At 48.0% G+C, this 144,179-nt stretch overlaps 1 protein-coding gene across 11 annotated transcripts; it reads left to right on the top strand.

Moving 5' to 3' along the window:
* The first annotated feature begins 9,233 nt into the window (after window positions 1–9,233).
* LOC140197905 (proteasome subunit beta type-6-like) lies at window positions 9,234–93,009 on the top strand. Of its 11 annotated transcripts, none has more exons than XM_072258491.1 (12): window positions 9,234–10,106; window positions 15,123–15,185; window positions 21,466–21,595; window positions 26,559–26,643; window positions 32,750–32,834; window positions 35,194–37,085; window positions 37,731–37,866; window positions 45,569–45,681; window positions 46,718–46,777; window positions 48,122–48,280; window positions 52,967–53,048; window positions 63,458–63,525. In XM_072258491.1, the coding sequence occupies exons 1-11, from the start codon at window positions 10,040–10,042 to the stop codon at window positions 53,003–53,005; spliced, it is 2,829 nt and encodes a 942-aa protein (XP_072114592.1). In that variant the 5' UTR covers window positions 9,234–10,039; the 3' UTR covers window positions 53,006–53,048; window positions 63,458–63,525. The 11 variants fall into 11 exon arrangements, with proteins under 11 accessions (XP_072114592.1, XP_072114593.1, XP_072114594.1 ...); XM_072258492.1 differs by having other exon boundaries at window positions 32,753–32,834; XM_072258493.1 differs by lacking the exon at window positions 46,718–46,777.
* Window positions 93,010–144,179: the final 51,170 nt, after the last annotated feature.

The following is a 144,179-nucleotide window of genomic DNA, read 5'->3' on the forward strand; positions in this document are numbered from 1 at the left end:
ACTGACAACCTGGGTGTGTATGGTCACCGGCCTGTTCAGCAAAGAGTGATGTAGCGCAGAAAAGGCCATTTGGCTCATTGAATCTATGCTGGCCATCGAGCACCCAATATATTACGCTGTTAGCTCGCCTACCTGACCATCCTAGAGGTGTTTGAACACAGTCCCATCAACTATCTCACCGCGCCCCCCCCCGATTCTTCCCCTCTTCCGCTATTTACAGCGGCCGATTATCCCAACAATACACCCCCCCCCCCCCGCCCCCGCATGGTGGGAGGAAATTGGAGCTCCGGGGTGGTGGGGCTGTGACACGCTGGTCACAGAGAGAATGTGCGAATTACATACGCACACACACACAGTGCAGGGGTTGGGGGGGGGGCGGAATGGAACTCAGGTCTCAGCGGGATCTACCCATTACACCACCGTGTGCTGACTAAGTGTACGGGGTGGAACCTCGGTGAAATTCAACGGTCAAAGTACATTTATTATTAAAGTACGTTTATGTCACCGTCTACTACCTGAGATTTATTTTTGTTGTGGGCAATTTCAGGAAAATAAAATGCAACCAATTTGCAAAAGAAGACAAATAACAAGGCAAATAAATAATACATCCGGGAGGCAGAGCAGTTGATAGATAAGACTTTTGAGCAGGTGGTTACACCCAGAGTGCAGAATTCGGGAGTAGATGGGTGATCACGAGAGAGTTAAGGGAGGGAGAAGTCAGTGCAGGGTCCCCATGTGGCCGTTTCCCTCAGGAACGGGAATACCCCTTGATACTGCTGAGGGGTTGACCAGCAGCAGCCAGACCGATAGCACCGTGGTTGGCTCTGAGCCTCAGAAGGGTAGGGTGAAGTCAGGTGGAGTAATGGTCATCGGGGACTCCATAGCTGGCAGGATAGATAGGAGAATCTGCGGCAGCAAAAGAAACGCCAGGATAATGTGTTGCCTCCCGGTGCTAGGGTCCAGGATGTCTCTGAGCGGTTGCAGAATATTGTTGAAGTAGAGGGTGAACAGCCAGAGGTCGTGATACATGTTGGCACCAATGACATAGGCAGGAGAGGGGTCGAGGTCCTGTGCAGTAAGTTTAGGGAGTTAGGAAGGAGGCTGAAGAGCAGGACTTCCAAGGTGGTAATCTCTGGCTTACTCCCAGTGCCATGAGCTAGTGAAGGTCGGAACAGGAAGCTTGCACAGACAAATGAGTGGCTGAGGAGACGGTGCAGGGGCAGGGTTTCAACTTCCTGTATCATTGAAACTTTTTCTGGGGAAGGGGGTGACCTGTACAATTGGGATGGGTTACACTTGAACTGGAGAGGAACTGATATCCTGGGAGGGAGGTTTGTTAAAGCTATTGGGGCGGGTTTAAACTAGATTTGCAGGGAGTGGGAATCGAAGTGAAGAGGCAGAGGATGGGGTGGAGACAGCTTGTAGGGAGTTGTAAGGAAGGATAGGCAGATGATAGCGCAGAGAAGCACTCAGCCAGATGGTTGAGATGTGTCTATTTTAATGCAAGGAGCATCATAAACACAGCGGATGAAGTTAGAGCGTGGATCAATATGTGGAACTGTGACGTTGTGGCCATTACAGAGACTTGGATGTCTCAGGAGCAGGAATGGCTGCTAAGTGTGCTGGGCTTCACATGTTTCAAAAAGGACAGGGAGAAAGGCAAGAGAGGTGTGGAAGTGGCATTGCTAATCAGGGATAGTATCATGGCTGCAGAAAAGTAGGAAGTCATGGAGGGTTTGTATACTGAGTCAATGTGGGTGGAAGTCAGAAACAGGAAGGCGGCAATATCTCTACTGAGTGACTTTTATAGACCCCCCCTCCCCCAATAGTAACAGGGACATTGAGGAGCAGATGGGCAGATGGGGAGGCAGATTCTGGAATGGTGCAATAAAAATGGGGTTGTTGTAATGGGAGATTTTAACTTTCCTAATATTGACTGGCATCTCCTTAGAGCAAGGGGTTTAGATGGGGTGGAGTTTGTTAGGTGTGTTCAGGAAGGTTTCCAGTGGTTCATTTTGGTAGGTCAGATTTGAAGACTGAATATAATATTAATGGTAAGACTCTTAGCAGTGCGGAGGATCTGAGAGATCTTGGATCTGTGTCCCTAGGACACTCAAAGCTGCTGCACAGGTTGACAGTGATGTTAAGAAGGTGTATGGTGGTGTTAGCATCCATCAACCATGGGTTTAAGTTCAAGAGTCGTAAGGTAATGTTACAGCTATACAAAACCTTAGTTAGACCCCATTTGGAGTATTGTGTTCAATTCTGGTCACCTCACTACAGGAAGGGGGAAGGATATGGATACAATAGAGAGAGTGCAGAGAAGATTTACAAGGATGTTGCCTAGATAGGGGAGCATGCCTTATGAGAATAGTTTGAATGAACCCAGCCTTTTCTCCTTGGAGTGATGGAGGATGAGAGGTGACTTGATAGAGGTGTATAAGATGATGAGAGGCATTGATTGTGTGGATAGTCAGAGGCTTTTTCCCAGGGCTGAAATGGCTAACATGAGGGGGCATGGTTTAAGGTGCTTGGAAATAGGTACCGAGAGGATGTCAGAGGTAAGTTTTTCACACAGGGAATGGTGGGTGTGTGGAATGCACTGCCAATGACGGTGGTAGAGGTGGATTAAATTGGGTCTTTTAAATTAAGACTCTTAGATAGGTACATGGAGCCAAGAAAAATAGTGGGATTTGCACTAGGGAAATACTAGGCAATTTCTAGAGTAGGTTGCATGGTTGGCACAACATTGTGGGATAAATGGCCTGTAATGTGCTGTAGATTTCTATGTTCTATGTTCTTTGAGAACATGAGTTGTAAAGAACCTGTAGCTGGTAGAAATAGTTCAGATTTGTGGTGAGTGAAGTTATCCATGCTGTTTCAGGAGTCTGGTGGTTGTTCCTGAACCTGGTAACCTGGTGGCAGCAACAAGAGGAGTAGATTTGACTTTCCAATCTGAAACAGGCACAATGCCAATGTTTCTGTCAGGGTTAATTGTATTGTGTCTCCATCTTCCCCTTGAGCCACTGGGTTAACCCTTTCTGTACTTGTTCCAGGAGGAGAATCACAGTGCCTTTGGATCGCATTGGAGGCTTCTACATATCCCAAAGGACAGGCTGGTCGGTGAGTCAGAGGGAGACTGGCTGCTCCATTACCTGCCTTTCTGACCCAGCAATATCAGTCACTGGCTTCTCATGTACTGAGGGGGGGTCACATTGTGGGAGGGGTGGTACTGAGGGAGGGTCACACTGTGGGAGGGGTGGTACTGAGGGAGGGTCACACTGTGGGAGGGGTGGTACTGAGGGAGGGTCACTCTGTGGGAGGGGTGGTACTGAGGGAGGGTCACACTGTGGGAGGGGTGGTACTGAGGGAGAGTCACAGTGTGGAGGGGTGGTACTGAGGGAGAGTCACTGTGGGAGGGGTGGTACTGAGGGAGGGTCACACTGTGGGGGCGGTGGTACTGAGGGAGGGTCACACTGTGGGAGGGGTGGTACTGATGGAGGGTCACTGTGGGAGGGGTGGTACTGAGGGAGAGTCACAGTGTGGAGGGATGGTACTGAGGGAGAGTCACTGTGGGAGGGGTGGTACTGAGGGAGGGTCACACTGTGGGGGTGGTGGTACTGAGGGAGAGTCACACTGTGGGAGGGGCAGTACTGAGGGAGGGTCACACTGGGAGGGGTGTTAATGAGGGAGGGTCACACTGTGGGAAGGGTGGTACTGAGGGAGGGTCCCACTGTGGGAGGGATGGTACTGAGGGAGGGTCACACTGTGGGAGGGGTGGTACTGAGGGAGGGTTACACTGTGGGAGGGGTGGTACTGAGAGAGGGTTCCACTGTGGGAGGGGTGGTACTGAGGGAGGGTCACACTGTGGGAGGGGTGATACTGAGGGAGGGTCACACTGGGAGGGGTGTTACTGAGGGAGGGTCACATTGTGGGAGGAATGGTACTGAGGGAGGGTCCCACTGTGGGAGGGGTGGTTCTGATGGAGGGTCACTGTGGGAGGGGTGGTACTGAGGGAGGGTCACACTGTGGGGGCGGTGGTACTGAGGGAGGGTCACACTGTGGGAGGGGTGATACTGAGGGAGGGTCACACTGGGAGGGGTGTTACTGAGGGAGGGTCACATTGTGGGAGGAATGGTACTGAGGGAGGGTCACACTGTGGGAGGTGTGGTACTGAGGGAGGGTCACACTGTGGGAGGGGTGGTACTGAGGGAGGGTCCCACTGTGGGAGGGGTGGTGCTGAGGGAGGGTCACACTGTGGGAGGGGTGGTACTGAGGGAGGGTCACACTGTGGGAGGGGTGGTACTGAGAGAGGGTTCCACTGTGGGAGGGGTGGTACTGAGGGAGGGTCCCACTGTGGGAGGGGTGGTACTGAGGGAGGGTCGCACTGTGGGAGGGGTGGTACTGAGGGAGGGTCACACTGTGGGAGGGGTGGTACTGAGGAAGGGTCCCACTGTGGGAGGGATGGTACTGAGGGAGGGTCACACTGTGGGAGGGGTGGTACTGAGGGAGGGTCACACTGTGGGAGGGGTGGTACTGAGAGAGGGTTCCACTGTGGGAGGGGTGGTACTGAGGGAGGATCACACTGGGAGGGGTGGTACTGAGGGAGGGGTGGTACTGAGGGAGAGTCGCACTGTGGGAGGGGTGGTACTGAGGGAGGGTCACACTGTGGAGGGGCGGTACTGAGGGAGGGTCCCACTGTGGGAGGGGTGGTACTGATGGAAGGTCACTGTGGGAGGGGTGATACTGAGGGAGGGTCACACTGGGAGGGGTGTTACTGAGGGAGGGTCACATTGTGGGAGGAGTGGTACTGAGGGAAGGTCACACTGTGGGAGGTGTGGTACTGAGGGAGGGTCACACTGTGGGAGGGGTGGTACTGAGGGAGGGTCACACTGTGGGAGGGGTGGTGCTGAGGGAGGGTCACACTGTGGGAGGGGTGGTACTGAGGGAGGGTCACACTGTGGGGGCGGTGGTACTGAGGGAGGGTCACACTGTGGGAGGGGTGATACTGAGGGAGGGTCACACTGGGAGGGGTGTTACTGAGGGAGGGTCACATTGTGGGAGGAGTGGTACTGAGGGAAGGTCACACTGTGGGAGGTGTGGTACTGAGGGAGGGTCACACTGTGGGAGGGGTGGTACTGAGGGAGGGTCACACTGTGGGAGGGGTGGTACTGAGGGAGGGTCCCACTGAGGGAGGGGTGGTACTGAGGGAGGGTCACACTGTGGGAGGGGTGGTGCTGAGGGAGGGTCACACTGTGGGAGGGGTGGTACTGAGGGAGGGTCACACTGTGGGAGGGGTGGTATCGAGGGAAGGGCGGTACTGAGGGAGAGTTGCACTGTGGGAGGGGTGGATCTGAGGGAGGGTCCCACTGTGGGAGGGGTGGTACTGAGGGAGGGTCACACTGTGGGAGGGGTGGTACTGGGGGAGGGTCACACTGTGGAGGGGCGGTACTGAGGGAGGGTCCCACTGTGGGAGGGGTGGTACTGAGGGAGGGTCACACTGTGGGAGGGGTGGTACTGGGGGAGGGTCACACTGTGGAGGGGCGGTACTGAGGGAAGGTCACACTGTGGGAGGGGTGGTACTGAGGGAGGGTCACACTGTGGGAGGGGTGGTACTGGGGGATGGTCACACTGTGGAGGGGCGGTACTGAGGGAGGGTCCCACTGTGGGAGGGGTGGTACTGAGGGATGAGGTGTCTGGAGCTTGTGTTGGCATTTCTGTAGCACTAGGATTTCACAGGATGGGTTTACTAGGCCAAAGCCGAACCTTCCTCCTTTCACTTTGAGCTGGGCTTGGTGGGGGGTTTACTATGTTACTACACCACTCAGTGACTCTGAATCTCTCCCTCTCTTAATCAGGATTATCCCAAGGCAGACAGGGATTTTTATGAAGATGATTTGACTTATTCACAGATGGAAGCTACCCAGCAACTGATGGGAGATCAGTAATCCAGAGACAGCAGGCTTGGATTCATAGTGCCCTCAGTAACACACACTTTTAAAGAGAAACGCTACTGGTTTTTATTCCGTATAATGATGAAAGCTGCGATTCACTGATGTGAGCTGGAGTTGTGGGGGGGGGGTGTGCGGGGAAGAGTGACGTGATGGTGAGTGGCCAGCCTCTCTCTGTATCACAACATGAAGCTCTCCAGAAAGCCAAGTGTTAACTTAATCACACCTAACCAGTCACTGGTAATTTTTAGTCACACATATAAAGACTCAAACACTGGATTTATTTTCTGATTCCTGTTCAGTTTCCCACTAATAAAAAAATCATTGATTTAAAATGGGTGATTATGTGTTTGTTGCCTGAATATTATCATCCTCTGCCAGTATCAGAGTCACCCAGCCCAGACACAGGCCCTCCATCCCTCGTCATCCATGCTGAATGCGTTGTCCAGCGGGTTCATCCCATCTGCCCTCACTTGACCCATAAACCTCTCCTATCCACGCACCACAGCTGAGGGGTCTGTCTCACTCTGCGTTTTTAATCCACCTGCAACCATTTGAAAATATTCATCGCTGTACAAATCAAAGTCAAGTTTTAAAAATAGAAACTAATACCTATTGCAGACTGGAAGTGCAAAGTGGTACATAGCTCCCTTACATTGGTCCGGCACCATCATTCCGTCGCCACAACAGGCGAGATTTCCTGGTGGCCACCCACTTTACTTCCACTTCCCATTCCTATTCCAACAAGTCAGTCCATGGCTTCCTCTACTGCCGCACTCAAGTTGGAGGAGCAACACCTTATATTCCATCGGGGTAGCCTCCAACCTGATGGCATGAACATCGATTTCTCAAACTTCTGGTAATTTCTTCCTCCTTCCTTCTTCTCTCTTCTTCATTTCCCTCTTTTCACTCCCCTCTTACCCCTTCTCTTCCCTCTCATCTTCCATCTCCTTCCCTTTCTTCCACAGCCCACTGTCCTCTCCTATCAGATTCCTTCTTCTTCAGCCCTTTACCTCTTCCACCTATCACCACCCAGCTTCTTACTTCATCCCTCCTCCATTCACCCACGTTCCCCCTCACCTGGTCTCACCCATCACCTGCCTGCTTGTTCTCCTCCCCCTCCTTCCACCTTCTCATTGTGTCTTCTGCCCCCTTCCTTTCCAGTCTTAATGAAGGATCCCAGCCCAACACATCAACTGTCTGTTCCTCTCCATAGATGTTGTTCCTCCAGCATTTTGTGTGTGTTATTATGTTCACGTACTATAGTAGCACAAGATAGGAGTATTGTGTGCTACAAGGGGACTACAATGGGGTTTCCATACAGAAGACAGAAGCAATGGGAAGGCTATTTGGCCCCTCACACCTGTTTGACCATTCAATAAGCTCCTGTCTGTTCTTTGACCTTTCCTCATCTCTTGATTTATCACCCTGTTGCCTGATACTCTCGGTAAATCATTCCCTCTCAACAAACCGTTCTGTTCTCCCCATTCATTCCCGTCAAATGCCCTCCCCATTCCACCCCTCACTCGGCCCGTTATCCCACTGATTGCGCACATGGTTTGGAATGTGGGAAGTGGGAGTTAACTCCACACACAGACACACAGTGTCGGACGTCGGGATTGAACCCATAACTCTGGGGCTGTGGGACAACGGCTTTACCCACTCCTTACCACCCCTCCCCCCAAGCGCCTCCTGGCTCTTCCACCATCCATCAGGGAATTCGGATGCGAATGTTGAGCGTGGAGTGTGTGTGTGTGTGTGTGTGTGTGTGTGTGTGTGTCTGTGGGGGTGGGGGGTGGGGTGCTAATTCTGCTCCTGTGGCCTCTGGAAATTGCCCTGCCCTGCTCTGGGCCGAGACACTATGCAGAGAGCGATAGATACTGCCCAGTCACTTCTTTCCACGCAGCACATCTTCACGGGGCGGTGCATCAGGAAGGAGCATAGTGTTGTCACCACCTTGGCCATTCTCTCCTCTCTCTTCTGAGAGAAGGTATGGGAGTTTGAAAGCCCAGGTGACCAGATTAAAGAACAGCTTCTTCCCCACAGCTGTCAGAATCCTGAAGCAGTCACCTCTTTCACACCCCCTTCCCGGCCAAGTCCTCGGAGCCTTAACTCTCCTCTCGCTTATTCCGTTCCTGTCACATTGGCATTTCTTCATGTCCTACGTCAGATTGCTGCACTGTTCTGTTGCTGTGTGCTCATCGCTATGTACTACCACCGCGCCTGCTTCTTTCTCGGAAAGCTTCACGGGGAAAAATGCCCTAACGGATTTGACAATGAACTCATTTGAATCTATCATTCCCTCGAATACAGCCCAGTCCATCACAGGCAAAGCCTTCCCTATCATTCAGCACATTTACAAGGAGCACTGCCACAAGAAAGCAACATCCATCATCAGGAACCCCCACCATCTCGGCCAGGCCCTCATCGAGCAGGAGGTACAGAGCCTTAGGTCCGTGAGGTTCCTGAACCAGTGTGGATAACTGTGGTAAACCATATATATATGTTGTAACTGGGTTACCTGTCTGGACGCGCCCCCCTGCTGACTGCTCCTGTGGCTCCTCCCACAGACCCTGAATAAAGGCGATTGGGCCACTCTCAGTCCAGGGGCAGATACTCAGCATGGTCGAGGTCACATTTTACTGCTAATAAAAGCCTTTCAGTATTTACTCTACTTCCAGACTTTTGGAATAATTGATAGTGCGTCAATAACTTCACGCCGTAAATCCGAACTGACTCTACGACTTACAAACTCACTTTCAAGGACACTTTACAACTCTTCTCAACATTATATCATTTTGTAATTTGCACAATTTGCCTTATTTTGCCCATGTTAGGATATGGTGACACGTATGTACTTTGAAAATAAATTTTACTTTGACCTTGAATCGGAGTGTTGGGATCCAGATTGCAATTATAATGCTTGTTTGTTTGTTTGTTTATTTATTTAGACATGGTACAGTGGCAGAATAGGCCCTTTCAAGTCGCGCCGCCCAGCAATGCAACCTAAGTGAATTAACCTACCAACCGGTTTTGCACAGAATTGAAGTTTTATTTAAAAAAAACAACACTGGGTAGAAATTATAGTAATATTTAGGCATTAAATATTAATTGAGGATTGCAGATACAGTATTGTTTGACTGTAGGAACCAAGATCGCGTTTTCAGATGTTCCCGCTGGTTATCAGCAGGGGCGATGACAGGTGTCAATCAGAAGGATATCCCGCCCCCTACCTCCTATTGGCCCGTCTCGCCCATTTGTTTGGGCTGCACTGCGCACCGTAGGACAGGTAGGCCGCGGCACCAGGTGAGGCGGCGGTTCTGGGAGCGGAGCCAGGGCCTGGGGATAGGTTTAGCTCGCCCCGGGGATAGACCCGGACAGGCCGGAGACCCGAATCCGCGGGCGAAGCCCCGGAACCATTTCCTGAACTTTCAACTAGTAAATCTGACCTTTTAACTCATTGTCATTGATCATTGAAAGGTATTTCACTAATTAAACAACCCTAACTAATCAGTAACCCAAGGGAACCGAATTCAGTCAAATAACTAATCATTTAAACTATTGAAATGGGTTATAGTAGCTGATAACTGGGGTATCTGGCCGATGAAAGTGCGACAACTAAATTATTGGGGCGGATTAATTGTTAGGGTTAATTTAAAACTAAACTAGTTAAACAACCGAGACTAGTTACTAAATGTTGGTTGTGAGGTGATGATCATTTCTGACAGCCAAGAACAAGGTTTAAATGTGCGGCTAACCAGTACCTGAGGTAAATCATTGACTAACCAAACTATCGTAACTATTAAAAACCTGCCTCTTGGTCAGGAAGTTGCAGATCAACTCAACCGATTAACCCATTAAGTGAGGAAGTGGCAGAGGGACAGAGCTTTATTTAACTTGGCATGAAGCAATGAAAGTGTTTCTGGTTGGCGGAAAGAGTTGCCTGGTGGCCCTAGGATACAATTGACAAGTAGACTAGCTGCCAGAATCTAGGAGGAGAAGACTAAATTACTGAGGACCACCTCATGAAGTTGCAAGAGTGCATTGAGCACTAGAAGACATGCCAACTTGGTGGAGGCTACCAGGAGATGACTGAGGTCAGATATCAGAGGGAAGTGGCGGATGAAGAGGCGGGACCAAATCGAGTAAAGCAAGGTAAGATGACTTTGAGGTCATAGGTTAAGGGTGACAGGTGAAATACTTAGGGGAACCTGAGTGGGAACTCCTTTGGTCAGAGGGTGGTGCGAGTGTGGAACGAGCTGCCAGTGGAAGTAGTGGATTGCAACCTTAAAAAGAAGTTTGGATAGGTACAGCACATGGATGGGAGGGCCATCGAGGGCTTCTCACACACAGCCGTGGGAATTGAAGCCCTGTCACTGAGCGCGACACTACGGTGCCACCTCCTATGCTATTGTTTCCAATTCCAGCTTTATTCTGAGAGAGAACTGTCGACGACTAAACCTCAGGATAAACTTTAGTTACACTCATACACAGGCTGTGGTCAATGTCAGTGTTAGATATGTGGGTTATGACTGAAGAGAAAAAAAAAAGTGGCTGGAATTGCTTAGCAGTTTTGTACAAGGGAGTGTATTATGTGTGTCAAAAATCAACTTACAAAAATTGGTGAAAATAGCAAAAAGAGAGCTGTCAATATTTACAAAAAAATTATCTACCAGAAAACACAACAATAACTCCAAACTATACTTGGCCAATGTAAACTCCTGGCAGCCTCCACTGCTCTCTCAGGGTGATGAGCCCTGTGTTATGAGGCACCAAGACATACCCACAAAGTTAACTTAAGACTTTACCCTGATTCTACAGTACACATGTTTAGTCACCTCATATTTTCATCAGGCCATATATGTCACCGTATACAACCCTGAAGATTCATTTTCCTGTGGGCATACTCAGTAAGTCCATAATAGAATGAATGAAAGACCGTGTTCAATCAATGCGTAAACAACAACAAACTCTGCAACCACAAAACAAAAGGAAAATAATAAATAAATATCAAGAACATGAGATCCAGTCCTAGAAAGTGAGTCCTTTGGTTGCGTGAACAGTTCAATGACAGGGCAAGCAAAGTTGAGTGAAGTTATCCTCTTTGGTTCAAGATCTTGATGGTTGAGGGGTAGTAACTGTTCCTGAACCTGGTGGTGTGAGTCCTGAGGCTCCTGTACATTCTACCTGATGGCAGCAGTGAGAAGAGAGCCTGACCTGGGTGGTGGGGGTCCCTGATTATGGATGCCACTTTCCTATGACAATGCTCCATGGAGATGTGCTCAGGAGTGGGGGAGGTTTTACCGTGATGGACTGGGCTGTATCCAATACTTTCTGTAGGATTTTCCATTCAAGGGCTTTGGTGTTTCCACACCAGACTGTGATGCAGTCAGTTAATGTTCTCTCCACTACACAAATGTAGAAGTTTTTCAGAGTTTTAGGTATAATGCTGAGTCTCTGCAAACTGCTAAGGGAGTAGAGGCACTGGTGTGTTCTCTTTGTAATTGCACGTGTGCTGGGCCCAGGACAGTTGTTGACTTGAATGGGCTCTCGTTCACTGAGTATGAACCTTCGATCTCCCAATCACCTTGTTGTGAGCCTTGCACATAATTTATCTGACTACACTGTACTTTGTAACTGTAACACTATAGTTCTGTATTCTGATTTTCTTTTTGCTGTTACATCAGTGGTGGGCAAACAATTGGAGAGGATTCCTACAGACACGATTTATGAGCATTTGGGCAAAGTTCAAAGTAAATTTTATTATCAAAGTCACCATGTACAAAATATTCATTTTCCTGCAAACATACTCAGCAAACTATAGCAACTCAGTGACTATAACAAGATCTACCAGAAGACAACAAATTGTGCAAATGCAAATATAAATAATTAGCAATAAATAACGAGAGCATGAGATAATGAGATAAAGTCGTTAAGGTGCGATCATTGGTTGTGGGGGCATCCCAACAGATGAGTGCAGTTATACTCTTTTGTTCAAGAGACTAATGGTGGAGGGATAGTAACTGTTCTTGAACCTGAGGCTCTTGTACCTTCTACCTGATGGCAGCAATGAGAAGAGAGCCTGTCCTGGGTGGTGGGGATCTCTGTTGGTGGATACTGCTTTCCTATGACAGTGTTTCATGTAGATGTGCTCAGTGGTTGGGAGGGTTTTCCCTTTGGTGTTTCCATACCAGACCAAGCATAGTCTGATTATGGATAGTCAGCAAGCCATGCCTCCATGAGCCTGATGAATTCTTTGAGGATGTGACAAAGCACATTGATGATGACAGAGCAGAATCAGAATCAGGTTTAATATCTCTGGCATATGTTGTGAAACGTGTTGTTATGCAATACATAATAAAAAAACAAATTTACAATAATATATTTTTTAACTTAAGGCATCCATTAGTCTTGCGAGACCATGGACCTGCGCCTGGAAAGTCTTCATTCTCCAGGGCGTAGGCCTGGGCAAAGTTGTATGGAAGACCAGCAGTTGCCCATGCTGCAAGTCTCCCCTCTCCACGCCACCAATGTTGTCCAAGGGAAGGACATTAGGACTCATACAGCTTGGCACCCGTGTCGTCGCAGAGCAATGTGTGATTAAGTGCCTTGCTCAAGGACACAACACGTTCCCTCGGCTGGGGCTCGAACTCACGACCTTCAGGTAGCTAGTCCAATGCCTTAACCACTTGGCCACGTGCCCACACACAATAATATATATAAAATAAGTATATATAATGTGGGCATGTGGCCAAGTGGTTAAGGCATTCAACTAGCGACCTGAAGGTCGTGAGTTCGAGCCCCAGCCAAGGCAGCATGTTGTGTCCTTGAGCAAGGCACTTAATCACACGTTGCTCTGCGACGACACTGGTGCCAAGCTGTATCGACCCTTGCCCTTCCCTTGGACAACATCGGTGGCGTGGAGAGGGGAGACTTGCAGCATGGGCAACTGCTGGTCTTCCATACAACCTTGTCCAGGCCTGCGCCCTGGAGAGTGAAGACTTTCTTGTGAGATGCAAGACTAACGGATACCTTTAATATAAAATAAGTTAAATTAGATAAGTACTGCAAAATGGGAAAAGAAGTAGTGAGGCAAACACGAGAAAATCTGCAGATGCTGGAAATCCAAGCAACACACACAAAATGCTGGTGAACGCAGCAGGCCAGGCAGAATCTATGGGAAGAACTACAGACGACGTTTCAGGAACGGTCTCGGCCCAAAACGTCGACTATACTTCTTCCTCTAGATGCTGCCTGGCCTGCTGCGTTCCACCAGCAAAGAAGTAGTGAGGTAGTGTTCATAGGTTCAGTGTCCATTCACAAATCTGCTGGTGGGGGGAAGAAGCTGCTCCTGAATCATTGAGTGTTTGTCTTCAGGTTCTTGTATCTCCTCTCATATGGTTGCAAGGCATCACCTGGGTGATGGGGGTCGTTAATGATGGACGCTGCCTTTTTGAGGTATTGCTCCTTGAAGATGTCCTGGATGTTATGGAGGCTAGTGCCCATGATTGTGACGACTGAGTTCACAACTTTCTGCAGCTTATTTCGATTCTGTGCAGAGGCCGAACCCACCTCCCCCACCCCCCCCAATACCAGACAGCGATGCAGCAGTGGAAGTGATGTATATGGATCTTAGTATAGCATTTGACAAGATTCCCCGTGGTGGGCTCATTCTGAAAGTCAGAAGGCATAGGATCCAGGGAAACTTGGCTGCATGGATTCAGAATTGTCTTGCCCACACTTAAAGACAGAGGTTGTAGATGGAGAGTATTCTGCCTGGAGGTCAGTGACCAGAGGCATTCCACAGGGATCTGTTCTGGGACTCCTGCTCTTTGTGATTTTATGACTTGGATGAGGAACTGGAAGGGTTAGTTAGTAAGTTTGCAGATGACACGAAGGTTGGTGGAGTTGTGGATAGTGTAGAAGGTTGTCATAGGTTACAATGGGACATTGCTAGGATACAGAACAGGGCTGAGAAGTGGCAGATGGAGCTTAATCCAGAAAAGTGTGAAGTGATTCACTTTGGAAGGTCAAACTGACAGCAGAGCACAGGGTTAATGGCAGAATTCTCAGTAGTGTGGAGGAACAGAGGGAGCTTGGGATTTAAGTCCATAGACCTCTCAAAGTTGCCGTGCCAGTTGATAGGGTGGTTAAGAGGTATGTGGCCTTCATTAGTTGACTTTAAGAACCATGAGGTAATATTGCAGCTCTATAAAACCCCGGTTAGACTATGCTTGGAATATTGTATTTGATTCTGGTCGCCTCTTAATAAGAATCATTGGAGAGGATGCAGAGGAAATGTACCAGTATTCTGTCTAGATTAGAGAGAATGTTTTATGAGGATAGGTTGAGAAAGCTAGGGCTTTTTTCTTTGGAGTACAGGAGGATGAGAAGCGACTTAAGATGATAAAATAGGTCGAGTGGACAGCCAGAGACTCTTAACCAGGGTGAAAATGGCTAATACGAGGGGACATCATTTTAAGGTGATTGGAGGAAAGTATTTGGGGGGGGGTATGTTAGTGGTAAGAGTGGTAGGTTGTTTATGCGGAGAGTGGCAGGTGCCTAGAACACACTGCTGGAGGTGGTTGTAGAGGCAGATACATTAGGGACATTTAGATATGCACATGGACAAACGAAAAATGTAGGATTTTATTGGAAAGAAGGGTTCGATGGATCTGGAGTATCTTAAAACAGCAGCACAACATTGTGGAGCAAAGGGCCTATACTGTGCTGTAATATGGTCTATCTGACTCGATGGCACATGAACAAAAGCTATTCACAGTATCTCAGTACGTGTTCTATCAAGTTATGGCTGTCCCAGTAGTGGATAATACTGGGCTGTGAAGCCAGAATTGAGGGAAAGCCGAGACCTCGGAGGGTTGGAGGAGGTCACAGAGGAAGAGCGGGAAAGAGCTGGAGAGAATCTATGATAAAATATCTCTCACTCATTACAAGGGCGGATGCCATCCAGAACTGTATTTGGATATCAGGTACTCACTCTCTATGAGTTAGCAGAATAGTGGGTTGTGTGGTGATCTGGGGAGAGAGCATGTGTATTGACTGAGAGATGTTGCCTGGGGCTGGAATGGTTGTTTCCAGTGCAACCCTCCTTAGAGATATTTCCTGACACTCTCTCTCTCAGTCTCTCTCTCCCCCATATCTTCTCTGCAGTTTGTCAGAAGTTCCAGATTCTGGAAGACCAGACGGTTGCGCACGTTTTACAGGAGCAGGAAGGTGAGTATTGTGAGTGTGTGTGTGTTTCTGCGCGCATGCACCCATGTGTTCTCGCATTCTCATGAGGCTGCACATATAATGCTGAGGTCAGAGGTTTGGGAGATACTGTCAAAGTTGAGTGAGGCTAGAACTCAAGGTCATGGGTTAAGGATGAAAGTTGAAGTATTTGTGGGGAATATGAGGGGGAGCTTCTTCACTCACAGCGTGGTGTGAATGTGGCATGAAGTGGTGGATGAAGGTTTGTTTGTGAGATTGAAGAGAAGTTTGCGTAGGTAACTGTGTGGGAAGGGTGTGGAGGGATATGGTCTGGGTGCAGGTCGTTGGGACTAGGCAGAGTAACAGCTCAGCACAGGCTAGGTGGGACGAAGGGCTTGTTCCTGTTCTGTGTTGCTCAATGACTCTAAACTGTAGTGATTAGTGTTGTGCTGATTGATTCAAGGACTGATTGGTGTAAGGAAAATAGCTGTTCTTGAACCTGGTGGTGTAGAACTTCAGGCTTTGGCACTTCCTGCCCGATGGTAGCTGTGAGAAGATGGCACAACTGCATGGTGGGAATCTTTAGATATTGCTTTCTTGATGCAACACCTCCTGCAGATACCACCGTTGGTGGAGAGGGTTGTGCCCGTGATGGTATTGTTAGTTAGTTACTGCCTGTAATGCTGCTGTGGTTTAGAGCAGCCATGAAGGTCCTCCATCTCTATCCGTCCTTGGCCATCTTCTCTATTGTGCCCCAGGTGTGGTTCAGGGTCCTCATTTCTGCCTCTGTGTTAGGGTGCCAATTTGTCTTTCATCTCCCATGTTTCCTTTGCCCTTCAGGGGTCCAATGAAGTGCTGTCTTGTTGATAGAGTGGGCCTCTCTTTTCATTATGTGCCCAATCCATCTCCAAGGTTTCCTCATGATGATTGTGGCCATGTCCTCTTGGTGACACAGAAAGAATAGGGTATGGTTGGAGATCTTTATTGTTCCAGAGGCTCATGGTGTGGAACGACAACAGCTTGGCAAGGTGGCTCTCTGTCATGCGCCAGCATTCTGACCCGTAGAAGAGTGTGGACAGAACACAGCTCTGCTACAGCTTCACCTTGGTGTGGGCGCCGTACTTGGTTGATCCTCATAGTTGCTCATTGATCTGAAGATGTTTCTAGTTGTGATGTTATTGGGTTGAATCCATAAGACCATGAGACAATAAGCTATAGGAGCAGAATTAGGTCATTTGGCCCATCAAGTCTGCTTCACCATTGCATCATGGCTGATCCAATTTTCCTCTCAGCCCCAATCTCCTGCCTTCTCTCCATATCCCTGCATGCCCTGACCGATCGAGAATCTATCAACCTCTTCCTTAAATATACATAAAGACTTGGACTCCACGGCTGCCTGTATGCAAGAATATCACAGATTCACCCCTCTCTGGCTAATGAAATTCCACCTCATTTCTGTTCTAAAAGGACTCCACTCTATTCTGAGGCTGTGTCCAATCAATTCTGGCCATCTTCTCTCTCATGTCTCTGTAATGCCCTTTACTCCACTGTGACACTGATAACATCTGACTTTAGCTGCTTCTTCTCAAATTTCAGAGTAAATTTTCCCCTAGGGTTCTTTTATCTTGTGCTCTCTTATCAATTCTGGTTCATTGCACAATGCCCAATGCAGAATAGGTGAACCCCTAGTGAACACAGCCACGAGCTGCTCTAAAAAGCCATCTCGTAGGCACTCCAGAAATTTCACCTCCAGGAATCCAGCATCAATCTGATTTCCTCAATCTACCTGTATATCAAAGTTCTCCGTGACTATTGTAACATTGCCTGTTTGACATGCATTTTCTATGCCCTGTTGTAATTTGTAGGCCATATCCTTACTATTGTTTGGGGGTCTGTATAAAACTCCCATCAGGGTCTTGTTACCCTTGCAATTGCTTAGTTTTATCCACAAAGATTCAACACCTTCCTAATGATTTGATTTCAGTTTTTTTGCCAACAGAGCAATGCCAAACCCTTCTGCCTTCCTGCCTCTCCTTCTGATACATTGTGTACCCTTGGACATCGAGCTCCCAGTTCTGTTCTTCTTTCAGTCATGACTCAATGATGCCTACAACATCATACCCGCCAATCTGCAACTGTGCTGCAAGTTCATCTACCTTATTCCGTATACATCAGTATATGGAATAAGGTAGATGAATATATTTGAAGGCGCATTCAATTATAACACCTCCAGTTCTGTATTCACCCTTTTCAATTTTGTCAGTTTTTTACATTGCAGCTCATGTTGTTGACTGCAATTGAGTCCAAAGCTCCTGCAGCTTCTTGTGTTTCTGCACATTCAAATTGATGGGAGGCGTATGGAGGGCTATGGTCCAGGTTCAGGTCGATGGGACTAAGCAAAATAACAGTTTGGTGTGGTCTAGATGGGCCAAAGGGCCTGTTTCTATACTGTAGTGCTCTATAAGCACACGTTTGTACCTTAGACTGTGAAAGCTAGACATTGAATGTACAGGGAATTCCACTTAATTGGGCCTTTGGTTAAAAGGAGCAGCTGCTTATTTGGGACAACTCTTAAACATCAAAAACTAATGGAGAAAATAGCTGGGCTTCCTTAGTTTATTCGTGACACAACGTTGCTTAATTGGGACAGGAGACTTGCTGACAGTTGCTAACTAGCGTCAGTCACGTCCCCATGCATGGCTGTTTGACACGACACTGAGCTTAGAGCAAGCAGTTTTAAAATAACGTCATTTGTGCGTTTTGTTTTCAGAAAGCAGTGATTTTTGTTGCTGATCGTTGGTGAGTAATAAGCAGTAAGACAATTTAGAGCTGTTTTGCTCACTGTGGCTTCAAGCATTCAGGCTTGGAGATGCCAGAAATAGCCAGGAGTGAAAATGAAAGAATTTCACTATTTCAAGTTAGGAGCTATGAAGAATTTGAAGGAGTTGACAATCATCTTTGAATGTTACAATGAAAATGAAGATTTGGAGGATGCAGTAGTTGAATGCATTGTATGAAGGCAGTCCGTTATCTGCACTAGGTGTCTGTGCTGACTTTGTTCATTTACAATCAATCAAAATAACATGGCAGCGTACACTGGATAAATTCCTCTGTCGATAACTATTAGGAATTAATACAATTTTATAGTATGGTAGTAGTATTGGTAGTGTTCTAATTGTTTTTCATTTAACTACACGATTTGTTACAGTTAAAGTTTTTTTAAAAAATAAAACTTTTTAACTATCTCTGTGAAACTTTGGCTAATTGGGGCAGCCACTTAGCAGAGCCAAAATGTACTGGTCTCGATGTATCCCAGTTAGCAGGATCCGCTGTATCTGTAAATACCTCAGCCAGTTAGTTGGTCCTTTAGTACTCGCCTGGCTTACTGTCCGGATCAAACACCTTCTGTGGATTCACTCTCTTGAAGAATGCTTAGACCCTTCACTGATGCTACTGTACGTGCCCGTGATGGAACAGCCCGTCCAGCACAGTACTGTTCTGTGTTTAATGCTCTATCGAAGGCACAAAGCACATGGCATCATTAAACTGTGATGCTGCTGCAGGTTGGGGTTTCCTTGCACCTGTACATCCTGTACGTACATGTCTGTGCATACTTACTGCCTGTTACACCGCTGGCGTTCAGGGCAGCAATGAAGCTCCTCCACCCCTGGTAGTGGTCAGGGCTTCCTTCATCATGTCAGTAGCTCCTCATTTTTCACTACTGTCAGCCATGCAACTCTTGCATGGGCGCTCAGGAATACCGTCACACTTGGATGTAAGAGGAATCTTTATTTCTGTTTCCGTAAAAATGTTTTTGACCAGTCAGGGTTGTTAGCCTTGAGCTGAACTCTTGAACCTGGAAGACTGGTGGACCACTCTTAGTCTGGCCTCAACCCTTTGACCTGTTTGGCATGAGAGACCCTACCAAGAGTAAAAGCACAAAGACCCGACTCCAGTCAACATAGCTCTCCGGGCCATTGAGGCAGGCAAGCCTCCAAACCTCAGCAAGGTTGTGGTCCTCTTGGAGGAGGTACACTTGTGTATGTGACACTAAAATCGACTTTTGACCTATAGAAATCTTCTCATGCTAATGTGTGTGTATACTTTTGTATTTGACCTCTCTTAGTCTGTGTCCATGTCTGACCTTGAACTTAGGGATTTCCAGGAAGAGGAATCTGCCCTGTGCAGAGAGATTATGGTTGGCCTGCTCCCATTGGGACATGCGAGATACTGGGAGGGACGGATAGGGGAGATGCTGGCATCTGGACTGGGAGTTTGAGATGGTCAAGAAACATTACTACACTTTACATTTTTATCACTCTGCCTCCAGAGGTGTTTAGAGAAACAGTGTAGAACAGGCTTTTCCAGTCCAACGAGTCCAGCAACCCGAGCCTAATCACAGGACAATTCAGAATGACCGATAAACCGACTAATCATACGTCTCTGGAACGTGGGGGGACCTAGGTGCTCACCGAGAGAACGTGCAAACTCCATACAGCCAGTGCCAGAATTGAACTCCGACTCTCCCAGCTGTAATAGCTCGCACTACCCTCTATGCTACCGTGTCTTCAGGTTCAAGTTTATGGTGTTCAGTTCTGGTCGTCTCATTATAGGAGGGATGTGGAAGCTTGAGAGAGGGTGTAAAGGAGATTTTCCAGGATGCTGCCTGGATTAGAGAGCATGTCTGATGAGCATAGACTGAGCGAGCTCTGGAGAGGAGGATGAGAGGTGGTTTGAAAGAGGTGTACAAGATGATAAGAGGCATAGATCAAGTGGATATTCACAGACTTTTTCCCAGGGCAGAAATGGCTAATACATCATCATCATCCTTATGTGTGGAATGAGGTGGGTGATCATGGTCTATGACCACTATTGTTCTTTCCGTTGCCGCCTTCTGGCAGTGTCTTTACAAGACAGGTGAACCCAGCCATTATTGATACTCTTCAGAGACTGTCTCCCTGGTGTCAGTGGTCGCATAACCAGGACTTGTGATCTGCATCGGCTGCTCGTACGACCACCCATCTCCTACTCCCATGGCTTCACCTGACCCTGATCGGGGGTAAATCAGGTGCTACATTTTGCCTAGTGGTGACCTGCAGGCTAGTGGAGGGAAGGAGTGCCTTACACCTCCTTTAGTAGTGACGTATCTCCACCCTGCCACTTAAGGGTAATACAAGAGGATACCTTTTAAGGTGTTTGGAGGTAAATAGAGGGGGATTGTCAGAGGTAAGTTTTTTTTACACAGAGTGGTGGGAGCATAGAATGCCCTGCCAGGGCTGGGGGAGGTAAATATGTTAGGGACATTTAAGAAACTCTTAGGTAGGCATATGGGTGTTAGAAAAATGGGGGTCTATGTAGAAAGGTTTGGTCCTGGAGTAGGTTAGAATGTCGGCACAAGCCTGTGCTGTGTCATGTTCTGTATTTATTATCACAAGCACACATACCCATGGTACGAGGTGGTTGTCCATCGTGTCCGACGATGACGGAACCTGCCGTTGCACTGCGGCAGTTCCACTCTCTCAACCTTGGAAGTCTGGATCCAGTGGTACGAAGAAGCGTCATGAACTGGGGTCTTCCTTGGTTGCAGGGCATCTTCTGTGCCTTGTCATGCCCTTCGCTCTCCATGGGACGCTGCAGGACCACCTTCCTGGCTGTTGGATCTCACCGTAGATCTCATCTGCCCAGTCCGCTGGAGCTGGCGCTGAGTACTGGGACAGGCATGTCCCTATCTCAGCGGGGTATGAGGGTGTTGGCTACCCTCACCTGACTGAGGCTGCCACATGCAGTCAGCAACTTGGAGCCACAGGTGAGAGCTGAGTGTTCATTAGAGACCAAAGGTGAGTGAGCTGCCCCAGATTGGACATGACAAGCCCCTTCACCAAAGGTGCTGCCCCTTCACCAAAGGTGCTACCCGCCCCCTAGACACCCCATACAACCTGCCACCCCTCCACATGGTATATTTGCCATGAAAATGTAGGCCTTTCAATATTTGAGGTCCCCCTCTCCCCATTCTTCTAAACTCAGAGTACAGACTCGTATGTTCCTCGTATTAACCCTTTCATTCCCAGGATCATTCTTGTGAACCACCTCTGAACCCTCTCCAATGCCAGCACATCCTCTCTTACAGAAGGTGCCCAAAACTGCTCGCAATACTCCAAGTGCGGTCTCACCAGTGCCTTATAAAGTCTGAACACTACCTTCTTGGTTTTATGTTGTAGTCCTCTAGAATATAAATGCAAGGATGTAACGCTGAGGCTTGATAAATCCATCTTCATTTAATCAGCTCCTGTGCTTATTCTTGCAGTTGAGGAGCACCTTGCAACCAACAGGCTGAAGGCCCAGCAAGTGCGGGTGAACCTTACGGTGGCGAGGCGGCTGCAGGAGGAGGAAGATGAGCAGAGCCGGAGGCTCGACCGGAAACTCTGCCGACAAAGGTGAGATCCAGCCTTCGTCCTGCAGCTAACATATTTAAAAATTTGCCCATTGTTCTTATCTGATCCAGCAGCAACTATCCGCAAACAAAGCAGGCACTACATATGTGTTAAAGGTTACAAGGAATTACTGTCTTACAGTTATCATCATCATCATCATTATGTACCACATACCATGTCGTATGATGCAGGTCTCCATGACTGTGATTGTGTCTGGTGAATTTTTACTGAGGTAGCCGGCTATTGCGTTTTTCTGGGCATTGTCTTTGTAAGACAGGTGATCAGAATCAGGTTTAATATCACTAGCGTATGTCATGAATTTGTTGTCTTTGTGGCAGCAGTACATCACAATACATAATAGAAAAAAATTATGAATTACAGTAAATCTACATATATTGTGTACATGAAATATTTAAATAAGTAGTTCAGAAATAGAAATTAAAAAGTAGCGTGGTTGTGTTCATGGGTTTAATGTCCATTCAGAAATCTGATGGCAGAGGGGAAGAAGCTGTTCTTGAATCATTGAGTGCGTGTCTTCAGGCTGCTGTACCTCCTTCCTGATGGTAACAATGAAAAGAGGGCATGTCCTGGGTGATGGGAGTCCTTAATGATGGACGCCGCCTTTTTGAGACACTGCTCCTTGAAGATGTCCTGGTTACTATGGAGGCTGGTGCCCGTGATGGAACTGACTAAGTTTATGACTCTCTGCAGCTTATTTTGATCCTGCGCAGTAGCCCCCGCCCCGTCCCCGATACCAGACAAATGACACAGCCAGCTAGAATGCTCTCCACTGTACACCTGTAGAAATTTGAGAGTGTTTTAGGTAACAAACCAAATCTCAAACTCCTAATGAAACATAGCCGCTGTCTTGCCTTCTTTGTTGCTGCATCGATAGGTTGGGTCCAGGTAAGATCCTCAGAGAAACTGACACCCAGGAACTTGAAATTGCTCACTCTTTCCACTTCTGATCCCTCTGAGGACTGGCGTGTACTCTCTGATCTTACCTTTTCTGAAGTCCACAATCAGCTTTTTGGTCTTACTGATGTTGAGTGCAAGATTGTTGCTGCAGCACCACTCAACTAGCTGATCTATCTCACCCACATACAACTTCTTGTCACCATCAGAAATTCTACCAACAATAGTGAATCGTCAGCAAATTTATAGGTGGCATTTAAGTTGTGTATAGCCACACAGTCATAGGTATAGAGAGGAGAGCAGTGGGCTAAGCACACACCCCTGAGGTGTGTCAGTGTTGATTGTCAGTGAGGTGGAGATGTTATTTCCGATCTGCACAGGTTATGGTCTTCTGGTTAGGAAGCGAGGATCCATTTGCAGAGGGAGCTACAGAGGCCCAAGTTCTGGATCTTTTCGATCAGATCTATAGGAATGAATATGTTAAACACTGAGCTATAGTCAGCATCCCAGCCACTGTCAATCCATCAGAGACTGTCTGCCTGTCATCAGTGGTCACATAACCAGGACCTGTGATCTGCACCAGCTGCTCATACGGGCCATCCACCACCTGCTCCCATGGCTTCACATGACCCTGATCAGGGGGCTAAGCAGGTGCTATACCTTGCCTGAGGGTGACCTGCAGGCTAGCGGAGGGGAGGAGTGCATTAGACCTTTTTTGGTAGAGATGTATCTCCACCACCCTAATTACAGTTATATAAAGTATAAAAAACAGTAGAAACATGATTACTAATGTCGTAAAAGAGTTAAATACTTATCAACCAATCACTAAGCCACACCAGACAATAAACTGTTGGAGGGAAGCACAGCAGCCTTCCCCTCTCTCTCTGTCTCGTTGCGGCCCAGCCTAAGTGAAGCTTCCAACTTACGCAAAGAAATTGCCCCTTTTTATACTCTTCGGGGCTATTTACCTTAGGACTGTAAGCAGCAGGTAGTATTTGCACCTGCAGAATCATCTTCAGACAAACATGTTTTTCACTATTACCTACTCTCCAGACTGTTGTCCGGTACTCACACTAAGTTTTCAAAACGTTGCTTTGGACTGCAACACACACACAACACTGGAGGAGCTCAGCAGGTCAGGCAGCATCTATGGAAATGAATAAACAGTCGACGTTTCAGGCTGAGACCCTTCAGCAGGACTGAGAAGGAAGGGGGAAGATGCCAGAATAAAAAGGAGGGAGAGGGGAAGGAGGCTAGCTGGTGATGGGTGAAGCCAGATGGGTGGGGAAGGTCAAGGGCTGACGATTAAGGAATCTGATAGGATAGGAGAGGAGAGTGGATCATTGGAGAAAGAGAAGGAGGAGGGGACCCAGGGGGAAGTAATAGGCAGGTGAAAAGAGGTAAAGGGTCAGAGTGGGGAATAGAGGAAGAGGTGTTGAAATTTGTTTCCCAGAAGGAGAAAATTATATTCATGCTATCAGGTTGGAGGCTATGCAGACGTGTTGCTCCTCCGCCTTGGAAAGCATTCTTTATCGGTATCTAATCTCAGGGGTCATGCACATCTCTAGATGTGTCACCACATCTCACGATGACACCATCTTGTTCTACAGGTTTCCATTTTGGGATACATATTTTAGGTATTTTTAACTTGCAATAATAAAATATATAAGCTTGTAAATACACCAGGATAGTGCAGTAATGTAGGGTTAATGTAATTCTTTATAGTGCCAGCGACTTTCTCTTCACCATTTACACCTCGGATTTCAACTACTGCACAGAGTCTTGTCACCTTCAGAAGTTTTCTGATGACTCTGCCATAGTTGGATGCATCAGCAAGGGAGATGAGGCTGAGTACAGGGCCACGGTAGGAAACTTTGTCACATGGTGTGAGCAGAATTATCTGCAGCTTATTGTGAAAGAGACTAAGGAGCTGGTGGTAGACCTGAGGAGAGCTAAGGTACCGGTGACCCCTGTTTCCATCCAGGGGGTGAGTGTGGACATGGTGGAGGATTACAAATACCTGGGGATACGAATTGACAATAAACTGGACTGGTCAAGGAATACTGAGGCTGTCTACAAGAAGGGTCAGAGCCGTCTCTATTTCCTGAGGAGACTGAGGTCCTTTAACATCTGCCGGACGATGCTGAGGATGTTCTACGAGTCTATGGTGGCCAGTGCTGTCATATTTGCTGTTGTGTGCTAGGGCAACAGGCTGAGGGTAGCAGACACCAACAGAATCAACAAACTCATCCGTAAGGCCAGTGATGTTGTGGGGATGGAACTGGACTCTCTCATGGTGGTGTCTAAGTTGCATGCCATCTTGGACAATGTCTCCCATCCACTACATAATGGACTGGTTGGGCACAGGAGTACATTCAGCCAGAGACTCATTCCACCGAGATGCAACACAGAGCGTCATAGGAAGTCATTCCTGCCTGTGGCCATCAAACTTTACAACTCCTCCCTTGGAAGGTCAGACACCCTGAGCCAATAGGCTGGTCCTGGACTTATTTCATAATTTACTGGCATAATTTACATACTACCATTTAACTATTTATGGTTCTATTACTATTTATTATTTATGGTGCAACTGTAACGAAAACCAATTTCCCCCGGGATCAATAAAGTATGACTATGACTATTTCTTGCCACTGTCTGTATGTTCTCCCTGTGATTGCATGGATTTCCGTTGCGTGCTCCGGTTTCCCCCTACAATCCAAAAAGACGTATGGGTTAGGGTTAGTGAGTCGTGGGCACGCCATGTCAACACTAGAAGCGTGACAACACTTGCGGCTGCCCCCTGCACATCCTCGGACTGTGTTGGACATTACCACATTTCAGCGTATGTTTTGATGTACGTGTGACGATTAAAACTAATCTTTAATCTTTTGAAACTCCTGCAGAAAAATAGCTTTGGTGTTACAGGTCTGAAACTCTCTAGCCCTGGGGTTCCCAAGCTGAGGTCCATGGATCCTTCAGTTTATAGTAGGGTTCCATGGCATAAAAAAAGTTGGGAACCCCTGCTCTAGCCTCAAATTCCCTTTTTCCTCATTGACAGTGTTGTTTTTATGACGTGATTCTTTCTAACAGGAGGCACACACAAAATGCTGGAGGAGCTCAGCAGGTCAGGCAGCATCTGTGGAAACGAACGAACAGTCAGTGTTTCAGGCCAAGACTCTTCTTCAGGACTGGAAAGAAAGTTTCTTAGGACCATAACAGTTGGATTAAAGCAGGACCACCTGTATGAAGAGGTGGATGCCCTGTGAAGGGGGAGGAAGGGGCAACTCAGGTGGGAGACGGAGATGGGGTGGTGTGTGAGCTGGACTGCCACTCTGAATGCTTGACATTTCTGTCTCTGCCAGTCGGGTCCTTCCTGTGTGCCCAGACCATCATCCCTGCAGCAGGATGACTGTAATGGGGACAAGACAACTGCTTACCTTTTTGTCAACTGCGGGTTGGCGAAGAGAGTGAGGAGAAAGAAGCAAGGGCCTGTGTCACAGTTCATCTTGAGCAGCAGCATGTCTGACGACCCTATGATGGACAGGCGCGCGCACACACACACACACAAAAGACACAAAACACACAGAGACAGACGGACATCGAGTGCTGGTGGCAGAGCATCAATTCAGTGAAGGACGCCCTCTGGTCTGCTGGCACATCAAAGATGTCCACAGAGGAATGCTGCCAGCTGGCCCATTCCATGCCGCAGGAGTATGTGCTGAGGGACGCACTGAAGCTTGGTGCAAGGTGGAGAAGGACCACAGTGTGGGCTTCTGCATTTGTACTGGGAGAGGTTGGGTTGGGTGAGGAAGCCTCTCCATAGTTATAGTAGTGAACCTCCCCAGGGAGGCACAGGAGTGGCAACAGTCCTCCTTTGTTTCAAGGAAGGTAGTAGAACACTACCGAAAGCATTGACTATAGATGTAAGAATGAAAGAGATTTATTCTTATAAATTATTTTGTATTATGAATAAAGTTTATTTTAATATAGAGAAAAATTCCACTTCTGCATTTTCTAACTGGTTCCTTCCTTCTCTCCCCCGCCCAAGCAGAATGGACTTGGAAAACCATTGTAAACAGACATCAGAGGAAAAGTTTCCCCAGTGGGATGAGACCAGACAGCGATCACAGACAGAGGTGAGAGACTTTAGAACTAATTTGTCATTGATGGTAGGCAGCTATCAATCCCAGGGGCAGGAAGATGTGAAGAACCGGCTGCTGCCCAGCCAGCGGGTTCTCCCTCTCCACATCACCGATGTAGTCCAAGGGAAGGGCAAGTGCTGATACAGCTTGGCACCAGTGTCGTCGCAGAGATTGCCAGAGTGAAGTTGCCCAGCTCCGGATTTCTTCCTTGGGGTTTACTCCCGAAGCCTTTCCCATGGGTGGGTATGGCCACAAGGCAGTGGAAGTTTAAAATCAGAGTTTTCCTTCTCCGAGGCGGGCTGCCGTCCAAAGCTGACGAGCCCCTCCTGCCTGAATCAACTGGTTTTGAGGTGCCAATGGTCTACCTTGGCCCTTTTCTCTTGTCTGTAGAAGCAGTTCCATCATGCCTAGTAGTTAAGCCACACGTGAAGGCCAGGAGTTGGACTTAGTTGTCAGAGGCTGTGAGAGATGCACACCATTTGGAGCACTTTATAGGTAAATTTTACCACTGCTCCATTTCCCTTCTCTGAGATTTAAAAAAAAGATCCAGTATTTAAATTTAATTACAGATGTTGAAAGTTGCTGAAATCAGTGGAATGGGAATCCAGTGGCTTCTGGTTAACTGGGACACATTGGGACCAGCACATTTTTGCCCAATTAAGCAGGTCCCCAATGAGCAGGTTTCATTGAAATAGTTAAAAAGATAGAAAAAAGACAAACTGTTATTTAACTGAGTAACAAATTATGTATTTAAAGGAAATACACAACAAATTAGAACACTACTAATGCTACTACAGTACTGTAAAACTGTGTCCTAGTTCTTAATAGTTACTGACAGAGGAATTCATCCAGTGATCTCTGCCGCATTGTAAATGAACAAAATCAGCACAGACACCAAGTGCAGATAATGGACTGGTTTCAAAGAGTGGTTTTCATGATGGCATTGAAATCTTCATTTGCATTGTAACATTCAAGAGGATTATTGATGCCTTCAATTTCTTCATAGTACCTAACTTTTGTTGAAGTAGCAAAATCATTTCATTTTCACTCCCAGCCATTCCTGGCATCTCCAAGCCAGGATGCTTGAAACCGCAGTACGCAAAACGGCTCTGAATTATCTTGGTGCTTATTTCTCGCCAACTATCAGTGACAAAAATCACTGTTTTTTGAACACCAACACATGCACTGATGCTATTTCAAAACTGCTTTATGCATGGTGTAGTGTCTAACAGTCACACAGTGCATGCGCTGACCCTAGTTGAAACTTTTCAGCCAAGATCTCCTGTCCCAATTAAGTGGGATAGTGTCCCAAATCGGCGAAAGGAATCCCAGGTATTTTCTCAATTAGTTTTAGTTCTTTAAAAGTTGCCCAAATAAGTAGGTGTCCTGATTAACGGTTGGCTTAATTAACCAGAATCTACTGTACTTGCTAGTCCATTGAATTAACTCTTACATAACCACGGTATTCTGTAGTTAACCTCAAGGTACAGGTAGAGTTGTCCAAATTAAACAGAGCTACCTAACTAAGTACCTTTACTTTCATTGCAGATTTTCCAAAAATGAAAAGATTCAGGTTTATTATCATGTATGTTGTGAAATTTGTTGTTTGGTGGCGGCAGTATAGAAAAAAATTCACTATAAGATGCAATAACTTGGGTGCCAGTTAGCAGTTGGAGCAACACTGTTACAGCTTGGGTGTTCTGGAGTTCAAAGTTCAATTCCGATGCTGTCTTTAAGAAGTTTGCATGTTCTCCCTGTGAACTGTGTAGGTTTCCTCCAGGTGCTCTGGTTTCCTCTCACAGTCCAAATATGTACCAGCTAGCAGTTAATCAGTCATTGTGAATTGTCCTGTGATTAGGCTAGGGTTAAAAGGTGAGTTTGGGCGGTGCAGTTCATTGGAACAGAAGGTGCTTTATCTCTTAAGTAAAGCAATAAAATATGTAATGAAAATATTTTTAAAAAGTTAGTGCAAAGAAAGAGAGCAAAATAGTGAGGTAGTGTTCGTGGACTGCTCAAAAATCTGGTGGTGGAGGGGAAGAGGCTGTTCTTAAGACGTTGAGTGTGTGTCTTTGGGCTCCTGTAGCTCCTCCCTGATGGTAATAATGAGAAGAGGCATGTCTTGGATGGTGAGGGTCCTTAGTGATGGATGAGGTGTCCTCGATGGTGGGGGGGGCGCTAGTGCCCACGATGGAACTGTCTGAGTCTATGACCCTCTGCAGCTTTTCCCGATCCTGTGCAGTGGCCTACCCCACCCATACCAGATGGTGAGGCCACCAGTTAGAGTGCTCCTCTGTAGAAATTTGCAAGTGTCTTTGCTGACAAACCAGACCTCCTCACACTCCTAATGAAATATAGCCGCTGTCGTGCCTTCTTTGTAACTCTTCAGCATAACTTTATTATTGAGAGTCTGAGACTCAAGATTAGATTAGCTTTATTTGTCACATGTACATCAAAATAATAGAGTGAACTGCATCACTCGCATCAAATCAAATCAGTGAGGGCAGCCCGCAAGTGTTGCCGCACCTCCAGTGCCAACATACCAGGCCCACAATATCACTAATGTGACGAAAAACCAAGTTATCAGAAGATAGATGCTGATGAGAGAGATAAGAGAGACAAATGGAGAAACATTCAAAATGTTAATGAGAGAGGAGAGAGATTAACGAAAAGAGACACCAGTCCGAGTATTGACAGACTGGTTGCTTTGAACCTGAACTGTTTGAAGTTTGATGGACAGGCGATACCCCAGCAGGGGGATAAAAGGAACAGGTTCGCTAAGGCACGAGACACCACGAGATCACGAGATAACGAGACCCTAGAAAAGCAGTGTGCCCCCACAAGTTGGTGAGAGTTTGGAGGTCTGGTCGCGGGAACCGACCATAGATGCACAGGGTGAAAAGGTACAATCGGCGGGAACCTGGTGTGTGTGTCCACCCTTGCCTGGGTGCTGGGTTCACCGCGGAAGAACGGTTGTATCCGGAATGGAGGGGTCACAGTCGGTGACCACAGAAGACATTAAAAGGGTTCGCCCGAAAGCTAACTGCGGAGAACATCAAGGTCTGTCTGAATCCGATTTGCATATCATCCTTCTCTCTCTCTCTCTCTCTCTCTCCAACAGCACAACAGCGATTACTGCGAACTGTACTAAGCTGAACTGAACTCTGTGTCACTTGAGACTGATCATTTTACCCCTAGACTGCAATAGAGCTTGTCTGATTCCTATTACCCTAGTTCTGTGTACAGGTGTGTTTTATCACTGCTAACCTGTTGCATTTATATCCTTACGATTAGAGTACTGTGTTACTTATTTCTTTAATAAAACTTTCTTAGTTCCAGTAATCCAGACTCCAACTAAGTGGTCCATTTCTGCTGGTTTGGCAACCCAGTTACGGGGTACGTAACACTAACCTTAACTTGTATGTTTCTGTGATGTGTGAGGAAACCGGAGCACCCGGAGGAAACCCACGCAGCCATGGGGAGAACGTACAAACTCCTCACAGCCAGAGGCAGGAATTGAACCTGGGTCACTGGCACTGAGTTAGTGTTACGCTCACCATGAAGTGACCATGCCGCCCCAAAGTTTATTTATATTTAGAGATCACCATGGTAACAGACCCTTCTGGCCAATGAGCCTGTGGTGCCCCATTACACCCATGTGACTAATTAATCTACTAACCAATACATTGTTTGAACGTGGGAGGAAACTGGAGCACACAGAGGAAGCCACAGAGGAACATGCAGAGAACATATGAACTCTGCATGTAGAACAGAGGGATCTAGGAATAATGGTGCATAGTTCCCTGAAGGTGGAATCTCATGTGGATGGGGTGGTGAAGAAAGCTTTTGGTGTGCTGGCCTTTATTAATCAGAGCATTGAGTATAGGAGTTGAGATGTAATGTTGAAATTGTATGAGGCATTGGTGAGGCCAAATTTGGAGTATTGTGTACAGTTCTGGTCACCGAATTATAGGAAAGATGTCAACAAAATAGAGAGAGTACAGAGATTTACTAGAATGTTGCCTGGGTTTCATCTCCTAAGTACAGAGAAAGGTTGAACAAGTTAGGTCTTTAATCTTTGGAGCATAGAAGGTTGAGGGGGGACTTGATAGAGGTATTTAAAATTATGAGGGGGATAGATAGAGTAGACGTGGATAGGCTTTTTCCATTGAGAGTGGGGGAGATTCAAACAAGAGGGCATGAGTTGAGAGTTAAAGGGCAAAAGTTTAGGGGTAACATGAGGGGGAACTTCTTTACTCAGAGAGTCGTGGCTGTGTGGAACGAGCTTCCAGCAGAAATGGTTGAGGCAGGTTCGATGTTGTCGTTTAAGGTTAAATTGGACAGCTATATGGACAGGAAAGGAATGGAGGGTTATGGGCTGAGTGCAGGTCGGTGGGACGAGGTGAGAGTAAGAGTTCAGCACGGACTAGAAGGGCCGAGATGGCCTGTTTCCGTGCTGTAATTGTTATATGGTTATATGGAACTCCGTACAGACAGCAACAGACAACACTTTAGTGCTGCCCCAAAGACTCCCAGGTTCTGGAGGGTTGAAGTGTTGAAGGGATCCTCTCTAACTGTGGCAGCCCTCTCTTGGTGCTAATCCCCAGTCAATGCACTGGGAACGTAAGGCTTGCATTCTGTGCACAGAGGGTGACAGTGAGGCGATAGACCTCCTGTTGGAGCTGAGGGGCCTGCTCTTCAGGTGGCAAACAATGGAAGCACCAGATATTGCAGCTGCTGGAATCTGAAGCAACAGGTAAAGGAACTGGAGGAGCTCAGGGGAACAGGCATCATCCGTGGGGGTGAGTGGGGAGATGGATGGTCGACGTTTCAGGTCAAGGCTCTTCATCAGGACTGAAAGATAGAGTAATGATATTGAAAAGGCTGTTCAATCCCTTGACAAGAATAGCACTGACCTCCTGATAAACTGTATCAACAGAGGTTTTGTCTTTTTTCCAAAAGCTCCTTTCTGAAAAACACTACAGGGCTATTAAAACAAAAACATTATGCATCCCAGGCAGTTAATCTGATCAACCATTCTAGCAGCCCCCAACCATCCCTCTCTATTACCCCGCCCCCACTGCACTGTACACACTTTAAACCACTTTTTATAAAGCAATTTACTTTGTAAATACTGGCTAATATTTATGCACATTTTATTTATGTATGCAATTTAACCTCGGACTTTATATTTTATATAATTCTTCTTTCTTTATAATTGTTGAATGTTGCTTGTCGTGCCCAGTCCAACACACCACAGTAAATTCCTAATGCATGTGGCGAATTATGTTGATCATAAGACATAGAAGCAGAATTAGTCCATTTGGCCCATTGAGTCTGCTCTGCCATTCCATCATGCCTGATTTATTATCCCTGTCAACTGCCTTCCTTTGACAGCCTTACTAATCAAGAACCCATCAACCTCTGCTTTAAATACACCCAATGACTTGTCCTCCTCAGCTGTCTTGTTGCAATGAATTTCACAGATTCACTACTCTCTGGCTGAAGTAATTTCTGTTCTAAATGGACATCTTCTATTTTGAGACTGCCCTCTGGTCCTAGGCTCCCTCTCTACAGGAAACATCCTCTCCATGCCCACTCTATCTAGGCATTTCAATGTTTGATAGGTTTCAATCAGACCCCTCCCGCACCACAATGATCCTTTTTAGACAATAGCAGTATAGTATTACTATAATTGTATGAAAAGGTGTTTGCAGCTAAGGGGTGGAGTCTGTTAAAGTAATAAAACTAGTTAAAGCAATGGAACCAAGAATATAGGGGGAGATAGCTGGTATACAGTGGTAAAGAGGAAGGGTTGGCAGCTGATGGGTGGATCCAGGTGAGATGGGAGAGTGGGAATAGCGACTGGGAAGGGATAGGTGGGGGCTGATGGAATCTGATGGGAGAGACTGCTGGAATGTGAGGAGTCAGTGGGTAGTGGGAGAGGTAGGATGGTAACACCAGGCTGGCTCCAGTGGTCTCTGTGACACAGTTTCCACCCTGCACCAGCCTCAGCGTGGTGGGTATCATCACTGTCTCTCAGGTTTGCCCCTCACTCTGTGAGTGTGTGCTAAAAACCTGCCGTCTGTTTGCATTTCTCCAGCAGAGGAAGAACCAGGTGCGCAGGTTTTCAGGGGAGACGGGCTGGCGGTCCAAGGAGGAGGCTGTGATGGAAAAGAGAGCTGAAGGTAACTTGTACTTTGGAACAATGTTCCCCCCGTCCCCTCTCCAACCGTGAGAGAAACAAGACTCACACACACACAGAGACACAGACTAACACATGGACAGACAAACAGAGACACACACAGACAAACACAGACATGTCCTTAAGTCAACAATAAACACAAGAGATTCTGCAGATGCTGGAAATCCAGAACAAAATGCTGGAGGAACTCAGTAGGTCAAGCAACATCCAGAGAAAAGAGTACAGTAAACAGTCGACGTTTCGGGCCAACGTCCACCTTTAAGTTGAGTGTTTTATCGTGTGCAGAAGTACGGTGCTGCAGGTACAATGGAAGCCTTGCAGCAGCACTGCAGGTACATTGGTACATAGGTTACAGAATGGATTGCACAAAACAGTGAGGAAAAAGTGCAAAACTATAATCAGAGACCTGTCTTTGGTAGTGCAAGGTACCAGCCTACCTTCCATCAACAACATGCAGTATATTCAGAAAGGTGCTGGAAAGGGCCAGTAACATCTTGAATGTTTCCACCCACCCTGCTCATAGACTGTTTGCCCTGCTCCCATCAGAGAGGGGGCTAGGTAACATCCATGCCAGGACCACCAGACTCAAAAACAGTTAGTAAAGCTAATCAACACCTCTGCCCACTAACCCATCATATCACACTCCCAACCACCACTACTTTATAGTTTCCTGTCAGTCATCTCATGTACAGACACTCCTGTGTCTAGTGAAGCTTTATGGATGTACAATCAATCTATGTGTATAAGCTATCTTATGTATTTATCTTTATTGTGGTCTTTATCTTACTGTAGATTTTTTGCACTGCATCAGATCCGGAGTAACAATAATTTCATTCGCTGTTACTCTTGAACACTGGAAATGACATTAAACAATTTTGCATGTTGAGAATGTGGTCCGTGGTGATCCATTGCTGAGGTAGGGTAAGGGTTCCTCTCTGATGTTGAGAATGTGGTCCGTGGTGATCCATTGCTGAGGCAGGGTAAGGGTTCCTCTCTGATGTGCTTCTTCATGCACCTTATTGATCTTCTTCCAGGGGTTCGACGTCAATGCTACCTTGATTGTCACGGCACAAGTACGGCACAACAAAAAGCTTGCTTGGCAGCAGCACTACAGGCATATTGCAACAAGAAAAACATCATGTAGGCATACACCATTTTGAGGAGAGAGCACAATTAAAATAAAACAGAAGTCCATTTTTGGTGCAAAGTGGTCATAGTGTTGCTAAATTGTGATGATTAGGGTTGTGCTAGTTGGTTCAAGAACTGAATGGTTGAAGGGAAGTAGGTGTTTCTGAACCTGGTGGTGTGGGACTTCAGGTTTCTGTACCGATGGGAGCGGCAGGAAGATGACATGGCTGGGATGGTGGGAGATCCTTGGTGATGGACTTTGCCTGCTTGAGGCAGTGCCTCCTGCAGGTACTAGCGATGGTGAGGAGGGATGTATGTATTGGGCAGAGTCCACCACTCTCAGCAGCTGCTTGCATTCCTGTGCATTCAAGTTGCCCCACCAGATGCTCGAAATCTTGAGGAACACGTGCTGAGGGAATATCTCGGTCCAAAATGTCATCTGTTTATTCTCCTCCATAGATACTGCCCCACCTGCCGAGCTCGTTCAGCACTATGTGTGTGTTACTCGGTACTTTCAACTGTGGGAGACCACTGTAGCCTCTCTGGTAATGAACCCCATGCATATTAGAATATAGAACACTACAGCGCAGTACAGGCCCTTCGGCCCATGATGTTATGCTGACCTCTTAACCTACCAAGATCAATCTAACCTTTCCCTCCAACATAGCACTCCATTTTTCTGTCATCCACGTGCATTTCTAAAAGTTTCTTAAATTCCCCTAATATATCTGATAGAAAAATGGAGGGTGTATATTTCCTTTACCACCACGTCTGGCAGGGTGTTCCACACACCCACCACTCTGTGTGTGCTTTTGAAAAAAAAAACTTGCCTCTGACATTGTCCCCACCCGCCCCCCATACTTTCCTCCAATTATGCCTCCTGGTGTGAGCCATTTCCAGCCTGGGAAAAGTACCTGGCTATCTACTAGATCAATACTTCTTATCACCTTGTACACCCCTGTCAGGACACCTCTCATCCTCCTTCACTTCAAAGAGAAAAGCTCAAGCTCATTCAAACTATCCTCGTAAGACCTGGTCTCTAATCCAGGTGACATCCAGTAGGTCTGCTCTTCATGCGCTCTAAAGCTTCCCATTATTCTTCATCATTTTGATGACTGGGACTTTTTGCAAACCCATTTACCTTGTCAAATTGCAGAACTGGGGTAATGGTTTCTCCTGCTGATGCTCGTATTCCTTTTCCTTCCTGCCTCCAGCTTCCCCATGGCATGGAATCCGTTACAGCCAGCCCAGGTCTCGCCGACCCTTCATTGCAAGCAAGAGAGAGGAGAACGCTGAATGGTGCAGGCGGGAGGGAGAACCTGACCGGCCACACCGCGGTTTGGATGTGGAGGGAGAACATGAGGCAAACAGCTTTGGGATGCCCCAAGAAGTGGACGTGGGGCAGCAGGGGCAATGGTCCCCAGCCAGTTGTTGGGATTACATTAAACAGACAGAGGAGGGGGGTGATTCTCCCGAGGGTGGAGACCCACTTGCAAGGACACATGGCCGACTGAAGGGACAGAGAACCCGCCGTGGCCCTGAAGGAAGAGCGGATTCCCGGGTTGCTTCTACTCCTGGCCACCTTGCAGTTCTTCCTCCTGCAGGGTCCACCGATGAGGATGAGCACAATGCCTTTCAGGGTAGCGTGTCCGATTCAGAGTCCCGCCAGAGGCGCCGTCGGCCCAGGGGAGAGCTGCGGGCTATGCGAGCAAGAACCATGTCTGAGGATGGCCACCGGACCACCCGGGACAGACGTGGCCACAAGCGCAGTACCCCAGGCCCCCATCTACCTGTGGCTGAGACTCCATCAAGGCCTCAAGAGCAGCTAGCTATGGAGAGGAGAGCCATGGACTTCCACCCTCCTCTGGGGCCAACGGGTGAACTGATGCAGAGTGGTAGGTGGAAGGTTGGGGGTGGCCGAACTCCATTGACTACTAAGGGACTTGGGATGGAAAACCATTGGCTATTGAGCAGAAAAGAGAGAGAGGCCAACTACCCATTGGCTGGTGATCAGAAGCACGTCCATCACCCATTGGCTGTCAGTCAGAAGCACGTCCATCGCCCACTGGCGGGCGATCAGAAGCACGTCCATCGCCCACTGGCTGGCGATCAGAAGCACGTCCATCGCCCATTGGCTGGCGATCAGAAGCACGTCCATCGCCCATTGGCTGGCGATCAGAAGCACGACCATCGCCCATTGGCTGGCGATCAGAAGCACGTCCATCGCCCATTGGCTGGCGATCAGAAGCACGACCATCGCCCATTGGCTGGCGATCAGAAGCACGACCATCGCCCATTGGCTGGCGATCAGAAGCACGTCCATCGCCCATTGGCTGGCGATCAGAAGCATGTTCATTGGCCACTACCTGTTGGTGAAGACCAAGTCCACCGTCCATTGCCTCCCAATCAAAGGCAAGCCCAGTATCCTCTGGTTACCAACCATACTCTTTATCCATATATTCACCACCCACCACAGACTAAAGCAAAAGGGAAGCAAGTCCATTTCCTATTGGCTGCTTCGGATAGAGCAAGTCCTAGCCAAATGCAATTGGCTCAGAGGGATAGGCAAATCCAATTTCTGTTGGATTCCACAGGAAAGGATATTCAATCCTCATCGGTTGGCAAGCAAAAGCGCGTCCATTTCCCATTGGCCATTGGAGAGAAGGGAATAGCAGTCCATAGTCCATTGGTCAAGGATAATGATGCTCAACACTCATTGGCTACCAAAAGGAAGGAACTTCGATCTCCATTGGCTGTGAAGCCAAAGCCCATTCAGTACCAATTGGACAGTAAGGATGCAGAGACGATTATTGATTATGTTTTGGAGAAGCAGCAAGGAAAGGATGACTGGTGTCCAAATCGCATGGTCAAATCACCGGCTGTTCGGGAGGGTGGCTCAGGGCAGAGCAGAGACAGTCCCAGAGAGGTGGTGCCAGCTAAAGCACAGCCATTGGTGTCCAAAACCCCTGGGCTTGATAGCGAGAAGCCCCGCCGTGCAGAGAAGGATTCCTCCAGCTATCCGTGCAGTGGATGTCCTGACGTGAGGGGTGGCTCTGTGGACAGCTTTGGGTGGAGTGACGGGGCCACGCATCGGCCAAAGCTGAAGGTTCGGGAGGGGTCTGACCCAAGGTTGCTGGTATAGTGGGTGCATGGATGGGGAGGCCTCATGGTAGTGCAGTTGCTCCCAGGATGGTTCCCCGGGAGAGGTGGCTTTTCCCCGGTGTTCCCTGGAATGGGAGTGACCCTGTCCCCCGTGGTGCCTGGGGTGGAGTGTCACACTCTTGCCCCTTGCTATCCCTGGGTGGAGTGATCCTTCACAGTGTCTACATGTGAGGGGGGGGGTCTCCCTTGGAGTCAGGGTGGTATCCCCAAGGAGTGGGTGGATTGGTCATTGGTTGGGTGAATGGAGAAGGTGATTCTCCATCTCCCGGGGAAAGTGTTTGTGGTCAAGGGCAAAGAGGGACTCTCTCCCAGGGGTCCATGATGGGGAGGTGGGGCGGGAGACACTCTTCCTGGGAGAGGACTGGAGGGTTCTCTCCACTGGGTGGGGTCCATGGTCAGAGGTTAAGTGATAGACTCTGTCCTGTGGGTAGATGTTTGTGGGAGAGGAGACAGACTATCTGCGTGTCCTGAGGAGGGGTAGGGATGGTGGGGGTTTCTCTGGGCAGGGGATAGTGGTTGGAATGGAAGATTTTCTACTGACTGTCTCCCCCTCCCCCCCTCCTTCCCCTCCACCCCTCTCCCCGGAAAGGTAGTGGATCGCGTGGAGGCTCCACGGGGAAGACACCGCCAGCCGAGATCCTGGGATGTGCAGGGCAGAAGACCAGAGGAGAGGAGGAAACCGGACCGCAGTCGTCCTCGTTCTCCATCGGACGGTCTCCCTACAGGTAGGGTAGGGGCTGGTTGTGGGAACACAGGGTAGGGGTTTCAGTGTAGGGATCCTTCGAACACAGCCTCCCACAGCACAGCCACAATGCGAGTGTGTAGGAGCAGAGGGCTCTGCCTCGGAATAGAAGGATGGTCCCTTTAGAACAGAAATGAAGGGGAATTTCTTTAGCCAGAGCATGGAATTCATGCCACAGACAGCTGTGGAGATAAATCACTGGGTATATTTAAAGAGATGGTTGATAGGGTGTTAAAGGTTACGAGAAGGCAGGAGAATGGGGTTGAGGGGGGAAATAACAGCCATGATGGAATGGCAGAGCAGACTCGATGGGCTGAATGGCCTAATTCTGCTCCTGTGTTTTATGGTTTTATAGTGTTCCCTGTACCACAGTGTTGTGCTCCGTGCTTTTCTCATGAAGCAGCCCTATCTGCACTGGGGCAAGTTGGTCCCAGTTATACAGCATGGAATCAGGCCATTAAGCCAACTGGTTTGTGCTGACCACAGCATCCTCCCTGCTAGTCCCAGTTGCCTGTGTTTGGCCCTTAACCCTCCAGGCCAGGTGTTCCCAATTTTTTTTTATGCCATATACCCCTACCATTAACTGAGAGGTCCATGGGCCACAGGTTGGGAACTCCTGCTGAAAGTCCTTCTCCTTCATGCACCCACCTCAGCCCCATCCTCTGGCAGCTTTTTCCTGGTCCTCATCACCCTCTGTGTAAAGAAGTTACTTCTCAGATTTTTTAAATCCTTCCCCTGTTGTACCTGCGCCCTCTAGTTTTGTACTCCCCACCCCGGGGAAATGAATGTGACCATCAGCTATATTTATATCTTCATGATTTTACAAACTTCTGAAGTTCAAAGTACATTTATTATCAAGGTATGTAAACATTATACAATCTCGGGATTTGTCTTCTTACAGGCAGCTATAAAACAAAGAAACCCAATAGAACCCATTAAAAACAAAAGAAAACACCGTAAATCAGCAAGTTGTTTTGTTTATGTCTCCCCTCTCGTTGTGAAAGGGTGACAGCTCTCTGTCCCTTTGTTGGGGAGCGGAGGAGAGAGCCTGGGGTATGTCGAATTGCCAGGTGATTGATTAGTTTTTGTTTTACTGAAGATCATGGTTTTTCTTAGAGACTTTTAGTAGGTGCGGGGTGCTGATGGTTTTTTGCTGAAATAAGTGGGGGAGGGGGAGGGTCATTGCTTTGCTGCTGCTTGTGCATGGGAGGGGGATGGGGGGCTTGGGGTTCTAACATTTTTACTGTCACTTCCTTTGGGGCACTTCTATTTTTGTGGATGTTTGCGCAGAGAAAGAATTTCAGTTTGTATGTTGTATACATTCTCTGTTAGTAAATGGAACTATTGAAACACCCAGCGTGCAGAGAGAAACAAAATCGTGCAAAGAATGAAAGCAAGCAAAGAGCAGTTCACAAAGCCAGGCATCAGTGCAGCTGATCCAGAAAGCCAGAGGTCATCCCTCATTCTCCTGCAGTGCAGTGAATAAAGATCCAGCATGGCACACCTCATCCTGTAATGCAGGCGCTGGTCCAGGCTCTCTGCATCTCTCCAGTTTGACAATGTCTTCTCTAGGTCAGGGTGATCAAAACTGTACACGATACTCAAGTGTAGGCTCACCAATGAATAGTGACATCATGTCCCTGCTCCTAAACTCGATGCCCTGACTGATGAAGGCCAGTATTATAAACAACTTCCTCACCACGCTGTCTACTTTTATAGCCATTTTCAGTGAACTGTACACTTGTACTCCCATGTCCTCTGTTCCACAACACTTGTTCCTCCCACGCCTCATTTGGCAACTTTTCCGATTCTTTAGCACTTGTTTGTTTTATCAGGCCAAGTGGCTAGCCGAATACTCAACCCTGCAGAGGTGGAACGTGTGCAAGGAGCTGGCTGGATTCGAACCCAGGACCTCTGGCTCCTGAAGTCCGATGCAGATGCCACTGCATCACCGGTACGGTCGTACTCAGAGAAGGTCCTCACAGTCAGTCAGATTTATTTATCGCGTACATCGAAACACAGAGAAATGTGTTGTTTGCGTTAACAGCCAACACATCTAAGGATGTGCTGGGGGCAGCTGACCAGTGCCGCCACACGTTCCAGTGCCAACAAAGCACACCCATCGTGGGCAGCAAAACAACACAGAACACAACAAGTGACAAGGCAACAAAATAGAAAAACAAGCCCTCTTCCTCCCTCCCTCCCTCCCTCCCTCCCTCCCTCACACACACACACACACACACACACACACACACACACACACACACACACAATCCTCCAACCTTGGGAGAGGCTGTCTCCTTCAGCTCCCGGCCTCCCGGCCTTCAGTGGGCTTGTGGGTTCACAGACATTTGGCTTTTGACTTCCCTGGCAGACACGCAGAGATTTGCGGACTCGGGGCTCCAGCCGTAAGACCAATGAGCCGAGTTAGGCCATTTGGCTCATTGAGTCTGCTCCACCATTCCATTGTGACTGATGTATTATCCCTCTCAACCCCTCTCTTCTGCCTTCACCCTGTAACCTGTAATAATCAAGAACCTATCAACCTCCACTTTAAGCATGACTTGGCTTTCTCAGTCACCTGTGACAATAAATTCTACAGATTTACTACCCTCTGGCTAAAGAAATTCCTCCTCATCTCTGTTCTAAATGAATGTCTCTCTATTCTGAGGCTGTGCTCTCTGGTCCTAGACTCTCCCACCATTGACTTCTGGACATCCAATAGGCTTTTGGGCTTTGATCTTCGTTATTGACCCCAGGACTCACTGATGAGGATCCTGAACACTACACTGGGTCCCGTCCTGGTTTGAATGTACAAAATACATCACCTCACAGTTATCTCAAGTTTAAAACCCATTTGCCGGTGGACATTAGTCCATCTCCCTATTTGATCAAATCAAATCAAGTTTAATTATCATCCAAGCCATACATAGATACAGCTGAACAAAACTGCTTTCAGCTGGGGCCGAGGAGCAAAACGTGCAAAATAGCGAGCAAACATTCAAAAATAGTGAGTAACATAATTCAAAATATTGAGCAAAGAAACATATTCACTCAAGAAAACACATACAGTCCAAGTACCTGAGCGACAATGTCCGGCAGTCGATGGTACGGTGTATCGTAGTGTACGGGAGCATGCAGTCGAGCCTGTCATTCCACCGCTCGAACACAGGAGGGCAGCACCGACCAACCACACTGTAGCACTTCTGCATCTCTCACCCGGTCTGCAGCAGCAGGCAAGCCTGAGGCTTGAGGCCTAGTTCTCACTACAACCGAGGCTACACAGCTCCCATGTCTCTCCACCAGACAAGGGTAACAGGCCTGCAGCACTTACATTATCACTATCCAACTGAGACTTGCGATGGCAAGTGAAATGTCCAAGACAATCTCCCACAGTTTTACTGCACCAACCCCAATGCTTCGGAGTAGCAGGCAGTAATATGGTCTGTAGCCAGGTCAGCTCTTCTGTATCCAAACCAACACAGCAGCAGGCTCCTCCGATATCCTGGCAAGGTGTAGCTCCCCCCCCCCCCCCCCGCCGATCACGGTCACAAGAAGCCATGGGGGCAGGTGGTGGATGGTCGTATGAGCAGCTGGTGCAGATCACAAATCCTGGTTATGTGACCACTGACTCCAGGCAGACAATCTCTGAAGAGTATTGCAAATGGCTGGGGTGACCTGTCTTCTAAAGACACTGCCCAGAAGAAGGCAATGGCAAGCCACTTCTGTAGAGAATTGTGGTCAAAAAACCATGTTCACCCACATCATATGACACGACACATAATGAAGATGATGATATTCATATCCAATAACAGAGGTCCCAACACTGCCCACTGGGATACACCATTAGACACAGGCCTCCTGCTGGAGAATCGACTAGAGGCCTGTGACTAGTGGGTGCCCAGGGTGTAGATGAGTGTTAGAATCTTTGGGCGGGGGCAGCATGGTAGCGTAGTGGTTAGCGATTGGGGTTCAATCCCCTCCACTGTCTGTAAGGAGTTTGTACATCCTCCTGATAACCCTGTGGGTTTCCTCTAGGTGCTCCAGTTTCCAAAGACGTATAGGGTAGGGTTGGTAAGTTGTGGATGTGCTATATTGGCACTGAAGGCATGGCAACACTGGTGGGCTGTCCCCCTCCTCCCCAACGCACCCTCGGACTGTGTTAGTTGTTGACGCACAACCACACATGTCACTATCAGAATCAGGTTTAATATCATGGGCACACGTTGTGAAAGTTGTTGTGCAAGAATAAAAATTAAAAAAGTAGCGAGGTAGTGTTCATGGTTCAATGTCCATTCAGAAATCGGATGGCAGAGGGGATGAAGCTGTTCCTGAATCGCTGAGTGTGTATCTTCAGGCTCCTGTACCTCCTCCCTGGTGGAAGCAATGAGAAGAGAGCATGTCCTGAGTGATGGGGTCCTTAATGAGGCATTACTTCTTGAAGATGTCCTGGATACTATGGAGCCTAGTGCATATGATGGAGCTAAGTTTACAATTCTTTGCAGCTTACTTCAATCCTGTACAGTATCTCCCCCCCCCCCCCCGCCGATAATAGACAGTGATGCAGCCAGTTATAATGCTCTTTCTGTAGAAATTTGCTAGTAGTTTTGGTGGCATACCAAATCACATCAAACTCCAAATGAAATATAGCTGCTGTCTGGCCTTCTTTGTGGCTGCATCGATACGTTGGGCCCAGGACAGATCCTCAAAGATATTGACACCCAGGAAGCTGAAGCTGCTCACCCTTTCCACTGCTGATCCCTCCCCTTTATGTATATTTCCCCCTGGGATCAATAAAGTATGACTATGACTATATTTCGATGTACATGTGATAAATATCACTTGTTTCATCTTGATGGTACTGCAGGTAGAATAACATGAGTTGGATTCACAAGGATGTTACCCGTACTGGAGGGCTTGAGTTTGCATAGGTTGAGACTGTTAACCCTGGAACCTGGGGAATTGAAGATGACCTTATAGAGGGGTATACAGTGGATGGGCCATATTTTTTTCACAGGTAACAGTAGTCTAAAACTAGGGGATACAGGTTTCAGCAGTCTTCATCTTCATCATCATTGTTATGTGCCGTGTCATATGACGTGGGTGATCATAATCTTTGACCATGACTGTTCTTGGTAAATTTTTCAACAGAAGTGGTTTGCCATTGCCTTCTTCTGGGCAACATCTTTACAAGATGGGTGACCCCAGCCAGTATCAATACTCTTCAGAGATTATCTGCCTGGTGTCAGTGGTTGCATAACCAGGACTTGTGATGTGCACCGGCTGCTCGTACGACCATCCACCACCTGCTCCCATGGATTCATGTGACTCTGATCGGGGGGGCTAAACAGGTGCTACACCTTGCCCAAGGGTGATCTGCAGGCTAGCAGAGGGAAGGGGTGTCTTACAGCTCCTTTAGTAGAGATGTATCTCCACTCTGCCACCCATTTCAGGGGTAAGGGGTAAGATTTACAGAGGGCTTGAGAGGAAGATTTTGAATACAGAGGGTGGTGGGCGTGTGGAATGAGCTGCCAGAGGAAGTGGTGTAGGTGGGTACAATTACAATGTATAAGGAACACTTGAGCAGGTACATGGATGTGAAAGGTCTCCCAACCCTTTTTATGCCTTGGACCTATTCCAAGGAGCAAGGGGCCTATGGAGACCAGGTTGGGAATCCCTGGTTCAGAAGGATATGGGCTAAATGCAGGCAAATAGGATTAGCTGGGGTCGGCATTTTAGTCATTGTGGATAAGCTCAGAGCGCTTCGGCACGTCGGCTTTTATAAATCAGGGGACTGCGTACAGGAGTTGAGATAGAACATAGAGCACTACAGCACAGCACAAGCCCATGATGTTGTGCCATCATTTAAACCTACTCTAAGATCAATCTAACCCTTCCCTCCCCCACAGCCCTTCATTTTGCTTTCATCCGGAAGCAGGATCAGAATCACTTTATTGCCAGTATGTGAAAGGTACCAGAATTTTTGTGGTTCAGTGCCAAGTATAAAACACAGGACAACACCATAACAGACAACACAACAGCAACTAACAATTTACAAGACAATAATGCAAACAGCCATGAGCAAATGAGCAATCAACAATTAGCAGAACGGTCCTTGCAAACGTCAATCATCAAACTTAAATAAATGTGGACAAATGAACAGACTCAGTAACTATGAACAGAACAAGGAGAGCGGGAAAGACTATTTAATGGATGTTGTGCAGGGACAGTTCGGGTCTTAACCCTGAGTGAGTTTTGTTGAGAAGCTGGAGAGCTACAGGAAAGAAGCTTTGGAGATGACCTGGTGGTGATGGACTTGTAGCATCTCCCTGATACAGTTCGGTAATTAGGTGACTGCGAGAGTGGGTGGAGTCGGTAGTAATCGTTTTCAGCTCTTTTCTTCAGTTTGGCGATGGACAAATCTTTTAACGTACCAGCTGACGGCCAATGATCTTCTCTGTTGAGTGGACCACGCTGCAACCAGGACTTGGAGAGGGAGGAAGTGACGGGAAACCTAACGGTGACAGAGATGATCACAACGATGGCTGAGTAAACATTCATCAGGATATGCCCAGAGATTTATCGTAAGCTGGCGTAGGATGAACAGTCTCTGCTGGACTTCTTTAGTGATGGTTGTCCTGCTTCAATATATCTATGAGTCGCTTTAATGTCCCGAATGTATCTGCCTGTACCATTGTCACTGGCAGTGCATTCCACACACCCACCACTCTGTGTGTAAAATACCTACCTCTGACATCCCCCCTGTACTTTCGAACAATAACCTTAAAATTTTGCCCCTTCGTATTAGCCATTTCCACCCTGGGAAAAAGGCACTGGCTGTCCACTTGATCTATGCCTCTTATAGACCTCTACCAAGTCACCTCTCGTCTTCCTTCACTCCAAATGTTACGTTGAAGTTATACAAGACTTTGGTGAGTCTGAATTTGGTGTATCGTGTGCAGTTCTGGTCCCCTACCTCCCGGAGAGATCTCAACAAGCTTGAAAGAACTGACTTGTCGGGAAAGGTTGAAGCGGTTAGGGTTTTGTGCCCTGCAGTGTAAGAGAATGGGGGAGATTTGATAGAGGTGCACGAAAGTATCAGGGGTATAGGAAGGGGAAATACAAGCAGGCTTTCTCCATTGATTGTGGGTGAGATGAGAACTAGAGATCATAGGTTTAGGGTGAAAGATGAAATATTTAAAGGGAATCTGAGGGGAACTTCTTCATTCGGAGGGTGGTGAGAGCATGGAACGAGCTGCCAGCGGAAGCAGATGTGGGTTCAATGATAAGATTTAAGAGAAATTTAGATAGATAAATGGATGTGAGGGTATGGAGGTATATGGCCTAGGTTTTGGTCTGGGACTAGGTTGGCATGGACTAGATTCAGAGTTATTATCAAATACTACCCTGAGATCCATTTTCTTGTGGGCATTCACAGTAGAAACAAAGAAGTACAATAGAATCAATGAGAAACTACAAAGACAGACAAACATTCAATGTGCAAGAAAAAAACAAAATGTGAAAAATACAAAAGAAAATATTAAATAATGAGAACATGAGTTGTAGAGCCCTTGAAAGTGAGTCCATAGGGTTGTGAAATCTGGTCATTTTTGAGGTGAGTAAAGTTATTTGAAGACAGGCTAAAAGGCCTGTGACCTCCTACTTTCTATGTGTTACACACACAGAAGCTGGCAAACACCCAGCAAGAAGCAAAGGAAGTGCTCCGAGGAATGGACTCCCCACCTCCCTGTGCTGCAGCGATGAGACCCTCAAGGCTCTACAGGCCCTGGAACTACGGGTGAGTGAGCTGGTTGGGTGCAGGGTGATGGAGGGTCTTCTCTACTCCTGGGCCCCTCTAGATTTTATACTACCCTCCTTCAGCCCACAACTGTCACTTGCCCACTTCCCCCATCTAACCATCTTCTGTCATTTCCTGATCTGTATCAGGCTCCATCTTTCCCTGCATTTTGTGCTGCACTGGTGCCAGTGTTTCTGTAGGTCACTCTGCTCAGGTGCAAGAGCTGCAGTTCAGCAGTACCTCTGACTCAGAGTCACTGACATATGGTGTGAAATTTTAAACATACCAGATTATACAGATGTTGGAAATCCAGAGCAACACACACACACACACACACACACACACCACCACGACAGGGAGCATCTACGGAAGGGAATAAACAGTCAATATTTTGGGCCCAGATCCTTCTCCAGGACTGAAATGTCGACTGACTATTCCCCTCCATAGATGCTGCTTGACTTGCTGAGTTCCTTCAGCATTTTGTGTGTGTTGTCATGAACTTTGGTGTTTTGTGGCAGCAGTACAGTGCAATACATAAAAATTACTATAAAATACAGTAAGTATATTTAAAAATATAAACATAGTGCAAAAGGAGAGCAAGATAATCAGTTGGTGTTCATGAGTTCATTCAGAAGTCTGATGGTGGAGGGGAAGAAGCTGCTCCTAAACCACTGAATGTCTGTCTTCAGGCTCCTGTACCTCCTCCCTGATGGTAGCAATAAGAAGAGGGAATGTCCCTGATGTGAGGGTCCTCAATGATAGATTTTTGAGGCTTTGCCTTTTGAAGATGTCCTCGAAGTTGGGGAGGCCAGTGCTCCTAATGGAGCTGGCTGAGTCTACAAACTTCTGCAGTTTTTATCCACTCCTGTGCATCTGTATCTCCATACCAGACGGTGATGAGTGCTCTCCATGGCACTTCTGTGGATTCTAATCTTTTACCCAGGGCTTCACTGGACACAGAGCATAGAATCGGGGCGGGCAGATTTCAGTCTAATTATCTTTCGATGTATCAACTAAAGTCCGTTCTTCTTGGCAGAGAGCTCAATTACAAAAGGCAGCAGCAGACAAGAAACAGCTTCAGCTGGCCAGGGATGAGGTGAGTGAATTGACTGAAGAGATTTGCCTCCTGACTATACCCCTAATAATGAGGAAAGGGGCCTGTGGGAATGGGATTGGAGTGAGTTGGAGGACAGGAACAGAGCTGGATCATGTAGACATTTATTATGGATTGAAATTTGGAGAGTTTTGGGGATACAGGAAAGATACTAGCATGGACAGAAGATTAGTTGACTGTCAGAAGACAAAGACTGAGAATAAAAGGGGCTTGTTGCTAGAGTGGAGGTGCAGGAGATGCTAGGACAGTGTTTCCTAACCTTTTTTAGCCCACTTTTAGCACTTCCATACTTGCCAATGCCCCTCTTAGGCACAATATACTTTCCTGTGCATCCATCCATAGTTAATACTCAATGTCTTCACTCATTTCATCAATATGACGAGTTAGTTATTATTCAGAAGAATTGACTTTAAAATACTGGTTCATGCCGTGAGTCAAGGGGAACTGTTGGGCACCCTGGTTGCTAATTTATGCATCCCCAATAATGTCTGTTGGTTGGTAAGGTTGGATGAGATTGCCGAGTTTCAGACACATTGTGACGATGAGTGCTCACCACCTGCAGAGCTATGGTTCTTCCTGTGTTCCAGTGCCTCAGCCTTTGTTTTTGGAAGTGCCTTATCTACTAACGGTTGGTCAGGTCTTCTGTCTCAAGTTAGGATGCAGCTTACCGCGCCCCCCCCCCCCAAGTATCTTGAACACGTCCTGACGACTTCTGTTTTACCTATTTTACATGTACCTTAGGACACGTAATTGCCCTTGTTGAGAATCACTGGTCTAAGACAAGGGGGCAGAAGGGCATCCCTGTAGAACAGAGATAAGGAGGAATTTCTTTAGCTAGAGGGTGGGATGTCTGTGAGTTGTGGAAGCCAAGTTGTAGGGTACGTTTAAGTGGCGGTTGATAGGTTCTGGATTACAGGGAGAAGGCAGGAGAATGGGGTTGAAGTGAAAAATAAAACTGCTCTGATTGATTGGTAGAGTAGATCCAAATGGCCTGTACCCGTGCTGCACTGTTCTACGTTCAATGGGACCCACGTCCCCTGGGGCTTGGCGGGATGCATACTTAGTCATGTTTGTAGCGTCAGAGGAACCGCCAACTCTGATAAAACCTGCTGCATTTCAAATAAAAGAAGTGTAGGGCAGTAGGGCTTCAGAGCTTGGTATAACTCTCAGTGGATGAGAGCACCCATTAAAGCTGGCATTCTGTGCACAACAAGATCTCAAAAGCACAGCCTCTGCTTTCATCTGCAGTCTCCCATGCTTGGTGGCGTGTAGGTCGGGGATAGCTGTAGTGAGGACTCATATCCAGCCTTCACCCTGTGTTTGTAGGAGTTTGCACTGGATCTGCTGAGACGGGAGATAACAGCCATATGTCTGAGTGGCAAGGAGAAGTGTTGCCATCTAATGCAGGGAGACGAAGATGTCCCAGGCAGGAAGAGAAAGGAGTCTCCCAGGAGCGATAGCCCCTCCTCAGTGAATGTCGATTGGGTGAGTCTTTCTGCTCCATTCTCAGCCTACCCTCAATGGCCACTTTATTATGTACCTCCTGTCCCTAATAAAGTGACTACTGAGTGTGTGCTCAAGGTCTTCTGCTGCTGTAGCCCATCCACTTCAAGGTTCGATATGTGTGTTCACAGATGCTCTTCTGCACACCACTGTTGTAAGGTGTGGTTATTTGAGTTACTGTCACCTTCTTGTCAGCTTGAACCAGTCTGACCATTCTCCTCTGACTTCTCTCATTAACAAGGTGTTTTTGCCCACAGAACTATCGCTCGATGTTTATTTTTCATTTTTTTGCATCATTCTCTTGTTACGTACCCCGTAACTGGATTGCCAAACCAGCAGAAATGGAACGCTCGGATCACTAGGAACTAATAAAGTTTTATTAAAGAAATAAGTAATACAGTACATTAATTGTAAGGATATAAATGTAACAGGTTAGCAATGATAATACACACATATACACAGAACTAGGGTAATAGGAATCAACCAAGCTCTATCGCAGTCTAGGGGTAAAATGATCAGTCTTAAGTGAAGCAGAGTTCAGTTCAGTTTCGTGCAGTTCGCAGTAATCGCTGTTGTTGTACCATTGGCGGGAGAGAGAGAGAGAGAGATGCAATTTGGTTTCAGGCAGACCTTTTGGATGTCTTCGCAGTTGGTTTCAGGCAGACCTTGTGATGTCTTCTATCCTGCTGTGATCACCGACTGTGACCACTCCGTTCCGGATACGATCGTTGTTCCGCGGTGAACCCGGCACCCAGGCAAGGGTGGACACACACCCCAGGTTCCCACCAATCGTACCTTTACACCCTGTGAGCCTCTGGTCGGTTCCTGCGAACCGGCCCTGCAAACTCCCACCAACTCGTGGGGGGCACACTGCTCTTTCCAGGGTCTCGTGGTGTCCCGTGCCTTAGCAAACCTGCTCCTTTTATCCCCCTGCTGGGGTATCACCTGTCCATCAAACTTCAAACAGTTCAGGTTCAAAGCAACCGGTCTGTCAATAGCTGAATTGTGTTTCTTTCCCGTTAATCCCTCTCTTCTCCCTTATTAGCATTTTGAATGTTTCTCCATTGTCTTTCTTATCTCTCTCATTAGCATCATCAGTCCGGTACCTCTGCTGGGCGTCACACATGACACTCTGTGAACTCTATAGACTGCTGTGCACCAAAGTTGCAGGAGATCAGCGGTTTCTGAGATGCTCAAATCACCCTGTCTGGCACCAACAGTTATTCCACGATCAAAGTTACTTAGATCACATTTCTCCCCCCATTCTGACGTTTAGTCTGAACAACAACTGAACCTCTTGACCTTGCCTGTATACTTTTATGCATTGAGTTGCTGCCTTGTGATTGGCTGATTTGTGTTACCAAGCAGGTGTACCTAATAAAATGGCCACTGATTGTAGTTTGTTGATTTAATTTGGAACTACAGAATAACATTCAAAGTAAATTTCTTATCAAAATGCGTTATAGAGCAGACATTGAGAGGACCTTTACAATAGTGGGACAATCTAGGACCAGAGGGCACAGCCTCAGAATACAAGGACACCCCTTTAGAACAGAGATGAGGAGGAATTTCTGTAGCTTGAGGTTGGTGAATCTGTGGAATCATTGCCACAGATGGCTGTGGAGGTCAATTCATTGGGCATACTTAAAGCAGTTGTTGATAGTTATTTAATTAGTAAGGGCATTAAAGTTATGGGGAAAGAGCCAGAGAATGGGGTTGAGTGGGAAATCAAACATGACTGAATGGCCTGATTCTGCTCCTATATCTTGTGGTCTAAAATGCCACTGTAATTGGTACCTTTTCAAAAGATTAGTGCCAGAGGGCATGCAGTGAAGGTGAGGTGGTGGGAGGGAAATGTTCAAAGGAATATGTAGGTAGAAGGGATTTGATTAATTCAGTGGTCCCCAACCACCGAGCCGCGGACTGGTACCGGGCCACAAAACATGCGCTACCGGGCTGCAAGGAAACAATATGATTTGACGATACGAGTCAGCTGCACCTTTCCTCATTCCCTGTCACGCCCACTGTTAAACTTGAACGCACGCGTCATCCGTGTCAGCGCGGGAAGAAGATCAACTCGAGCTTGCAAATGACAGTGGGCTGAAAATTATGTTTGACATGACATCTCTGCCGGCATTCTGGATCAAAGTCAAGGCTAAATATCCTGAGGTAACCATGAAAGCACTGAAAACGTTGCTTCCAACATATCTCTGCGAAGCGGGCTTTTCTGCAATGAATGCAACGAAAACTAAATTGCGGAATAGACTGGACATAAGGAACCCCCTATGAGTATCGCTGTCTCCCATCACCCCTCGATAGCACCGTCTTGTTGCAGGGAAACAAGCCCAGGGCTCCCACTGATTCAGCGATATTGGTGTGTTGCAATGACTTTATATGTTCATACGAGAAAAATATGCGCTGTGTTTACTATCCAAACGTTACTTAAAATGTTATGATGTCATTGACTAATAAGTGACTTATAATTGACATCACTATATTCATGCGAGGAAAATATGCACTGTGTGTTTAATATTAAATTCATTAGATAAACCCTTTTAGAAACGAAATTGAGTGTATTAGCCACTTATAGGTGACTTATAGTTGACTTATCACCTATATTCTGGTCGTGATTAACACGCTCCTCTTCTCCCCCCCCCCCCCCCCCACTAGGGTTGCCAACTGTCCCGTATTAGCCAGGACATCCCGTATATTGGGCTAAATTGGTTTGTCCATACGGGACCGCACTTGTCCTGTATTTCCCCCGCTAAGGTAGAGCGTTTCTATGAAACTTTTCATGCCGAAATAGCGTAAAGCGAAGAAGCAATTACCATTAATTTATATGGGAAAAATTTTTGAGCGTTCCCAGACCCAAAAAATAACCTACCAAATCATACCGAATAACACATAAAACCTAAAATAACCCTAACATATAGTAAAAGCAGGAATAATATGATAAATACACAGCCTATATAAAGTAGAAATAATGTATGTACAGTATAGTTTCACTGACCAGAATCGCCAAAACCGATTTGTAGAAAGGTGCGCAAGGCTTCGAGGTCATGGTAGTCTTTCTCGGGGTAAACACAGTGAGAAAGTTGGCAACCCTAGCCCCCAGTCAGCCGGTCCGCAAGAGTATTATCACTATTAAACCGGTCCGCGGTGCAAAAAAGGTTGGGGACCCCTGGATTAATTAGTTCTTTTCTTTTTAAATCTTTTTATTAATTATTATTGAAAATCAACAACAGAGAAAAATACATCAAAATAATCAAGACAACATATCCATATGTAGAATAAAAGCTAAACTATCAACCAAGCTGAATAATAAAAAAACAAAATGTTAAAGCTTTTGTTTTATGGAAAAAAGAAAGAAAGAAAAAAGAACCAGTATTAACTAAAACAGAAAAAAACCCTAATAACAAAACAAAAGGGAAAAAAAACCCACTTGGAGCGCAAACCTGGAGCTATACGCCATACAAGCTTCAATAAAACAAAAATCAATCGACCAACCAAATCCATACACCCAAGCATCAGAAAAGGACCATCTTTATTAACTCAAATCAAATGATAATAACTGGCAAAAGAACCCCACCTTTTCTCGAAGTCAAATCTAGGATCAAAAGTCTAATTTTTTCCAAACTAAGACATAACACCAACTGAGAGAACCATTGTATCAAAGTGGGAGCAGAGGTATCTTTCCATTTTAATAAAATAGCCCTTCTAGCCAATAATGTGACAAATGCAATTATGTATTGGTCTGATATAGAAATACCGTGAATATGTTGAGGAATTATACCAAACAATACTGTCAAAATTGTCGTAAGTTTTTAAACCTTAAAAAATTTAACCTTTTTAGTTTAATTTATCAAAATTATTTATTTAAACCTTCACTTAGTGACCCTACATTTTCTTTTTGGAGGAATAAAGGAATTTTTTCCTTTATGGACTTGTTTCAAGAAGGCCGATTGATGTCCTTTGAGAAATTAGTAACTAAATACTCTCTCCCATATTCACATTTTTTGCAATATCTTCAGGTCAGACATTTCTTACAAGAATACTTAAGTAATTTTCCATATATACAAGACTCTGACCTATTAGACATTATTTTAAAAATGAACCCTTTAGTGAAAGATTTTATTGGGAAAATTTATAATTTACTATTACAACAGGATAACTATCCCTTACTTAAGATTAAGCAAGATTGGGAAAGAGAGCTTAACATGACCTTGATAACGGAGGATTGGTTGCGAATTTTCAGCTGGTTAACTCTTCTTCGATTTGTGCCAGTCATTCTCTAATTCAATTTAAAATTGTACACTGTTATTATTTGACAAAGGAGAGATTGTCTAAAATATTTCCTAATGTAAATAGTCAGTGTGATAGATGCAAAACTGAGATAGCTACATTGACACATATGTTTTGGTTGTGTTCTGTATTGAAACAATTTTGGAAATCTATTTTTTCTACAATTTCTAAAGCTTTAAAAATCAATTTACAACCTAATAAATTGACAGTTTTGTTTGGATTAATTAGTTCTGTAAAACTCCGTGGGCTGAAGTCCTGTTCTGTGCTGTCTTGTTCTGTTTTATATCCGACCTTGAGATTTGTTGTCCTGGGAAAAATGAATGCTGCAGCTCTGTTTTAATGGCTGTCTGTCTCCTCTAACTACAGGTTGAGGAGCCACAGCTATCGAAGTCGGCCTTCTTCTGAAATGGTCATGGAGTAACCCCCCAGTGTTCTCTTTCCTGCTCTGGTGAGTGACTGCTTTTTCTCCTAGTCAGCATGATTGGAAGCTGTTCTGGGAAACCCAGTGGATTTTCTAGTCTATCGGTTTAACCACTTGGTCACTACCTCTAGGGAGGCAGCAACAGAGAGGACCAGCCCTGCTCAGCCCAAGCTCACCTGTCTGTCTGGGTGCCTTGTTCAGTTACCTGCTGCTGTGTGAGACAAGGGTTGCAAATCATACAGTTTGAGAGCAAAGACGGGTGAGGAGTGAAAGCAAATGAGAGGGATGGTGGGCAGATAAAAACTGTGGAGGGAGAGGATACCAGACCGTGGCCGATGGGCAGATGGAGTATGTAGGGGAGGGAAATGTGGGTGATCGGGGACTGCGGAGGGTAGTGTGAGGGGGTTGTGAGAAGACCTGAAGATCTCAGGAGAGAGAAAGTTATAAAGGGTGACTAGGTTACCTGGAAGTGGAGTATTCAATGTTCATGCCTTTGAGTTGTTAACTACCCAGGCTGAATACCAGGTATTGTTCTCTAGTTTGTGTGTGTGCCTCATCCTGGCGTTGAAAGTGGCTGAGGATGAGCATGTCAGTGTGGGAATGTGGAGGGGAATTTAAATAGCTTGAAACCAGGAACTTCGGACAGCCAGTATGGGTGTTTGGCAATCATCTAGCCTGCTCCTGGTCTCACCGATGTAGATCAATGGGTCTACGGTGGATAAAATCTGGCTGGCTCTCCACTTGGCTGTGGACCACCTAGACAATAGCAATACTTAAGTCAGGCTGCCGTTCATTGACTACAGCTCGGCGTTCAACACAATCATACCCTCCGTTCTAATCAAGAAGCTCCAGAACCTGGGCCTCTGTACCTCCTTCTGCAACTGGATCCTTGACTTCCTCACTGGCAGATCAGAGCCTGTGCAGATTGGAAATAATATCTCCTTCTTTCTGAGAAATACTGGCACACCTCAAGGGTGTGCGCTGAGCTTACTGCTCTTCTCCATCTATACCACAACTGTGTGGCTAGACACAGCCCTCATGGCAGTTGTACATTTTCTGATGCCATTACTGCTGTTGGCAGAATTTCAGATGGCGACAAGAAGACATACAGGAGTGAGATATATCAGCTGGATGAGTGGTGTTACATCAACATCAGTAAGACTGAGGACTTCAGGAAAGTGAATATGTAGATAAGCCAGCTAGAGGAGAGGCTGTACTTGTCCTGGTATTGGAAAATGAAACTGGTCATGTGTCAGATCCCTCGGTGAGCGAACATTTTGGAGGTAGTGATCACAACTCTGTCGTCTTCACCATGGTGCAGGAGAGGGATAGGAGCAGACAATTTGGGCAAACAATTAATTGGGGTGGGGGAAATATGATGCTATTAGGCAGAAACTTGGGAGTATAAATTGGGAGCAGATGTTCTCAGGAAAATGCACAGCAGAAATGTGGCAAATGTTCAGGAAACATTTGCATAGCAAATCGCCTCTGATCTGGGTCGACATTTACGTGCCGGGCGGCACCTAATTAATTAGCTTGTTTATTTTGGCTTTTTTACTTAAAGGTGTGCTGGGTGCGTCCCGGCTACCGCTGCACCACTGCATGCTTCGCGGCAATGTATTGGTCCGTGGCCCAGAGGTTGGCGCCACTGGGGTGGTGGGACACTGAGGTGTCACCTCATCATTGTCTGTTTCCATCAGGACAGGCAGGTCATCTTCTATGTCTGCCTGCCTCGTTGTCGAAGGTCGAGGTTTGTCGTCTGCTGTGGCTGATGTGGAAGGCTTGAAAAACGACAGTATACTTGGCTGCTTAGCCTCGCGCATCTTTCTATCACACACTCAAACAATCCTGCAAATATGCCCTAAACCTACGTACCGTTTCAAAATTAAAGTTGTACTTTTCTGCAATCATTGCAGCGAAAATCTCACGCAGTTGCTTCACGTTCAGTTCCTGGACGACTTCACTTTCGGTCCGTTTGCTACTGCGTTCGGTTTCCAATTGCATCAGCTCTTCATCTATCAGTTCTTGGTCATGGGATGCCAAAGCCTCTTCAACATCATTTTCGTCAACTTCCACAAGCCAAACTCACTTTGTCCTTACTTTGTTCACCACGATCGAAAAACTTAATTATGTCTAGTTTTGCGCTAAGTAGAACACCCTTACGAGATCATTTAGGCTTTTCCGATACCTTAGAACTCATCTTGCAAATGGATGCTCAAAATAAATTGACATAAAGCATAGCTGCTCACAGGCACGTGTTTAAGCAATGCCGGCTAGAATGCAGTTCCGGGGGAGGAGCTTGGCTGCTCGGGGCATGCGCTGCCTTTTTTCGTAACAATGAAAACACCTTCTGTTAGCGAAAACAGGTAACTAATGTAGGTCTTTCGTAACAGTGAGGTGTTGTAAAGCGAACGTTCAAAAAGCGGGGGACACCTGTACCCCAGGCTACTGTGGGAAGCGAGGGAGGAGATTGCTGAGCCTCTGACGATGATCTTTGCGAAATCAATAGGGACGGGAGAAGTACTGGAGGATGGAGGGTAGCAAATGTTGTTCCCTTGTTCAAGAAAGGGAGTAGAGATAACTCAGGAAATTATAGACCGGTGAGTCTGACTTCAGTGGTGGGTAAGTTGTTGGAGAAGATCCTGAGAGGCAGGATTTATGAACATTTGGAGAGACATAATCTGATTAGGGATAGTCAGCATGGCTTTGTCAAGGGCAGGTCGTGCCTTACGAGCCTAATTGAATTCTTTGAGGATGTAACAAAACACATTGATGAAGGTAGAGCAGTGGATGTGGTGTATGTGGATTTCAGTAAGGTATTTGATAAGGTTCCCCATGCAAGGCTCATTCGGAAGGTAAGGAGGCATGGGATCCAAGGAGACCTTGCTTTGTGGATCCAGAAATGGCTTGTCCACAGAAGGCAAAAGGTGGTTGTAGATGGTTCATATTCTAAATGGGGATCGGTGACCAGTGGTGTTCTGCAGGGATCTGTTCTGAGACCCCTCCTCTTTGTGATTAATTACCTGGATGAGGAAGTAGAAGGCTGGGTTAGTAAATTTGCTGATGACACAACTGTTGGAGGTGTTGTGGATAGTGTGGGGACTGTCAGAGGTTACAGCGGGACATCAATAGGATGCAAAACTAGGCTGAGAAGTGGCAGATGGAGTTCAACCTAGATAAGTGTGAAGTGATTCAGTTTGGTAGGTCAAATTTGAAGACCGAATATAATATTAATGGTAAGACGTTTGAAGGATCAGCAAAATCTTGGGGTCCTTGTCCATAGCTGCTGTGCAGGTTGACTGTTGTTAAGAAGGCGTATGCTGTATTGGCCTTCATCAACTGTGGGACTGAGCTCATGAGCCATGAGGTAACGTTACAGCTATACAAGACCTTGGTCAGACCCCACTTTTAGAGTACTGTGTTCACTTCTGGTCACCTCTCTACAGGAAGGATGTGGATACAATAAAGAGGGTGCAAAGGAACCTTACAAGGATGTTGCCTGAATTGGAGGATGTGCCTTATGATGATGATGATGTCGACGCAGACCTAAGAGGCCAGCATCAGGCATTTTCATGCCTTACAAGGCACAGTTCAAAAAGCTGTGTGGGGTACCACTCCTCGCACAGACACTTCGCAGTATTATTTTACTAGGCCGAGTTGCGAGCTCAGCATCAACCTGGCACGGATGGAAAGCACGCACGGGGGCGGTCTGTCACTGGATCGAACTTGGGAACCTCCATTCTCGAGCCCGGCGCTGATCTCACTGCGCCACCAGCCGACCCAAATCAGCCTTATGAGAATAGGTTGAATGAACTTGGCCTTTTCTTCTTGGAGCTACAGAGAATGAGAGAGGCATTGATTGTATGGATAGCCAGGGCTGAAATAGCTAACACGAGGAAGCATAGTTTTAAGGTGCTTGGAAATAAGTACCGAGGGGATGTCAGGGGTGAGTGTGGTGAGTATGTGGAATGCACTGCCGGTCTTTTAAGAGACTCTTAGGTAGGTACATGGAGCTTAGTAGAGGGCTATCTGGTAGGGAAATTCTAGTTAGTTTTCAGAGTAGGTTGCATGGTTGGCATAACATCGTGGCCAAAGGGCCTGTAATGTGCTGTCGATTTCTATGTTCTAGTTGATTAACCTTGTTGCGATGGTCCTTTAGAGAAAACTGAGTGTAAAATGATAGAATTCTTCATTACGATAGAAAGTTCAATATGAACCTAGGATTGTCAATGTAAATGAGGGGTTCCCAACCATTTTTTATGCCATAGATCAATACAATTAAGCAAGAGGTCCATAGAGCCATGATGGGAACCCTGATTGAAATAAATTAAAGCTCGAATGGGAAGTGAGTTGTTTATGAAATATTGGAGTGTTTCATGAAAAGGTATGATGGTGAGTAAAACATAGAAAATAGGTGCAGGAGTAGGCCATTCGGCCCTTCGAGCCTCCACCGCCATTCAGTATGATCATGGCTGATCATCCAACTCAGAACCCTGCACCTGCCTTCTCTCCATACCCCTTGATCCCTTTAGCCACAAGGGCCATATCTAGCTCCCTGTTAAATATAGCCAATGAACTGGCCTCAACTGTTTCCTGTGGCAGAGAATTCCACAGATTCACCACTCTCTGTGTGAAGAAGTTTTTCCTCACCTCGGTCCTAAAAGGCTTCCCCTTTATCCTCAAACTGTGACCCCTCATTCTGGACTTCCCCAACATTGGGAACAATCTTCATGCATCTAGCCTGTCCAATCCCTTTAGAATTATATACGTTTCAATAAGATCCCCCCTCAATCTTCTAAATTCCAGAGAGTATAAGCCTAGTCGATCCAGTCTTTCATCATATGAAAGTCCTGCCATCCCAGGAATCAATCTGGTGAACCTTCTTTGTACTCCCTCTATGGCAAGAATGTCTTTCCTCAGATTAGGGGACCAAAACTGCACACAATACTCCAGGTGTGGTCCCACCAAGGCCTTGTACAACTGCAGTAGTACCTCCCTGCTCCTGTACTCGAATCCTCTTGCTATAAATGCCAGTATGGAGTCAATAATATTTCAGGAACAAGCACAGTAACTGCAACTGTTATATTAGACTAATGCTTTCTCAGAATTCCTTTTTTTTTTGTTTATGATAGACTGCTTGAAGCTGAACACAAATTTCAGACTACTTGTGTCATGTAGGAATTTGGAGAAAAAAGAAATTAACTTTTATTGAATATAATGCATTTAATTGCATAATGGTGCTGACATTCAACTAAGCTGAAAATGTTTTGTTGGTGATTTTTGTTTGTACTCAGAGTCTGAGGCTTCTTGCTTAATTGTCCAACAATAGTCAGCCAGCATTGATGGATTCCAGTTGCCTTGATACAATCTCTCCATGACCTCAATGATTTCACCATGCAATCACAGACAGCGATAAGATTTTAGGGAAGAGGTCACAGTCATAGAGAAGTACAGCATAGGAACATGCCCTTCGGTTCATCTAGTCTGTGCCGAGTCATTTAAACTGCCTGCTCCCATTGAGCTGCACCGGGACCATAGCCCTACCATCCATTTATCTGTCCAAACTTCTCTTAAACATTGAAGTTGAGCTCACATGCACCACTTGTGCTGGCATCTCGTTCCACAATCTCACGATTCTCTGAGCAAAGAAGTTTCTTTCATGTTCCACTTTAACTTTTCACCTTTCACACTTAACCGATGACCTCTGGTTGTAGTCTCATCCAACCTCAGTGGAAAAAGCCTGCTTGCATTTACCCGATCTATACTGCTCATAATTTTGTACAGCTCTATCAAATCTCTCAATCTTCTAAATGGGAAGTCAGAAAATGAATCTTTAGTGACATTTTGCAATTCATGGTTTTGTATGCTTGGAAAATGTTGTCAACTAGCTGGTGCTCTGTAGTTGCCAAGAAAATTTTCAACATTCTTGAAAGCCTTCCATGCGATTTTCTCCAGCCCCACTAATGTTTCTTCAAATTGCCTGTCATTGATCTGTTTGACTTGTGGACCAACAAAAATATGTTTCTTACTCTTGACATCAGTTCTTCTGACTTGAATTATGAATTGAAATAACAACTAAAAGTGATTTTTAAATAGTGTGTAATACAGTAATTTAATGGTGAGTTTTGTGATCAGCAGCCCAAAATCCATAAGATGTACCCAAAGGTATTCAGGAAGCCAAATCATTGTTATCCTCCCTGACATGAAAACAGTAGGAAAAGTGACATAACCATGATTAACAAAAGAAGTGCTAGGTCCAAGGACAAATTATAGTGTTCCAGAAAATATTCCAGTGTGGCTTTATTCCAGATGCTGTCTGACCAATCTGATTGAAAATTTCTGAACAGGTTACAGAAGTATATTGACAAGGGTAGGGCTGTAGATGAGACTTGCATGGATTTCAGCAAGGCCTTGACGAGGTCTCACATGGAAGGAGGCTAGGGCTGGTGGGATCCTAGGCTAGTTTGTAAATTGAATCCAACATTGGCTTGGCAATAGGAGACAGAGGCTGCTGGTAGAGGTTTCTTTTATGATTCCCCCGTCCCAGCTGTTGCTCGACCCGCTGAGCTCCTGCAGCAGATTGTGTGTTGCTCGGGTCTCCGGCAATTGTATGTCTTTACTGGCAGTAATGCTGCGAGGCAATCTGACCCCTGCAGTGTAACGCCGCTGGATCTGAAGCGGTTCAATCTCAGCCAGTTAATGGGAGTGCGCAGGCGTCCTCCTGCTTCCCAGCGGCCCCCGCGTGGCGTAGTCCTCCAGTTTCCCGGTATTCCTTCTGGCCGGCTGAAGATGGCGGTCGTGTTGCCGATGATGGGGCGGATTTATGGATCGGTGCTGGAGTCCACACAGTGCTGCTCCAACCTGCACCCCGACTGGATGAGGCAGGAAGTCAGTACGGGGGTGAGTACGACACGAGTACAGATGATTGGTGAGGGAGAGGACCCACACGCAAAGGCCGCAGCAGAGCAGGAGGCCACCCGTCTCTACATGTTTAATAAAACGAAGGGGCCGGGGGCTGACCGATTTTCTCTCTCGGCCCCCTTAATTTGCCCATCTCAGATGATCAGATTGAGCTTCCACAGACTTCCAGGTTAGCGAATTGAATGAAGAATTTGTTTCCCTATCTCGGTCTCTTTATTTCGAAGCCATAGCCTATGAATCTAAACTATTCAGCCGGAGAAACAATCTCCCTGCATCCTGCCTTTTGAAACCGAATCAATTGCCTCTTTTTCTTCTAAACGTTTGCCACCAAGTTTCCCCTGTTCTCATTTATTTGATCCACCTTGCTTTTCTGAACTTTGCTGTCTCCATAATCAGGAGACAGACTAGCCACTGACTGCTTTTGGCAAGCCCACAGATTTGCACAGCAACCACAACTGTTATACTTTCACCCTGGCGCCTGACAGGGCAGCATACTCCTTCCTTTGTCTCTGTCACATTTGTTCTAACGATGAGGCCTTCTGCTCTGGTGCCTCTGAAATGTATTTCTTCTTCCTAAATGTAACATTCCTCTGCCACAGAATATTGGAAGCTCTTATCCGCATTTTCACAATTTCCCACTGGTCTCTTCGTAAATTCATCATGGCCCAGAACAAAGAGTTCCACGGTACTTGCATTCACCCCATCAGGTTGTTGAGGGGTAATAACTGTTCCTGAATTTGGTGGTGTGAGGCCTGAGGCTCCTGTACCTTCTTCCTGATGGCAGCAGTGAGAAGAGAGCATGTCCTGGGTGGTGGGGGTCCCTGATGATAGATGCTGCTTTCCTGCGACAACATTTTGTGTATATTTACTCAATGGTTGGGAGGGCTTTGCCTGTGATGGGCTGGGCTGTATCCACTACTTTTTGTAGGGTTTCTCATTTAAGGGCATTGGTGTTTCCATATCAGGTTGTGAAGCAGCCAGTCAATATACTCTGCACTGCACAGTGGATTGTCAAAGTTCACCAGGGATTGTACACTGTTTGTCAAAGTTCTGGATGTCATGTGAATCTTTGCAAACTCCTAAGGAAGTAGAGGTGCTACCGTGCTTCGTAATTGCAGTTACGTGCCTGACCCAGGACACATCCTCTGAAATAATAACACTGAGCAATTTAAAGTTTCTGACAGTCTCTACCTCTGATCCTCCACTGAGGACTGGCTCTCCTGCAGTCTATAATCAGCTCCTTGGTCTTGCTGACATTGAGTGAGAGGTTGTTGTTATGACACCAATCAGCCAGTTTTCCTCCTGTATGCTGATTCATCACCACCTTTGATTCAGCCTACGATGGGGCGTCATCAGCAAGCTTGAATATGGCATTGGAGCTGTGCTGAGCCACACAGTCACGGGTGTAAAACGAGCAGAGCAGGGAAGTAAGCACACAGCCTTGTGCACCTGTGCTGATGGAGATCGTGGAGGAGACATTGGCAATCCAAACATACTACAAATGAGGAAATCCAGGATCCATTGCATAAGGAGGTATTGCGGCCAAGGTCTTGAAGCATATTGATTAGTTTTGAAAGGATGATGGTATTGAATGCCGAGCTATAGTTGTTGAAAAGCATCCTCATACATGTATGCATGTTTGCTGTCCAGGTGTTCCAGGGTTGAGTGAAAAGTCAATGAGATGGCATCTGCTGTGAACCTGTTGCTCCAGTAGGCAAAGTGGAGTGGATCTTAGTCACTTCTCAGGCAGAAGTTGATATGTTTCGTTACAACCTTCCAAAACACTTCGTCACTATGGATGTAAGTGCTACTGGATGATTGTCTTCAGACAGGTTACCACATCCTTCTTCGGTACCGGTATAATGGAAGCAGGTGAAGGCCTCCCCATGTGGGAGATGCGTCATTGCTGGAACTGTAGGGGTGCAGCAGCTCAAGAGCTGCTGCTTTGATGCTGGATGTCTTTTGTTGAAATAACTACCAAATGCAGTGAAACAACAGATGGGAACAGCTTTAGTATGACTCAGTACTCCTGGAGAGAAGTGAAGAATATACACGTGATGTTTAACTTGGAAATCCCTAAGCATCATAAATTCAAAAACAAACTCGGAATATCTACAGTTGACATTTCAGGCCAAGACTCTCTTCCCCCTCATTCCCACACCACCTTATTCTGACTTCTACTCCCATTCTTCCCAGTATTGAAGGAAGGGTCTCTCCATAGATGCTGCCAGAGTTTCTCCAACATTCTGAGTGTGTTGCACTGGATTTCCAGCATCTACAGATTTTCTCTTGTCTCTTAATAGTCAACTGTATCCATAGAGAAGGGGATCCCAACCTTTCATTATGCCATGGACCAATAACCATTAAGCAGGGGGTCTAGGCTGGAAATCCCTGACATAGATAGATCTGAGATGTGATGGGTAGAGGTTTGATTGTAATCCATGCGAAGTAAATCAGAGAAATGGATATTCACGGGGATATTCTATGGGGGCCTGATGTGGTAGATCCTGGTTTTCAATCTCCTCTTGGGAGAAATCGAGAATCAGGGATTATTGTTTCAGGATAAGGTGCAACCCATTTAAAATGGCAATTTCTTTTGAAGGATATAAATGTTTGGAGTTCTCTATTGCAGAGGTTGTAAAGGCTGAACTACTGAAAGCATTCAGAAGGCAGTGTAAACTGTGAGTAATGTGGACCAAGCAGAGTAATGCAGCTGAGGGGAAGGTCCAGTGATCCATGACTTTGGAGCAGACATGAGTGACCCATGGCCAACTACTCTTCCAATTTCAACTTCTAGTTTATTGTCATTCAACCACCAAACAAAACACTGCTCCTCTGGACCAGGGTGCACGACACAGAAAATATAACTCACATAAAGTAATATAATTACCAGAAATAAATTAACAAATAAAAAGGTGTATTTACATTGCAAGTTAAAAAATAAACAGTATAACGCTACATGTGTGATGAGACCTGAGTAGTGGCTGGGAGTTCCGTCGTCTCAAGGCCTGGGGAAAGAAGCTGTTTCGCATCCAAACAGTCTTTGTCCTAATGTTGCGGTACCTCTTGCCTGATAGTAGAGGATTGTTGGATGGATGGAACAGATTATTGACAATGCTAAGGGCTGTGTTCACAGCACTCCTGATAAATACCTAGTGTGGGTGGAAGAGAGACTCTGATGATTCTCTCAGAATTCCTCGCAATCCTTGGCAGGGTCTTTCAGCCAGATGCCTTGCAATTTCCAACCCAGATGGTGATGCAGTTGGTCAGGATACTCTTGATGGTGCTCCTGTAAAGATTAGTTAGAATGGGGGAGGTGGGGTGGTATCCTCGCTTGCCTCAGTCTCCTCAGGAAGTGGAGATGCTGCTGTGCTTTCTTGACTAAAGGGGTGATGTTGAAGGACCAGGTGAGGCGAGTTCTATAATTGTATAATGGTTGACTCTTTACTTTTAATTCTTGTGTGGTCAATGTTGTGTGTGTTTCCTTTGTAAAATCCGCATGTTTTTTGATGCAGACAACTATTATGGCAGTAGAGTTTGACGGTGGTGTTGTCATCGGGGCAGACTCAAGGACCACAACAGGGTAAGGCCGTCATTTCAAACGTTGTTTGTAATAAGAGTCACTCTACTCTTTAACTGTGTAAATTTATCCTGTCCTTGAGGCATTGCTTTGCTCCAAGATGAGTGCTTGAAACCTAAATAATATCAGAAAGTAAAGGTGATGTAAGTGGACTCATAGAGCACAGAAACAGGCCCTTCTAGAGTTTGAACCGTCACTATTAAACGTTATGGCACAGAAAGGGAATTTGACTCAAACAGAGTCTGTCACCTGATAGGCTCATTGTCATGGCCTTTCTTCGAGGGCATGCAAATTATTCTCTCAAGTGCCGACACAATTCACTTTCAAGGGCACTGATATCTTCCCAGCACCCCTACAACAGTAAGTTCTAGACCGTCACCACCCCTGGCATAGTTTGGCCCAAGTTCTGAATCTTTGCCCCAGTCTTTGGACCATCCCAAAATGAGAACAAGTTTTGCTGCTTAAGTCATGAATTTATACATACTTCTATAACCCCTCAGCTTTTTTCCCCACCGAGGTGACCCCAGTGTAGTCAGCTTAACGTTACAGCTGAGATATCTCACACTTTCAAGTTCAAGGTAAATATATTATCAAAGTACGTTCATGTTACTTTACACAACCCCCAGATTCATTTTCTTGCAGGCATTCACAGTCGAACAAAGAAATACAATAAATTAAATGAAGAACTACAAAACCAATGTGCAAAAGAAGACAAACTGCAAAACAAAAAAACTAGTAAACAAACAATACTGAGAGCATGGGTTGTAGAGTCTTTGAACGTGAGTTCAGGAGTTGTGGAACCAGTTCAGTGTTGAAGTTGTCCATGCTGGTTCAGGAGACTGATGGTTGTAGGGTAACAACTGTTCCTGAACCTGAACCCCACCCCTCCCTCCTTGATAGCAGCACAGCAGTGAAAAGAGAGCATGGTGGGGGGGGGGGAAGGGGCTCCATGATATTTTGTAGAAGCTCCTTGTAGATGTGAACAATGGTGGGAAGGGCTTTTCAGTCCTTTTAGTAAATCTTTTGCAGACCTTAAATTCTTCTTAAAGTTACATGACTAATTAGGGTGAAAATTGGGGGGGGGGATTATTTTTACATTTAAATGGGGCATTTAAGGAAGGGTGTAATAATATAAGAAGCAGTTCAGAGAAGGATTACTAGATTGACTCCTGGAATGGGTGGGTTGTTTTATGAGGAAAACTGGATTGGCAAGGTTTATGATCATTGGGATTGAGAAGAAGGATAGGTGATGATTGAACCATACAAGATCGGGGGGTACATATGGATGGGATATTTCCTGTTGAGGAAGTCTCAAATCAATAGTCACTGTTAATAAAATGTCCATTTAACACAAATTAGTCAATTCTTTTTAATGAGGATTGTTAAAATTTGAACTTTCTTCCTCAAAGGGTAATGGATGTGGTCTTTGATTTAGAATGGTTAGATCAATACTTGGTAACAAGGATGATAAGAGCAGTTGTAACGAGGAGTTGAAATGCTGGTCAGTTTTGCCATATTGAGTAGTGAAGCAGGATCAAAGTGCCACAGTGGAATACTCCTGATCTTTACATTTAATCTTTATCTGTACCGTGTACTTCCTTTCCCCCAAGTGCATTGTTACTTTAACCAGGTGTACCCAAGAGTTCTTGTGCATGAATACTGACATATTCAGACTGTATTCATAAGGATAAACTCTAGTGTTTATGGTTGGGTTGAGTTGTTCTCTAATCTTGGCAATTTATTTCCACATGTTTCATTACCATGCAAGGAGACATCGCCAGTGCACTGTTGATTGTGCTGTGTCCTCCAAATGCTTGGCCTTTATATACTTTTACATCAGCTAATTGAACATAATTTTGGAAACTCCGTTGCGACATGGGGAGGAAATCTGGTTGCTGTATGGCGAACTTAGTGTGCTGTGGTCATAAATTTTGCTCGCATCAACTCATAAATAGGATCAAGGTCTATGTTTTTGTTTATAGAATTCACCGAAAACCATGCTTCTAGGAATGCCTTTGCATGCTGCAAGTTTACTTATGCCGTGACTTTCACTGATGCCCTGTCAAATTTGTGCCCCTCTCGATCTTCATGTAACAATGAAACAGATTTTAGGAAGTAACTGAATGCCTTGATCCAAAAAATGGAGGGAGCAAGAGACCTAATATTTGAAACTGCAACACCTGTGATTGAACCTTCAGGAATATAATCAGGCAAAACAGTAAACCACATCAGGAATGGACAAGCTATTACCTCAATGTTTTCCGGGACCTTGGTGACAAATGCAAATGATTTTTTATTTCCTGAAGGTATTTTACAGCAAGTATCATTTTATTTTTATAGATCGTACATTGCAAACAGGGTCACGGATAAACTGACCCCTATTCACGACCTCATCTTTTGCTGCCGCTCAGGGTCGGCAGCTGACACCCAGGCAATTGCAGATGCAGTGACTTACCAGCTCGGCTTCCACAGGTCAGTCTGGCAAAATGCTGCTCATATATTCGGCAGCAAATGAAACATTATTTGTTAGAATCATTAGTGAAAATTTATTGATAAAGATTTTCAACTGGAACTAGGCTTCAATATCTAGTAGTCCCAAGCATCTTGTACAAGCTTATTCTGTATGAACTTCGGGCAGTTTCCCTTCTATTCCCTAATCATTTGATAAAATGTCAATGAGTGTGATGCTCAGAATAGTTCCGCTGAATGAAGAGGTTCTTCCTCTCTATCTACAGTACAACGCAAGATCTTGGGTACACATATATAGTTAGGGTGCTTAAGACTTTTGTACAATATTGTAGTAATTTTACATATTGCACTGTACTGCCACAAAAAAAATTCAATATACATGTGAGTGATGATTAACCTGATTCTGATATGGGTCTCTATCGTGGACTGAGGGTGGGAAGGGGCAGGGAGGTTAAATCCTTGCTGGAAAAAAGGAAAGAGAGAGGGGAGGGAGCAGAAATCATCAGAGAGACATTCTGTAATGATCAATAAACCATTTGTTTGGAATCAAATGACCTTGCCTGGGTATGTGTGCACCCGAGCCAACCTACCACCCTGGCACTCCTCTGCCACCTGTCCCACACCCCTTCCGTTGTGCTCCACCCTTGCCATTCCCAACAGACTTTGCTCCCGCCAGATTTACAAGCGCGCTGTCATGTTGACAAATACCGTACTGTGCAAGTGCTGTGTCTTGTCCCAGGCTCTCGCTGCCTGTTTGTGTTGTGTGCATCTACGGAAGCTGTAACACTTCTTCTCTGCTTCCCTTTCTTCACAGCATTGAACTCGACGAGCTTCCACTGGTGCAGACTGCTGCCAATTTGTTCAAAGACATGTGTTATAGATACCGGGAGGAGCTGATGGCTGGGATCATCGTTGCTGGCTGGGATAAAAGAAATGGTGGACAGGTAAAGATTGAGGGGATTTAACTGGTCATATTATATCATCACTAATATCAAAAATCTAGTTTATGAGGCCGCAAAGTTTCCTCCGTCACCACTTGGCCATATTCAGCTTCAGATTAGTCCTACGTCAGTCATTGTCCCTCTAATTTGTAATGACCAGTGTGTGCAAAAATCTTGTGCTGTACAACTTTTTGCCTGGTGACAATCTGTGCGCACTGAATTTTTAAGTGGAAGTAAACCTGACGCAATTCTAAGGATAATAAATTACCAAGTCCAGTAGCTGCACATTCCTGACCTCTTGAACTTTCAGTGGAGCAGTTTCTACTGTTTCATTACACTTTAAGTGAACTAGCAATTCTGTTGTGCTTTACACCTTTTGCTTCTGTGAAATTTGACATAGTGAATCAATAATTTCTTCAATAAAAACAGTATAAGTAAGCCAGTTCTAAAATCTGCAGGCAAATCATCACAAACTCCACACTGCCTGCATCTGAAACCGGAAAAGGAAATGTGATTGTGTACGATCATGAAATATGCTTACACGCTAACGAGATAGAGGGTGACAACCTTTTGTGCACAGTTTAAATTCCTTTGAGCGCTAGTAGCAAAAGATGTGTGTGCGCACACACCTTAGAAGAACATTGGTGTCAATCCTCTATTGTTGGACTTTTTCAATTTGATTTGGGAGTCCCTTCAGAATGTTTCTGGCATTGATCCTGTGGTAGCTAAAATTAAAGGTAAATGTGGGGCAGATATTATCTTCCTATCTGGTGTCCATCCATCAAAGTCTTGATGAGGACAATAGAAAACTCAAAAGTTGACCTCTGCAAGATGCCAAACTCTATTCAGCCCATCCCAAGCAGTGAGCAGATCTAAAGGTTGTTGCTCCCAGCTCAATCACAGGACTTTCATATTGCAGTGCAGTCACATTTTCTTACAGCAATTCTTAATCACTGACATTCATTGGCTTCAGCCATTGATAATTCTGCAGCTGAAATCAGAATCAGATTTAATATCACTGATATATGTCATGAAGTTTGTTGTTTTGTGACAGCAGTACAATGCAATACACAAAAAAACTATAAATAACAATAAGAACATATGTTTGTTCATTATGTGCCATGCAGTTTGACATGGGCGATCATGGTCTTTCCATGACTGATTGTTCTTGGCAAATTTTTCTACAGAAGTGATTTGCCATTGTCACCTTCTAGGCATTGTCTTTACGAGATGGGTGACCCTAGCCAGTATCAATACTCTTCAGAAATAGTCTGCCTGGTGTCAGTGGTCGCATAACTGGAACTTGTGATATGCACCAGCTGCTCCCATGGCTTCATGTGACCCTGATTTGCGGGGGGGGGGGGGGGGCGGTGCTACACTTTGCCAAGGGTGACGTATAGGCCAGTGGAGGGAAGGAGCACCTCGCACCTCCTTTAGTAGAGACGTGTCTCCACCCCACTACCCAAAGAACATATATATAAATTAAATTAGTCGTGCAAAAAGAGTAAAAGGAATAACGAGGTAGTGTACATGGGTTCATTGTCTGCTCAGAAATCAGATGGCAGAGGGAAAGAAGCTGTTCCTGAAACATTGAGTGTGTCTCCTCAGGCTCCTGTACCACCTCCTTAATGGTAGTAATGAGAAGAGGAAAGGTTCTGGGTCATGGGGTGTTACGGGGAAGTAGATTCACGGATTTGATGAGAGAAGATGCTGATTGTGAATAAGCATGTTAACTATTTACAAGACAAACAGTGAAGCACTCAGCCAGACATCTAAGTCAAACAAGCAGTTATGTAGGCCCTCTAAGTTAGAAGACCACAACACTACACAGTCAATAACCTCTTATACAGATTCTTATCTAAACTTGAGTGCCCAAAGTGGCAGGAGAAAACAGACACTAACCGTACCACACCGTGGCAAATACTAAACTTGAGTGTGCAAAGGCCTTCTGCACTACAACATATGCCCCCCCACACACACACACACACACACACACACACACACACACTTTACCATTTCCGTGGCACACCCTGTCTGTCTGGTCCAAGGTGACCCGAGAATGAAAAAGAGAGAGCATGCTTACTGCGTGCTAGATTTAAACCCCACCATCACCATGATGTCTTCAGCTTCACAGAAGCCAGTGCAAGAGGCTGTAGTGCGCCTTACATGGGCCAGTCCCCGCCTCCCATGGGGGAGTGGCTTTCGATGAGCTGCCAAGTTAAGACATTCAACCCCCTGAAAGTCACAGCACCGAGTCACTCATCCGCAGGCTAGTATAACCCCCGCTATACTACACACTATACTACAAACAAGACATAACACAATAATACCCAGAATTATCAGCACACCAGTTACTACCCAGTCTGTTAACAGTAGTCTACCAGCCTCCCTGCATCCCAAAAGACCAACTCTTCCCCCCCGCCCCCAAACCCCTGGGTGCAGTTGTTCTGAAGCAAGCCCCCTACTTTCCTGATCTTATTTACTGAGCGCTGGATATGATCAGCCAAGTGAGCAACATTTCCTGACTTGTCAGTGATGTAGGTGCAGTATTTCTGACCAGGTGAAACCTTTCCCAGTGAGAGGGTAGTGTAAGGCCATTCAGTTCTGCAAGGCAACCATTTGAATAGCCATCACTTCGGCTGATACTCAGGTGGGTGCATCCTCCATGTGCTTCAGAGCTGTGGTCTTCTCGTTGGCCAATGCCTCCATCGGGCTGTGCGCATCAGTTCCCAGGTCAGCTTGGCCATACCATACAGGGCAAAGGCTATCACCCAGAAACTTCCTGCCTCTGTGATATGCCCTTTACTGTGCTGAACTACATAAGCAGGGTGCTCGTTCGGGCAGTGCATATGTACGGTATTGGAAGATGTACCATCCCATGAGAAGCCACAGCATTCAGTACGTACTATTTGGTGTCCAGGGGGTGCCCACCTCCACGGTAGCATTCAATGTCAACATAGTCATCCCAGGATACTGCTCCCACTCACACTGGCTATACCCCACTGTCTGGTTCATTGTGCCACCTGCACCAACACTCTCTGTTGGGAGAGGGATTACTGTCCGAGTTGGGACCTTGGGGTTAGACAAATCGTGTGTAGGGATGTCCTTAAAACACTTACTGCATTGGCATTACTGTGACAGAAGTTCTTTAAGACAGACCATTCTCATACTATGGGGGGAGGTTGGCTGTATTGAATACTCTCTCCTTGCTTCCCCCAAAACAGAATGCCAAAGCTGAGTAACTGGACAAGTTCCTCCAACAGTTCTGTTTGTCATTGGAGAGGATTGGTGTCAGCAGCAGTGCGATGGTACCCTTACGCAGTCTGAAGCATTGGTGTGGTCTCATATTCGTACATGAATGTGTTGTACGATCTCACAAGGACCACCATCATCGCCGTAAGCAGCTACCACTTTGACATTTTGTAACATGGGGAGACACAAACACTCTGTCCTTCAAAGTTCAAAGTGTGTATACATTCCACAACCTTGAGATTCATCTCCATACAGGCAGCCACAAAACAAGAAACCCAAAAGAACCCATTAAAAAATATTTGACGAGTGCCCAATGTGCAGAGAGAGAGAAAACAAAAAGTGCAAATAGCATTTAAAATGGAAGTGAGACCTCATCATGAAGCCCAGAGCAGGCCACAGCCTCAGCTTCAGTTCATCATGTAGCAGAGTAAAACATTGTGGAGTCCGCACCAGCCAGAGCAGGCCCACAGGCTTGGGCTCGATGCAGCAAAAAGGACGTCACTCCTGCTTCCCCTGGTAACACTACACACCACATATTCTCCAGTCCAAGCACCACAATCTCTCTCTGCTCCAGTGGCCCCTAAGGTGGCTGCACCCAAAATTTCTGGGATTCCTCTTCGAGGTCCTCGTGCCTCATCGCATCCATAACATCTCTCTTTGGCATGTTAGACATGTCCTCCTATGTGAAGACTAACACAAAACAGTCATTCAAGTCCTCAGCCACATTAGACACCTTTTTCAGCTTAATTTTTTGATTTTATTTTATTTAGATATATATTGTGGAATAGGCCCTTCCAGTCCAATTGGCCACGCTGCCCATTTACACTAGCCTAATCACAGGACAATGTACAATGACCAATTAACCTACTAACCTGTACAGCTTTGGACTGTGGGAGGAAACCCACACATTCACGGGTGGAATATACAATCTCCTTGTAGGGGGACTCAACACCCTGAGCTGAAATAGCATCATGCTAACCTCTATGCTACAAAATGTTTTATGATCTGTTTTAATATTTTGTGCTAGTTTCCTTTCATGATCTGTCTTCACACTTATTGCTTGCTTAGTGATTCTTAGTTGGTTTTTAAAAGTTTCTCACTAATCTTGGTGACTTTGTATGCATGAACTTGTGTTTGATGCCTTCTGTTTCCTTAGTTGTGTCTCCACCTTTATTGTTCTTTCTTTTAACTGGTATATACTTTCGTTGAGCTCTGTGAGAGTCTTCTACTGTTCTTCATCTGTCCCATCGTATAGCCTGTGTTCCCAGTCTATGCCAGCAGCTCCTCCCTCATCCCATTGTAGTCTCCCTTGAATAGGCATAGTGCACTGGTTTTAGATTGAACTATTGTACTCTCCACTTGTATGAGAAATTCAACTGTGCAGTGATCACTTTTTCGGAGGATCTATAACTACAAGCAACATTAGCTTTACCTGGCTCATTGCACAGGACCAGATCTAAGATAACATTTTCCCATGTAGGTTCACTAACCTGCCCCTGTATAGAAACAACAGTGCCCGTGAATGGAAAACTATAAGAAGTAGAGGTTACAGACCAATCCATCACGGTTACAGCCCTCCCCACCATTGACACATCTTCATGAACTACTGTTACAGGAAAGCAGCATCCATCACCAGTGACCTCCACTATCCAGGCCATGCTCTCTTCTCACTGCTGTCATCAAGAAGAAGGTACAAGAGTATCAGGACCTACACCACAAGGTTCAGCAACAGTTACTACTCCTCAATCATCCGGCTCTTGAACAAAAGGGAATAACTTCACTCAACTTGTAGTAATGTGGAAACTAGCACAGATCCTAACCTAAGCATGCGACAACTTACAATGATCAATTAACCTACCAACATGCTGTTTTCTGGCTGCTGCCATCAGGAGGAAGGTACAAGAGCTCAGACCTCACACCAGCAGGTTCAGGAACAGTTATTACCCCTCAGCCATTAGGCTCTTGAAACAGGATAACTTCACTCAATTTCACTTGTCCCATCATTGAAATGGAGTCACTTTCAAAGACTCTTCATCTCATGTATTGTTTGTTTATTATTTTATTTTTGTATTTCAAATCAAAGTATATCTATTACCAAATAATGTATAAATGATACAACCTTGATTTTTTAAAAACGCAAACAACAGGAATTCTGCAGATGCTGGAAATTCAAGCAACACACATAAAAGTTGCTGGTGAATGCAGCAGGCCAGGCAGCATCTCTAGGAAGAGGTACAGTCGACGTTTCAGGCCGAGACCCTTCGTCAGGACTAACTGAAGGAAGAGTGAGTAAGGGATTTGAAAGTTGGGGGGGGAGGGAGAGATCCAAAATGATAGGAGAAGACAGGAGGGGGAGGGATGGAGCCAAGAGCTGGACAGGTGATTGGCAAAAGGGATACGAGAGGATCATGGGACAGGAGGTCCGGAAAGAAAGATGGGGGGTGGGGGGGGGGGACCCAGAGGATGGGCAAGGGGTATATTCAGAGGGACAGAGGGAGAAAAAGGAGAGTGAGAGAAAGAATGTGTGTATAAAAATAAATAACAGATGGGGTACGAGGGGGAGGTGGGGCCTTAGCGGAAGTTAGAGAAGTCGATGTTCATGCCATCAGGTTGGAGGCTACCCAGACGGAATATAAGGTGTTGTTCCTCCAACCTGAGTGTGGCTTCCTCTTTACAGTAGAGGTAAAGTAGAGGTTTCTACCTCCTACCCAAGATCCACAAACCTGCCCGTCCTGGCAGACCTATTGTCTCAGCTTGCTCCTGCCCCACCAAACTCATTTCTGCATACCTCGACACGGTTTTATCCCCCCCTTGTTCAATCCCTTCCTACTTAGGTTCGTGACACTTCTCACGCTCTTAAACTTTTCGATGATTTTAAGTTCCCTGGCCCCCACCGCTTTATTTTCACAATGGATGTTCAGTCCCTATATACTTCCACCCCCCCCCATCAGGAAGGTCTCAAAGCTCTACGCTTCTTTTTGGATTCCAGACCTAATCAGTTCCCCTCTACCACCACTCTGCTCCGTCTGGTGGAATTAGTCCTTACTCTTAATAATTTCTCCTTTGGCTCCTCCCACTTCCTCCAAACTAAAGGTGTAGCTATGGGCACCCATATGGGTCCTAGCTATGCCTGCCTTTTTGTTGGCTTTGTGGAACAATCTATGTTCCGTGCCTATTCTGGTATCTGTCCCCCACTTTTTCTTCGCTACATCGACGACTGCATTGGCGCTGCTTCCTGCACGCATGCAGAGCTCGTTGACTTTATTAACTTTGCCTCCAACTTTCACCCTGCCCTCAAGTTTACCTGGTCCATTTCCGACACCTCCCTCCCCTTTCTAGATCTTTCTGTCTCTGGAGACAGCTTATCCACTGATGTCTACTATAAGCCTACTGACTCTCACAGCTATCTGGACTATTCCTCTTCTCACCCTGTCTCTTGCAAAAACGCCATCCCCTTCTCGCAATTCCTCCGTCTCCGCCGCATCTGCTCTCAGGATGAGGCTTTTCATTCTAGGACGAGGGAGATGTCCTTTTTTAAAGAAAGGGGCTTCCCTTCCTCCACTATCAACTCTGCTCTTAAACGCATCTCCCCCATCTCACGTACGTCTGCTCTCACTCCATCCTCCCGCCACCCCACTAAGAATAGGGTTCCCCTGGTCCTCACCTACCACCCCACCAGCCTCCAGGTCCAACATATTATTCTCCGTAACTTCCGCCACCTCCAACGGGATCCCACCACTAAGCACATCTTTCCCTCCCCCGCTCTCTCTGCTTTCCGCAGGGATCGCTCCCTACACGACTCCCTTGTCCATTCGTCCCCCCTATCCCTCCCCACTGATCTCCCTCCTGGCACTTAACCGTGTAAGCAGAACAAGTGCTACACATGCCCTTACACTTCCTCCCTTACCACCATTCAGGGCCCCAAACAGTCCTTCCAGGTGAGGCGACACTTCACCTGCGAGTCGGCTGGGGTGATATACTGCGCCCGGTGCTCCCGATGTGGCCTTTTATATATTGGCGAGACCCGACGCAGACTGGGAGACCGCTTTGCTGAACACCTACGCTCTGTCCGCCAGAGAAAGCAAGATCTCCCAGTGGCCACACATTTTAATTCCACATCCCATTCCCATTCTGACATGTCTATCCACGGCCTCCTCTACTGTAAAGATGAAGCCACACTCAGGTTAGAGGAACAACACCTTACATTCCGTCTGGGTAGCCTCCAACCTGATGGCATGAACATCGACTTCTCTAACTTCCGCTAATGCCACACCTCCCCCTCGTATCCCATCTGTTATTTATCTTTATACCCACATTCTTTTTCTCACTCTCCTTTTTCTCCCTCTGTCCCTCTGAATATACCCCTTGCCCATCCTTTGGGTTCCCCCCCCCCCCGCCCCTGTCTTTCTTCCCGGACCTCCTGTCCCATGATCCTCTCGTATCCCTTTTGCCAATCACCTGTCCAGCTCTTGGCTCCATCCCTCCCCCTCCTGTCTTCTCCTATCATTTTGGAACTCCCCCTCCCCCTCCCACTTTCAAATCCCTTACTCACTCTTCCTTCAGTTAGTCCTGACGAAGGGTCTCGGCCTGAAACGTCGACTGTACCTCTTCCTAGAGATGCTGCCTGGCCTGCTGCATTCACCAGCAACTTTGATGTGTGTTGCAACCTTGAGATTTCTTTGCTTACAGGAAGCCGTAAAGCAAGAATTCTGATAGAACCCAATTAAAAAAATAAAATCACCCGACACGTGGAGAAAGGTGGGGGGGGGGGGAAGAAAAGCACAAATCATGCAAGCAATAGAAGCAAGTAACAACATTCTGAACTAGATTGAGTCCTTTTGGTTTGGAATTTGCACAGCTTGTTGACTTCTGCACTCTATTTGAATGCCTAAGTTGGGTGGTCTTTCATTGATTCTGTTATGGATTTATTGAGTATGCCCACAAGAAAATGAATCTCAGGGTTGTTTTATGCATGTTGATATAAATTTACTTTGAACTTTGAACATGCTGTTCAAGAAAGCTATCACAGATACATTCTATGTAGCCCCTAAGACTGCCTCGACTACCTTGATTCACCCAATCTGTGTAGGAGCTTTGAGAGCTTTTTAGTACAGAGAGACCTAGGGATACAGGTGGTGACATGTGTTCTGTTGTGAAGAATGTATTTGGCAGATTTCTATTCATCGAGGCATTGAGTTCAGGAGTTGGGATATCATGTTGCAGCTACACAAGTCGTTGGTGAGACCACACTTGTGAGCAGTTAACGATCAGGCCCTTCAGCCCCACTTGTCATGCTGATCACAGTGCTGACCATAGTACTCACCAAGTTGGTCCTGCTTAACCGTGTTTGGTCCATATCATGCAAAGCCCTTCCAATCCAAATACTTATTTAATTGACTTGGTATGAAGTGAAAGGGAAGATTGGTAGCTTGGGTTGCTTGCTTGTTTATAGGGTTGTTCGCCGATCTGAAGGTTGGGTCGCAAATGTTTCTTCACCAGTTGTGACATCATCATTGCGCAATTGAGTGTTGTTTCTGCTGCGAGCTCAGTTTCTGTTGGTCCGACTCACCGTTCTGATTGGTTGGCTGTTGTGTTGGCCGCTAGTCTCCACTGGTTCCCGGCCAACCGCATAGCTGGGTGATCTCTGCTGTCCCGTATCCCTGGTTATCGGTTGTTGTGAGCGTTGGCTCCTCAGCTGTCCACAGCTCACCCCTCTGCCCCGATCCCACAGGCACATTGGTTTGTAAATTGCGTCCAGTGCAATATGTGTAGAGTCTTTCGTTGAGAACCAAGCTCCTAAGAATTCTCTTCATTTCTTGTATATTCTTTTGACTTCTGTATATTGTTCTTGTATTTGTTCCAACCTCTTTCTCTCTCGCTGTCTCTGGCAGCTGATTACATATATGCATTGGCCTTTGCGTGGACAATTGCCCTTTAGGCTCCCTCTTAAATCTTTCAGCCGTCACAAACCTGTGTTGTAGTTCTGGTGAAGGTGTTACTCCTCTGGAGTGGTGTAGAAAAGAGGATGTTTCTGGGACTGGAGGCCTTGAGCTAGAGGAGAGGATGGACTTTTTCTTTGGAGCGCAGGAGAATTGAAAGGTGCCATTACAGAGGTTTAAAGTCATGGGGAGCCTGGGTAAGATGGAAGGTTACAACAGTTTTCCACAGACCTTTCCGTGACCATCCACTCTGTAATGTAGGGCAGTTTAAAACTAGATGCTATAGATTTGTTGGAGAGGAGGGGTGGCTTTTAAAGCAGATCTGAGGAGAAACTTTTTTACAGAGGGGGATGTATATGTGGAATAAGCTGACAGGACGATGTAAAGGTGAGTGCGATTATATTTTAAAAGAAACATTTAGGCAGTTACTTGGATAGATAATATTTAGATGGTAATAGGCCAAATGCAGGTGAATGGGACTAGCTGGGATAGGTATCTTGGGCAGTGTGGACAATTTGGGGTTAAAAGGCCTGTTTCCATGCTGTATACAGTACTGTGCAAAAGTCTTGGGGATGTGTATGTGTGTGTACGTACACGCACACCACACACACACACACACACACACACACACACACACACACACACCACCCCTGCACACACACCACACACACACACACACCACCCCTGCACACACACCACACACACACACACACCACCCCTGCACACACACCACACACACACACACACACACACACACACACACACACACCACCCCTGCACACACACACCACCCCTGCACACACACCACACACCACCCCTGCACACACACCACACACACCACCCCTACACACACCACACACCACCTCCACACACAGCACCTTCACACACCACACACACACCCCACCCGCACACAACCCACACGCACACACCACCCATGCACACAACCCCCACGTGCACACAACCCCCACGTGCACTCGCACACCCACACACACCACGCACACCCACACACGCACACCCACACACGCACACCACCTACACACACACACATGCAGTCACACACACATGCACACTAACAGACACAAACACACACACACACACAATGTATTTATAAACTATATATAACCTATATAAAATAAACTATATATATATATATGTATGTGTGTGTGTATATATATATATATATATATATATATATGTATGTATATGTAGTTTATACATACAGAGTCTTAGGCACCCAAGCAATATATACGTGCCTTAGACAGGGCAAGTTTAACACAAGATCTTGAAAGAGGGTTGATGCTGAACAGGGGTGAGATAACAATATCTCCATACAGAACATAAGGAATATCTGTAATTTATTGTCACAGGGGCTGAATTTATTTGAACAAGGGACAGATTTTTCGATGCAAAGGGCATCGAGGGGTATGGGGAAAGGGTGAGAATGTGTACGATAGTAGGGGTCAAGCTCAAGTTTGTTGTCATTTCAGCTGTTACATGTCGACTGCCAAACGAAACAACTTTCCTCCCTACCAAGGTGCACAGCATGGTACATATAACTCTCACGCACAGCACATAAGTAATATTACCACATACAAATTAACGTATTATAAGGTGCAGTTGCAAGTTAAAAAGTAGAGAGTGTAACACTACTGGCGATACATACGTGATGAGAACTGGGTGGTGGCGGGGAGTTCAGTAGTTTTGTTGGCCTGCTTCCCATCCTAATAGTTTTTGTCCTCGTGCTACCATACCTCCTGATGGTGGGGGAGGTGGGGTGTCAGAGGTTGTTGGATGGGTGGGAGGGTTCATTGACAATGCTAAGGGCCCTGCATATGCAACACTCCTGATGAATATTTTGGTATGGGTGCAAGAGAAATCCCGATGATCCTCTCGGCATAAGATATTGGAGCTGAGTTAAGCCATTTGGTCCATCGAGTCTGCTCTGCCATTTCATCATGGCTGATCCATTTCCCTCTCCTGCCTTCTCCCTGTATCCCTTCATGCCCTGACTGTTCAAGAATCTTATCAACCTCTGCCTTAAATATACCCAAAGACTTGACCTCCACAGCCATCTGTGGCAATGAATTCCACAGATTCACCACTCTTTGGCTAAAAAAATTCCTCCTCATCTCCATTCTAAAAGGATGCCCCTGTATTCATTCTAGGGCTGTGTCCTCTGGTCTTAGACTCTCCCACCATAGGAAACATCCTCTCCACATCCACTCTATTGAGGCCTTTCAACATTCAATAGGTTTCAATGAGGTCACCCCTCATTCTTCTGAATTCCAATCCGTGGAAGCCCAGAGCCATTGAGCATTTCCCATGACAAACCATTCAATCCCGTAATCATTTTCGTGAATCTCCTTTGAACCCTCTCCAATGTCAGCATATCATTTCTTAGATGAGGGGCCCCAAAGTTGCTCAAAATGCTGCAGATGGTTATAAAGCTTCAGCATTACATGCTTGCTTTTATATACTAGTCAGCTGGAAGTGAGCGCTAACATCACATTGCCTTCCTAACCACTGACTCAGCCTGCAAATTAACCTTTAGGGAATTTTGCATGAGGCTTTCCAAGTCCCTTTGCACCTTAGATTTTTGAATTTTTTCTCCATTCAGAAAATAGTTTATGCTTTTATATCTTCTACCAAAGTGCATGACCATACACTTCCCGACACGGGTGTTCCATCAGCAGTCTTGTAATCCTTTGTAGGGTCTCACAGTCTGATGCCTTGCAATTCCCTTACCAGACGGTGATGCAGCTCTCAATGGTGAATGGCAGAGTTGACTCCGATAACTGGCTTACTTTTGCTCCTTTTTTTTTATTTGTTTGTTTTTAAGAGAGCATCAAATGGTCACCAGTGCTGTGAATTTTTAGCATTTGGTGAAGGGCAGAGGTATGTTGCATGATCTCATTCTTGATCTGAGTGTGGGTTGCGTTTGAAGAACAATGAATCATGTTGTCTGTGATTCTAGGTGTACACGATCCCAATGGGTGGGATGATGGTGCGGCAGCCATTCTCGATTGGTGGCTCTGGAAGTACCTATATATATGGATATGTTGACTCCAGCTACAAACGAGAAATGACAAAAGAGCAGTGCTTGGACTTCACGGCAAATGGCAAGTACACACTGAATGCTGAATGTCTCCTTTCATATCTGATCAGTCAGAGGGGTTAATGTTCCCATGTAAGGGTAAGAAGTAAAGATGGAAAATTGATGAAGCTTTGATTAACAAGGGACATTGGAGGTTTAATCAGCCAAAGGAGAAAGCGTACACTCAGTGGCCACACTATTACTTACCTCCTGCCTCCTGTATCTACTAAAGTGGCCACTGAGTGTACGCTCATTTTTGCAGCTGTAGCCCATTCACTTCAACGTTTGACATGTTGTTCATTCTGAGATATTCTTCTGCACACCACTGTTGTAAAGTGTGGTTAATTGAGTTACTGTCACCTTCCTGTCAGCTTAAACCAATCAGGCCATTCTCCTCTGTCCTGTCTCATTAACAAGGTGTTTTGCCCACAAAACTGTCACTCGTTTTTTTTTGTGTTTTTTTTGCACTATTCTCTGTAAACTCCAGACATTTTCCCAATCTTTTTTTTATCCCATGGGCCAGTCTGTAGAGACTGTTGTGCATGAAAATCCCAGAAGATCGGCAGTTTCTGAGATACTCAAACCATCCCATCTGGCATCAACAATCATTCCACAATTAAAATAACTTAGTTGACATTTCTTCCCCATTCTGATGTTTGGTCTGAACAAGTGAAGCTCTTGACCAGGTCTACATGCTTTTATAGCATTACATAGGAACTTACAAAGGTTGATTGGGGTTTGGGCCCCTAATTTAAGAAAGGATGTGTTGGATTGCAGAAGGGCAGAGGAGGTTCACAAGAGTGATCCTGGAAATGAAAGAGTTAACATATGAGGAATGCTTGATGGTCTGGGGCTGTACTCACTGGAGTTGAGAACAATGAGGGGGATCTCATTGATACCTATTGAATCTAGGAAGTCCTAGATAGAGTGGATACGGAGGGGTTGTTTCCTATAGTGGAGGAGTCTGGGACCTGAGGGCACAACCTCAGAATACAAGGGTGTTCCTTTAGAATAGAGTAGGAATTACTTTAGCCAGAAGGTGGTGAATCTTGGGAATTCATTGTCACAAACAGCTATGGAGGCCAAGTTATTTAAGGCAGAGGTTGATAGGTTCTTGATTAGTAAAGGCATCAAATGTTATGGGGAGAAGGCAGGAGAATGGGGTTGAGAGGGATAATAAATTAGCCATGATGGAATGATGGAGCAGACTTGATGAGCCAAATGGCCTAATTCTACTCATGTCTTTTGGTCAACCTCTCTAGCCAACTACATTTCCTTGTCTCATTGGGACAAACCTATCCAGAAACCAACGTAGGTGCTCCCTAACTAACCTCCACATTTCTGCTGTTCATTTCCCTGATAACATGTTCCCAATTTGTGCTCCCAAGTTCCTGCCCGATACCAATGTAATTAGCACACACCCCCCCCCCCGACTGAACACTTGCCCATATCGTCGTTGCCCTTGGCTATGCTAAAGTCTCTGTCTCTAAAATGCTTGCCCACTGAGAGGTCTGTCACCTGACCAAGTTCGTTGCCCATTACCAGATCCATGGCCTGTCCTCTTCTCTAGTCACTGCATACTGTCTCAGTAGTCATTCCTAGACACACCTAATTCTGCCCCAGCTGAATCTTCTGCACTAAAAAGGTGCTAATCAGTATTAGGAAAATTAAAGTCACCCATGACATCCACCCTGTTATTTTAGCAATTTTTCAAAATCTGCCCACTTATCTGCTTCTTGGTAACCTGGTGGGGGAGGGGGTATAGAATACTCACAATAGTGATTGCCTCCTTCCTATTTCTGACTTGCCCCACAGAGACTAGATGATTTCCCTGCCCCTACTCTTTTACCTCCCTCCCTATCCCCTTCACAATACTTCAATCCTGAAGTCGTGCCCTCTTGTCCTAGACTCCCCTACCATGGGATATAATTTTGCCATATCTAATTTGTTCAGGCCTTTTACCATTCAGAGTGAGATTCTCACCGCCCCCCCCCACCCCCCCCATTCTCCTGAACTCCAGGGAACACATCTCAAGAGCTACCAGATGTTTCTCATACGGTAACCCTTTCATTCTTGGAATCATTCTCGTGAATCTTGTCTGAACCCTCTCCAATGTCAGTATATCCTTTCTAAAATAAGGAGCCCAAAAGTGCACACAATGCTCCCAAGTGTGGCCTCACGAGTGCCTTATAGAGCCTCAACATCACACCCCTGCTCTTATATTCTATACCTCCAGAAATGAATGTCAACATTGCATTTGCCTTCTTCACCACCAACTCAACCTGGAGGTTAACCTTTAGGGTATCCTGCAAAAGGACTGCCAAGTCCCTTTATATTTCTGCATTTTGAATTTGCTCTCCATCTAAATAATAGTCTGCCTGTTTATTTCTTCCACTAAAGTGCATGACTATATACTTTCCAACATTGTATTTCATTTGCCACTTCTTTGCCCATTCCCCTAAACTATCAAAGTCTCTCTGCAGGCTCTCTGTTTCCTCCACACTACCTGCTCTGCCACCTATCTTTGTATCATTGTCAAATCTTAGCCACAAATCCATTAATCCCATAGTCCAAATCATTGACATACATCGTAAAAAGCAGCAGTTCCAACACCGACTCCCGTGGAACTTCAGCCAGCCAGAATAGGATCCCTTTATTCCCACTCTGCTTTCTGCCGATCAACCAGTGCTCCACCCATGCTAGTAACTTCCCTGTAATTCTATGGGCTCTTATCTTACTTAGCAGCCTCCTGTGCGTCACCCTGTCAAAGGCCTTCTGAAAATTCAAGTACATCGCATGCACTGCATCTCCTTTGTCTATCCTGCTTGTAATTTCCTCAAAAAATTGCAGTCGGTTAGTCAGGCAGGATTTTCCTTTCAGGAAACCATGCTGGCTTTGGCCTATCTTGTCATGTGCCTCCAGGTACTCCGTAATCTCATCCCTAACTATCGATTCCAACAACTTTCCAACCACTGATGTCAGGCTAACAGGTCTATATTTTCCTTCCTGCTGCTTCCCTCCCTTCTTAAATAGCGGAGTAACATTTGCAATTTTTCAGTCATCCAGTACAGTGCCAGAATCTATTGATTCTTGAAAGATCATTGTTAATGCCTCCGCAATCTCTCCAGCTACTTCCTTCAGAACCCGAGGGTGCATTCAATCAGGTCCAAGGGATTTATCCACCCTCAGACCATTAAGCTTCCTGAGCACCTTCTCAGTTGTAATTTTCACTGCACATACTTCACTTCCCTGACACTCTTGAATGTCCAGTATACTGTAGATGTCTTCCACTGTGAAGACTGATGCAAAATACACATTCAGTTCCTCTGCCATCTCTGTGTCTCTCATTACAATATCTCCAGCATCATTTTCTATTGGTCCTATATCTACCCTCCACTCTCTTTTACCCTTTATATACTTATAAAAGCTTTTAGTATCTTCTTTGATATTAGTTGCCAGCTTCCTTTCATAATCCATCTTTTCCTTCCTAATGACCTTCTAAGTTTCCTTCTGCAAGTTTTTAAAAGCTTTACAATCCTCTATCTTCCCACTAGCTTTGGCTTCCTCGTAAGCCCTCTCTTTTGCTTTTACTTTGGCTCTGACTTCACTTGTCAGCCACAGTAGTGTCCTTCTTCCCTTTGAAAATTTCTTCTTATTTGGAATATATCTATCTTGCACCTCCCTCATTTTTCGCAGGAACTCCAGCCATTGCTGCTCTGCTGTCCTTCTTGCTAGTGTCCCTTTCCAGTCAACCTTGACCAGTTCCCCTCTCATGCCATTGTAATTTCCTTTATTCCACTGAAATAAAGGAACTAAAATCAACCGATTCTGCTTTGTCTATCCTGCTCTTTAATTCTTCAAAGAATTCCAACAGATTTGTCAGGTGAGATTTTCCCTGAGGAAAACATGCTGACTACGGCCTATTTTATCATGTGCCTCCAAATACCCTGAAACCACATCCTTAACAATAAACTCCAACATCTTCCCAACCACTGAAATCAGACTAACTTGCCTATATAATTTCCTTTCTTCTGCTTCTTTCCTTGTTGAAGAATGAAGTGGCAGTTGCTATTTTCCATTCTTCTAGAACCATTCCAGAATGTAGTGATTCTTGAAAGATCATTACTAATGCCTCCAAGATCCCTTCAGCCACCTCTTTCGGAACCCTGAGATGTACACCATCTGGTCCAGGTGACTTGTCTACCATCAGATTTTTCAGTTCTCCAAGATCTTCTCCCTAGTAATAGCAATTTTGGCAACTTGGCACATTTCTATGCACTGACACTCTGGAATGTCCTGTGTACTGTTTCTGTCTTCCACAGTGAAATACTTATTCAGTTCATCCGCTATTTTCTTGTCCTCCGTTACTACCTCTCCAGCATCGTTTTCCAGAGGTCCAATATCATACTTTCATATTCCATCTTTACCACCTTAATGACGTTTTTAGTGTCTTCTGTTGGTTTTTAAAAGCTTCTGAATGCTCTAACTTCCCACTAATTTTTGCTCTATTATATGACCTCACTTTGGCTTTAATGTTGGCTTTGACTTTTCTTGTTAGCCATGGATGTATGTACCTTGTGCCTTCTGAATTGCTTCCAGAAATTATAGCCATTGCTGCTCTGCCGTCATCCCTGCCAGTGTTCTTTTCCAGTGAATTCTGGCCAACTCCTCTCTCGGGCTTCTGAATTTACCTTTACTCCATTGTAATATTGATACATCTGACTTTAGCTTCTCCAACTCAAATTTCAGGGTGAATTCAATCATATCATGATCACTTCCCCCCAAGGGCTCTTTTACCTTAAGCTCTCTTAATCAATTCTGGTTTATTGCACAGCACCCAATCCAGAACTGCTGATCTTCTGGTGGGCTCAATCACAAGTTGCTCTAAAAAGCATTTTAGAAATTTCCCCTCTTGGGATCCAGGACCAACCTGATTTTCCCAATCTACCTGCATATTGAAATCCCCCTTGACTATTGTAACATTGCTCTTTTGGCCTGCCTTTTCTGTCTCCTGTTGTAATTTGTAGACCACATCCTTACTACTGTTTGGGGGGTCTGTATACAACTCCCATCAGGCTGTGTTTACCCTTGCAGTTCCTTAGCTCTATCCATAATGATTCAACGCCTCTTGACCCTCTTTCTAATGATTTTTTTTTAACCAACGGAACAATGCTGCCCCCTCAGCCTTCCTGCCTGTCCTTTCAATACAGTGTGTATCCTTGGACAATAAGCTCCCAGCTATAATCTTCTTCCAGCCATGATTCTTTTTTTTTTAAATTTTATTTTTATTTGGATAAGGAATTCACAAATATCATGTACTTTTTTCACACATATAACCTTTTCCATTTTTTTATATGTATAAAACTATAATTATTTATACATTCTTAAGTATACATTGAGATGATATAAAAGGAAATTAGACACTTAAATAGATAATTATGTACTGTGGTAATTCTAATCTATTAGGCTAAGTAATGGTATTAGTTGTTAAGAAAAATAGTAATAATAGTTTCCATATAACTCTTCTGGACCATTTCCACTGGTCCAAAATGTTGTATGTAAGCCTATGTAACAACCATTGTAGGTGTTTATATCCTAATTTGTTCATGCTTGCTCCTGCCCGCAGTCATAATTATCCAATCCCTATGTACTTATTTACTTAATTTTTTCATTTTTTTTATCCCTTTCCCAAATCTTACCCTTTACTTGTGTTAATTCTCTATTTTCCAAAAGAAAAGAAAAGAAAAAAAAAAGACATTTAGACTAGGGGTGCTTACGTTAGCAATATTACTGTGTTGATGAGAAGAGCAGTATAAATCATTAGGAGAGTCATCTAAAGTCTGCTCGCATTGGGGTTATATATTCAATCCATTTATTCCAGATTTGATAAAATTTTTCTTTTTGAATTCTCAGGGAGTAAGTCAACTTTTCCATTTTAAATATTTCCAAGATAATTTCGTGCCAGTCTCCTAATGTAGGTGGTATTGGATTTAGCCACTTTCCGGTGATTGATTTCTTACTTGCCGCTAAGAGGACCTGCAGCAACTTTATATCTTCCTTCTGTTCAAGAAACAATACATGCCCCAAATAGAGCGTCTCAAAGTTTAGAGGTATCTAGGACCTAAGTACCTTAACTAATGTTCTATGAATGCCTTCCCAATATAGACTTAATTTAGGGAATCCCAGAAAATATGAAAATGATTTGCCTCATTGGAGCCGCACCTTCTCCAACACGTCACGTTTGTATCTTTATATTTTTCCTGATATGGAGTCTTGAAGTATCTTATAATGTTTTTCCAACAGTGTTCTCTCCAGGTCAAAGAATTAGTCGAGGACCATTGAAAGCTGCAGATTTTCCCCCAAGCCTCCTCTGAAAGTACCAACCCCGCTTCTTTCTCCCACTTCTCTTTAATATACAGTGTATTTACATTTTTAGCATGGGAGGGTGCATTATATAATCAAGAAACTGATTTTCTAGGTATTGAACTGCAAGCCGAATTCAGAATCTTGAAAAATTCTAATTCTACTGTTGATAGGTCTGTATATCTACAACTCTGGTTAACATAGTTTCGTACTTGAAGGTACCTAAAAAAGTCATTGTGTTCTAGGCCATGTTTGTCCTGCAGGATTTGGAAACTTTGTAATACTCTTTTATCTATAAATGAGAGGTAGGTTGTAAGACCTTTCTTTATCCATAGCTCAAATCTTTTATCTCCTCTGTTGGGAAGGAATTTGGTATCATATGCACACCATCTAAAGAGTTTTAACATGTTATTAATTCCACATGAATTAACCACCTTCTGCCATACTTTTAATGTAAGATTTATCCAACTGTTTTTAAATTTTTCCAACTGAGCCATCAATCCTTTGTCAGCTATTGAGGCCTGTAGAGGAAAACTGTCAACTAATCCAAATTCTATTTCCTTCCATCTAGCCTTATATTCACTATTACACCAATATAACAGAGGGGTTATCTGTGAGGCATAAAAATAATTTCTCAGGCAAGGAAGAACCATATTTCCTCCTTCCTTCCCTAACTGTAAGGTGTTATATCGAATTCTAGGTTTCTTTCCTTGCCAAATGCGGGAAATCCATTTGTCCCATTCCCTGAATTGATTATCATCCACCTCCACCGGTAAAGTACGGAAAAGATACAATAACCGAGGAAGAATATTCATTTTTATAGTATTTATCCTTGAATTTAAACTTAAAAAGGGGATAAGATTCCATCTATGCATATCTGCTTTTATCTCTGAGATTAATGGCCCATAATTTACCTGTGACAGTGTTGAAAGATCCTTCGGCAGGGTTATTCCTGAATATTTTAATGATTTAGCTTCCCACCTAAGATCGTATGTATCCTGCAATTTTTTGGATGGTGTATAATTTAGGGACATAACCTGCATTTTCTTTACATTTATTTTATAACCTGATATTTTCCCAAAGTCATCCAACAGTGTAAACAATCCTATAACTGATTTTTCTGGTTCACTCAGATAGACCAAAACATCATCTGTGAATAACGCCACTTTCTGTTCAATCCCTGCCACCTTGATACCTTTTACGATTTCGCTCTGCCTATTAGTTGGGCAAGCGGTTCAATATATAGCGCAAAAAGGAAGGGAGAAATTGGGCATCCCTGTCTAATGCCTCTCTGTAAGATGAAGGAATAAGAGAGGTCCCCATTTATCTTAATTCGGGCTGTAGGGCTGTCATATAGAGTCTGAATTACTTTAATAAACTTTTCTTGAAAGCTGAATCTTCCTAACACTCTGTATAGGAATGCCCAACTAACCGAATCAAAAGCTTTCTCAGCGTCCAATCCTACTACCATTGTCTCTGTCTCGTTCTTAATAACCTGTTCTAATATGTGCAGAGTTCCTGTCCTGTGTTTGTCTTTGTTGAATAAATCCAGTCTGGTCTAAATGGATTAGGCCAGGTAAAAGCTTTTCCAATCTGCGCGCTAATATAGATGTAAATAGTTTGTAATCTAAATTAAGAACACTAATTGGCCGATAATTGCCACATTCTAGTTTATCTTTACCCTCTTTAGGAATAACTGAAATAATCGCTTCTCTCCAGGAAGGTGGAGTTTCTCCTCTCTGCAAGATCCAATTAAAGGTGTTAAGTAGTAATGGGGCTAACTGTGTCTTCAGGGACTTGTACCACTCTGAGGTAAACCCATCAGAACCCGGGGACTTTCCAGCCTTTAACCTAGAGATGGCCACGTTCAGATCTTTGACAGTTACTGGTTCTAATAAACTTTCATTTTGTAAATCTGTAAGTTTAGGTAGATCTAAAAAATTCAATACACTGTCTATCTAGGGCTCATTGGGGGCCCGGGGTTGGGAGTACAGCTCTCGATAATATGTTTCAAAACTCTCTTGAATTTTCCCTATTGTACTCTCCACAAGCTTTGTCTTTGGATTCTTTATTTTATGAATTGTATTGTCTGCTTGTTGTTTTTGTAATTTATATGCTAATAATCTAGCTGATTTACCTCCTACTTCATAATTCTTTTGTCTCAGGTAAAGAAAATTTCTTTGAGTTTCCAACGTATAAATATCGTCAATTTCACTTTGCAATTTCCTAATTTCCTGTTTTCGATTTGAATTACTTTTGTTGCTATCTACAACTTGAAGTTGTTTTGATTTTCCTTGAAGGTCTGCTAATTTTTGTGCATTGATTTTTTTCATGTGAGTGGTAATGGAAATAATTTTCCCTCTCAGTACAGCTTTCAATGTATCCCATAAGATCACTGGTGATGTTTCTCCCGTGTCATTAAGGTCTAGATATTCTTTGATTTCTCCTCTTAATCTCTCCATTACTTTCGGGTTATTGAGTATATGTGAGTTTAGCCTCCATAGTGTTTTCCTCATTTTCCTTTCCAGGATTAGAGACATAGAGACTGGGCTATGATCCGACAGATCAATTGTTGCAATATTACAGTTTTTTATCCTGAGTCTATCTGTATTAAAGATAAAGAAATAGTCTATCCTTGAATAGGCTGAATGAGGGAAAGAGTAATGTGTATAATCTTTACTAGTAGGGTGTAATTCCCTCCAGACATCTATAATTCCCAACTCCTCCATCAATGAATTCATTTTCCGAGTCAGAGGTTTATCCTGAGTAACTATTCTTGAAGAATCTAATACAGGATTTAATCTAATATTAAAATCCCCTCCACAAATTACTACCCCTTGAGAACTGACCATTAGGTCAAAAATGTGTCTATAAAATGACCATTCACAACCTGGAGGAGCATAAACATTCAGCAATGTTATTTCTGTACCTTCTATTCTTCCTGTGATTTTTACAAACCGTCCTTCTTTGTCTTTAGTCTCTGAAATATGTTCATAATTAAGAGTACTTGATATTAAAGTAGCTACCCCTCTTTTGTGACTCAATTTATATGATGAATAAAATACATGCTTAAAGCCCATTCTTTTTAATTTTCCATGTTCAGATTGGCTCATATGTGTTTCCTGGAGGAAAGCTATTTGTGCCCTCTCTTTTTTCAATTTAGACATAATCTTATTTCTTTTAATTGGATTCAAAACCCCATTAACATTATAGGAAATTATTTTTATCAATTCAGTTTGCATTTTTCTCTAGTAGAAAAAAAAACACTCTCCTTTTCTAACCAAACAGTAAGCAATCCCTTCTCAACAGTAAACCAAGACATATAACCACACCCTAGACATTTTTGAACGTGTAACATTTGAAAATTTTTCCCGAATTCCCACAGTGAGGCCTGAGCACTGACCCGCCTCAGTTCAGAGGGATAACCTCTATCTTCACCCTGTGTTAGAGGGCCCTCAGCAGTTTGAATAATCATAGAGAATTTTCTCCTATTTATGTCTCGACCAAATTGCTATCATTCAAGTTATTTCGCCCAGTTTATTTTCAGTTACCAGTTTTCATTTTACCTTTAAGTCCGATTTTCTCTTTTCAGTCATTTCTCTTAATTAATCTGTATTCTCTGTACATTCGCGTCTGAATATTTGCAGCTTTTCCTTGTAGTTTGACACTCTGGTTCGTGTGGAGCGTCCTCGCCCCACTAACTGCCACGACTTCTGCCGAATCCTCTCCAGTAGCGACTCTGGTTGGGTGATAACTTTAATAGGTAGTCCCCGGTCTGCCAGGACCAACGTTGCCTCCTCCACCAGTAAGTTTTTGTCCCTTCGTCGTAAAAGACTCTCAGCTGAGCTGGATACAGGGTCTGGAATCTGATGTTGTTTTCCTTCAGGACCCTCCGTGTTTCCGTATATTCCTTCCGTCTGGCAAGAATCCCCGGTGCGTAGTCGTGGTCTAAACTGATTTTACAGTTGCTCCACATGAAACCTTTCTTTTGCCATGCCCTTTTAAGCACCTCTTCCTTCGTTCTGTAACTGAGAAATCTGACCAGAATCGATCTGGGCTGGGCGCCTGCTGGAGGCTGTGGTGCCAACGCGCGGTGAGCTCTTTTGCGGCCGGTATATCAAGGTTCTCTCTAAGCAGCTTCTCTATGAAGGGAATCATCAATCCGGGTTTACCTTCGGTTCCTTCGGGAACTCCGTAAATCCTCACATTTTCCCTTCTTGAGCGGCCTTCTTGATCTATTAGTTTCCACTGGAGCTGGTTTTGCAGCTTCAGCATTTCTGCTATCACCTCCTCTGCGTTTTGTAGCTTCTTTTCAATTCCAACAATCCTCGCTTCAGCTTCATCTATCCGCGAGTTAGTTTTTACTATTTCTCCTTTAATATCTTCCAGCTGTTTGCTGTTATCTTGTCGGAAATCGCAAATCTCTCCGAGAATCAAAGACAGAGTCACCGATTCCCCCTCATTATCTCCGTCCTGGCTTGCCGTGTGGGAGCTAGGCCCGTCGCCTTGCTGCGTCTCTTTATGTTTATCAGCCTTCGGAGCAGACTTTTTAATCTTGTTCTTAGACATCATCCTTGCCCCTTTTATTAATATAGTTATGCAATATTAAGTATTTGTCTAAATTCGATTTTGGGGCAGTTTACCTTTTTTGTCGAGAGACCTTTTCCTTACGCCGCCATTCCCTTGATGACCCGGAAGTCCCCTCTCAGCCATGATTCAGTGATACCTACAACATCATACATGCCAATCTTCCACTGTGCTACAAGTTCATCTACCTTATTCTGTATACTGCTCATATTCAAATACAACACCTTAAGTCCTGTATTCACCCTTTTTGATTTTGTCCACCTTTTACATTGCAACTCATCCCATTGACTAATTTTGCTCTATCATCAGCCTCTTCTTGCTAGGAGTCCCACTACACAGTGCCTCTGTTGTAAACCAACTACCTCACCCTCAGTACTATCACTCTGGTTACCATCCCTGTGCCAAATTAATTTAAACCCTCTCAAACAACTCTAGCCAACCTGCCTGCAAGGATATTGAACCCCCTTGAGTTCAGCTTGTAACACATTTTCTCAAACCCTGGAAACAGCCTTGTAAATCTTGCATGCACTTTTTTCAGTTTAGTAATATTTTCCATAGAATAAGGTGGTCAATACTGAACACAATACTCCAATGTGGCCTTAGCAGCATCGTGTACATCCAAACTTCTGTGCTCATTGCCGCAACTGATGATGAGTCTTCTTCACCACTCCACTTTCCTGAACTCCCAAGTATTTGACTTCACTCACTGAATTAAACTTCATTTGCCCACTTAACGAGCTGTTCAAGATCTCCCTGTAATTTTGATAACCTTCATTGTCCACCACACCAGCTGTTTTAGCGTTGCAGGCAAACTCACTCATCAAACCGTGTACATTCTTATCCAAATCATTGATCTAGGTGGCAAATAATGAGCACACCACTAATCACAGGTCTTCACTCTAAGAGACAATCTTCCACCATCACCATCTCTCTACCATCACGCCAACTGAGTACCCAATTAGCAGGCTCTAACCTTGTCAAAGATCCCTTCGCCATGGACTGGAGATTGGCTGACTGGCAGAAGGCAGTGAGTGGGAGTAAAGGGGGGCCTTTTCCGGTTGGCTGCCAGTGACTACTGGTGTTCCTGGGTTGGGTCCAGGACTTTAATGTTGTATGTCAATGATCTAGATGACAGAGTTAGTGGATCATACAGAGATAGGTGGAATGGCAGGTACTGTTGAGGAAGCAGGGAGTCTGCGGAAGGACTTGGACAGATTAGAAGAATGGGCAAAGTGGCAAATGGAATGTAGAGTAGGGAAGCATGTTATTTATTCAGAGATACAGCATGATAATGGGCCCTTCTGGCCCAGTGAACCCAGTTGCACCTGTGTGACCTGCTAACCCACACACCTTTGCATTGCTGGAGGAAAGCCACGTGGTCACGGTGAGAATGTACGAACTCCTACAGCCAGTGCTGGATTTGAACACGAGTCCCTGGCGCAGTAATAATGTTACACTAACTGCCAAGCTACTGTGCCAGCAGTACTCATGCACTTCCGTAGAAGGAATAAAGGTATCGACTAGTTTCTAAAAGGGAAGCAAGGTCAGAAATGGGGTCTTGGGAATCCTAGTGCAGGATTCATTAAAGGTTAACCTGCAGGTTGAATTGGTGGTGAGGAAGCCAAGTGCAATGTTAGCACTCATTTTGAGAGGACTAGAACATCAAAGCAAGGATGTAATCCTGAAGCTTTACAAAGCATTGGTCAGACCACATTTGAAGAACTGTGAGTGGTTTTGGGCCCCTTATCTAAGACAGGAGGTGCTGGCCTTGGAGAGTGTGCAGAGGAAGTTTATAAGAATGATCCTGGCAATACAGGGGTGGAGATACAAGGAGCATTTTGATGGCTCTGGGTCTGTACTCACTGGAGTTCGGAAGAATGAGGAGGGGATCTCATTGAGAGGCCTAGATAGAATGAACATAGAGAAGATATTTCAAACAGTGAGAGAGTTTAGATCCAGAGGACACAGTTTTAGAATAGAAGGACATCCCTTTAGAACACATGAGGATGATTTTCTTTAACCAGAGAGTGGTGAATCTGTGGAATTTGTTGTCGCAGATGGCTGTGGAGGCCAAGTCTTTGGGTATATTTAACGCAGAGGTTGAAAGGTCCTTGATTAGTAAGAATGTCAAAAGTTACAGGGAGAAGGCAGGAGGACCAATAGTGGAGCAGGCTTAATGTGCCAAATAGCATAATTCTGCTCCTACGTCAATGGTATTTAGGCTTTCTTTGTCTTAAAATGAAATTATCGTCACTGGAAATTAAAGAATCCACTATACCTGTCTGATTAACTGCACTTTCTGTACAATTACATCGAGTATTTTCTTCTTGTGTAATTCATGTCACAGCAAAGTATTTCCCAGCTATCACCACTTAGTTATCTTGCTAGAAATTGTTTGTGAAATAAGCGTTTGGGAACCGTATTTAAATAGAAAAGAACTCTCACTGGATGGTTGTGCCTGGTGTCTTGACAAAAATTAGCCCTTTAAGGAACAGCAAGTTTTATTCTTAACTGCAGCTGTGGTTTACAACCATCCCCCATCTTCAATTTGTGTTTCAGCTATCGCACTTGCGATGGATCGCGATGGTTCAAGTGGCGGGGTGATTCGTCTCGCAGCCATCACTGAGAAAGGAGTCGAACGCAAGGTCATATCTGGCAGCCAGCTACCTTGCTTCACGTCAGCTTGAAGGTGGTGAAGTTCAGCTTTCTGTTTGTGTCGCACCCGAATAGTCCTTTTGTTAAAATATGTTTTAAAGTTCTCTGTGTTATTCCATGTTTCAGACCGTAACATATAACGTAACAAATAAAACTGTGGAGTTGATCAGACTTGTCTGAAATCTGATGCCTGTGTTGAGTCATTTCATTGAAGCCATCTCCCAGTCAATCCAACCAACCTAAGCAGCCCACTGGAGGAGCTTGGTCAGTCTGCGTGGGGAGATCTGTGCGTCAGGACAATTACTCACTTCTGCTCCAAGCCCTTCTCTCCCGCCCCCCCCCCCAACGTGCGCACACACCCCTCCTTCACGCTCTCTGCCCCAACACATGCACACAGCCCTCCTTTCTCCTCCCCCCACATCACCTTCACCCTCTCCTCCCAACACAGACAACTCCTGTCCTCTCCCCCAGCGCAGACAACTCCTGTCCTCTCCCCCAGCACAGGCACACACTGACCTCCTTTCTCCTCCCCCCCACACCACCTTCACCCTCTCCTCCCAACACAGACAACTCCTGTCCTCCCCCCAACGCAGACAACTCCTGTCCTCTCCCCAACACAGACAACTCCTGTCCTCTCCCCCAGCGCAGATGACTCCTGTTCTCTCCCCCAGCACAGGCACACACTGACTTCCTTTCTCCTCTGCCTCCTGCACACACACTCACAGCCACTCCTCCTTACCCCTCTCTCCTCGTGCACACACACTCACACACATACTGTCAGATAGGCTCACACACCTCCATACCCCTCCCCTCATGTGCACACAGTCACACCTCCTTGCCCCTCCTCCCCTGACGTACACAGACATACACACACAGACACAGGCCTCACATGCATAGAGAGACACAAAAATCCCTGCATACTGAAACAGACACACCCCCTTCCCCCTTGCACACACACACTCACGGTCTCGGTCTCTGTTTCTGTCTGTCTGTCTCTCTCTCTCTCTCTCTCTCTCTCTCTCTCTCTCTCTCTCTCTCTCTCTCTCTGTCTCTCTCTGTCTGTCTGTCTGTCTCTCTCTCTCTCTCTCCTCCCCCCCCCCCCCACACACAGAGGTTTCAGTTTGTCATTTGTCTCTCGTCCACCACCCTCTAACGTGCCTAGTGCACGGCAGGGGATGCATTGAGACCTACCTTGCCGTTTCTCTGCCCGAGTGCGGTTCTCTTCAATATTAACGTCAATTCCAGTCCACAAGCGTAAAGGAGAACTTTTAACTATTTCTTTAATTGTTACTCCAGATCTGATGCTGCACAAAGGAAGACACAACAAGATAAAAAAAAATTAAAGAATAAATGTAAATACATCAACATCATCATTATGTGCCATGTGGTATGATGTGGGTCTTTCCATGACCATGATTGTTCTTGGTAAATATTTCTACAGAAGTGGTTTGCCATTGCCGCCTACTGGGCAGTGTCTTTACAGGACGGGTGATCCCAGTCATTATCAATACTCTTCAGAGATTGTCTGGCGTCAGTGGTCGCATAACCAGGACTTATGATATGCACCGGCTTTAGTAGAGGCATGTCTTCATTCCATCACCCAAATAAATACATCTGATAGTTTTTATACACACAGTGATTGTATATGTATAAAGTGACGGTAGGTACATGAGGAAATGATAAAAGTAGTGGTGGTTGGGGGTGTGGAGGGGTGGGTTAGTGGGTGGAGGTGTTGATGGGCCTTAGAGCTTGGGATAGTGCTTCTGAGCCTGGTGGTCCTGTTGTGGGTGCTGTGTTACCTCCCCCTGATGGGAGTGGGATGAGCTGGGTGGGAGGGATACTGCTGGTCTTTTCTCAGCACCTTCCTGTGTGTTTGTTCTTGATGCCGTTGGGCAGTTTTGTCTCCCTGTCCGCTACAGAACAGTGTCTGTACCATGCAGTGATGCAGCTTGTTCTGATGCATCTGCACAAGGAGCTGTGCATGGTCCAGCTCTCTTCAGTTTCCTCAGGAAGTAAAATTCCAGGTGCATTTATTATCAAAGCACGTTCGCATATGTCACCATTTACAACACTGAGATTGGATTTCTTGCGGGCATACTCAGTAAATCCATGGAATAATAACCATAACAGGAACAATGAAAGACCGCACCAATTTTGCAGTTCAGCCAGAGAGCAGAAGACCGCAGACTGCAAATAAATAATAATAAATATATAACAATATGTATCGAGAACATAGGATGAAGAGTTTGAAAATGTGGAAATATTTCAATGTTTTAATACCCTCGTCCAACACAATTATTCGTCTAAATATTGACAGTTGTCATCCCAATCTCCGCCTCCTTTGCAGGAGGAAGGCCCTCGTCTGAAGTTTATCCTCTGTCCTGGACTCGCCTTGATTCTACCATCTATTTTTTCGCCATCTGAGGGCTTCAATGTCAAACCCCTGCAAAGCCGGGAGTTAATCCTGTGCTGTGATGAATCGCCACGACAGAGAAGGAGCGAAGGTTGGCGACAGTCCCCGGTAGATGCTCGTACGACTCCAGGATCAGAGAGTTCACTGCGGTCTGAGAGAGTTCACCGAGGGCTGAGCCCCAGTATCTGAGAGTGGGCTCTCCGCGACCCCGGCCTCTCGGAAGAGAGATCTCTGCGGACGGCCAGCGTCTGGAGGCGATCTTTGCTAATTTCCAGTATCCGGCGTTTCCGACACATCAACAAGTGAATTCTCTGCAGACCCAAAACCTCCCGCCAATCCTTCCCCGCTCTTTAAAGCAACTCACGTTGCTTGTAGCAATTTATTAATGAGAAAATTCGAGTGAGCGCAGAAGGTTAAAAACTTTATCCAGAGTCGGATGAGTCTCCAGCGATGTCTGACAATGGAATGGGCTTCTTGCCTTTTGATAAACCAATCTTTGCTCCCATCCCTGCGCGTCTTGGTGGCCGGAGGATTTATCGATGTGATGGATAAGGGAGGAGCTCATTACCGATCCTTGACTAAAGTTTCCATAGCCCCGGATTAAGTCGATTTTCAGTAGAAACTCAACGCACCAGGAGAGCGAAACAGACACAAACTGCCGCGCAGCCGCCTGTTGCAAAGTGGCGAGCGGATTACTGAGGATTTGCCCTTTATAGAGTGGCCGAGAATGTAATTTCAACAGAGAATCATTCGATTCAGGGCGTTTCCAGAGAAACCGCTTTGTTGACCGGGGATTTCGTTTAATTCGCGATCTGTGCCCTGTTGCGTTAAACCCCGGAGCACACCCCGTAGCCGGAGTTGAAAGCATCCGCCGGAGTCTGGGCGTTTGCCGTTGTGTTTCGCAACAGGAAAGAGCCAATGAACTTCAGCCCCCGCTCGTGAGGCTGGCGTGAAAGGGGTTCAGCTTCAAAGTTCAGGGATGTTGAAACCGATTGTTTCGGGATTGGATTATCGCAGAGTTCTGATCTCATTACCCACAAAAAATAATATTAATCCAACCTAATATCTCAGGGGATAATTCCAGCCATCCTAGCGGTGCGTAAATAATTATCTAATCAGTAGCTGGTAGGCGGATCCTGAATCTCAGAATTTTCTCCAAAAAAAATCTCTTTGCACGCCTGAACATGGGGTTTAATAAAAAAAACCAATCGTCACTTCCTCTCTGTAATGACCAGAAGCCACTTACGCCTAAAACCCCGGAATGGGGAAAAAAGTCTTAGAGAAAGATCAGTTTTCTGTCCAGGAATTGGTAGACAGAAGGGTCAGTGTTGGGGATAACAGGATATTATGAAAGAGGGGCTGATAGAGGGAGAAAGAGTGCTGGTCAGGTGGGTAGACAGATCCAAACTGTGCACAGAGATGTGTAAAACTTTCTTTAACCCTGAACCAATTGCTCGGCCTCTCCAACTTGGAATGACCTGAGAACTGACGTTGATCCTGGCCCCTCCATCTAAAATCGAGGTAACTTTTTTGCAGAGTTATGATTTGCAGAATCACTTTGGAGAGCCATAGAGCACTACAGCACAAAACAGGCACTTCGGCCCATCTAGTGCATGCTGGCCTAGTCTGCCTAGTCCTATCTACCGGTACCAGGACTATAGCCCTACCTCTCCCATTCATGTACCTATCCAAACTTCTCCAAAATATTGCACTTAACATCAAATCCACTAGCAGCTTGTCCACTCTTGCACCACCTCCTGAACCCCTTCGAGTTTCCCTTAAATATTTCACCTTTCACCCTTAACATGCAACCTCTAGTTCTAGTCTCACCCAGACTGAAGGGGGAAGCCTGTTTGCATTCTCACTACCTACACCGCTATCAAATCGTCCCTCATTCTCTCTGTCCCAGTGAATAAACTCCTAACCTGTTTTACTTTTCCCTGTAGCTCAGGTGCTTAAGTCCTGGGAACATCCTGGTGAATTTTCTCTGCATGCTTTCAACCTTACTGACCTCTTTCCTGTAGGTAGGCGACCAGAACTACACACAATACTCCAAACCCAACCTCACCAGCGCCTTGCACAACTCCAGCATAACATCCTAACTCCTGTACTCAATGGCCAAGTTTATGAAGAGCAATGTGCTAACAACTCTCTTTACAACCCTCAAGGAATAATTGATCTGTGTTCCCAGATCCCTCTGTTCTACCACACTCCCCAATGCCCTGTCTCTCACTGTGTAAGACCTACCCTGGTTTGTCGTCCCAAAGAGCAACACCTCACACTTAAATCCCGTCTGCCATTTTTCAGCCCAGTTTTCCAGCTGGTCAATAGTCAATAGGTGCAGGAGTAGGCCATTTGGCCCTTTGAGCTAGCACCACCATTCACTGTGATCATGGCTGATCATCCACAATCAGTACCCTGTTCCTGCCTTCTCCCCATATCCCTTGACTCCACTATCTTTAAGAGCTCTATCTAACTCTTTCTAAAAGAATCCAGAGAATTGGCCTCCACTGCCTTCTGAGGCAGAGCATTCCACAGAACCACAACCCTCTGTGTGAAAAAGTTTTTCCTCAACTCCATTCTAAATGGTCTACCCCTTATTCTTAAACTGTGGCATCTGGTTCTGAACTCCCCCAACGTCGGGAACATGTTTCCTGCCTCTAGCGTGTCCAATCCCTTAATAATCTTATATGTTTCAATCAGATCCCTTCTCATCTTTCTAAATTCCAGTGTATACAACCCCAGTTGCTCCAATCTTTTAACATATGACATTCCTGCCATCCCTGGAATTAACCTCGTGAAACTACGCTGCACTCGCTCCATAGCAAGAATGTGCTTCCTCAAATTTGGAGACCAGAACTGCACACAATACTCCAGGTGGGGCCTCACCAGGGCCTTGTACAACTGCTGAAGGACCTCTTTGCTCCTATACTCAACTCCCCTTGTAATGAAGGCCAACATGCCATTAGCTTTCTTCACTGCCTGCTGTACCTGCATGCTTACTTTCAGTGACTGATGAACAAGGACACCCAGAGCTCGTTGTTCTTCCACTTTTCCTAACTTGACATCATTCAGATAGTAATCTGCCTTCCTGTTCTTGCCATCAAAGTGGATAACCTCACATTTATCCACATTAAACTGCATCTGCCCACTCACCCAATCTGTCCAAGTCACCCTGTGTTCTCATAACATCCTCCTCACCTTTCACACTGCCACCCAGCTTTGTGTCATCTGCAAATTTGCTAATGTTACTTTTAATCCCTTCATCTAAATCATTAATGTATATTGTAACTAGCTGCGGTCCCAGCACCGAGCCTTGTGGTACCCCACTAGTCACTGCCTGCCATTCTGAAAAGGACCCGTTAATCCCTACTCTTTGTTTCCTGTCTGCCAACCAATTTTCTATCCATGTCAGTACCCTACCCCCAATACCATGTGCTCTAATTTTGCCCACTAACCTCCTATGTGGTCCAGATCCTGCTGTAAGCTTTGCAAACTTTCTTCACTGTCCCCAGTTTTGGTGTTATCCACAAACTTGCTGTTCCAGTTTACCACATCAGTGATATTGATGACAAACTTCAGAGCACCAGAACCGATCCCTACGGCATTCCGCTAGTCACAGGCCCACGGTCAGAGAGACAACCACTCTCTGGCTTCTCCCGCTAAGCCAACGTTGAATCCATTTACTACCTCATCCTGAGTGACAAGTGACTGAACCTCCTGGACCAGCCACCTACTCCTGATGTCAGGCTCACGGGCCTATAATTTTCCACCCTATCCTTGGTGTCATTATTAAACGACAGAACAATATTAGCTATCGTCCAATCCTCCCTGGTGTGAAGGAGGCTTGAAGGTGACCTTACAGAGATTTATAAAATTATGAATGGTGGAGGGGGTCAGAGTCCTTTTTCCACAGGGTAGGCAAGTGTAAAGTTAAAGGTTACAGTTTTAAGATGAGAGTGGTAGATGTGCTTGGGAACTTTTTCACACAGTGTTTGATGACTATATGGAGTGAGCTGTGAGGGGAAGTGGTAAAGTATGTTGCTTAAAAGACATTAGAAACATAGAAACATAGAAAATAGGTGCAGGAGTAGGCCATTCGGCCCTTCGAGCCTGCACCGCCATTCAGTATGATCATGGCTGATCATCCAACTCAAAACCCTGTACCTGCCTTCTCTCCATACCCCCGATCCCTTTAGCCACAAGGGCCATATCTCACTCCCTCTTAAATATAGCCAATGAACTGGGCTCAACTGTTTCCTGTGGCAGAGAATTCCACAGATTCACCACTCTCTGTGTGAAGAAGTTTTTCCTAATCTCGGTCCTAAAAGGCCTCCCCTTTATCCTCGAACTGTGACCCTTTGTTCTGGACTTCCCCAACATCGGGAACAATCTTCCAGCATCTAGCCTGTCCAATCCCTTTAGGATTTTATACGTTTCAATCAGATCCCCCCTCAATCTTCTAAATTCCAACGAGTATAAGCCTAGTTCATCCAGTCTTTCATCATATGAAAGTCCTGCCATCCCAGGAATCAATCTGGTGAACCCTCTATGGCAAGGATGTCTTTCCTCAGATTAGGGGACCAAAACTGCACACAATACTCCAGGTGTGGTCTCACCAAGGCCTTGTACAACTGCAGTAGTACCTCCCTGCTCCTGTACTCGAATCCTCTTGCTATAAATGCCAGCATACCATTCGCCTTTTTCACTGCCTGCTGTACCTGCATGCCCACTTTCAATGACTGGTGTATAATGACACCCAGGTCTCGTTGCACCTCCCCTTTTCCTAATCGGCCACCATTCAGATAATAATCTGTTTTCCTATTTTTGCCATCAAAGTGGATAACTTCACATTTATCCACGTCAAATTGCATCTGCCATGAATTTGCCCACTCGCCTAACCTATCCAAGTCACCCTAAATCCTCTTAGCATCCTGCTCACAGCTAACACTGCCGCCCAGCTTCGTGTCATCCGCAAACTTGGAGATGCTGCATTTAATTCCCTCATCCAAGTCATTAATATATATTGTAAACAACTGGGGTCCCAGCACTGAGCCTTGCGGTACCCCACTAGTCACTGCCTGCCATTCTGAAAAGGTCCCATTTATTCCCACTCTTTGCTTCCTGTCTGCCAACCAATTCTATATCCAAATCAATGCCTTACCCCCAATACCGTGTGCTTTAAGTTTGCACACTAATCTCCTGTGTGGGACCTTGTCAAAAGCCTTTTGAAAATCCAAATATACCACATCCACTGGTTCTTCCCTATCCACTCTACTAGTTACATCCTCAAAAAATTCTATGAGATTCGTCAGACATGATTTTCCTTTCACAAATCCATGCTGACTTTGTCCGATGATTTCACCGCTTTCCAAATGTGCTGTTATCACATCTTTGATAACTGACTCCAGCAGTTTCCCCACCACCAATGTCAGGCTAACTGGTCTATAATTCCCTGGTTTCTCCCTCCCTCCTTTTTTAAAAAGTGGGGTTACATTAGCCACCCTCTAATCCTCAGGAACTAGTCCAGAATCTAACGAGTTTTGAAAAATTATCACTAATGCATCCACTATTTCTTGGGCTACTTCCTTAAGCACCCTGGGATGCAGACCATCTGGCCCTGGGGATTTATCTGCCTTAATCCCTTCAATTTACCTAACACCATTTCCCTGCTAACATGTATTTCCCTCAGTTCCTCCATCTCACTGGACCCTCTGTCCCCTACTATTTCCGGAAGATTATTTATGTCCTCCTTAGTGAAGACAGAACCAAAGTAATTATTCAATTGGTCTGCCATGTCCTTGCTCCCCATAATCAATTCACCTGTTTCTGTCTGTAGGGGACCTACATTTGCCTTAACCAATCTTTTTCTTCTCATATATCTATAAAAGCTTTTACAGTCAGTTTTTATGTTCCCTGCTAGTTTTCTCTCATAATCTTTTTTCCCCTTCCTAATTAAGCCCTTTGTCCTCCTCTGCTGGACTCTGAATTTCTCCCTGTCCTCAGGTGAGCCACTTTTTCTGGCTAATTTGTATGCTTCTTCTTTGGAATTGATACTAGGGCAGGTTTGGAGCAAGGATCCTTAACCTTTTTAGGCCATAAACTCCTTTGTCAGTCCAGTGAGGCCTAGGAACCCCTTTGTCAGTCCGGTGAGGCCTAGGAACCCCTTTGTCAGTCCAGTGAGGCCTGTGGACCCGTTTGTCAGTCTGGTGAGGCCTGTGGACCCGTTTGTCAGCCCGGTGAGGCCTGTGGACCCCTTTGTCAGTCCGGTGAGGCCTGTGGACCCGTTTGTCAGTCCGGTGAGGCCTGTGGACCCCTTTGTCAGGCTGGTGAGGCCTAGGGACCCCTTTGTCAGTCTGGTGAGGCCTAGGGACCCCTTTGTCAGTCTGGTGAAACTTACAGATCTCTTCTCAGAATAATGTATTTAAATATATAAAATAAAATACATAAGATTACAATAAAGCAATTACATTGAAATACAGTTATCAAAATATAAAAAAAAACAACAAATTTGTGATATAGTAATATATCTGCCTTTCTACTAACACATTAAACAACAAGACCATACATTTAAAATATAGGCAAGTTAAAATTCAATTTTATTTTTATAGACATATCAGTGTGAAGACTGAGTAAGAACATTAAACTGTGTCTGTGTCTGTGTGTTGGGGTGGGGTGGTCTTTGACAAAGCAACATGCATGTCTTGTCGGACATTGAATGCAGGGCTGCCCGCTAGTTAGCCAGCTAAGTCGCACGAGCATCTGCAGAGAGGAAGACTGTGAACACGTTCGATATAACGTTGGTTCTAACAAGGATTGTAATTTCCAGGCTGTGATGAGCATGATGTAAATGACATTTTGAGATATTTATAACAGCTGAAATGTGATATGAAAATATCTGTGATTTCTATTGGTGGAAAAAGTCATGGATAGTGATACCATTACTCTGGTTTGTTGCCCACGTTCATCGTTGAGGAAAATGCTACATTTCATTTAGAGGTTAGTGAAAATAAAAGTGTAGATCTTTCCCATCCAAGCTCAGAAACCCCCTGGTATGTATGCAGAGAGGCGTGGGGGCTGCTGAAGGGGGTCTCTGGACCCCGGGTAAGAACCCGTGGTTTAGAGGGACAAGGGCCAAGGAGGAGAAATGAGATGAGCTCAGGACTTGATATGCATGACTTGTACATGCTGTGTAAATCTTGGCAACAAATCTCACACCCTGTGCCCGTGATATTAAACCCGAGTCTGATTCTGACTCTTAAGTGATTTGAATGGACTCTGGAAAAGGCTTTAACGAGGTTCCGTGTGGGAGACCTGCTTCAAAAGGAGAGATCCAGCACAAAGCTCAATATACATTATTATTCAATATATTAATAATATACACAGTACAACCTCAAGGTCTGTCCCCTTACAGGCAAAGCAAAGAAACCTGAAGGAATCCATTAAAAAAAAACTAACAAACACCCAATGCACAGAGAGAATAAGAGAAAAAACACCAACTTTGCAAACAATAAAAGCAAGCAAATAGTTTTCCGAACTGAAGTCCACGGAAGGAAGTCCAACCAGGGACAGGGAGTGACAGCCTCAGATCAGGGCAGGGCTGAGCAAATGTCACAGAGCAGTGAGCTGAACCCAGCCTGGCCCTCTCCTCAGGCCATGACACCCAGAACACCAAATGACACAGGAGCAGAATTAGGCCATTTGACCCATCGAGTCTGCTCCGCCATTCAATCGTGGCAGATCCTTTTTCCGGCCTTCTTCCCGTAGTCCAGTCCAGAACCTATCAATCTCCACCTTAAATACACCCAATGGCCTGCCCTCCACAGCTACACGTGGCAACAAATTCCACAAATTTTACTAACACATTAAACAACAAGACCATACATTTAAAATATAGGCAAGTTAAAATTCAATTTTATTTTTATAGACATATCACTTATTTTTATTGACAATAAACTGGACTGGTCAAAGAACACTGAGGCTGTCTACAAGAAGGGTCAGAGCCGTCTCTATTTCCTGAGGAGACTGAGGTCCTTTAACATCTGTCGGACGATGCTGAGGATGTTCTATGAGTCTGTGGTGGCCAGTGCTATCATGTTTGCTATTGTGTGCTGGGGCAGCAGGCTGAGGGTGGCAGACACCAACAGAATCAGCAAACTCATTCGTAAGGCCAGTGATGTTGTGGGGATAGAACTGGACTCTCTGACGGTGGTGTCTGAAAAGAGGATGCTGTGTAAGTTGCATGCCATCTTGGTCAATGTCTCCCATCCACTACATAATGTACTGGGTGGGCACAGGAGTACATTCAGCCAGAGACTCATTCCACCGAGATGCAGCACAGAGCGTCGTAGGAAGTCATTTCTGCCTGTGGCCATCAAACTCTACAACTCCTCCCTTGGAGGGTCAGACACCCTGAGCCAATAGACTGGTCCTGGACTTATTTCATAATTTACTGGTATAATTAACATATTACTATTTAACTATTTATTACTATTTTTTCTATTACTAGTTATTATTTCCATGACTATTACTATTTACTAATAGTAGTATTACTATTACTATTTTTATTACTATTTATTATTTATGGTGCAACTGTAATGAAAACCAATTTCCCCCGGGATCAATAAAGTATGACTATGACTATGAAATTCACCACCCTTTGGCTGAAGAAATTTCTCTGCATCTCTATCTTGAAAGTGCCCCCTCTATCCTGAAGCTGTGCCTTGTTGTCCTGGAGTCCCCCACCATGGGAAAGATCCTTTCCACATCTACTCTGTCTAGGCCTTTCAACATTTGAAAGGTTTCAGTGAGATCCCCCCTCATTCTTCTAAATTCCAGCGAGTACAGACCCAGAGGCATTAAACGTTCCTCGTATGATAACCCTTTCATTCCCAGAATCATCCTTGTGAACCTCCCCTCAACCCTCTCCAATGCCAGCACATCTTTTCTTAGACGAGGAGCCCAAAACTGTTCACGATACTCAAGGTGAGGCCTCACCAGTGCCTTATAAAGCCTCAGCATCACATCCCTGCTCTTGTATTCTAGACCTCCTGAAATGAATGCTAACATTGCATTTGCCTTCCTCACCACCAACTCAACCTGCAAGTTAACCTTTAGGGTATTCTGCACATGGACTCCCAAGTCCCATTGCATCTCATATTCCTGGATTTTCTCCCCATTTAGAAAATAGTCCACACTACCAAAGTGCATGACCATGCATTTTCCAACATTGTATTTCATTTACCACTTTCTTGCCCATTCTCCTAATCTGTCTAAGTCCTTTTGCAGCCTACCTGTTTCCTCAACACACTAACCTTCATATCATCTGCAAACTTGGCAACATTTAAATCATTGATATACAGAAGTGGTCCTAACACCAGCCTCTGCAGAACACACCAGTCACTGGCAGCCAACCAGAAAAGGATCCTTTTATTTCCACTCACTGCCTCCTACCAATCAGCCTATGCTCTAACCATGTTAGTAACTTTTCTGCACTACCATGGACTCTTAACTTGCTAAGCAGCCTCATGTATGGAGCCTTGTCAAAGATCTTCTGAAAGTTCAAATAGACAACATCCACTGCATGCTTTTGTCTATCCTATTTGTAATCTGCTCAGAGAATTCCAACAGGTTTGTCAGGCAGGATTTTCCCTGAAGGAAACCATGCTGACTTTGTACTATCTTGTCCTGTGTCACCAAGCACTCCATAACCTCATCCTTAACAATTGACTCTTAACAGCTTCTCAACCACGAGGTCAGGCTAACTGGTCTATAATTTCCTTTCTGCTGCCTTCCCCCTTTCTTAAAGAGTGGAGTGACATTTTCAATTTTTCAGTCCTCTGGCATAATGCCAGAGTCTAATGATTTTTCGAAGATATTTACAAATGCCTCCACAATCTCTTTCAGAACCCTAGCGTGCAGTTCACCTAGCCCAGGTGACTTATGTACCCCTAGGACTTTCAGCTTTTTGAGTAATAGTAACTGAACTTACTTCTCTTCCTTCAGACTCTTCAACACCTGGCACACTGCTAATGTCTTCCACAGTGAAGACTGATGTAAAATACTCATTTAGTTCATCAGCCATCTCCTGTCCCTCGTTATTTCTCCGGCCTCATTTTCTAGCAGTCCTATATTTACCGTCATCTCCCTTTTATTGTTTTACATACTTGAAAAAGTTTTTATTATCCACTTTGATATTGTTTGCTAGCTTGCCTTCATATTTCATCTTTTCCCTCCTGATGATTCTTTTAGTTGCTCTCTGTAGGGTGTTTAAAAGCTTCCCAACCCTCTGTCTTACCGCTAAATTTAGTTTTTCTGTATGCTTTCTCTTTTGCTTTTACATTAGCTTTGACGTTCCTTGTCAGCCATGCCCTGACCTTTTCAATCTGGCTGGGAGCTTAAGTCGTCCAAACGCTGGATTCTGTTGCTTCGATACACTTTGGTGCCTGGACCCTGCCGTGCTGATTGGTCCTGGAGCCGACCTTCCAGACTGGCAAACCGACCTGGTGATAGGAGCCAGGCATAATGGGGGGAGTTTGTTCTTGCAATTGCTCGCCTGTGACCTGTGGTTCCCATGGGGACACACTGTAATCGCTCTGTGCAGATCATCCACACTATAAACCCACTGTGTGGGTTATCTATGTAATAATCTCTCTGTGTGTCAAATATCTCTTCCTCTGGATCACATGATCAGTAATCCATTTGAACCAAATACCTGCTCAGTGATCTCTCTCGGGAGAATACCTCTATTGTTTCTTTATGGTCTATAGGCCCAATAATCGGTGAGGAATATCTGTGTGGTGAACCTCCTAAATTGTGAATTCAGTCGACTGCATCATGTTCCCTAGCCGTCCCAGCAACCAGGACATCTTCAAGGAGCGACGCCTCGAAAGATACACCCCCATCAGCCGGGACAGGCCTCTTCTCATTGTTACCATCAAGGAGGAGGTACAGGAGCCTGAAGACACACACTCAGCAATTCAGGACCAACTTCCTCCCCTCTGCCGTCGGATTTCTGAATGGACAATGAACCCATGAACACCAACTCACTACTATTTTATTTCTAGTTTTACCCTAATTATCTAATTTAACTATATGTATACACTTCTTACGGTAATGCACAGATTTTATTATGTACTTGCATGTACTGCAGCCGTATGACAAATTTCACATTTGCCAGTGATATTAAACCTGATTGTAACTCTATGAATATTATAAAAACTTTGGGTGAAATCCCTCTGCAATAAGTTCTATGTCTGGAATATGCTCGCAGTACAATCCCTGAGCAGAATATCTGTACAGCAGTGTTTCTGGCTAGTTGGCGCTGTATGTGGAACACGCATACAGGATTAGATTTATGTCCAACAACTGCAGTGACAAATGACTGCTGAGGTTCCAACAGGAGTCTCCCACGAGAGTTCCCTGAAAGAGTGCTAATGCCTGCACAAAACACCAGGTGAACAGGGCACCTCAGGAGGTCAACAGAAATCTTTTGGTTCTGACACTACAAGCACAGTGGCCACAACAAATGAGCATGTGGAAGGCACAAGCTGTCACTGTCCTGTTACTTTCACCTTCTCAATCTCTCAGCAGGCAATGAATCAAGGTCGAGTGTGGGGGTTGGGGTGCTTTAAAGTCACAATGACTTAGAATATATCATTGAACATGGGGGTTTTGCAACTTCCTTCTATTTATTGAGATACAGATCAGAATAGCCCTTCCGGCCCTTTGACCCCCAAACCCAACAAACCCCCAATTTAATCCGAGCCTAATGACGGGACAATTTACAATAACCAATTAACCTACCAACCTGCTCTCTTCTCACTGCGGCCATCAGGAAGAAAGCACAGGAGCCTCAGGACCCACACCGCCAGGTTCAGGAACATTTATTATTGCTCAACCATCAGGCTCTTGACCCAAAGGGGAAAGCTTTACTCAATTTCAAATGCCAGTCCATGAAATGTTCCCACAGCCAATGGACTCACTTTCAAGGACCCTTCATCTCAGTTTCTCAATATCTATTGCTCACGTATTTAGGATTATTATTATTTCTCTCTATATCGATCAGCAGTTTGTTGTCCTTTGCATGCTGCTTCAATACTCAAGTTGCTGTGGCCTTTCATCAATACTTTTGTGGTTTTAAATCTCTTATTGAGTATGCCCACAAGAAACTGAATCACAGGGTTGTATATGGTGACATACAGTTTATGCACTTTGAGAATAAATTTACTTTGAACACTCAACCAGTATGTTTTTTCAATGTGAAGGAAAGCAGAGCACAGAAAGGAAACCCATGCGGTCACGGGGAGAGTGCACAAACTCCTCACAGGAAACCCATGCGGTCATGGGGAGAGTGTTCAAACCCCTCACAGGGGTCACGGGGAGAGTGTACAAACTCCTCACAGGAAACCCACGTGGTCACGGGGAGAGTGCACAAACTCCTCACAGGAAACCCATGCGGTCACGGGGAGAGTGTACAAACTCCTGACAGGAAACCCACTTGGTCACGGGGAGAGTGTACAAACTCCTCACAGGAAACCCACACGGTAACGGGAAGAGTGTACAAACTCCTCACAGGAAACCCACGCAGTCACGGGGAGAGTGCACAAACTCCTCACAGGAAACCCACGTGGTCACGGGGAGAGTGCACAAACTCCTCACAGGAAACCCACACGGTAACGGGAAGAGTGTACAAACTCCTCACAGGAAACCCACGCAGTCACGGGGAGAGTGCACAAACTCCTCACAGGAAACCCACGTGGTCACGGGGAGAGTGCACAAACTCCTCACAGGAAACCCACACGGTAACGGGAAGAGTGTACAAACTCCTCACAGGAAACCCATGCGGTCACGGGGAGAGTATTCAAACCCCTCACAGGGGTCACGGGGAGAGTGTACAAACTCCTCACAGGAAACCCACGTGGTCATGGGGAGAGTGCACAAACTCATCACAAGAAACCCACGCGGTCACGGGGAGAGTGTACAAACCCCTCACAGGAAACCCATGTGGTCATGGGGAGAGTGTACAAACTCCTCACAGGAAACCCACACGGTAACGGGAAGAGTGTACAAACTCCTCACAGGAAACCCACGCAGTCACGGGGAGAGTGCACAAACTCCTCACAGGAAACCCACGTGGTCACGGGGAGAGTGCACAAACTCCTCACAGGAAACCCACACGGTAACGGGAAGAGTGTACAAACTCCTCACAGGAAACCCACGCAGTCACGGGGAGAGTGCACAAACTCCTCACAGGAAACCCACGTGGTCACGGGGAGAGTGCACAAACTCCTCACAGGAAACCCACACGGTAACGGGAAGAGTGTACAAACTCCTCACAGGAAACCCATGCGGTCACGGGGAGAGTATTCAAACCCCTCACAGGGGTCACGGGGAGAGTGTACAAACTCCTCACAGGAAACCCACGTGGTCATGGGGAGAGTGCACAAACTCATCACAAGAAACCCACGCGGTCACGGGGAGAGTGTACAAACCCCTCACAGGAAACCCATGTGGTCATGGGGAGAGTGTACAAATTCCTGACAGGAAACCCACTTGGTCACGGGGAGAGTGTACAAACTCCTCACAGGAAACCCACGTGGTCACGGGGAGAGTGCAGAAACTCCTCACAGGAAACCCACACGGTAACGGGAAGAGTGTACAAACTCCTCACAGGAAACCCACGCAGTCACGGGGAGAGTGCACAAACTCCTCACAGGAAACCCATGCGGTCACGGGGAGAGTATTCAAACCCCTCACAGGAGTCATGGGGAGAGTGTACAAACTCCTCACAGGAAACCCACGTGGTCATGGGGAGAGTGCACAAACTCCTCACAGGAAACCCACACGGTAACGGGAAGAGTGTACAAACTCCTCACAGGAAACCCACGCAGTCACGGGGAGAGTGCACAAACTCCTCACAGGAAACCCATGCGGTCATGGGGAGAGTATTCAAACCCCTCACAGGGGTCATGGGGAGAGTGTACAAACTCCTCACAGGAAACCCACGTGGTCATGGGGAGAGTGCACAAACTCCTCACAGGAAATCCACGCGGTCATGGGGAGAGTGTACAAACTCCTCACAGGAAACCCACGTGGTCACGGGGAGAGTGTACAAACGCCTCACAGGAAACCCACGCGGTCACGGTGAGAGTGTACAAACTCCTCACCAACAAGAAACCCACGCGGTCACGGGGAGAGTGCACAAATTCTCACAGGAAACCCACGCGGTCTCGGGTAGAGAGCACAAACTCCTCACAGGAAACCCACATGGTCACGGGGAGAGTGCACAAACTCCTCACAGGAAATCCATGCGGTCATGGGGAGAGTGAACAAACTCCTCACAGGAAACCCACGCGGTCACAGGGAGAGTGTTCAAACCCCTCACAGGAAACCCACGCAGTCACGGGAAGAGTGTACAAACCCCTCACCCACAAGAAACCCACGTGCTCATGGGGAGAGTGCACAAACATCTCACAGGAAACCTACGCGGACACGGGAATAGTGTATAAACCCCTTACTGGAAACCCACGCGGTCACGGGGTGAGTGTACAAATTCCTGACAGGAAACCTACGCGGTCACGGGGAGAGTGTACAAACTCCAGACCCACAGGAAACCCACGCAGTCACGGGGAGAGTGTACAAACTCCTCACCAACAGGAAACCCACGCGGACACGGGCTGAGTGCACAATCTACTCACAGGAAAACCACCTGGTCACAGGGAGAGTGTTCAAGCCCCTCACAGGAAACCCACGCGGTCACGGGAGAGTGTTCAAACCCCTCACAGGGGTCACGGGGAGAGTGTACAAACTCCTCACAGGAAACCCACGTGGTCATGGGGAGAGTGCACAAACTCATCACAAGAAACCCACGCGGTCACGGGGAGAGTGTACAAACCCCTCACAGGAAACCCATGTGGTCATGGGGAGAGTGTACAAATTCCTGACAGGAAACCCACTTGGTCACGGGGAGAGTGTACAAACTCCTCACAGGAAACCCACGTGGTCACGGGGAGAGTGCAGAAACTCCTCACAGGAAACCCACACGGTAACGGGAAGAGTGTACAAACTCCTCACAGGAAACCCACGCAGTCACGGGGAGAGTGCACAAACTCCTCACAGGAAACCCATGCGGTCACGGGGAGAGTATTCAAACCCCTCACAGGGGTCATGGGGAGAGTGTACAAACTCCTCACAGGAAACCCACGTGGTCATGGGGAGAGTGCACAAACTCCTCACAGGAAACCCACACGGTAACGGGAAGAGTGTACAAACTCCTCACAGGAAACCCACGCAGTCACGGGGAGAGTGCACAAACTCCTCACAGGAAACCCATGCGGTCATGGGGAGAGTATTCAAACCCCTCACAGGGGTCATGGGGAGAGTGTACAAACTCCTCACAGGAAACCCACGTGGTCATGGGGAGAGTGCACAAACTCCTCACAGGAAATCCACGCGGTCATGGGGAGAGTGTACAAACTCCTCACAGGAAACCCACGTGGTCACGGGGAGAGTGTACAAACGCCTCACAGGAAACCCACGCGGTCACGGTGAGAGTGTACAAACTCCTCACCAACAAGAAACCCACGCGGTCACGGGGAGAGTGCACAAATTCTCACAGGAAACCCACGCGGTCTCGGGTAGAGAGCACAAACTCCTCACAGGAAACCCACATGGTCACGGGGAGAGTGCACAAACTCCTCACAGGAAATCCATGCGGTCATGGGGAGAGTGAACAAACTCCTCACAGGAAACCCACGCGGTCACAGGGAGAGTGTTCAAACCCCTCACAGGAAACCCACGCAGTCACGGGAAGAGTGTACAAACCCCTCACCCACAAGAAACCCACGTGCTCATGGGGAGAGTGCACAAACATCTCACAGGAAACCTACGCGGACACGGGAATAGTGTATAAACCCCTTACTGGAAACCCACGCGGTCACGGGGTGAGTGTACAAATTCCTGACAGGAAACCTACGCGGTCACGGGGAGAGTGTACAAACTCCAGACCCACAGGAAACCCACGCAGTCACGGGGAGAGTGTACAAACTCCTCACCAACAGGAAACCCACGCGGACACGGGCTGAGTGCACAATCTACTCACAGGAAAACCACCTGGTCACAGGGAGAGTGTTCAAGCCCCTCACAGGAAACCCACGCGGTCACGGGAGAGTGTTCAAACTCCTCACCCACTGGAAACCCACGCGGTCACGGGGAGAGTGTACAAACCCCTCACCCACTAGAAACCCAAGCAGTCACGGGGAGAGAGCAGAAACATCTCACAGGAAACCCACGCGTTCACGGGGATAGTGTATAAACCCTTCACTGGAAACCCACGCGGTCACAGGGAGAGTGTTCAAATCAATCAAAGTAAACGCACGCGGTCACGGGGAGTGTGTTCAAACACCTCTCCCAGAGGAAACCCACGTGGTCACGGGAAGAGGCTACAAACTCTTCACCCACAGGAAACCCACGCGGTCACTGGGAGAGTGTACAAACCCCTCACAGGAAACCCACGCGGTCACGGGGAGAGTGTACAACCCCCTCACAGCAAACCCACGCGGTCATGGGGAGAGTGTACAAACTCCTCACAGGAACCCCACGCGGTCTCGGGGAGAGTGTTCAAACCTATCACCGGAAACCCACGCGGTCACGGGAAGAGGCTACAAACTCCTCACCCACAGGAAACCCACGCGGTCACGGGAAGAGGCTACAAACTCCTCACCCACAGGAAACCCACGCGGTCACGGGGAGAGTGTACAAACTCCTCACAGGAAACCCACGCGGTCACGGGGAGAGTGTACAAACCCCTCACAGGAAACCCACGCAGTCACGGGGAGAGTGTACAAACTCCTCACAGGAAACCCACGCAGTCACGGGAAGAGTGTACAAACCCCTCACCCACAAGAAACCCACGTGCTCATGGGGAGAGTGCACAAACATCTCACAGGAAACCTACGCGGACACGGGAATAGTGTATAAACCCCTCACTGGAAACCCACGTGGTAACGGGGAGTGTGTACCATCTCCTCATAGGAAACCCACGGGGTCATGGGGAGAGCGTGCAAACTCCTCACCCACAAGAAACCCAAGCAGTCACGGGGAGAGTGTACAAACCCCTCACAGGAAAACCACGTGCTCACGGCGAGAGTGCACAAACATCTCACAGGAAACCCACGCGGTCATGGGGATAGTGTATAAACCCCTCACTTGAAACCCACGCGGTCACGGGGTGAGTGTACAAATTCCTGACAGGAAACCCACGCGGTCACGGGGAGAGTGTACAAACCCCTCACAGGAAACCCACGCAGTCACGGGGAGAGTGTACAAACTCCTCACCCACAAGAAACCCACGTGGTCACGGGGAGAGTGTACAAACTCATCACAGGAAACTCACCCGGTCACGGGGAGAGTGCACAAACTCCTCACCGGAAACCCACGCGGTCACGGGGAGAGTGTGCAAACTACTCACCCACAGGAAACCCACGCGGTCACGGGGAGAGTGTGCAAACCTATCACAGGAAACCAACGCGGTCACGGGGAGAGTGTTCAAATCAATCAAAGGAAACACACGCGGTCACAGGGAGTGTGTTCAAACACCTCACCCTCAGGAAACCCACGTGGTCAGGGGAAGAGTGTACAAACCCCTCACCCACAAGAAACCCACGCGGACTCGGGCAGAGTGCACAAACTCCTCACAGGAAACCCACGCCGTCACGGGGAGAGTGTTCAAACCCCTCACAGGAAACCCACACAGTCACGGAAAGAGAGTAGAAACCCCTCACCCACTGGAAACCGAAGCGTTCACGGGGTGAGTGTACAAACTCCTCACAGGAAGCGCACGTGCCCACCGGGATAGTGTATAAACCCCTCACTGGAAACCCACGCGGTCACGGGGTGAGTGTACAAATTTCTGACAGAAAACCGACGCGGTCACGGTTAGAGTGTACAAACTCTTCATAGGAATCCCACGGGGTCACGGGGAGAGTCTACAAACTCCTCACCACAAGAAACCCACGCGATCACGGGGAGAGTGTACAAACTCTTCACCTGAAAGCCACAGGGTTACGAGGAGAGTGCACAAACCCCTGACAGGAAACACACGCAGTCACGGGGAGTGTGCACAAACTCCTCACAGCAAACCCACGTGGTCACAGGGAGAGTGTATAAACCGCTCACAGGAAACCCACGCGGTCACGGGAAGAGTGTACAAACTCCTCACAGAAAGCCCACGTGGTCACGGGGAGAGTGTTCAAACCCCTCACAGGACACCCACGCGGTTAAGGGGAGAGTGCACAAACTCCTCACAGGACACCCACGCGGTCACGGGGAGAGTGTACAAACTCCTCACAGGAAACCCACGCGGTCACGGGGAGAGCGCAAAAACTCCTCAAAGGAAACCCACGCGGTCACGGGGAGTGTGTACAAACTCCTCACAGGAAACCAACGTGGTCACGGGGAGTGTGTTCAAACGTATCATAGGAAACCCACGCGGTCATGGGGAGAGTGATCAAACGTACCATAGGAAACCAACGCGGTCACGGGGAGAGTGTTCGAATCAATCAAAGTAAACGCACGCGGTCACAGGGAGTGTGTTCAAACACCTGACCTACAGGAAACCCACGTGGTCACGGGAAGAGGCTACAAACTCCTCACCCACATGAAACCCACGCGGTCAAGGGGAGAGTGTACAAACCCCTCACAGAAAACCCACGCGGTTACGGGGAGAGTGTACAAACTCCTCACAGGAAACCCACGCGGTCACGGGAAGAGTGTACAAACCCCTCACAGGAAACCCACGCGGTCACGGGGAGAGTGTACAAACTCCTAACCCACAGGAAACCCATGCAGTCTCGTGGAGAGTCGACAAACTCCTCACCAACAGGAAACCCTCGCGGACACGGGCTGAGTGCACAAACTCCTCACAGGAAACCCAGGCGCTCACGGGGAGAGTGTACAAACCCCTCACAGGAAACCCACGCGGTCACGGGAAGAGCATACAAACCCCTCACCCACAAGAAACCCACGCGGTCACGGGGAGAGTGCACAAACTCCTCACAGGAAACCCATGGTGTCACGGGGAGAGTGTTCAAACCCCTCACAGGAAACCCACGCGATCAAAGGGAGAGTGCACAAATTCCTCACAGGAAAACCACGCGATGACGGGGAGAGGGTTCAAACCCATCACAGGAAACCCACGCGGTCACGGGGAGAGTGTTCAAATCAATCAAAGTAAACGCACGCGGTCACGGGGAGCGTGTTCAAACACCTGACCTACAGGAAACCCACGTGGTCACGGGAAGAGTGTACACACTCCTCACAGGAAACCCAGGCGCTCACGGGGAGAATGTACAAACCCCTCACAGGAAACCCACGCGGTCACGGGAAGAGTGTACAAACCCCTCACCCACAAGAAACCCACGTGCTCATGGGGAGAGTGCACAAACATCTCACAGGAAACCTACGCGGACACGGGAATAGTGTATAAACCCCTCACTGGAAACCCACGTGGTAACGGGGAGTGTGTACCATCTCCTCATAGGAAACCCACGGGGTCATGGGGAGAGCGTGCAAACTCCTCACCCACAAGAAACCCAAGCAGTCACGGGGAGAGTGTACAAACCCCTCACAGGAAACCCACGTGCTCACGGCGAGAGTGCACAAACATCTCACAGGAAACCCACGCGGTCACGGAGATAGTGTATAAACCCCTCACTTGAAACCCACGCGGTCACGGGGTGAGTGTACAAATTCCTGACAGGAAACCCACGCGGTCACGGGGAGAGTGTACAAACCCCTCACAGGAAACCCACGCAGTCACGGGGAGAGTGTACAAACTCCTCACCCACAAGAAACCCACGTGGTCACGGGGAGAGTGCACAAACTCCTCACCGGAAACCCACGCGGTCACGGGGAGAGTGTGCAAACTACTCACCCACAGGAAACCCACGCGGTCACGGGGAGAGTGTGCAAACTACTCACCCACAGGAAACCCACGCGGTCACGGGGAGAGTGTGCAAACCTATCACAGGAAACCAACGCGGTCACGGGGAGAGTGTTCAAATCAATCAAAGGAAACACACGCGGTCACAGGGAGTGTGTTCAAACACCTCACCCTCAGGAAACCCACGTGGTCAGGGGAAGAGTGTACAAACTCCTCACCAAGAGTAAACCCAAGCGGTCATGGGGAGAGTGTACAAACTCCTCACAGGAATCCCACATGGTCTCGGGGAGAGTGTACAAACACCTCACCCACAAGAAACCCACGCGGACTCGGGCAGAGTGCACAAACTCCTCACAGGAAACCCACGCCGTCACGGGGAGAATGTACAAACTCCTCACAGGAAACCCACGCCGTCACGGGGAGAGTGTTCAAACCCCTCACAGGAAACCCACGCGGACATGGGCTGAGGGCACAAACTCCTCACAGGAAAACCACGCGGTCACAGGGAGAGTGTTCAAACCCCTCACAGGAAACCCACACAGTCACGGAAAGAGAGTAGAAACCCCTCACCCACTGGAAACCGAAGCGTTCACGGGGTGAGTGTACAAACTCCTCACAGGAAGCGCACGTGCTCACCAGGATAGTGTATAAACCCCTCACTGGAAACCCACGCGGTCACGGGGTGAGTGTACAAATTTCTGACAGAAAACCGACGCGGTCACGGTTAGAGTGTACAAACTCTTCATAGGAATCCCACGGGGTCACGGGGAGAGTCTACAAACTCCTCACCACAAGAAACCCACGCGATCACGGGGAGAGTGTACAAACTCTTCACCTGAAAGCCACAGGGTTGCGAGGAGAGTGCACAAACCCCTGACAGGAAACACACGCAGTCACGGGGAGTGTGCACAAACTCCTCACAGCAAACCCACGTGGTCACAGGGAGAGGGTATAAACCGCTCACAGGAAACCCACGCGGTCACGGGGAGAGTGCACAAACTCCTCACAGGACACCCACGCGGTCACGGGGAGAGTGTACAAACTCCTCACAGGAAACCCACGCGGTCATGGGGAGAGCGCAAAAACTCCTCAAAGGAAACCCACGCGGTCACGGGGAGTGTGTACAAACTCCTCACAGGAAACCAACGCGGTCACGGGGAGAGTGTTCAAACCCATCACAGGAAACCCATGTGGTCACGGGGAGTGTGTTCAAACGTATCATAGGAAACCCACGCGGTCATGGGGAGAGTGATCAAACGTACCATAGGAAACCAACGCGGTCACGGGGAGAGTGTTCGAATCAATCAAAGTAAACGCACGCGGTCACAGGGAGTGTGTTCAAGCACCTGACCTACAGGAAACCCACGTGGTCACGGGAAGAGGCTACAAACTCCTCACCCACATGAAACCCACGCGGTCACGGGGAGAGTGTACAAACCCCTCACAGAAAACCCATGCGGTTACGGGGAGAGTGTACAAACTCCTCACAGGAAACCCACGCGGTCACGGGAAGAGTGTACAAACCCCTCACAGGAAACCCACGCGGTCACGGGGAGAGTGTACAAACTCCTAACCCACAGGAAACCCACGCAGTCTTGTGGAGAGTCGACAAACTCCTCACCAACAGGAAACCCTCGCGGACACGGGCTGAGTGCACAAGCTCCTCACAGGAAACCCAGGCGCTCACGGGGAGAATGTACAAACCCCTCACAGGAAACCCACGCGGTCACGGGAAGAGCATACAAACCCCTCACCCACAAGAAACCCACGCAGTCACGAGGAGAGTGCACAATCTCCTCACAGGAAACCCATGGTGTCACGGGGAGAGTGTTCAAACCCCTCACAGGAAACCCACGCGATCAAAGGGAGAGTGCACAAATTCCTCACAGGAAAACCACGCGATGACGGGGAGAGGGTTCAAACCCATCACAGGAAACCCACGCGGTCACGGGGAGAGTGTACAACCTCCTGACCCACAGGAAACCCACGCAGTCTCGTGGAGAGTGGACAAACTCCACACCAACAGGAAACCCTCGCGGACACGGGCTGAGTGCACAAACTCCTCACAGGAAACCCAGGCGCTCACGGGGAGAATGTACAAACCCCTCACAGGAAACCCACGCGGTCACGGGGAGAGTGTACAAACCCCTCACATGAAACCCACGCAGTCACGGGAAGAGTGTACAAACCCCTCAGCCACAAGAAACCCAGGTGCTCATGGGGAGAGTGCACAAACATCTCACAGGAAACCTACGCGGACACGGGAATAGTGTATAAACCCTTCACTGGAAACCCACGTGGTAACGGGGAGTGTGTACCATCTCCTCATAGAAAACCCACGGGGTCACGGGGAGAGCGTACAAACTCCTCACCCACAAAAAACCCAAGCAGTCACGAGGAGAGTGTACAAACCCCTCACAGGAAACCCACGTGCTCACGGCGAGAGTGGACAAACATCTCACAGGAAACCAACGCGGTCACGGGGATAGTGTATAAACCCCTTACTGGAAACCCACGCGGTCACGGGGTGAGTGTACAAATTCCTGACAGGAAACCTACGCGGTCACGGGGAGAGTGTACAAACTCCAGACACACAGGAAACCCACGCGGTCACGGGGAGAGTGTACAAACTCCTCACCACCAGGAAACCCACGCGGACACGGGCTGAGTGCACAATCTACTCACAGGAAAACCACGTGGTCACGGGGAGAGTATTCAAACCCCTCACAGGAAACACACGCGGTCATGGGAGAGTGTTCAAACTCCTCACAGGAAACCCACGCGGTCACGGGAAGAGTGTACAAACTCCTCACAGGAAACTCAGTCGGTCATGGGGAGAGTGTTCAAACCCATCACAGGAAAACCACGCGGTCACGGGGAGAGTGTACAAACTCCTCACCCACAAGAAACCCACGTGGTCACGGGGAGAGTGTACAAACTCATCACAGGAAACTCACGCGGTCACGGGGAGAGTGTGCAAACTACTCACCCACAGGAAACCCACGCGGTCACGGGGAGAGTGTGCAAACCTATCACAGGTAACCAACGCGGTCACGGGGAGAGTGTTCAAATCAATCAAAGGAAACGCACGCGGTCACGGGGAGAGTGTACAAACTCCTCACCCACAGGAAACCCACGCGGTCACGGGGAGTGTGTACAAACACCTCACCCACAGGAAACCCACGCGGTTACGGGAAGAGGCTACAAACTCCTCACCCACAGGAAACCCACGCGGTCACAGGGAGAGTGTACAAACCCCTCACAGGAAACCCACGTGGTCACGGGGAGAGTGTACAAACTCCTCACTCACAAGAAACCCACGCGGTCACGGGGAGAGTGTACAAACTCCTCACAGGAAACTCACGCGGTCACGGGGAGAGTGTACAAACTCCTCACAGGAAACCCACGCGGTTACGGGAAGAGATTACAAACCCCTTACCCACAAGAAACCCAGGTGCTCATGGGGAGAGTGCACAAACATCTCACAGGAAACCTACGCGGACACCGGAATAGTGTATAAACCCCTCACTGGAAACCCACGTGGTAACCGGGAGAGTGTACACACTCCTCATAGGAAACCCACGGGGTTACGGGGAGAGCGTACAAACTCCTCACCCACAAGAAACCCACGTGATCACGGGGAGAGTGTACAAACATTTCACATGAAACCATGGGATTACGAGGATTGTGTACAAACCCCTGACAGGAAAGACACGCAGTCACGAGGAGAGTGTATAAACTCCTCACAGGAAACCCACGGGGTTACGAGGAGAGTGTACAAACTCCTGACAGGAAACACACGCAGTCATGGGGAGAGTGTACAAACTCCTCACAGAAATCCCACGCAGTCACGGGGAGACTATACAAACTCCTCACAGGAAACCCACGCGGTCAGGGGGAGAGTGCACAAACTCCTCACAGGACACCCACGTGTTCACGGGGAGAGTGTACAAACCCCTCACAGGAAACCAACACGGACACGGGGAGAGTGCACAAACCCCTCACAGCATACCCACGCGGTCGCGGGGAGAGTGCACAAACATGTAACAGGAAACCCACACGGTCACGGGGATAGTGTATAAACCTCTCACAGGAAACCCACGCGGCTACGGGGAGAGTGTACAAACTCCTCTCAGGAAACCTCCGCGGTCACGGGGAGAGTGTACAAACTCCTCATCCACAAGAAACCCATGCGGTGACGGGGAGAGTGTACAAACTGCTCACAGGAAACCCACATGGTCTCGGGGAGAGTGTACAAACACCTCACCCAAAAGAAACCCACGCGGACACGGGCAGAGGGCACAAACTCCTCACAGGAAACCCACGTGATCACGGGGAGAGTGTTCAAACCCCTCAAAGGAAATCAACGCGGTCACAGGGAGAGTGTTCAAACTCCTCACAGAAAAGCTATGCGGTCACGGGGAGAGTTTACAAACTCCTCACAGGAAACCCACGCGGTCACGGGGAGAGTGTTCACATCAATCAAAGGAAACGCACGCGGTCACGGGGAGTGTTTTCAAACTCCTCACCCACAGGAAACCCTCGCGGTCACGGGGAGAGTGTACAAACCCCTCACAGGAAAGCCACGCGGTTACGGGGAGAGTGTACAAACTCCTCACCCACAGGAAACCCACGCGGTCACGGGGAGAGTGTTCACATCAATCAAAGGAAACGCACGCGGTCACGGGGAGTGTTTTCAAACTCCTCACCCACAGGAAACCCTCGCGGTCACGGGGAGAGTGTACAAACCCCTCACAGGAAAGCCACGCGGTTACGGGGAGAGTGTACAAACTCCTCACCCACAAGAAACCCAAGCAGTCACGGGGAGAGTGTACAAACCCCTCACAGGAAGCCCATGTGTTCACGGGAGAGTGCACAAACTCCTCACAGGAAAAACACGCGGTCATACGGAGAGTGTACAAACTCCTCACAGGAAACCCCCGCTGTCACGGGGAGAGTCTACAAACTCCTCACCCACTGGAAACCCAAGCGGTCACGGGAAGAGTGTACAAACTCTTCACATGAAACCCACGGGGTTACTAGGAGAGTGCAGAAACCCCTGACAGGAAACACACGCAGTCACGGGGAGAGTGCACAAACTCCTCACAGGAAACCCACGTGGTCTCGGGGAGAGTGTATAAACCGCTCACAGGAAACCCACGCGGTCATGAGGTGAGTGTACAAACTCCTCACAGAAAACCCACGCGGTCACGGGGAGAGTGCACAAACTCCTCACAGGACACCCACGCGGTCAAGGGGAGAGTGCACAAACTCCTCACAAGACATCCACGCGGTCACGGGGAGAGTGTACAAACTCCTCACAGGAAACCCACCAGGTCACGGGGTGAGTGCACAGACTCCTCAAAGGAAACCCACGCGGTCACGGGGAGTGTGTACAAACTCCTCACAGGAAACCCCCATGGTCACGGGGAGAGTGTTCAAACCCATCACAGGAAACCCACGCGGTCACGGGGAGAGTGTACAAACTCCTCACCCACAAGAAACTCAAGCAGTCACGGGGAGAGTGTACAAACTCCTCACAGGAAACCCACCAGGTCACGGGGTGAGTGCACAGACTCCTCAAAGGAAACCCACGCGGTCACGGGGAGAGTGTACAAACTCCTCACCCACAGGAAACCCACGCGGTCACGGGGAGTGTGTACAAACACCTCACCCACAGGAAACCCACGCGGTTACGGGAAGAGGCTACAAACTCCTCACCCACAGGAAACCCACGCGATCACAGGGAGAGTGTACAAACCCCTCACAGGAAACCCACGTGGTCACGGGGAGAGTGTACAAACTCCTCACTCACAAGAAACCCACGCGGTCACGGGGAGAGTGTACAAACTCCTCACAGGAAACTCACGCGGTCACGGGGAGAGTGTACAAACTCCTCACAGGAAACCCACGCGGTTACGGGAAGAGATTACAAACACCTCACCCACAAGAAACCCAGGTGCTCATGGGGAGAGTGCACAAACATCTCACAGGAAACCTACGCGGACACCGGAATAGTGTATAAACCCCTCACTGGAAACCCACGTGGTAACCGGGAGAGTGTACACACTCCTCATAGGAAACCCACGGGGTTACGGGGAGAGCGTACAAACTCCTCACCCACAAGAAACCCACGTGATCACGGGGAGAGTGTACAAACATTTCACATGAAACCCATGGGATTACGAGGATTGTGTACAAACCCCTGACAGGAAAGACACGCAGTCACGAGGAGAGTGTATAAACTCCTGACAGGAAACCCACGGGGTTACGAGGAGAGTGTACAAACTCCTGACAGGAAACACACGCAGTCATGGGGAGAGTGTACAAACTCCTCACAGAAATCCCACGCGGTCACGGGGAGACTATACAAACTCCTCACAGGAAACCCACGCGGTCAGGGGGAGAGTGCACAAACTCCTCACAGGACACCCACGTGTTCACGGGGAGAGTGTACAAACCCCTCACAGGAAACCAACACGGACACGGGGAGAGTGCACAAACCCCTCACAGCATACCCACGCGGTCGCGGGGAGAGTGCACAAACATCTAACAGGAAACCCACACGGTCACGGGGATAGTGTATAAACCTCTCACAGGAAACCCACGCGGCTACGGGGAGAGTGTACAAACTCCTCTCAGGAAACCTACGCGGTCACGGGGAGAGTGTACAAACTCCTCACCCACAAGAAACCCATGCGGTGATGGGGAGAGTGTACAAACTGCTCACAGGAAACCCACATGGTCTCGGGGAGAGTGTACCAACACCTCACCCAAAAGAAACCCACGCAGACACGGGCAGAGTGCACAAACTCCTCACAGGAAACCCACGCGATCACGGGGAGAGTGTTCAAACCCCTCAAAGGAAATCAACGCGGTCACAGGGAGAGTGTTCAAACTCCTCACAGAAAAGCTATGCGGTCACGGGGAGAGTTTACAAACTCCTCACAGGAAACCCACGCGGTCACTGGGAGAGTGTTCACATCAATCAAAGGAAACGCACCCGGTCACGGGGAGTGTTTTCAAACTCCTCACCCACAGGAAACCCTCGCGGTCACAGGGAAAGTGTACAAACCCCTCACAGGAAAGCCACGCGGTTACGGGGAGAGTGTACAAACTCCTCACCCACAAGAAACCCAAGCGGTCACGGGAAGAGTGTACAAACTCTTCACATGAAACCCACGGGGTTACTAGGAGAGTGCAGAAACCCCTGACAGGAAACACACGCAGTCACGGGGAGAGTGCACAAACTCCTCACAGGAAACCCACGTGGTCACGGGGAGAGTGTATAAACCGCTCACAGGAAACCCACACGGTCATGAGGTGAGTGTACAAACTCCTCACAGAAAACCCACGCGGTCACGGGGAGAGTGCACAAACTCCTCACAGGACACCCACGCGGTCAAGGGGAGAGTGCACAAACTCCTCACAAGACATCCACGCGGTCACGGGGAGAGTGTACAAACTCCTCACAGGAAACCCACCAGGTCACGGGGTGAGTGCACAGACTCCTCAAAGGAAACCCACGCGGTCATGGGGAGTGTGTACAAACTCCTCACAGGAAACCCCCATGGTCACGGGGAGAGTGTTCAAACCCATCACAGGAAACCCACGCGGTCACGGGGAGAGTGTACAAACTCCTCACCCACAGGAAACCCACGCGGTCACGGGGAGAGTGTTCACATCAATCAAAGGAAACGCACGCGGTCACGGGGAGTGTTTTCAAACTCCTCACCCACAGGAAACCCACCAGGTCACGGGGTGAGTGCACAGACTCCTCAAAGGAAACCCATGCGGTCACGGGGAGTGTGTACAAACTCCTCACAGGAAACCCCCATGGTCACGGGGAGAGTGTTCAAACCCATCACAGGAAACCCACGCGGTCACGGGGAGAGTGTACAAACTCCTCATCCACAAGAAACCCAAGCAGTCACGGGGAGAGTGTACAAACCCCTCACAGGAAAGCCACGCGGTTACGGGGAGAGTGTACAAACTCCTCACCCACAGGAAACCCACGCGGTCACGGGGAGAGTGTTCACATCAATCAAAGGAAACGCACGCGGTCACGGGGAGTGTTTTCAAACTCCTCACCCACAGGAAACCCACCAGGTCACGGGGTGAGTGCACAGACTCCTCAAAGGAAACCCATGCGGTCACGGGGAGTGTGTACAAACTCCTCACAGGAAACCCCCATGGTCACGGGGAGAGTGTTCAAACCCATCACAGGAAACCCACGCGGTCACGGGGAGAGTGTACAAACTCCTCATCCACAAGAAACCCAAGCAGTCACGGGGAGAGTGTACAAACCCCTCACAGGAAACCCATGCGGTCATGGGGTGAGTGTACAAAGTCCTCACAGAAAACCCACGGGGTCACGGGGAGAGTGCACAAACTCCTCACAAGACTTCCACGCGGTCACGGGGAGAGTGTAAAAACTCCTCACAGGAAACCCACCTGGTCACGGGGAGAGTGCACAGACTCCTCAAAGGAAACCCACGCGGTCATGGGGAGTGTGTACAAACTCCTCACAGGAAACCAACGCGGTCACGGGGAGAGTGCACAAACTCCTCACAAGACACCCACGCGGTCACGGGGAGAGTGTAGAAACTCCTCACAGGAAACCCACCTGGTCACGGCGAGAGTGTACAAACTCCTCACCCACAAGAAACCCAAGCAGTCACGGGAGTGTGTACAAACTCCTCACAGGAAACCCACGCGGTCACGGGCAGAGTGCCGAAACTCCTCACAGGAAACCCACGCGGTCACGGGGAGAGTGCACAAACTCCTCACAGGAAAAACACGCGGTCACAGGGAGAGTGTACAAACTCCTCACAGGAAACCCCCGCTGTCACGGGGAGAGTCTACAAACTCTTCACCCACTGGAAACCCAAGCGGTCATGGGAAGAGTGTACAAACTCTTCACATGAAACCCACGGGGTTACTAGGAGAGTGCACAAACCCCTGACAGGAAACACACGCAGTGACGGGGAGAGTGCACAAACTCCTCACAGGAAACCCACGTGGTCACGGGGAGAGTGTACAAACTCCTCACCCACAAGAAACCCAAGCAGTCACGGGGAGAGTGTACAAACCCCTCACAGGAAACCCACCTGGTCACGGGGAGAGTGCACGGACTCCTCAAAGGAAACCCACGCGGTCACGGGGAGAGTGTTCAAACCCCTCAAAGGAAATCAACGCGGTCACAGGGAGAGTGTTCAAACTCCTCACAGAAAAGCTATGCGGTCACGGGGAGAGTTTACAAACTCCTCACAGGAAACCCACGCGGTCACGGGGAGAGTGTTCACATCAATCAAAGGAAACGCACGCGGTCACGGGGAGTGTTTTCAAACTCCTCACCCACAGGAAACCCTCGCGGTCACGGGGAGAGTGTACAAACCCCTCACAGGAAAGCCACGCGGTTACGGGGAGAGTGTACAAACTCCTCACCCTCAGGAAACCCACGCGGTCACGGGGAGAGTGTTCACATCAATCAAAGGAAACGCACGCGGTCACGGGGAGTGTTTTCAAACTCCTCACCCACAGGAAACCCTCGCGGTCACGGAGAGAGTGTACAAACCCCTCACAGGAAAGCCACGCTGTTACGGGGAGAGTGTACAAACTCCTCACCCACAATAAACCCAAGCAGTCACGGGGAGAGTGTACAAACCCCTCACAGGAAGCCCATGTGTTCACGGGAGAGTGCACAAACTCCTCACAGGAAAAACACGCGGTCACACGGAGAGTGTACAAACTCCTCACAGGAAACCCCCGCTGTCACGGGGAGAGTCTACAAACTCCTCACCCACTGGAAACCCAAGCGGTCACGGGAAGAGTGTACAAACTCTTCACATGAAGCCCACGGGGTTACTAGGAGAGTGCAGAAACCCCTGACAGGAAACACACGCAGTCACGGGGAGAGTGCACAAACTCCTCACAGGAAACCCACGTGGTCACGGGGAGAGTGTATAAACCGCTCACAGGAAACCCACGCGGTCATGAGGTGAGTGTACAAACTCCTCACAGAAAACCCACGCGGTCACGGGGAGAGTGCACAAACTCCTCACAGGACACCCACGCGGTCAAGGGGAGAGTGCACAAACTCCTCACAAGACATCCACGCGGTCACGGGGAGAGTGTACAAACTCCTCACAGGAAACCCACCAGGTCACGGGGTGAGTGCACAGACTCCTCAAAGGAAACCCACGCGGTCACGGGGAGAGTGTACAAACTCCTCACCCACAGGAAACCCACGCGGTCACGGGGAGTGTGTACAAACACCTCACCCACAGGAAACCCACGCGGTTACGGGAAGAGGCTACAAACTCCTCACCCACAGGAAACCCACGCGATCACAGGGAGAGTGTACAAACCCCTCACAGGAAACCCACGTGGTCACGGGGAGAGTGTACAAACTCCTCACAGAAATCCCACGCGGTCACGGGGAGACTATACAAACTCCTCACAGGAAACCCACGCGGTCAGGGGGAGAGTGCACAAACTCCTCACAGGACACCCACGTGTTCACGGGGAGAGTGTACAAACCCCTCACAGGAAACCAACACGGACACGGGGAGAGTGCACAAACCCCTCACAGCATACCCACGCGGTCGCGGGGAGAGTGCACAAACATCTAACAGGAAACCCACACGGTCACGGGGATAGTGTATAAACCTCTCACAGGAAACCCACGCGGCTACGGGGAGAGTGTACAAACTCCTCTCAGGAAACCTACGCGGTCACGGGGAGAGTGTACAAACTCCTCACCCACAAGAAACCCATGCGGTGATGGGGAGAGTGTACAAACTGCTCACAGGAAACCCACATGGTCTCGGGGAGAGTGTACCAACACCTCACCCAAAAGAAACCCACGCGGACACGGGCAGAGTGCACAAACTCCTCACAGGAAACCCACGCGATCACGGGGAGAGTGTTCAAACCCCTCAAAGGAAATCAACGCGGTCACAGGGAGAGTGTTCAAACTCCTCACAGAAAAGCTATGCGGTCACGGGGAGAGTTTACAAACTCCTCACAGGAAACCCACGCGGTTACCGGGAGAGTGTTCACATCAATCAAAGGAAACGCACGCGGTCACGGGGAGTGTTTTCAAACTCCTCACCCACAGGAAACCCTCGCGGTCACGGGGAGAGTGTACAAACCCCTCACAGGAAAGCCACGCGGTTACGGGGAGAGTGTACAAACTCCTCACCCACAAGAAACCCAAGCGGTCACGGGAAGAGTGTACAAACTCTTCACATGAAACCCACGGGGTTACTAGGAGAGTGCAGAAACCCCTGACAGGAAACAGACGCAGTCACGGGGAGAGTGCACAAACTCCTCACAAGAAACCCACGTTGTCACGGGGAGAGTGTATAAACCGCTCACAGGAAACCCACGCGGTCATGAGGTGAGTGTACAAACTCCTCACAGAAAACCCACGCGGTCACGGGGAGAGTGCACAAACTCCTCACAGGACACCCACGCGGTCAAGGGGAGAGTGCACAAACTCCTCACAAGACATCCACGCGGTCACGGGGAGAGTGTACAAACTCCTCACAGGAAACCCACCAGGTCACGGGGTGAGTGCACAGACTCCTCAAAGGAAACCCACGCGGTCACGGGGAGTGTGTACAAACTCCTCACAGGAAACCCCCATGGTCACGGGGAGAGTGTTCAAACCCATCACAGGAAACCCACGCGGTCACGGGGAGAGTGTACAAACTCCTCACCCACAAGAAACCCAAGCAGTCACGGGGAGAGTGTACAAACCCCTCACAGGAAAGCCAGGCGGTTACGGGGAGAGTGTACAAACTCCTCACCCACAGGAAACCCACGCGGTCACGGGGAGAGTGTTCACATCAATCAAAGGAAACGCACGCGGTCACGGGGAGTGTTTTCAAACTCCTCACCCACAGGAAACCCACCAGGTCACGGGGTGAGTGCACAGACTCCTCAAAGGAAACCCACGCGGTCACGGGGAGAGTGTACAAACTCCTCATCCACAAGAAACCCAAGCAGTCACGGGGAGAGTGCACAAACAGCTCACAGGAAACCCATGCGGTCATGGGGTGAGTGTAAAAAGTCCTCACAGAAAACCCACGGGGTCACGGGGAGAGTGCACAAACTCCTCACAAGACTTCCACGCGGTCACGGGGAGAGTGTAAAAACTCCTCACAGGAAACCCACCTGGTCACGGGGAGAGTGCACAGACTCCTCAAAGGAAACCCACGCGGTCATGGGGAGTGTGTACAAACTCCTCACAGGAAACCAACGCGGTCACGGGGAGAGTGCACAAACTCCTCACAAGACACCCACGCGGTCACGGGGAGAGTGTAGAAACTCCTCACAGGAAACCCACCTGGTCACGGCGAGAGTGCACAGACTCCTCAAAGGAAACCCACGCGGTCACGGGAGTGTGTACAAACTCCTCACAGGAAACCACGCGGTCACGGGCAGAGTGCCGAAACTCCTCACAGGAAACCCACGCGGTCACGGAGAGAGTGCACAAACTCCTCACAGGAAAAACACGCGGTCACAGGGAGAGTGTACAAACTCCTCACAGGAAACCCCCGCTGTCACGGGGAGAGTCTACAAACTCCTCACCCACTGGAAACCCAAGCGGTCACGGGAAGAGTGTACAAACTCTTCACATGAAACCCACGGGGTTACTAGGAGAGTGCACAAACCCCTGACAGGAAACGCACGCAGTCACGGGGAGAGTGCACAAACTCCTCACAGGAAACCCACGTGGTCACGGGGAGAGTGTACAAACTCCTCACCCACAAGAAACTCAAGCAGTCACGGGGAGAGTGTACAAACTCCTCACAGGAAACCCACCAGGTCACGGGGTGAGTGCACAGACTCCTCAAAGGAAACCCACGCGGTCACGGGGAGAGTGTACAAACTCCTCACCCACAGGAAACCCACGCGGTCACGGGGAGTGTGTACAAACACCTCACCCACAGGAAACCCACGCGGTTACGGGAAGAGGCTACAAACTCCTCACCCACAGGAAACCCACGCGATCACAGGGAGAGTGTACAAACCCCTCACAGGAAACCCACGTGGTCACGGGGAGAGTGTACAAACTCCTCACTCACAAGAAACCCACGCGGTCACGGGGAGAGTGTACAAACTCCTCACAGGAAACTCACGCGGTCACGGGGAGAGTGTACAAACTCCTCACAGGAAACCCACGCGGTTACGGGAAGAGATTACAAACACCTCACCCACAAGAAACCCAGGTGCTCATGGGGAGAGTGCACAAACATCTCACAGGAAACCTACGCGGACACCGGAATAGTGTATAAACCCCTCACTGGAAACCCACGTGGTAACCGGGAGAGTGTACACACTCCTCATAGGAAACCCACGGGGTTACGGGGAGAGCGTACAAACTCCTCACCCACAAGAAACCCACGTGATCACGGGGAGAGTGTACAAACATTTCACATGAAACCCATGGGATTACGAGGATTGTGTACAAACCCCTGACAGGAAAGACACGCAGTCACGAGGAGAGTGTATAAACTCCTGACAGGAAACCCACGGGGTTACGAGGAGAGTGTACAAACTCCTGACAGGAAACACACGCAGTCATGGGGAGAGTGTACAAACTCCTCACAGAAATCCCACGCGGTCACGGGGAGACTATACAAACTCCTCACAGGAAACCCACGCGGTCAGGGGGAGAGTGCACAAACTCCTCACAGGACACCCACGTGTTCACGGGGAGAGTGTACAAACCCCTCACAGGAAACCAACACGGACACGGGGAGAGTGCACAAACCCCTCACAGCATACCCACGCGGTCGCGGGGAGAGTGCACAAACATCTAACAGGAAACCCACACGGTCACGGGGATAGTGTATAAACCTCTCACAGGAAACCCACGCGGCTACGGGGAGAGTGTACAAACTCCTCTCAGGAAACCTACGCGGTCACGGGGAGAGTGTACAAACTCCTCACCCACAAGAAACCCATGCGGTGATGGGGAGAGTGTACAAACTGCTCACAGGAAACCCACATGGTCTCGGGGAGAGTGTACCAACACCTCACCCAAAAGAAACCCACGCAGACACGGGCAGAGTGCACAAACTCCTCACAGGAAACCCACGCGATCACGGGGAGAGTGTTCAAACCCCTCAAAGGAAATCAACGCGGTCACAGGGAGAGTGTTCAAACTCCTCACAGAAAAGCTATGCGGTCACGGGGAGAGTTTACAAACTCCTCACAGGAAACCCACGCGGTCACTGGGAGAGTGTTCACATCAATCAAAGGAAACGCACCCGGTCACGGGGAGTGTTTTCAAACTCCTCACCCACAGGAAACCCTCGCGGTCACAGGGAAAGTGTACAAACCCCTCACAGGAAAGCCACGCGGTTACGGGGAGAGTGTACAAACTCCTCACCCACAAGAAACCCAAGCGGTCACGGGAAGAGTGTACAAACTCTTCACATGAAACCCACGGGGTTACTAGGAGAGTGCAGAAACCCCTGACAGGAAACACACGCAGTCACGGGGAGAGTGCACAAACTCCTCACAGGAAACCCACGTGGTCACGGGGAGAGTGTATAAACCGCTCACAGGAAACCCACACGGTCATGAGGTGAGTGTACAAACTCCTCACAGAAAACCCACGCGGTCACGGGGAGAGTGCACAAACTCCTCACAGGACACCCACGCGGTCAAGGGGAGAGTGCACAAACTCCTCACAAGACATCCACGCGGTCACGGGGAGAGTGTACAAACTCCTCACAGGAAACCCACCAGGTCACGGGGTGAGTGCACAGACTCCTCAAAGGAAACCCACGCGGTCATGGGGAGTGTGTACAAACTCCTCACAGGAAACCCCCATGGTCACGGGGAGAGTGTTCAAACCCATCACAGGAAACCCACGCGGTCACGGGGAGAGTGTACAAACTCCTCACCCACAGGAAACCCACGCGGTCACGGGGAGAGTGTTCACATCAATCAAAGGAAACGCACGCGGTCACGGGGAGTGTTTTCAAACTCCTCACCCACAGGAAACCCACCAGGTCACGGGGTGAGTGCACAGACTCCTCAAAGGAAACCCATGCGGTCACGGGGAGTGTGTACAAACTCCTCACAGGAAACCCCCATGGTCACGGGGAGAGTGTTCAAACCCATCACAGGAAACCCACGCGGTCACGGGGAGAGTGTACAAACTCCTCATCCACAAGAAACCCAAGCAGTCACGGGGAGAGTGTACAAACCCCTCACAGGAAAGCCACGCGGTTACGGGGAGAGTGTACAAACTCCTCACCCACAGGAAACCCACGCGGTCACGGGGAGAGTGTTCACATCAATCAAAGGAAACGCACGCGGTCACGGGGAGTGTTTTCAAACTCCTCACCCACAGGAAACCCACCAGGTCACGGGGTGAGTGCACAGACTCCTCAAAGGAAACCCATGCGGTCACGGGGAGTGTGTACAAACTCCTCACAGGAAACCCCCATGGTCACGGGGAGAGTGTTCAAACCCATCACAGGAAACCCACGCGGTCACGGGGAGAGTGTACAAACTCCTCATCCACAAGAAACCCAAGCAGTCACGGGGAGAGTGTACAAACCCCTCACAGGAAACCCATGCGGTCATGGGGTGAGTGTACAAAGTCCTCACAGAAAACCCACGGGGTCACGGGGAGAGTGCACAAACTCCTCACAAGACTTCCACGCGGTCACGGGGAGAGTGTAAAAACTCCTCACAGGAAACCCACCTGGTCACGGGGAGAGTGCACAGACTCCTCAAAGGAAACCCACGCGGTCATGGGGAGTGTGTACAAACTCCTCACAGGAAACCAACGCGGTCACGGGGAGAGTGCACAAACTCCTCACAAGACACCCACGCGGTCACGGGGAGAGTGTAGAAACTCCTCACAGGAAACCCACCTGGTCACGGCGAGAGTGTACAAACTCCTCACCCACAAGAAACCCAAGCAGTCACGGGAGTGTGTACAAACTCCTCACAGGAAACCCACGCGGTCACGGGCAGAGTGCCGAAACTCCTCACAGGAAACCCACGCGGTCACGGGGAGAGTGCACAAACTCCTCACAGGAAAAACACGCGGTCACAGGGAGAGTGTACAAACTCCTCACAGGAAACCCCCGCTGTCACGGGGAGAGTCTACAAACTCTTCACCCACTGGAAACCCAAGCGGTCATGGGAAGAGTGTACAAACTCTTCACATGAAACCCACGGGGTTACTAGGAGAGTGCACAAACCCCTGACAGGAAACACACGCAGTGACGGGGAGAGTGCACAAACTCCTCACAGGAAACCCACGTGGTCACGGGGAGAGTGTACAAACTCCTCACCCACAAGAAACCCAAGCAGTCACGGGGAGAGTGTACAAACCCCTCACAGGAAACCCACCTGGTCACGGGGAGAGTGCACGGACTCCTCAAAGGAAACCCACGCGGTCACGGGGAGAGTGTTCAAACCCCTCAAAGGAAATCAACGCGGTCACAGGGAGAGTGTTCAAACTCCTCACAGAAAAGCTATGCGGTCACGGGGAGAGTTTACAAACTCCTCACAGGAAACCCACGCGGTCACGGGGAGAGTGTTCACATCAATCAAAGGAAACGCACGCGGTCACGGGGAGTGTTTTCAAACTCCTCACCCACAGGAAACCCTCGCGGTCACGGGGAGAGTGTACAAACCCCTCACAGGAAAGCCACGCGGTTACGGGGAGAGTGTACAAACTCCTCACCCTCAGGAAACCCACGCGGTCACGGGGAGAGTGTTCACATCAATCAAAGGAAACGCACGCGGTCACGGGGAGTGTTTTCAAACTCCTCACCCACAGGAAACCCTCGCGGTCACGGAGAGAGTGTACAAACCCCTCACAGGAAAGCCACGCTGTTACGGGGAGAGTGTACAAACTCCTCACCCACAATAAACCCAAGCAGTCACGGGGAGAGTGTACAAACCCCTCACAGGAAGCCCATGTGTTCACGGGAGAGTGCACAAACTCCTCACAGGAAAAACACGCGGTCACACGGAGAGTGTACAAACTCCTCACAGGAAACCCCCGCTGTCACGGGGAGAGTCTACAAACTCCTCACCCACTGGAAACCCAAGCGGTCACGGGAAGAGTGTACAAACTCTTCACATGAAGCCCACGGGGTTACTAGGAGAGTGCAGAAACCCCTGACAGGAAACACACGCAGTCACGGGGAGAGTGCACAAACTCCTCACAGGAAACCCACGTGGTCACGGGGAGAGTGTATAAACCGCTCACAGGAAACCCACGCGGTCATGAGGTGAGTGTACAAACTCCTCACAGAAAACCCACGCGGTCACGGGGAGAGTGCACAAACTCCTCACAGGACACCCACGCGGTCAAGGGGAGAGTGCACAAACTCCTCACAAGACATCCACGCGGTCACGGGGAGAGTGTACAAACTCCTCACAGGAAACCCACCAGGTCACGGGGTGAGTGCACAGACTCCTCAAAGGAAACCCACGCGGTCACGGGGAGAGTGTACAAACTCCTCACCCACAGGAAACCCACGCGGTCACGGGGAGTGTGTACAAACACCTCACCCACAGGAAACCCACGCGGTTACGGGAAGAGGCTACAAACTCCTCACCCACAGGAAACCCACGCGATCACAGGGAGAGTGTACAAACCCCTCACAGGAAACCCACGTGGTCACGGGGAGAGTGTACAAACTCCTCACAGAAATCCCACGCGGTCACGGGGAGACTATACAAACTCCTCACAGGAAACCCACGCGGTCAGGGGGAGAGTGCACAAACTCCTCACAGGACACCCACGTGTTCACGGGGAGAGTGTACAAACCCCTCACAGGAAACCAACACGGACACGGGGAGAGTGCACAAACCCCTCACAGCATACCCACGCGGTCGCGGGGAGAGTGCACAAACATCTAACAGGAAACCCACACGGTCACGGGGATAGTGTATAAACCTCTCACAGGAAACCCACGCGGCTACGGGGAGAGTGTACAAACTCCTCTCAGGAAACCTACGCGGTCACGGGGAGAGTGTACAAACTCCTCACCCACAAGAAACCCATGCGGTGATGGGGAGAGTGTACAAACTGCTCACAGGAAACCCACATGGTCTCGGGGAGAGTGTACCAACACCTCACCCAAAAGAAACCCACGCGGACACGGGCAGAGTGCACAAACTCCTCACAGGAAACCCACGCGATCACGGGGAGAGTGTTCAAACCCCTCAAAGGAAATCAACGCGGTCACAGGGAGAGTGTTCAAACTCCTCACAGAAAAGCTATGCGGTCACGGGGAGAGTTTACAAACTCCTCACAGGAAACCCACGCGGTTACCGGGAGAGTGTTCACATCAATCAAAGGAAACGCACGCGGTCACGGGGAGTGTTTTCAAACTCCTCACCCACAGGAAACCCTCGCGGTCACGGGGAGAGTGTACAAACCCCTCACAGGAAAGCCACGCGGTTACGGGGAGAGTGTACAAACTCCTCACCCACAAGAAACCCAAGCGGTCACGGGAAGAGTGTACAAACTCTTCACATGAAACCCACGGGGTTACTAGGAGAGTGCAGAAACCCCTGACAGGAAACAGACGCAGTCACGGGGAGAGTGCACAAACTCCTCACAAGAAACCCACGTTGTCACGGGGAGAGTGTATAAACCGCTCACAGGAAACCCACGCGGTCATGAGGTGAGTGTACAAACTCCTCACAGAAAACCCACGCGGTCACGGGGAGAGTGCACAAACTCCTCACAGGACACCCACGCGGTCAAGGGGAGAGTGCACAAACTCCTCACAAGACATCCACGCGGTCACGGGGAGAGTGTACAAACTCCTCACAGGAAACCCACCAGGTCACGGGGTGAGTGCACAGACTCCTCAAAGGAAACCCACGCGGTCACGGGGAGTGTGTACAAACTCCTCACAGGAAACCCCCATGGTCACGGGGAGAGTGTTCAAACCCATCACAGGAAACCCACGCGGTCACGGGGAGAGTGTACAAACTCCTCACCCACAAGAAACCCAAGCAGTCACGGGGAGAGTGTACAAACCCCTCACAGGAAAGCCAGGCGGTTACGGGGAGAGTGTACAAACTCCTCACCCACAGGAAACCCACGCGGTCACGGGGAGAGTGTTCACATCAATCAAAGGAAACGCACGCGGTCACGGGGAGTGTTTTCAAACTCCTCACCCACAGGAAACCCACCAGGTCACGGGGTGAGTGCACAGACTCCTCAAAGGAAACCCACGCGGTCACGGGGAGAGTGTACAAACTCCTCATCCACAAGAAACCCAAGCAGTCACGGGGAGAGTGCACAAACAGCTCACAGGAAACCCATGCGGTCATGGGGTGAGTGTAAAAAGTCCTCACAGAAAACCCACGGGGTCACGGGGAGAGTGCACAAACTCCTCACAAGACTTCCACGCGGTCACGGGGAGAGTGTAAAAACTCCTCACAGGAAACCCACCTGGTCACGGGGAGAGTGCACAGACTCCTCAAAGGAAACCCACGCGGTCATGGGGAGTGTGTACAAACTCCTCACAGGAAACCAACGCGGTCACGGGGAGAGTGCACAAACTCCTCACAAGACACCCACGCGGTCACGGGGAGAGTGTAGAAACTCCTCACAGGAAACCCACCTGGTCACGGCGAGAGTGCACAGACTCCTCAAAGGAAACCCACGCGGTCACGGGAGTGTGTACAAACTCCTCACAGGAAACCACGCGGTCACGGGCAGAGTGCCGAAACTCCTCACAGGAAACCCACGCGGTCACGGAGAGAGTGCACAAACTCCTCACAGGAAAAACACGCGGTCACAGGGAGAGTGTACAAACTCCTCACAGGAAACCCCCGCTGTCACGGGGAGAGTCTACAAACTCCTCACCCACTGGAAACCCAAGCGGTCACGGGAAGAGTGTACAAACTCTTCACATGAAACCCACGGGGTTACTAGGAGAGTGCACAAACCCCTGACAGGAAACGCACGCAGTCACGGGGAGAGTGCACAAACTCCTCACAGGAAACCCACGTGGTCACGGGGAGAGTGTACAAACTCCTCACCCACAAGAAACCCAAGCAGTCACGGGGAGAGTGTACAAACCCCTCACAGGAAACCCACCTGGTCACGGGGAGAGTGCACGGACTCCTCAAAGGAAACCCACGCGGTCACGGGGAGTGTGTACAAACTCCTCAGAGGAAACCAACGCGGTCACGGGGAGAGTGCACAAACTCCTCACAAGACACCCACGCGGTCACGGGGAGAGTGTAGAAACTCCTCACAGGAAACCCACGCGGTCACGGGCAGAGTGCAGAAACTCCTCACAGGAAACCCACGCGGTCACGGGGAGAGTGTAGAAACTCCTCACAGGAAACCCACGCGGTCACGGGCAGAGTGCACAAACCCCTCACAGGAAACCCGCGCGGTCACGGGGAGAGTCTACAAACTCCTCACCCACTGGAAACCCACGCAGTCACGGGGAGTGTGCACAAACTCCTCACAGGAAAAACACGCGGTCACAGGGAGAGTGTAGAAACTCCTCACAGGAAACCCCCGCTGTCACGGGGAGAGTCTACAAACTCCTCACCCACTGGAAACCCACGCAGTGACGGGAAGAGTGTACAAACTCTTCACATGAAACCCACGGGGTTACAAGGAGAGTGCACAAACCCCTGACAGGAAACACACGCAGTCACGGGGAGAGTGCACAAACTCCTCACAGGAAACCCACGTGATCACGGGGAGAGTGTACAAACTCCTCACCCACAAGAAACCCAAGCAGTCACGGGAAGAGTGTACAAACCCCTCACAGGAAACCCACCTGGTCACGGGGAGAGTGCACGGACTCCTCAAAGGAAACCCACGCGGTCACGGGGAGTGTGTACAAACTCCTCAGAGGAAACCAACGCGGTCACGGGGAGAGTGCACAAACTCCTCACAAGACACCCACGCGGTCACGGGGAGAGTGTAGAAACTCCTCACAGGAAACCCACCTGGTCACGGCGAGAGTGCACAGACTCCTCAAAGGAAACCCACGCGGTCACGGGAGTGTGTACAAACTCCTCACAGGAAACCCACGTGGTCACGGGGAGAGTGTAGAAACTCCTCACAGGAAACCCACGCGGTCACGGGCAGAGTGCAGAAACTCCTCACAGGAAACCCACGCGGTCACGGGGAGAGTGTAGAAACTCCTCACAGGAAACCCACGCGGTCACGGGCAGAGTGCACAAACCCCTCACAGGAAACCCGCGCGGTCACGGGGAGAGTGTACAAACTCCAGACCCACAGGAAACCCACACGGTCACGGGGAGTGTGCACAAACTCCTCACAGGAAAAACACGCAGTCACAGGGAGAGTGTACAAACTCCTCACAGGAAAACCCCGCTGTCACGGGGAGAGTCTACAAACTCCTCACCCACTGGAAACCCACGCAGTGACGGGAAGAGTGTACAAGCTCTTCACATGAAACCCACGGGGTTACAAGGAGAGTGCACAAACCCCTGACAGGAAACACACGCAGTCACGGGGAGAGTGCACAAACTCCTCACAGGAAACCCACGCGGTCATGGGGTGAGTGTACAAACTCCTCACAGGAAACCCACGCGCTCACGGGGAGAGTGCACTAACTCCTCACAGGACACCCACGTGGTCAAGGGGAGAGTGCACAAACTCCTCACAAGACACCCACGCGGTCACGGGGAGAGTGTACAAACTCCTCACTTGAAACCCACCTGGTCACGGGGAGAGTGCACAGACTCCTCACAGGAAACCCCCGTGGTCACGGGGAGAGTGTTCAAACCCCTCACAGGAAACCCACGTGCTCACGGGGAGAGTGTACAAACCCCTCACAGGAAACCCGCGCGGTCACGGGGAGAGTGTACAAACTCCAGACCCACAGGAAACCCACGCGGTCACGAGGAGTGTGCACAAACTCCTGACAGGAAACCTACGCGGCCACGGGGAGAGTGTACAAACTCCTCACAGGAAACCCACGCGGTCACGGGGAGAGTGTACCAACTCATCACAGGAAACTCACCCGGTCACGGGGAGAGTGTACAAACTCCTCACCGGAAACCCACGCGGTCACAGGGAGAGTGTGCAAACTCCTCACCCACAGGAAACCCACGTGGTCACGGGGAGAGTGTACAAACCCCTCACCCACAAGAAACCCAAGCAGTCATGGGGAGAGTGCAGAAACATCTCACAGGAAACCAACGCGGTCACGGGGAGAGTGTTCAAATGAATCAAAGGAAACGCACGCGGTCACGGGCAGAGTGTACAAACTCCTCACCCACAGGAAACCCACGCGGTCACGGGGAGTGTGTACAAACACCTCATCCACAGGAAACCCACTCGGTCACGGGGAGAGTGTACAAACTCCTCACTCACAAGAAACCCACGCGGTCATGGGGAGAGTGTACAAACTCCTCACAGGAAACTCACGCGGTCACGGGGGAGAGTGTACAAGCTCCTCACAGGAAACCCACGCGGTTACGGGAAGAGATTACAAACCCTTCACCCACAAGAAACCCAGGTGCTCATGGGGAGAGTGCACAAACATCTCACAGGAAACCTACGCGGACACCGGAATAGTGTATAAACCCCTCACTGGAAACCCACGTGGTAACCGGGAGAGTGTACACACTCCTCATAGGAAACCCACGGGGTTACGGGGAGAGCGTACAAACACCTCACCCACAAGAAACCCACGTGATCACGGGGAGAGTGTACAAACATTTCACATGAAACCCACGGGGTTACGAGGAGAGTGTACAAACTCCTGACAGGAAACACACGCGGTCACGGGGAGAGTGTACAAACTCCTCACAGAAATCCCACGCAGTCACGGGGAGACTATACAAACTCCTCACAGGAAACCCACGCGGTCAGGGGGAGAGTGCACAAACTCCTCACAGGACACCCACGTGTTCACGGGGAGAGTTTACAAACCCCTCACAGGAAAGCAACACGGACACGGGGAGAGTGCACAAACCCCTCACAGCAAACCCACGCGGTCGCGGGGAGAGTGCACAAACATCTAACAGGAAACGCACGCGGTCACGGGGATAGTGTATAAACCTCTCACAGGAAACCCACGCGGTTACGGGGAGAGTGTACAAACTCCTCACAGGAAACCCACGCGGTCACGGGGAGAGTGTACAAACTCCTCACAGGAAACCCACGCGGTCACGGGGAGAGTGTACAAACTCCTCTCAGGAAACCCACGCGGTCACGGGGAGAGTGTACAAACTCCTCACCCACAAGAAACCCATGCGGTGACGGGGAGTGTGTACAAACTCCTCACAGGAAACCCACATGGTCTCGGGGAGAGTGTACAAGCACCTCACCCAAAAGAAACCCACGCGGACACGGGCAGAGTGCACAAACTCCTCACAGGAAACCCACGCGATCACGGGGAGAGTGTTCAAACCCCTCAAAGGAAATCAACGTGGTCACAGGGAGAGTGTTCAAACTCCTCACAGAAAACCTATGCGGTCACGGGGAGAGTTTACAAACTCCTCACAGGAAACCCACGAGGTCACGGGGAGAGCGTACAAACTCCTCACCCACAGGAAACCCTCGCGGTCACGGGGAGAGTGTATAAACCCCTCACAGGAAAGCCACGCGGTTACGGGGAGAGTGTACAAACTCCTCACCCACAAGAAACCCAAGCAGTCACGGGGAGAGTGTACAAACCCCTCACAGGAAGCCCATTTGCTCACGGGAGAGTGCACAAACCCCTCACAGGAAGCCCACGCGGTTACTGGAAGAGTGTACAAACTCCAGACCTACAGGGAACCCACGCGGTCACGGGGAGAGTGCACAAACTCCTCACAGGAAAAACACGCGGTCACAGGGAGAGTGTACAAACTCCTCACAGGAAACCCCCGCTGTCACGGGGAGAGTCTACAAACTCCTCACCCACTGGAAACCCAAGCGGTCACGGGAAGAGTGTACAAACTCTTCACATGAAACCCACGGGGTTACTAGGAGAGTGCAGAAACCCCTGACAGGAAACACACGCAGTCACGGGGAGAGTGTATAAACCGCTCACAGGAAACCCACGTGGTCATGGGGAGAGTGTATAAACCGCTCACAGGAAACCCACGCGGTCATGAGGTGAGTGTACAAACTCCTCACAGAAAACCCACGCGGTCACAGGGAGAGTGCACAAACAGCTCACAGGAAACCCATGCGGTCATGGGGTGAGTGTACAAAGTCCTCACAGAAAACCCACGGGGTCACGGGGAGAGTGCACAAACTCCTCACAAGACTTCCACGCGGTCACGGGGAGAGTGTAAAAACTCCTCACAGGAAACCCACCTGGTCACGGGGAGAGTGCACAGACTCCTCAAAGGAAACCCACGCGGTCACGGGGAGTGTGTACAAACTCCTCACAGGAAACCAACGCGGTCACGGGGAGAGTGCACAAACTCCTCACAAGACACCCACGCGGTCACGGGGAGAGTGCACAAACTCCTCACAAGACATCCACGCGGTCACGGGGAGAGTGTACAAACTCCTCACAAGACATCCACGCGGTCACGGGGAGAGTGTACAAACTCCTCACAGGAAACCCACCAGGTCACGGGGTGAGTGCACAGACTCCTCAAAGGAAACCCACGCGGTCACGGGGAGTGTGTACAAACTCCTCACAGGAAACCCCCATGGTCACGGGGAGAGTGTTCAAACCCATCACAGGAAACCCACGCGGTCACGGGGAGAGTGTACAAACTCCTCACCCACAAGAAACACAAGCAGTCACGGGGAGAGTGCACAAACAGCTCACAGGAAACCCATGCGGTCATGGGGTGAGTGTACAAAGTCCTCACAGAAAACCCACGGGGTCACGGGGAGAGTGCACAAACTCCTCACAAGACTTCCACGCGGTCACGGGGAGAGTGTAAAAACTCCTCACAGGAAACCCACCTGGTCACGGGGAGAGTGCACAGACTCCTCAAAGGAAACCCACGCGGTCATGGGGAGTGTGTACAAACTCCTCACAGGAAACCCACGCGGTCACGGGGAGAGTGCACAAACTCCTCACAAGACACCCACGCGGTCACGGGGAGAGTGTAGAAACTCCTCACAGGAAACCCACCTGGTCACGGCGAGAGTGCACAGACTCCTCAAAGGAAACCCACGCGGTCACGGGAGTGTGTACAAACTCCTCACAGGAAACCCACGCAGTCACGGGGAGAGTGCACAAACTCCTCACAGGAAAAACACGCGGTCACAGGGAGAGTGTACAAACTCCTCACAGGAAACCCCCGCTGTCACGGGGAGAGTCTACAAACTCCTCACCCACTGGAAACCCAAGCGGTCACGGGAAGAGTGTAGAAACTCCTCACAGGAAACCCACGTGGTCACGGGCAGAGTGCACAAACCCCTCACAGGAAACCCGCGCGGTCACGGGGAGAGTGTACAAACTCCAGACCCACAGGAAACCCACACGGTCACGGGGAGTGTGCACAAACTCCTCACAGGAAAAACACGCAGTCACAGGGAGAGTGTACAAACTCCTCACAGGAAAACCCCGCTGTCACGGGGAGAGTCTACAAACTCCTCACCCACTGGAAACCCACGCAGTGACGGGAAGAGTGTACAAACTCTTCACATGAAACCCACGGGGTTACAAGGAGAGTGCACAAACCCCTGACAGGAAACACACGCAGTCACGGGGAGAGTGCACAAACTCCTCACAGGAAACCCACGCGGTCATGGGGTGAGTGTACAAACTCCTCACAGGAAACCCACGCGCTCACGGGGAGAGTGCACTAACTCCTCACAGGACACCCACGTGGTCAAGGGGAGAGTGCACAAACTCCTCACAAGACACCCACGCGGTCACGGGGAGAGTGTACAAACTCCTCACTTGAAACCCACCTGGTCACGGGGAGAGTGCACAGACTCCTCACAGGAAACCCCCGTGGTCACGGGGAGAGTGTTCAAACCCCTCACAGGAAACCCACGTGCTCACGGGGAGAGTGTACAAACCCCTCACAGGAAACCCGCGCGGTCACGGGGAGAGTGTACAAACTCCAGACCCACAGGAAACCCACGCGGTCACGAGGAGTGTGCACAAACTCCTGACAGGAAACCTACGCGGTCACGGGGAGAGTGTACAAACTCCTCACCCACAAGAAACACACGTGGTCACGGGGAGAGTGTACCAACTCATCACAGGAAACTCACCCGGTCACGGGGAGAGTGTACAAACTCCTCACCGGAAACCCACGCGGTCACAGGGAGAGTGTGCAAACTCCTCACCCACAGGAAACCCACGTGGTCACGGGGAGAGTGTACAAACCCCTCACCCACAAGAAACCCAAGCAGTCATGGGGAGAGTGCAGAAACATCTCACAGGAAACCAACGCGGTCACGGGGAGAGTGTTCAAATGAATCAAAGGAAACGCACGCGGTCACGGGCAGAGTGTACAAACTCCTCACCCACAGGAAACCCACGCGGTCACGGGGAGTGTGTACAAACACCTCATCCACAGGAAACCCACTCGGTCACGGGGAGAGTGTACAAACTCCTCACTCACAAGAAACCCACGCGGTCATGGGGAGAGTGTACAAACTCCTCACAGGAAACTCACGCGGTCACGGGGAGAGTGTACAAGCTCCTCACAGGAAACCCACGCGGTTACGGGAAGAGATTACAAACCCTTCACCCACAAGAAACCCAGGTGCTCATGGGGAGAGTGCACAAACATCTCACAGGAAACCTACGCGGACACCGGAATAGTGTATAAACCCCTCACTGGAAACCCACGTGGTAACCGGGAGAGTGTACACACTCCTCATAGGAAACCCACGGGGTTACGGGGAGAGCGTACAAACACCTCACCCACAAGAAACCCACGTGATCACGGGGAGAGTGTACAAACATTTCACATGAAACCCACGGGGTTACGAGGAGAGTGTACAAACTCCTGACAGGAAACACACGCGGTCACGGGGAGAGTGTACAAACTCCTCACAGAAATCCCACGCAGTCACGGGGAGACTATACAAACTCCTCACAGGAAACCCATGTGCTCACGGGAGAGTGCACAAACCCCTCACAGGAAGCCCACGCGGTTACTGGAAGAGTGTACAAACTCCAGACCTACAGGGAACCCACGCGGTCACGGGGAGAGTGCACAAACTCCTCACAGGAAAAACACGCGGTCACAGGGAGAGTGTACAAACTCCTCACAGGAAACCCCCGCTGTCACGGGGAGAGTCTACAAACTCCTCACCCACTGGAAACCCAAGCGGTCACGGGAAGAGTGTACAAACTCTTCACATGAAACCCACGGGGTTACTAGGAGAGTGCAGAAACCCCTGACAGGAAACACACGCAGTCACGGGGAGAGTGTATAAACCGCTCACAGGAAACCCACGTGGTCATGGGGAGAGTGTATAAACCGCTCACAGGAAACCCACGCGGTCATGAGGTGAGTGTACAAACTCCTCACAGAAAACCCACGCGGTCACGGGGAGAGTGCACAAACAGCTCACAGGAAACCCATGCGGTCATGGGGTGAGTGTACAAAGTCCTCACAGAAAACCCACGGGGTCACGGGGAGAGTGCACAAACTCCTCACAAGACTTCCACGCGGTCACGGGGAGAGTGTAAAAACTCCTCACAGGAAACCCACCTGGTCACGGGGAGAGTGCACAGACTCCTCAAAGGAAACCCACGCGGTCACGGGGAGTGTGTACAAACTCCTCACAGGAAACCAACGCGGTCACGGGGAGAGTGCACAAACTCCTCACAAGACACCCACGCGGTCACGGGGAGAGTGCACAAACTCCTCACAAGACATCCACGCGGTCACGGGGAGAGTGTACAAACTCCTCACAAGACATCCACGTGGTCACGGGGAGAGTGTACAAACTCCTCACAGGAAACCCACCAGGTCACGGGGTGAGTGCACAGACTCCTCAAAGGAAACCCACGCGGTCACGGGGAGTGTGTACAAACTCCTCACAGGAAACCCCCATGGTCACGGGGAGAGTGTTCAAACCCATCACAGGAAACCCACGCGGTCACGGGGAGAGTGTACAAACTCCTCACCCACAAGAAACCCAAGCAGTCACGGGGAGAGTGCACAAACAGCTCACAGGAAACGCATGCGGTCATGGGGTGAGTGTACAAAGTCCTCACAGAAAACCCACGGGGTCACGGGGAGAGTGCACAAACTCCTCACAAGACTTCCACGCGGTCACGGGGAGAGTGTAAAAACTCCTCACAGGAAACCCACCTGGTCACGGGGAGAGTGCACAGACTCCTCAAAGGAAACCCACGCGGTCATGGGGAGTGTGTACAAACTCCTCACAGGAAACCCACGCGGTCACGGGGAGAGTGCACAAACTCCTCACAAGACACCCACGCGGTCACGGGGAGAGTGTAGAAACTCCTCACAGGAAACCCACCTGGTCACGGCGAGAGTGCACAGACTCCTCAAAGGAAACCCACGCGGTCACGGGAGTGTGTACAAACTCCTCACAGGAAACCCACGCGGTCACGGGGAGAGTGCACAAACTCCTCACAGGAAAAACACGCGGTCACAGGGAGAGTGTACAAACTCCTCACAGGAAACCCCCGCTGTCACGGGGAGAGTCTACAAACTCCTCACCCACTGGAAACCCAAGCGGTCACGGGAAGAGTGTACAAACTCTGCACATGAAACCCACGGGGTTACTAGGAGAGTGCACAAACCCCTGACAGGAAACACACGCAGTCACGGGGAGAGTGCACAAACTCCTCACAGGAAACCCACGTGGTCACGGGGAGAGTGTACAAACTCCTCACCCACAAGAAACCCAAGCAGTCACGGGGAGAGTGTACAAACCCCTCACAGGAAACCCACCTGGTCACGGGGAGAGTGCACGGACTCCTCAAAGGAAACCCACGTGGTCACGGGGAGTGTGTACAAACTCCTCAGAGGAAACCAACGCGGTCACGGGGAGAGTGCACAAACTCCTCACAAGACACCCACGCGGTCACGGGGA

The sequence above is a fragment of the Mobula birostris genome, chromosome 5 (genome assembly GCF_030028105.1).
Source record: "Mobula birostris isolate sMobBir1 chromosome 5, sMobBir1.hap1, whole genome shotgun sequence".
NCBI lineage: Eukaryota > Metazoa > Chordata > Chondrichthyes > Myliobatiformes > Myliobatidae > Mobula > Mobula birostris.

Coding starts and splice junctions, on each gene's coding strand:
- LOC140197905 (XM_072258491.1), top strand. CDS start 10,040: ATGACTGAGGTCAGATATCAGAGGGAAGTGGCGGATGAAGAGGCGGGA. Junction 10,107..15,122: donor ACCAAATCGAGTAAAGCAAG/GTAAGATGACTT, acceptor TCTTCTCTGCAG/TTTGTCAGAAGTTCCAGATT. Junction 26,644..32,749: donor GACAGCGATCACAGACAGAG/GTGAGAGACTTT, acceptor GCATTTCTCCAG/CAGAGGAAGAACCAGGTGCG.